Here is a 144,179-nt window from a genome sequence, read left to right as displayed (position 1 = left end):
CCACGAACCACGAGCTCCCGTTTTTTATAAAAAATTTAGTAAAAATTGAACTTAGAAAATTTAGAGATTTTCAATTTTTAGGAAAAAAAATGTTTTTTCCTAAAAAAATCAACTTCCTCTCTCTAGAAAAATATCTAGTGTGAGAAGCTCTCTAAGGATTCGTCCTCCCTTCTTCCCTCTTTTTTTTGCATGGGGATCCGTGCCTTTTTTATAGGCAAACGGGTCCCCGGACCAATGGGCGACGCTCAAAAGAAATTGGGCGTCGCCCATTGGGGTTGGGCAGCTGCCCAACCTAGTGTTGGGCTACCGCCCAACCTTGTTGGGCGGCCGCCCAACATTTGTTGGGCGAGCGCCCAACGCTAGGTTGGGCGCCCGCGCCCAACCTCCGTCGGGCGTTCGCCTGACGTGGTTGGGTGCCCGCCAGACGACCCTCGGGGCGTGCCTCGAGCCATCGGGCGTGCGCACCCCGCGGCCGCCGAGCGCGCGTCCCGCGCCGTCGGACGCTCACACGTCGCGGCCGCCGAACTCGCGCTTCGCGCTATCGGGCACGTGCGCTCAGCGGCCCACGAGAGCGCGCCCCGTGCCATCGGACCCGGGCATTGCTCGGACGTCGAGAGCGTGCCACTTGCGGTGCGTCCGACGGACGCCGAGCGCACGTCCCGCGTCGCCGAGCGGGCGTTCGACCATTGTCGTCCGCGTGCCAGATGCTGCGAAGCACCCGCGCCATGCCGCTAATTTTCCTTCGCTTATTATTCTTTATATATTTTTCAAAACTTCCGGAATCAATCGCTTCAACCGTCTTGTTTTCATGTTTTCGTCACAGGTCCTCCGACTCGGTGTCTACAGGTGGATCAACCAAAGTCCACACTTGGTTAGTATACATGGAATCCATTTCAGAATCCATGGCTTCAAGCCATGCTTTAGAATCTGGACTAGTAAGAGCCTCTTCGTAAATTTCGGGTTCGTCGTCTAACACGGGAACCTCGTTATCATCTCCCACTAGAAAACCATATCTAACTGGGAGTTCACGAACTCTTTCGTGATCTACGAATAGGTGCCACTGGAGTCTCATCTAATGGGACTTCTTCGGGTACCTCAACCGCTTCTGTTGTTTCAGTCGGTGTTTCTTCCTCTTGAACTTCGTCGAGTTCGATCCCGCTTCCCTTTTGTGTTTCTTCGAGAAACTCTTTCTCTAAGAAGGTTGCATATCTAGATACTATTACTTTCTGATCATCTGGATGATAGAAGTAATACCCCATGGTTTCTTTGGGATATCCAATGAAGAAACATTTATCAGATTTAGAATCTAATTTGTCGGATGCTATGCGTTTGACATATGCTGAACAACCCCATACTCTCATAAATGAGAACACAGGTTTCCTACCAATGAACAATTCATATGGTGTGGAACTAGCGGATTTAGTTGGTACTCGGTTCAGGGTGAAGAGGGCAGTTTCTAAGGCATAGCCCCAGAACGATTTTGGAAGTAAGGCCATGCTCATCATGGATCGTACCATATCTAATAGGGTACGGTTTCTCCTCTCGGATACACCATTGTGTTGTGGTGTATAGGGAGGTGTCCATTGTGAGCATATCCCACATTCAGTTAGATAATTCAGAAAATCATCTCAAAGATATTCGCCACCTCGATCGGATCGAAGCGTCTTTATTTTCTTTCCTAATTGATTTTCCACTTCATCCTTGAAGCATTTGAACTTGTCAAAAGCTTCTGATTTGTGCCTCATCAAGTAGATGTAACCATATCGAGTATGGTCATCTATGAAGCTTATGAAGTATCTGAATCCTCCTCTTGCTTGGACGGACATAGGACCGCATACATCTGAATGAATGAGTCCTAGATTGTCTGATACACACTCACCTTTATTGCTAAAGGGTGTCTTTGTCATTTTACCTTTTAAACATGATTCGCATGTTTCCAATGATTCGGAATCGATTGGATCTATAAGCCCATCTGAATGTAGCTTTAGCATGCGTCTCTTATTTATATGGCCTAAACGACAATGCCACAAGTAAGTTGAATTATCTATCTTATGTCTTTTGGTATCAATTGCAAAAACATGAGTTTTATCATCTAACACATAAATCCCATTTTGTGATATTCCTGAAAAATAAAAGATCGAATCTTTATAAAAATTGCAACTATTGTTCTTTATTGAAATATGAAAACCGTCGTCAACAAGACGGCTAATAGAAATAATGTTACGAGACATCTCAGGAACGTATAAACAATTCCTTAATTCTATTACAAGCCCAGAGGGCAAAAGTAAAACATAATCTCCAATTGCGAGGGCGGCAACTCTTGCTCCATTTCCCACTCGCAAGTTTATGCTTCCTTTCTTAAGTTCCTTAGTCTGTTTTAGCTCCTGCATATTTGTACAAATATGAGATCCACATCCGGTATCAAGTACCCAAGATTCAGACAATGAAACTGTATTTATTTCAATATAAAACATACCAGATGCTGAAGCACCGTTATTTTCCTTCTCGTGGAAGGTTAGGTACTCCATGCAATCCCTCTTCCAATGCCCTAAGTCACCACAATAGTAGCACTTTCCTTTGGGCTTCTTTGGTTCATTTCCCTTTGTTTCGGTGAGCACAGCCCCCTTGCATTTATCAAGATGGTTTGGATCGGGAGCGACCCCTTTCCTTTTTCTCGATCCTTCAATAGCAAGGGCCGACATTTCCTCGTTTTCTTTTATAATGGGCTCGACTGACTCGAGCATATGTGCAAGCTCTACAAGAGAGGTTTGCAAGCCACTCATCTGATAGTTCATGATGAACTGTGAGTAGCTCTCAGGGAGGGACTGTAGAAGTAAGTTTTCACTGAGTTCATGGTCCATCGCATCTCCAATACTAGAAAACTTGGTTATGAGGCTGATCATCTTGGCACAATGTACCATCACAGATGTGCCCTCCTGCATCTTGCTTTTATATAACTCTTTGGTTATTTCGAAGCGCTCGCACCGAGTTTCTATCACAAATAGCTCTTTAAGGTGCTTGACCATGGAAGAGGCATCCATATCTGAATGTAGTTGCCTTTTAACCTCCGGTGTCAATGATGCAAGTATGATGTCCCCTACTTGATCGTCATCAACTTTATGCTTCAAGTAAGCATAAACCTCTTGGTAGGGAGCATCATCCATTGGGTAAGGGGGTATCGGTGTATCAAGTACATACCCTTTCCTTTCGAACTTCAAAACAATTTTGAGGTTACGAAACCAGTCGGTGAAGTTTGAACCATTCAATTTGTTATCGGTAAGGATGTAACGCAGATTGGTGTTAGTCATGATTTTAAGAGCGTATGTTTAAACAAAACCTGAGAGTGAGAAAGAGTAAACGTATGTCATTCATTTGCTTTAAAGTATAACAATCTAAAATTATAGGCCTTTTAATTTATTTCAGATTGCTCCCACTATTTTGCCTAATTAATAACCCTCCATATTAATTCGAAGAATTTCACAAATCCTTTAGTGAGCTAGGATCCTAACTCCTGAGATTTCGCCTTGACTTTAGCCAACAAGCTAGTCCCATTTGTTAGGTAGATTCATGCAATCAATCACATCTCGAATGTGATTCCTAGGTTATTGGGTTACTAACCACATTAGTAACTAATATGTCATTCATATTAATCCCAACCATTTTGCCCATTAGTTTATGACAACATGAGTTTGCCCATCCAATTATCATAATCTAATTTAAGTACTACCCCATATTCATGAAAGAACGATTTTCGATAATCCAGGTGTTACCATAAGACCCCGAGCTTGACTTTAGCCAACAACCCAAAGGCCCCCAGTACTGCCGGCTGAATTATAATATTAGGGAGGGGCAACCGATTTTAATAACTTGCTTATTTACTTAACTTTTTAATGAGGGATTTTTATTTAAGTCTCATAATCTAACTTAGTCTTGATTTGCTTTAGCATACATCAGACACACATACATACATACATACATTGGCGTTATGGACATATCATCTAAATTATTCCGTCGAGCCAGAGACGGAATAAAAGGTCAAACCTAAGGAAATACTAATTATTACATATTTCTCTTTAGGTCCTCCGTCTTCTCCATGGCGCCTTGAAATTACATATTAATTTCTATACTACTATAAGAAAACTTCAATTGAATTGAAGGGAATCAGATGAGAGGAGAAATTACAATAGATAGTAGAAAGGCAGGACGCGCAGGCCCTATTTCAAAAATACCAAAAGACTAAAAGAGGGTCCAAATATGTCCATAACTCCAAACATGCAAAGACTCAATTAAATAAATTTAATTGGTTGATTACATAACCGTCTTATGTAATATTTAGGTTAATCACATTAACTCGTCAAATGAACTTTCATCCAATTTTACATCTTATCGTTTCGTATCTTTATATTAAGCCTTAGATTAATATAACCATATAAAACGTCGATTATGCATGTCCCAATTATTTTGATTTCAATTCATTTAACGTTTTGATTTACAACTTGGTAAAAACAAACTTTTAAACGAATTTTTCATTCGATAATCAAAACAGAAAACTATGGGTGATGTCAAGTCACATATAGCGAGACGTTCATTTTACTTATACAGGCCGAGTCAACTCAAATAGATAGGTTAAGTGAAATCTGTATTTCTACTCTCAAGCTATCACCTTGCAAGGATTTAGAGTCGAGTCTTCCACAAGCGATCCTTGGATGTATCTCCCATTAATCGGGAGTGATAAATGCTCAATCCAATGTATAACTACCCTGACATTACCTCCTGTGACACCCAACCTTTGCAGTTCACACCCCAGAGTCATCTCTGTTAAGGATCGTGGGACCACAGGATCAAAGTCTCACATTCAGTAATTCAGGATGACCAATTAACATTCATTTGAGTCTGAGGATTAGTTATACCTATTAATACCAATGAGATGAATAGGTGACAAGGAAGAATCTACCCATACTGTTATCTCAAATCGGATCCCCAATCCTAATGAACGACGTTTCATCGGATCTATGTAACTGTCCAGATATCTATATATATGAAGCTTGTGAGATCAGCTTTCTATCGGACAGAAGACATTGTTACATACAAGTCTCAACAGTGATATATCAATCCTAAACATATCACTTGACTTGGGGTGGTTTTAAGTTCATTAGTTTATTATAAAGTTTTGTCTCACTTCATGCTTGTATGAACACTTTATAATCACTTTAAACAAACTTATGGATTTCCTTTTGTTAGACTTTATTTAGTGCTTAAAAGGGATTGCCTTTATATAGTTATAAAACATATATCTCATTAAAACAAATGACATAAAGAACAATTCATTTACATTAAGTTTGTATCCTGCAACAATTGTCTATAGGACACTAAACCCCAACATAAATTGCACTTATCATTAGACATAATAAAGACCTGCAACATAAAACAAAACAATCAAAACAAAGCACATAAAATTCACCTCGGAGAAGATCAGCATACTCGGGCGTGCCAGTGGCATACAACACCCCATTCGGGACCTTTAGACAACATAACATGTATGTCTCCATCATTTGGATCATGTCTGCATAATCCTATTCTAGATCAAACTTAATGAATATTGATCCACAACCCCCTTCTTAGCCTCAATTAGTGCCCTCTCCTCCCTTCATCCATTGCATTCTCTAAGAACAGGATTCCAATCTACATAGAAGGGAAAGACGCCAGCATAAGGGCTATCTGAATCATCCTTGTTGAGGCCAAACAGGAACCACTTCATCTTGAACCCCTTAAAACTATCAATTTTGTTGGTCAGGAAGGTGGTCCATTTCTTATCCATATCCAAATATCGAGGTCATCCATGACCCTCAACATGCGCCTCTAGAGGCGCAAAATATGGCCCTATTCAACTCAATATTGAAGTCGTGAGAAATCTTAGTGAAAGTAAGCAGCTTCACCAGGAGTTCGGGGAGATCTAGGAAGGACAAAAGGCAAATTCTGCCAGAATATGCTCCACACTTCTCCTAAGGGGAAATCACAGCTCACAGCCCCATCTCCACATGTTAGTAACCTCGACGACCAAACCCTACTCGGCAAGTTAGGGAGGAGGCACGAACATCCATCCTTTGCAAATCGAGATAACCTTTAATGAACGACTTAAGCTTCACTACGATTAGCATAAACATCTGCTCTTCAACATGCAAATAAACTTCTTTGCCTTCTTCTTCCCAAGACTTGTCTGCTTCAGAGACTTTCTTAGGGTTTTGTTTTTTAGGAGCCATAACTAGGAAAGGAAAACATAGAAAAAAAGAAGAAAGTTGAGGAAACACTTCCACTTAAAAGCCGAAATCACCAGCAAAAGTTCCAGCAAAACACGAGGCAAGAAAGAGAGCAATGAGTAAATATAAACCCTCAATAAAAGTCAAACTCTTTTATACTACTCGGAAGACATGCAAAGCAACAGGCATTATCATCACTTATTAACAATGTTTAAAGAAGCATTAAATTCCTTTGACACGCATCCTTAAAAATCGTAATATTATGCCACGTGGAACGCAGAGAGAAACTGCCATCAACTCGAAAGGCTCCTAGAAGTACAAGAAAATGTGCCATGACAGTTGCATTTATGAGCACTAGACGAAGGGAAAATCAACCGTTAGGAGCCCGCATATAACCTCCTTATCAATCCCCCATTTCTCAAAAAACTTTCAAAAAGGTACCAAAATTCAAATCCCCCTGGATCAACTTATCAGGAGATGCCAAGTACAACGCTTCCTGAAACCAATGTAAGAACGATAAATTAGACATTGGGGGGACATCTAATATCATGCAAATATAACCTTGCCACGTGAAACCACATAAGCATAAACCTACTCTCAAAAGATAGAATATGTATTGTCTCCTCGTCTAAGTACAGCAAAATGACTACATACTAGAAGCTTGACTCGAGAAGCTTCACTAAACGCAGTGAAGGATCCAGCCGTTGCCACAATCACACCCGATCTTGGGACGGGCCAAGTGGCCTTGAGGGATATCGGGTATGATATTTAATGTCACTCCCTCTTATCAATAGGAGACATGTGGCCCACCCCGCTCCACAATTGGTATCCGTCTTTTACAGCTCCACATTAGTATAAATAGAGTAAGCTCAACTCGAGGTAAACAAATTCATTCATTTTTACATTAAGCTTATATTACCACTTTGTTTACTGATTGTGATCATCCTCCAGTCTTTTCCACAAACTGACTTATGCATCGAAGCGGATTCGTTGTGGCCTCTTTTGATTTTGTTTTTGTTTAGTTGCACGTTGATTCAACCATATCAAGTAAAAATATAGAGGTCTTATAGTTGTTTACCCTAAAATATATGTGTGGACCGAATAATGTACTTGGGAAAATATATGAAGTAATTAATTATTTACCCAAATATTAATAGGACTAATTACAAATCTAGCCCAATTAAAAGGGGTTCTTTACATATCTAACCCAGTTTGCTTCCATCTTACCAAATTAGACATTTTCAACTATTTTGGACAAAATTACCCTTAGTTATATTCAATCGATCGATCTACTCCTGCTTCTTCTTCTTCCGCTTTATGCGCTTCTTCTTCTTCTTCTGGGTCATCTTCTGCTTCTTCATTTCAAATTCTTCTTCGGTTCATCTTCTTCAATTTCTGATACCAATCATTAGCGATTTTTGAGATTATTGACGTATTATGTTCAATTTCCCGTAGAAATGATATGTTTTTAGCTTATACGCTTGCTTTTCTCGTTAGTCTTGCCTATTTCTTCATCTGTAATAGTATCGTTTCAATTTCCTCTATTTTCCACAATTTTTCTCAAATTTCCTCCATTGTTATCGTATTTGTGACGAAATTTGTCGCATTTCGTCACAAATGCGACAACAGTTGTCGCCATTCGTCGCAAATGCGACAACTCTTATCGCATTTTCGCATTTCGTCACAAATGCGACAAGAGTTGTCGCATTTGCGACGAAATGCAACAACTGTTGTCGCATTTGTGACGAAATGCGACAAATTTCGTCACAAATGCGACAACAACGGAGGAAAATGGAGAAAAATTATGGAAAATAGAGGAAATTGAAACGATACCATTACAGATGAAGAAAGAGGCAAGACCAACGAGAAAATCAGATGTATAAGCTAAAAACATACCATTTCTACGGAAAATTGAACATAATACGTCAATAATCTCAAAAATTGCTAACGATTGGTATCAGCAATTGAAGAAGAAGAAGTTGAACGAAGAAGAGGAAGTAGAAGGAGAAGAAGAAGAAGAAGTTGAACGAAGAAGAGGAAGTAGAAGAAGAAGAAGAAGAAGCGGATGAAGAAGAAGCAGGAGTAGATCGATCGATCGAATAGAACTAAAGGTAATTTTGTCGAAAGTGGTTGAAAGTGTCTAATTTGGTAAGATGGAAGTAATGTGGGTTAAATATGTAAATGACCCATCTTAATTGGGCTAGATTTGTAATTAGCCCATATTAATATTCCAAAATTTGAGAATTTCTTGGAGAATTTCTTGAAGTCCATTGGTTGAACAAAATCATATGGATTCAACACGATTTGACCACACCCAAAACCAGAATGTTTTCCTTTTTAACTGAAAAGAAGAAATCATGCTAAGGTGGGTTTGATTTGATTTCTTACCCACTTCCTTCCTATCCAATGTCTACCACCATTGTTTTATTATTAACATTTTCTAAATATCATTATAACATCTAATGATAATACTGTTAAATGTCCTTGTACAAATCTAGTTAGTTGATACTTTTAATTTAATTAAAGTAACTTTAACATTCAATAACTGATTCCAACTGGTTGTCGCGAATTCAATTCAGGATTTAAAATCAAAGGAAGTAAAGTACAAAAATTTATATGAAATAAAGTTGTTTAGTAACAAAATAGTAAAAGTCCAAAAATAAGAAGCGGTTGTGGTTGAATCTTGTAAATCTATTTTTCAATTTGCAATTAGATATAAACAAAGTAAAAAACTGCAAATGTTCAGTTAATCCACTCCAACGTACGTGTAAGTCAGTTTGGAGTAAGATTTGAGGATGAACACAATAATATATCAAAGCTAAGATGTAATCTTAATGAATGAATAAAATAGCACACTTTGAGTTGTTCTTATTTCATTTATAATGTGATCGAGTTGTAGAAAACGGTTATGAGCTTAGGATCAGGACGTGCTACGTGTCACCTATTGATAGGTGAGCGTGCACCCAAATATCCGGAACTGATATCCTTTAAACTCATTAGGTCCGTGATTCAGTCGGGTGTAATTATTGTAACAGACGGATTCTTGATTTTTTGAGACTTTTGGAGCCAAGGTCTCTAATATGGAGTCGTATTGACCAATTTTATTATGGTGACGCCATGTGTTTTTTTTTTTATTTCAGATGATGGTTCGGACTTTATATTTGTCCGCTATCACATTCCCCGCCGGTCTAATTTATCGTTCTTTAAGATGAAATAATAATCTTCAGAAAGCGTTGTACTTGTTGATTCCTGATAAGTTGAAGGAGGAGAATTGGTCTTGATAATTTTGGGATTTTTTAAGGATTGAGGGACTGATAAGGAGGTTATGTGGCTCGTGATGGTTGATTTGTCCATCACTTGGTCTTCTCATAAATGCAACTATCAGAGCACGTTTTTCTGTGCTTTGGATATCTTTCGAGTTGACGACATCTCATATTTGTTTGCCATGTGTCACAGTTTCACATTTTTTAGGAGGCTCACCAGGAGCCAATTAATGCTCTCCGATCATTACTTATTAGTAATGATGATGCATGTCGTCTGATTTGCGTCTTGACGATTATAAAAGGAGGAAGGTGTTAGATGAGCATCTTTCAGTCCTTGTTCATCTACTCTTCCTTCTTGTTGCTTCATGTTATTCTTTTTGGCTATTTTATAAGTAATTTTGATACTTCTTTTCTAGTTATGGCTCCTAAAAAACAGAAACCTAAGATTCTAATGCCTAGAGTACATGTCTTACAGTAATGAGTCATGGGGTAATTTTATTAAATTAATGGTGATAAAGTTGATAAACGTCCATTTAAGAAGTTAAGAGTTGTTTTTTTTAGAAATTAGAATCATACTTTAAGATCACATGCGTCTGTTATGTTTTCTCATTGTCTTATCCAATGGCTTTTAGGGTCTGAGGTTTACAAGGGTACACAATCAATGTCACCTTTTTCTTCGAGTTTCGTTCCCTTATCATAGGGGTTAGCGCATACTTTACTCCATCCTTCATGAACCGATAAGTGTTTCTCCTTCCGAAATGAGTAGTATCTCTATCAAATTGCCATGGTCTCCCCAAGACATGCATCTATGTCAACAATATCATAGTAAATATAATCTTGGAGTCCCTAATAGCAATCAACACTTTGCACTTTTGATCTACTCGCAACTCGACCATACTATTAATCCACCCCGCGCTATAAGGGTTTGGGTGCGCCTCCACAAATAACCCGAACTTTCGGACGACACTATTGCTTATGATTTTCTATTGACTTCCGTTATCGATAATCACTTTGCACCTCTCCATTTGCACTAAGCAACGGGTTCAGAACCATTGATGCTGTTGATCCTCTTCAATTCGATTAGAGACCAACAATCTCCTCACAACATGCACGACATAACCATCATCACATTCTCTGTCATCCTCTTCATTTATCGGTTCACAAAACACCTCATAATCGTCTTCATAATGTTCAAACCATATTAACACTCCTCCTTTTGGAACATTCATTAGACTGATGACCCAAATCATTACATCAGAAGCATTTAATTGGTACCGGTTTGGCATAAGGATTGTGGCCCCTAGGAGGTGGTGGTGCTATCTTAAATGGTCTCACAACCCCGACCGATGCTTTCCTCATAATTGGAGCTTTCACCCCACAAGAACTTGCCACTTTCTTCCCATTGTCTATCGTCTTTGACCGATCGCTTGCCATAAATGAACTATCTCCCCCTAGAATGACGGTAGCTATCTCGGCTCCTTGCACTCAATTGGAATTCCACCTTAAGTGTTAAACTCCGTGCATCTTGCAACCGGATCACCATTTGTGTCCCATTCATATCTTGGATATTATACCGCAATCCTCCAAAGTGCATCAAAGTCTTTTGACTTTTGGTTCCAACAAGTTAGCCCATGTCGAAAGTCGTAAGAATTCCGAAGTTTATTCGTGGATGCTCCTAGTGCCTTGTGAACATCCTCGATATGAGCTATAAATGTATTGTTCATAATCCGACAGCAGAAACCACTCTCGAAGGATCGCCTTTATCCGAAGCCAAGACCGAATCGGCTCCCTTCCCTTCTTCTCCTTTGCTCTCTCAATTGGTCCCACCATACCGAAGCACCCTCTTTCAAACGGTAAGCTCCTAATCAAACCTTCCGTTCATCTGGAATATCGGCATACTTGAAGAACCATTCCACTTTTGATAGCCAATCCAAGAACCCTTCAACATCTAATTCACCCCCAAACGAAGGAAAATCAATTTTTAACTTGAAAACATCATTCCTATCAAAATTTCTAGCATAACCTCCCCTAGCATGATCAACATCAACATATGGATTTCTCCTAACAATATCAACATTTCTATCATCAACAAAACCAACATTCCCAACACCATCATATCCATCACTATCATTATCTTCATTATGTGCAATAACAAAGTTTGGTCTTCTTACCTAGTGAGCCCCTCGGTCCCTTTGATACGGGTTTGGTGGTGGCGGATTCCTCCTCGGTGGAGGAAAAGGCGGTGATGTCGGTTGTCGTTGTGGTTGAGGAATCAAAATTTCTTCATTTCTCCATTGATGACCTCCAGTGGGCTGTTGGATCATCGTTCACATTTCTAGTTGGCACCACTCTATGGATGCTCTCATTTCCACCATCTCATTGGTAAGAACCCGATGTTGCGCCCTTACTTCAGTTCTCAAGTCTTCAATCTTCTTATCTTGTGTCTCCATAGCTTCTTGTAGTAACCTCGATTGAACCATTGCCAAAGAAGTATCAGATTAGAAAACGATCGACTTTGCTACCAATTGATACAATATTCGTGGCGATAATGAGGGTTTGATCTTAAACCAATAAAGACCAATCACTTCACTAACTAAAACTAGTAGGAAATAATCGCAAAGGTTGATAAACCTTGCTTCCAAAGAGGAAAATGTGTTCGATTTTATAAAATTGTTTCTTCTTACAAAATGTGGGCTCAAATACTTACCTAACCCTAGGGTAATAAAGGCTAAAGAACCCTCCCATTATGTTACAATTCCAACTAGTAATAAGGGCAAAAAAGGCTTTACATGAAAGATGACAAAATATTAAATAAACATAAATGGCAAGATAATAATTAACAAATGGTGTGTGGTTCGTCTGACAAGCCGTGTGGTTGGGTTTTGACCAGTCAACACGAGCATCTTCTATTGACTCGGTGTGAGGGGTGAGTTTCCGAGGAATTACGAAGGCGACCCTTCTTATGTTCACACGACATGTGAAACCTTCCACAAAAGTTCTAGAGACCAGCAAACATCCCACACGACATGTGGAAAGCTCACATGCCGTGTGGCCCTTCGCCATTCAACAGAGGCGGAGCTAGAGGGGGTGGGGAGGGTCAGCCGACCCTCCGGCCTCGCCGAAAATCCCTTGATAGGGGGTTTTAATCCTGGCTCCGCCAGAAAGCTGTCATGGCTGAAGCCCCTCCAGCCATGGCGATTGAAGGAGACGCTAGGTCTTTTTCTTCGTGTGTTTTGGTTTCAGAGATGGAAAGGGAATTTTTGCCCTTTCCATCTCTGAATAAAAAAAGACATGAAGCTCCTCTCTTTTTTCTTTTCGCAGGTGCAAGAAAGAAGAGGAGAGGAAATATTTGGGATTTAGGAAAATTTTCCAAATCACACCATACTTTTGTTTTAAAATTCAATTGCCCAATTGTTTTCTATTCTCACTCAATTCAACTTCTAACTTCGACTTAAGTTTTCTATTTTTTATTTTATTTCTAGGTTTATAATTTCTAAATTAAGCATCCCTAAATTAGAGATTATTAATACGTTGTTTACTTAGATTCTAATTTAGAGTTTAATTTATAAATTAGGGATTTCTAATTTAGGAAATCTAATTTACGGTATAAAATAAAGTGCCGGTGGAAAAAAATCGGTATCAGCTCAAAAATGAAGTGATTGTGAAAAAAAATTACCATAAAAATCGGTATCTAGCTTGTTTAATCGGTATCGAAAATGAAGTGATTGTGAAAATAATAATTTCTTACATGGTCAAGGCTCCCGAGGTTTCGGCTCTGGCTCCGCTATTGCCATTCAATTCCTCCTCCTTTCAACTTGTTCACACTATATGTTGAATATGCCTCACACCGTGTGAACTCATATTTAGTTTTGGGTTAGGTTGTTTCATATGATATGCCCTCATTAATTCCTAACTCCTTTTTACTCCGAAAATAAAATAAAATCTAGAGCCTCTATATATATATATAATTCCTCCTTAAAACTAGTTTTAAAATAAGAAGGAATAGGTATTTATGCATAGAATAACACTTTTAAGTGAAATATGCTTATCTTTATATGTAAGAACACAATCAATCACGAGGTAGAGTAGCAAAAGAGTGAGAATCTCAATCTAAGTTTGAAATTTCTAACATTGGGTGAACTGCAATTGTTGGAATCTAATCTATTGATCCGAACAAGTGGGAGACTGGTCTTTAATTTATAATATTGAGAAATCCATCTATGCACTTCAAACATACTCTAATGAGTGGATGAAATTAAGTAATTAACCATCTTAATAGAATAATTGAATTTAGGAAAAAGACAATATATGTAACTTCCTTAGTTAGTGAGGTGTCCTCACTCAATTGCTTAGACCACCACTAAGATTTGCCCATATGATGAACCTAATCCATTCTAGAATTTCTCTGGAATAACTTTTTATAACTAAAAAAGTAGATGTCTCCGAGACATTTTCTTTTTTAGTTGTAAAGAGTCTCGAATATATATGCGGATTTAAGAATATTCCAAAGACTATATAACGGATTTTGAAGGTACGCAGGAAGTATGAATACATTTTCTAAAGGTCTAACCCTCTGAACTTGTTTAAATGTTGCAACTGTTCCCTCCAACTTTCAATTATAACGATTTATCCCTTAAATTTGTCCAATTGTAAAACATAACCCCTCAAACTTGTAAAATTGTAAAACAGAACCCTAAATTGCTGACACTGACTGCAGTTGAAGAAACACGTGAAATAAAAAAACTGCAAACCCTCGTGGAATGTGATAATCAGATCTTTGGATCCAAAAAAATCAGTATTTAAATAACCAAATCCTCAATTCTTCAACTTATTCTTCAACTTCTTCTTCTTTTTGTTATTCCTATTCGTTTTTTAGTGATTTCTTGATTCAAAGTTTTGGATAAGTTTGAGGGGTAAGTTGTTACAATTGAAAGTTGAGGGGGGAATTTGCAACATTTGGACAAGTTTAGGGGGTTATTTGTGTATTAGGCCTTTTCTAAATAGTTGAGGTACTATAAATTCGTATTATTGTATTATCGGTCACATTATTCTTACGCTGAAGCTTTTCGAAAAAAAGAACGATTGTTTCACGATCTAAATATAAAATCCCCTTATAGAGAGAGGGCACCAAATTGACTTGCTTTTTCGTTGATTTAAACGTTATGGATTATGTCTAACTCAGCTCCTATATATAAGCCTTTCCCTGGTTTGTTTGTTTGTTTCAATGGCGTTCCTATATATAAGCCTTTTTTTTTTTTTTTTGTTAAACCATCCGGTACTTCGAACCACATTGGGTCGACTAATCCCTATATATAAGCCTTTAATAGTACTAATTCTATTTTCTCAAAAAATAATTAAAAAAAAAAAATCTACTCATCCTATCAGAGTTAGATAATCAATTATAATTTCTGAAAATAACTTGATGATCTCGTTGTTCCCAAATAATAAGAGCATCCCCAATTGATGGAGGTAAGGTCAGCAGATTGTATGATAGGTTAGAAGTGAATTGAGACATATATGAAAAAATTATATTGTTCATTCCAAAGGAATTATTCCAAAAAATCACAATAGTAGATAAGGAGGAAGACAAATTTTTCTGGGTTGATATATATTGGTGTTTAAATTTTAAAAGACTCTCATATAACAGTTATATTCACAGAATAATTTTATAACATGTATTTCACAAACACCATATAAAAAAACACAAAAAAAAAAAAAAAGCGGTCTGATGCACTATGCGTCTTCGTTTAAACGAGGGTCCGGGAAGGGATCCCACTACAAGGTGTACTGGGCTAAAGCCTTCTTTACCAATTTTTTTGGTAAGAGACGGCTTCTAAAACTCGAATCCCTGACCTCTTCAGCCACTCCTACTAATACAATTTCTAATCAAACTATACTACCATACGCGCGGAACGGTTATAATTAGACTAGGAATACAATTACTTGTAATAATAGAAGACATTTTATACTGATGTGTGGTTCATCAGGATAGCTTCCAGGCTTTACCACCATTTTGATTGAACTTCTTAAGCTTTCCAAAGAACATAACAACAATAAGAATGAATTTTCCCAAATTGCTCCACTTTCCCACAAATCCAATCCATTCATCTTTGCAATTACTCTCTGCTTTTATTTGTCTTTCGCAGCTATACCCGGTTGAAAAACCAACATTTCCATATGCACTACAACCACAATAAAAATATAAATATTAAACAGCAAAGAATCCACATCCTAGGCTAGGATTCCTAGCTATATCACACTATTTTGATGATGAATCTCTGAAATAGGATACTTGCTATTGATTTGAGAGTTTTTATGCACCTAACTTTCTTTCAAATCAAGCACGTTGTTATATATTTTCCTAGTGATAGGTATGGTCCATATAGGGAAGGCTTGCCCCCAATACACCCTTGTGGTGGGACCCCTCCCCGGACCCTCGCTCAGCGGGGACGCGTAATGCGACCGGGCCGCCCTTTTTAGGTATGGTCCATATATACATTATGTCAATCAACCATATCATCAAAAAGCATGAACAGATAGATACCGAAGAACATAGCTTTATTCTTATCTTTCATACATCTTTTATATATGTGTGCAAACTCTAATACTCTTAACTTTAAAGGTAAAAGGTTGTAGGTTAACCCATCCTCTTAAAACAAAGTGCTAAATATCCAATATAAGTTAGTCTAGTCATTATACAATAATCCTTTGCTTTTAAGATGCCTTTTGGGAGAGAGTTAAACACCAAAAAAATAGAAGGAAGATGAAAGTTGCTACCTTATAACCTCAATCGTGATGTTGAAGACATTGAAATTAAGAGGATCTTTCTTGAGTTTTTGTGCTTCTACTATACAAACCAGAACGATAGCAATTATCAGATACGATAACTGTGAAAATAACAAAAGTTGGACCACTTTATTCTTTCTTATTTCTCTCCCACTTCTTTCAACTTCTTCTTCGTCATTTATTGGCAAATATGCAGTATACGATGGAAGATACCTGCAAAAGTTATAATATCTCACATATATATAAAGTGATATGATTCACTGATATAAGGTGTTTGACGTGCTCAATTATTAAAAAAATTTGTGTTTTTGCAGGAAGATTACGAGTTTTCTGAAATTTTCCAGTCAATTCTGTATAAAAGTCTTCTCCTTTTCCTTTATATTCCTACACTATATTCATGCGTATATATACCATCTTTCCAAAAGAGAATAATATTCTGACTAAGCACTACGGATATTTCCGTCGCCGATGCCAAATCCACAACAGATCAGAATACCTTTGTCGGTAATGCAGAGTTACTGAACAAAAGTGTACTTTTAACGGCGGAATTATTGTGTCGCTAATTCTATTTTTTTTCTTCTATAATCTGGACCAATACTGCCTTAGTTGGAGGGGTCAACCTACCCTCCATGACTCCCTATCCCTCCACCTTCATTGCATGATGAAATTTATGGAAAAAAAAAGAATAAATTTTACCAGTATTTGTTTGAATGTTTGATAACATATGTGGTAGAGAGGAATGAACTCACATCATGACAACGAAAATCACCAAGATTGCAGGAGAGATGGCAGAGAGGTCAAAAACAGATTCACCACTATGTCTTGAATTCACCACTTCAAACATTACAGCGACAATCTTTTCATAAGCATTCAACCCATCCATCAATGGAGAATTCCATTCCAGACAACAAAACACCACGAATTGCAGCGCTATGAATCCAAAAGCTGTCATAGCTATGGACCAGCAACGAACACTTGACATCAAATGGGAATATCCTAGTCCTGTGTCTCTACTAGTATTTCTCAACATGTAATTAAACTCCTCTCTTTTTGTGAATTTTTCCAAAACCCAGATAAGAAATCTTAAACTAGGTGCATATAATGTGTTTCCCAAAAGAGTTTGAAGCATTAGAAGCCAAAGAAGTCCTGAATTTTTCTTAAAAATTATCATATTTTCATTCGTCGGTATAAAACCACAATTGGCAAAAGTACTTGCTGTGACGAAAATTGAAAATGTTCTGAGATTGATTCCTTTTTGAGCTAGTAATTTCCTAACCGATGGTACTAAATTTGCATAAATAGCTACTGAACTAGAACCAATTAAATGAACTACTAATAAGTAACCCAAAACCACATAACCAAGACTCTTAATTCCTGCAAACTTTAAACTATCACTACTATTGCCTAATGACAAGGTAGTGTTATCTTCAACGTCGTTTTCGGGTTTCTGATCAGAATCACCCGAAAACGAAGCCAATTCGTGTAAAGAAGTACCAGGAAAATGGATTTTTTTGGACCCTGATACGGATGATACAGTTTTGTGTAGTGCAAAGAGAAGGCCAAGCATGGAAAGGAAGATTTCTCCACCAACTAACATCAAAATGGTAATGATTATAAGTTGGGAATTGGAGAAGACCTCCATTTCAAGTGTTCCCATGCTTGAAACTGTGGCAGAAGAGACAGAAGTGAAGAAGATGTCAAGGTCATTAAGTGTTTCAGCTGTTCATGGCTTTGAGATTTTCAATGCTAAGTAGCCAAGAACAGAGAGGAATAGATAGTAAACAAGTTGAATCCAGAAAGGGTTGGTTTTATAGATCAAGGCACCAATGTTTAAGGTTTTGCAGGATTTCTTGAAGTTACAAAGATGCTCTAGTTTCCTACCAAAATAAGCACAACTCTTCATCTTTTGACTTCTGATATTGATAGAATTTGCTTCTAGTAACTGGATTGAGTCGGTGTTGAGAATATAGATGTTTTAAAGTAGAAATCTAACAGAGTGATTGATTGGATGACCAACTAAACATGATATAATTACTTGGATCATTACTAATGTGGAACACGTTTTATGGTGATCTTGGTGGCACTAGTCCTATTCCAATGATTAGTTGTTTGTTTTTTTAGGTACTTAAATTAGATTTTGAATTTAATTGTTAGTGTATGCAAAAAGCTTACTTAAAAATGAATTATCTAAAGAGAATATGAAAAGAAAAAAAAGATGATCAGAATACGAACCTTGAGTAGTGCATGTAAAAATAATTGACCTAGCTTATACTGTGGCCACTAATTAGTAATAAATTAAAAACAAAATAAAAGGTCCAATCTCCTTATCTTCTATTCAAATTCCACCATTAAATTAAACTAATTGGATTGGGATGTTCACGATTGAAACTGAATAGATATTAGAAGTAAGATTTATGTAGTTTAGGGACTAGTTATCATTTAAGTCAAAAGTTAGTTAATAGTTTATTAATGACATATGTAAGTTTGTTTATCGAGCTCCGGGGGTGCTAACCTAGTTGGGATGCCTGGGTGCCCGCCTTTATTCAAAAAATGGCATATGTAAGTTTATGTAGTTTAGGGTAGTTGTTAGACTCCTACTAGTCGCGACTCGTACGATTCAATCCGATTCTATCATAGATATGACTCAAAATCATACTCGTACGATTTAATCCGATTCTGTCATAGATACGACTCAAAATCATAAAGAATTAGACATGAAAAGGTCCAACCAGTGGTGAATAGGCCTATTCAGTTGATTAATGAACTCCATGAAAAAAACTGTTTTTAATTTTTTTAAGAACTGTTCTTAATTTTTAAAGATTAAAAAACCTGTATCAGAACTAAAACTAATTAATAAGTTATGAAATACAAGTAGGAAAATCTTTAGACTTTACAGATTCTAACTCTTTCTTTCCTTCTGTTTTTCTGTTTCTGTTTCTTTCATTTTCTCTTATATTTTTTTCGTTCTTTTCAACTGTCATTCTCTATTTTTTTCGTTCTCTTCAACTTTCTGTCTCTGTTTTCTTTTCGTGCACTAGATTTGAATTTTAACTTAAGTGCTTGGTTGATAACTTGATATAATTTCTATTTGGATATTAAAATCATATTTTTCGACTAATATTTAAAGTTGAAAATGGTTATAATATTTTGAATTTGAACCGAATCTTAGGATTCAGTTCGATTCACGAGTTCCGATTCACAAATTGAGGATTTCGAGTCACGAGTCGAATATCGATTTAACAACTAGGACTATTTAACATTTTAATCAAAAGTTAATTAATAGTCGATTATGCAATGTTCTTTATTACTTAATTTCAGTAACAATCAGCATTCAATTTTTAGGATTTACTAATTTATCATTATTTATTATAACTATTATTATTATTATTTATAATATATATATAATTTATTATATTCATAATTATTTATATATAATTTATCTATAATTTATTATATATTAATTTATCAATTTTTATTATAATTATAATTATTTATATATAATTTATGCTTTATCATTATATATAATTATATATATATAATTTATCATTATTTATTATAATTATAATTATTTGGTACATCTTATTTGCAAATTTTATGAGAAGTAAATAAATATTATATCGATATGTTTACGTTACAATGCTCTAAAATATTAACTGTCCCTACATTTTAATTGTTTTTAATCATCTTCGTTAACTTCATCATCATCGCCATCTTCATTCTCCACTCCCACTTCATTCCCCGCTCCCACTTCTTTCACCGCTAGATGTGATTGCCAAATGTGTTGCACTATACCATACCACATTGCTAACATGACGTCTTTACGATTTACATTGAAATTTGTATTTGTATTTAATTTCATCGGCTTTAAATTGTATGTAAATTTGTGTTTGTATATAATTTGTATTTTTAGTTTAAATTAGACTCATTTTTATTTAATTTCATAGGCTTTTATGGAGCCAAGCTTTTATTTGATATTCAATTTAGTTTTTATCTTTAATAATATATATATTTATTATTGTTATTATTATTATTATTAGAACCATTATTATTATTATAAGCTTATTAATGTCTAATATTATAATTAAAATTATTTTAAAGTCCAATATCATGATTACTGTTAAATTCAGTAGCATTCAGTTAAATTCACTCCAGTTCAGTTCAGTATTCAGTAGCATTCAATTCAGTTCAGTTCAGTTCAGTTTTTTTCAGCGATAAAGAACAGAGCCTTGGTGACACATGTACATCACATGCAGCTTTTCTGTATATTAAGAATGGTAAGAAGTTAGCATTCTCAAAAAAAAAGGTAAAAAGTGTTGTAATTTAACGATTCATTTACTCACATATGAGGTGTAAAAATACCCCTAACGTTTACAGTCTGGAGTAATTTTACTCCTAACGTTGTCAAGTTGGGTCAATTTCACGATATTATTATAAAACACAGTTGTTTTGTTCCTTATTCTGCACTAATTACATATCGGTTCGTTTAAAAAAAATATTTCGTATTTTGTGATTTAATAATAGAATTGGAGATTAATATTTATAAATTTAGCGAAATATTTTGAATTTTTTTTCTCCAACTCGTACAATAGGTAGTATATTTTTTAATTTTTTTTATAAAAAATTTCACGTCTAATTATATGTCTATGATCTGTTACTAATGAGTGATAAAATGACTCACACATGAAGTGTAGATAACAAGATTAATGACCGAGAAGATAATTTGATAAATTATTTCTCAAATTAACCAAACTTGACAACGTTAGGGGTAAAATTGCTCTTAACTACCAAAATTAGGAATAAAATTACACAGTTTTAGACGTTACGGGTAAAATTACATCGTTTTAAACGTTAAGGATAAAATTGCTCCTGAATATAAATGTTAAAGGTATTTTTGCACCTTATCTTTACTCAATATACAAGTTCTTCGTATCCTTCATTTTCTTCTTGAATTTGTATTCTATTATAGTATCATAACATAATTTTTCCCGCATTCTTTTTCTTTGAACTTTAATTCATCAATTTGGAGTTCTAATATTCAGTTTTCTTTCAATATAAAGTTCGTCTTCAAATTTTGCTTCACACCATCATCACAATTCTGAAGTATCTCGAAAGTTTCATTTTCTTTTGTTGAATTTATTCAACTAGTGTTTAATACCGATCCAGGTGAAGATGCGAACTTAGTATTGGGTTCGCAAGTCTTGAGTGGAAACAAGGATTGTGTAAATTTGTTGTCTGTAATTTCCTGCCCCTGTTATTCACATGAGTATCGATATTTATAGGTTACAAAGAGAGAGTCCTAATCCTACACAACCTAGAAGAATACAATCTTTCTCCTATAATACTTTCTATCTAGAATCTATTCACAATAGGACTTCTACTTCCTATATAATACTCTGCCGCCAACATCCCCCCTCAAGTTGGAGCATGCAAATCACAAATGCCCAACTTGTGGATTAAAAACTCAAAATGAGACTTGCCCAAAACTTTAGTGAAAACGTCCGCCAATTGGTGTTTCGTTGGAACATAAGAAGGAGAAATTATACCATCCTGAATGGCATCCCGAATAAAATGGCAATCCGCCTCAATATGCTTCGTCCATTCATGAAACACGGGATTTTGGGCTATGTATAATGCAGATTGACTATCACAAAATAATCTCATCCCTGTTTGATGCCGCACCCCCAGTTCGCCTAACAGTTGTTTAAGCCACTTCAATTCGCATGTAACTGCCGCCATGGTGCAGTACTCTGCCTCGGCTGATGATCGTGAAACCGTATGTTGCTTTTTAGTCTTCCACGAGATCGGAGAGAGACCAAGCAATACCAACCAACCTGATAATGAATGACGAGTAATCGGACAACTCGCCCAATCCAAATCACACCATCCCTCAAATTTCAACTCACTATCTGCCCAAAGTAATATACCTTGTCCATGATGTTTCTTCAAATAACGCACAACCCTTAACGCTGCCTCCCAATGCTCTTCTCGTGGTCGTTCCATAAACAGAGAAAGAATGTGAGCAGAGTATGCCAAATCAGGTCTAGTCACTGACAAATAGATCAATATGCCAACTAGTCGTCGATATGATCTAGCGTCATCCAACAAGCTACCTTCCACCAAAGCCAATCGGTGGTTCTGTTCCATTGGGAACTCTGCTGGTTTAGCACCAAGTAACCCAACTTCAGAAATGATCTCCAGGGCATACTTGCGCTGACAAATAAAAAATCCTTCTGAGCTGCTTGCAACTTCCAAACCTAGGAATATATTTCAACACTCCCAAGTCTTTCATACGAAAACATTGACCCAAATAAGTTTTAAAAAATTTCAAAGCCACACCATCGTTCCCAGCAATAATCATGTCATTTACATAAATCAAAACATTTATCTGAATCCTCCCTTTACACAAGGTGAATAACGAATAATCCGAGTATGATTGTGAGAAACCATAGTTTTTCAGTGCTGTCACCAGTTTCCGAAACCAACACCGTGGGGCTTATCGTAGCCCATAAAGCGACTTTTTCAACCGGCATGCCATATTTGCGTGTTGATCACCAAATCCAGGGGGAACTTTCATATAAACCTCCTCCTTAAGATCACCATATAGAAAAGCATTGTGCACATCCATTCGATGCACCTCCCAGTTCTTGACTGCTGCAACTGACAAAAATGTCCGAATGGTGACAATTTTTTCCACTGGAGCAAACGTCTCATTATAGTCTATCCCCTCTACTTGATGATTTCCAAAGCACACCAATCGTGCCTTATATCGTTGCAAGTTCCCGTTCTCATCATATTTTTCTGTATACACCCAGGTGCTTCCAAGTGCCTTCTTTCCAGGAGGTAATGTCACAAGTTCCCAAGTTCCTTGTTCTCCAAGAGCACGGATCTCATCCGCCATTGTTTTCTGCCAATCCTCACTCTTCATAGCCTCCTTAAAAAATTTAGGCGTAGTGCCTATATTTATAGCTGCAAGGAACTCTCTATGTTTTTCGAAAAAATTATCACAATTAACAAACTGAGTTATAGGATAAGGAGTACCTGAGGAAGATGATGAAGGTGATGAACTGGGGATGGGACTCTTTTTCCGTATAGTATGAGTAACAAAATCACGCAGTTTTGAGGACGGGATATTCGTAGGCATTCCACGACCCAAAGGAACTTCTTCCACGACAGAATCTGGAGCAGCAACATGCTGCCCGCTGTTATTCGGGACTGAAATAGCAAGCTGGTCCATTGTCTCCTCATTCATCGCCGAACTCGACTCGGCCGTCTCACCATTCAACACACCAGCCTCTAAATTCACCCGCACAGCCTCCTCCACAATGTCGGTCACATTTACTGTGCATGCTGGAGCAAACTGTTCAGGATGTACTTCTTTCATAACCTCATCAAGTATACCAGTAAATACTGGTGGAGCTCCATTGTTCGGTGATGTGACTTCTACTTCCTGTAAAATTGTCCTCTGTAATTTCCTGCCCCTGTTATTCACATGAGTATCGATATTTATAGGTTACAAAGAGAGAGTCCTAATCCTACACAACCCAGAAGAATACAATCCTTCTCCTATAATACTTCCTATCTAGAATCTATTCACAATAGGACTTCTACTTCCTATATAATATTGTGCCACCAACAGATTGGGCTAGAGCAATGAAAAGGATATTAGTTGCAAGAACAAATTGAGCTTTATTGATGGCACATTGATATAAACATTTGTTCGAGAAGAAAGTAGATTTGCTTGGAATCGATGTAATCAACCGGTATTATCTTGGTTTAATCATTTCGTATTTTTTATATTGCCCAAAGTATTGGTTGGGTTGATTATGCACATCAGATATGAGAAAATTTTAAGAATTGTTTTAGTCAATATGATCTTTTGCGTGTGACTAAATTATAAGATGAAATAACATCTTTAAAACAAGGTGATTTGAGTATTACCTATTATTTTACCAAATTGCAATTTGTCTGGGAGGAATCAATAAATTTTAGGTCAATTTGTAATTGTCGTTGTGTTGCTGGAATTGGAGAAAAATGTTTGGCTATTAGTGATGCTAGGAAGTGATAATAGCATAACTAGATAAGATTGCTATTGGGCTCGGGCTTAAGGCCCATAAGGTGGCTCCCAGGACATCTGACTGAGTATATGTCCTAAGAAAGCATAAAACCATTCTACGTATAACCTAAAGGACCTGGCAGGACTGCGTCTATCCAACTCAAAATATCAAGGTGCACTCACACTTGGAGCATCTCCAGCAAAGGGTGTTTGGAAGAGTGCTTGGTGATGTGACAATTATTTTGACAACTTTCAAATGGTGCCATCTATTGGAGTAAGGGAGGTTGCTTAGCAAGGGTGCCAGTTTTTGACAACCTTACTTTAAGCTTGCCAAACTATTTTTAATATAAAAAAATGATTTACTTGATTACTATTGGTTGACCTTTTTGAGGGGTTTCTCTCTCATTTCACTATTGGTTGACAATATTTATAATTAAAATAAATTATATATAAAGTAATGATTCGTGGGGTCATTGTGGTAATTTTTTAAGTTGTTTACTATTGGAGCATTTTTTTAACAAAAGTTGCCAAGAGTGATGTGGATGATTAAGTTAATAAAATATTATATTTTAGTATGATGTGTTAAGTTTTGACACTCTTTAAAGCAACCTCTATTGAAGATTCTCTTAAAAGCTCTGTTTTGGAAAAAGACAGATGTCTTAATAGCAAGTCGCCACATGTAAATGTAATACTATAAAGTGGTTACAAAAAGTTCTACATTGTCTATATAAAGAGTAAGCATGAGAATCATAAATGTATGTCTAAAATCCTAGCCTCTGCTTCTTTATTCAGAATATATTCTGAAAGTCATAGTAAATATCAGAATCTATACTTAAATTTCTGTCATATATGAATTGATATCGTGAATATGGAGATGAGATTCAAAAATTGATACATCGTCTTGAGTGCCGAACATAACATAGGAAGATTTAACTACATGCAAAAAAAAGGCTGTCAATGGAGGGGATGGTCAAGGACATCACGGGTCAGGAGGACTCTGCTACCTCATGTAGAGAAGGAATTAAAGAATCCACAATCACTATTTTCGAGGACATTACAAATGAGACATGAGGCCTCAAGACACAAACACCTTCCTAACAGCCATGGTAGAAATCTGGTTGAAATCAGGAGAGGTGATAGACTTTATATTGGGATTTCTCGCTACAGATGTGAATGAGAAAACTCTCATGCATTTAAACGTGTTTATAGTCAATCTCTATGAAACTATAGATTTTTGAAACAATGGAACGTGGGGAAGAAAGATCTAGGGCCATAGCCGAAGGCGAACAAACAGGAACGATGATAAATCACACTATTAATTTGGAGAGAGTGAAAAATTCAACTCGCTCCCATCAATGACAGAGGTGAAAAAACGTCATGAAAAAACAAGCAAGGGAACGAAAGCAGGTGAATCGAAAAGAGCAATCATTGGGCCAGGGTCTGATGTCCTGTGGCATAGGGAGAACGAAGCGAAAATAAAAGCAAGCAATCAACCCAAATACTTCTGCAAATGAATCCGAACATGTACTACCCTTGGAGAGGATACTTTATGGCATCACCCCAAGCAATCCTCTTATTAGTTATAACCCATTTTTTCCTTTTCCTATGCATGTTGGGCAATGGTATATGGGTAGATTTTGATTTAGAATAAGATATGGGCTAAGTATGGAGGGTAGACCCTGAATCGAGACTAGATTTCTAAGACATCAAAGATGAAAACCAGAACAAAGAATGTTGTTAAGCCATCAAGAGACCATTGGGTTGAACCGAGAGGTAGAAGGGGGGAAGCACCGAGAGAGCGAACCCAAAAAAAGAGAAGAGAAGAGATTAGAACGAAGGAAGATAAACAACTCGCTAGTAAGTATGAAGCAAAGAAGGATGACCATATCTGATACCGGACATAGGATGATGAATGACCACGAAGGGAAGTGAGGGTGGAGTATGTCAAGGAAAGGGAGTCGAAAAACGTGACAGACCCAGATTTGAATGAAAAACCGAGAAAACAAGAAAGGCAACAAAGACTATGGCACCGATACAATCAGTCTCGAAGGCCTATTAGGTTGACGCACTCCTAAGAAGACACATATTTCATATGAATCAACCGCTACTAACTAGCCAGGATTCACCATTTGTGGATGACATTCTAAACTGGCGAAGAGACAGAAGGTTCAAGCAACCTTGCATAAACACAAAGGAGACACAGACCCAACAGCTCATGTCAGAAACTACCAAGAATTAAGGGCAAATTATATACGAGATGTAAAATATTTACCCTATTTCACAATTTGATGTACAACATTTATTTTTACAGACGTAACTCCACCATTTTATGGGTGACCTCTCACTAAAGTGTCTAACCAGTCAAAATCTCCGATCAAACCCTAGTCAACCTTCCACGTCATTATTCTTTAATCCATCCTTTAAGAAAAGTGAGACCCGACCATCTTCTTCAATCTATATCCTTCAACATATTTTCGTGTTTTCTGTTTTTTTCGTTTTTCGCGTTTTTCCCATTTTCTGCATTTTCATGTATATGTTTTCCTATATTCTGCGTTTTCCCATATTCTCAGTTTTTCATATTTTCCTGTATTCTATGTTTTTCATGTATTCTGCTTTTTTCCATATTGGATGTTTTTCGTGTTTTCTGCTTTTTTTCGTTTTTCGCATTTTTCCATTTTTTGTATTTTTATTATATTCTGCATTTTCGTGTATAATATGTTTTTCCATATTGTGCGTTTTTCTTGTATTCTACATTTTTCCGGTTTTTTTCCGTTTTTCGCATTTTTCTAGGTTTTCCTGTATTTTGCGTTTTTTCTGTTTTTCTATTCTATATTTTTACCGTATTCTTTGTTTTTGGCATTTTTCACCACTCTCCCGTTTTCATGTTTTTTCACGTTTTCAATATTCTCTCGTTTTATTTTGATCAATATATGAAATGAGTACTTTTAGGATGTAATAAAATATAACTTAAGGAATAGATATTTCTAGGTTCATTTAAATATGTATTCATGACTTGTGGAATAAGTATATTCAGTAGAATAGCTATTTCATGACAAAAACAACAACAACGAAATGTAGGAATAGGTTAAGAATAACTATTGTATTTCTTTCGTCGGACCAAACGTGTCCTTATATTTACCATAACTTGTATTTCAAAAACACAATGTACATATATACCAAACTATATACTAACCATAAGCGGGGAACCCTTATAATTAGACTCCTACTAATACGATTAGTTGTAATAATAGAAGACATTTATAATGATGTGTGGTTCATCAGGATATCTTCCAGGCTTTACCACCATTTTTATTGAATTTCTTAAGCTTTCCAAAGAACATAACAACAATAAGAATGAATTTTCCCAAATTGCTCCACTTTCCCACAAATCCAATCCATTCATCTTTGCAATTACTCTCCACCTTTATTTGTCTTTCGCAGCTGTACCCTGTTGAAAACCCAACATTTCCATATGCACTGCAACCACATATTTAGCTTACAATAAAAATATAAATATTAAACAGGAAAAACAATCCATCAAAATCCACTTTTATCCAAATCATCAACATCCTAGTATAGGATTCCTAGCTATATCACAATATATTGATGATGAATCTCTGAAATAGGATACTTGCTATTGATTTGAGCTTTTTATTGAAATAGAATTTCTGAAATAGCTAACTTTCTTTCAAATCAAGCACGTTGTTATATATTTTCCTAGTGATAGGTATGGTCCATATGTCAATCAACCATATCATCAAAAAGCATGAACAGATAGATACCGAAGAACATAGTTTTATTCTTATCTTTCATACATCTTTTATATATGTGTGCAGCCTACCCTCAAGGTAAAAGGTTGTAGGTTAACCCATCCTCTTAAAACAAAGTGCTAAATATCCTTTTCTTTAAGATGCCTTTTGGGAGCGAGTTAAACACAAGTTTAACAAGCCCTTCTTCTTTCGAACCTTAACCTTGAAATCCCGTATTTTTGCTTGAAAAAGCAAGAGGTTTAACAACCAAAAAAAATAGAAGAAGGAATGAAAGTTGCTACCTTATAACCTCAATTGTGATGTTGAAGACATTGAAATTAAGAGGATCTTTCTTGAGTTTTTGTGCCTCTGCTATACAAATCAGAATGATAGCAATTATCAGATACGATAACTGTGAAAATAACAAAAGTTGGACCACTTTATTCCTTCTTTTTTCTCTGCCATTTCTTTCAACTTCTTCCTCATCATTTATTGGCAAATATGAAGTATACGATGGAAGGTACCTGCAAAAGTTATAAACGGATCCATGATTCAACATAAGAGTTTTCTGAAATTTTCCAGTCACGCGTATATATACCATCTTTCTAAAAGAGAATAATATTTTCACTACGGATATTTCCGTCGCCAGATTCAGAATTACTGCATAGAATTGTACATTTAACTGCGGATATTTCCGCCCGTAAATGTTTTTGCTTCTTCTACTATAATCCGCAGCAATACACCCTGATTGCATGATGAAATTTATGGATAGAAAAGAATAAATTTTACAGCAACAATCAAAATAGGTGGTAGAGAAGAATGAACTTACATCATGACAACAAAAATCACCAAGATGGCAGGAGAGATAACAGAGAGGTCAAAAACGGATTCACCAGTATGTCTTGCATTCACCACTTCAAAAATTACAGCAACAATCTTTTCATAAGCATTCAACCCATCCATCAATGGAGAATTCCATTCCAGACAACAAAACACTACGAATTGCAGTGCTATGAATCCAAAAGCTGTCATAGCTATGGACCAGCAACGAACACTTGACATCAAATGGGAATAACCTAGTCTTGTCTCTCTACTATTATTTCTCAACATGTAACTAAACTCTTCTCTTTTTGTGAATTTCTCCAAAACCCAGATAAGAAATCTTAAAGTAGGAGGATATAATGTGTTTCCCAAAAGAGTTTGAGGAATTAGAAGCCAAAGAAGGCCTGAATTTTTCTTAAAAATGATCATATTTTCATTCGTCGGTATAAAACCACAATTGGCAAAAGTACTTGCTGTGACGAACATTGAAAATGTTCTGAGATTGATTCCTTTTTGAGCTAGTAATTTCCTAAACGATGGTACTAAATTTGCATAAATAGCTACTGAACTTGAACCAATTAAATGAACTACTAATAAGTAACCCAAAACTACATAACCAAGACTCTTAATTCCTGCAAACTTTAAACTGCCACTACTATTACCTAATGACAATTCTTCGACATCCTTTTCTGGTGTCTGATGCTGTAAATGATCAGAATCACCAGAAAATGAAGCCAATTCGTGTAAAGAAGTACCCGGAAAATGGATTTTTTTGGACGCTGATACGGTTGATACAGTTTTGTGTAGTGCAAAGAGAAGGCCAAGCATGGAAAGGAAGATTTCTCCACCAACTAACATCAAAATGGTAATGATTATAAGTTGGGAATTGGAGAAGACCTCCATTTCAAGTGTTCCCATGCTTGAAACTGTGGCAGATGAGACAGAAGTGAAGAAGATGTCAAGGTCATTAAGTGTTTCAGCTGTTCTTGGCTTTGAGATTTTCAATGCTAAGTAGCCAATAACAGAGAGGAATAGATAGTAAACAAGTTGAATCCAGAAAGGGTTGGTTTTATAGATCAAGGCACCAATGTTTAAGGTTTTGAAGGATTTCTTGAAGTTACAAAGATGCTCTAGTTTCCTTCCAAAATAAGCACAACTCTTCATCTTCAAAACCTGTAATACTAATAGAAATTGCTTGTAGTAACTGACTTGAGTTGGTGTTGAGATTATAGATGTTTTAAAGTAGAAATATAACCGAGCCGTGGATTGAATGACCAACTAAGCAAGATGTAATTATTTTACTTGTATCATTAGGAATGTGGGACGTTCTTTATGCTGATTTTTATGGCACTAGTCTTCCTCAAATGATTAGTTGTTACCTAATAAATCACTAGCTCCCTCAACTTATATGTCTCACTGGCTCCCTAAACTTTTTTATTTCCTATCACCATCTCCCTAAATTTGTCCATAAAAGTAGATTAGCTCCCTAAACTTTGCAATTGTCTCACCAACTCCCCAAACTTGCTTATTTTGTAACAACTAAATACGAAAATCATAATACCAACTCTCGATCCTCATCCATTCAACTTCTCAAACCTGCAACACTAACTCTTATAATAGGTTGAAAGGCAGGAGAAGCGAAAAAATTGCATCTCGAATAGATGAAGACGTATTTTTAGGATTTATGTTTAATAAGTTTTTGTATTTAGTTGTTACAGAATAAGTAAGTTTGGAGAGTTGGTGAGACACTTGCAAGGTTCAGGGAGCTAATCTACTTTTATGCTATGATGCACGGAAACGGAAACGGAAACGGAAACGGAAACGGAAACGGAAACGGAAACGGAAAACGAAACGGAAACGGAAACGGAAACGGATACTGGGAAACGTTATTTCTAAGAAAAATTAGCTAGAAAACGGTAATGGAAACGGAAAAGAAACGGAAACGGAAACGGATACGAAACGCGGAAACGCTAATGAAAAAGAGTTTCCGTGCAACATAGCTTTTGTGAACAAGTTTAGGGAGCTGGTGATACGAAATAAACAAGTTTAGAGAGCTGGTGAGACACTTGCAAAGTTCAAGAAGCCAATCTACTATTTTGGACAAGTTCAGAGAGCTTGTGATGTATTAGGCCTTGTTAGTTTTATTTTTATTTTTTTTTTTTGTCTTTTTTGGTTCTTAAAAAAAATCGGAACCAATCAATGTTGAATTTAATTTTTATTGTATGCAAATTTTTGAATTAGAATTTCGTTATCTAAAGAGAATATGGACAATCTGAAACTGATTAGTAGGATAAAAAAAAAAGAAAAAAAAGGATCAGAATACCAACCTTGTGTAGTGCTTGTAAATTGGCCCATCCTATACTGTGGCCACTAATTAGTAATTAATTAAAAGCAAAATAAAAGGTCCACGTATATAAAATAATTCTCCTCATCTTCTATTCAAATTCCAACATTTAATTAAATTAAATTAATTGGATTTGCATCTTTACGATTGAAAGGGAAAGATATTAGAAATAAAGTTTATGTATTAGCATTTTAATCAAAAGTTAGTTAATAGTATGTTAATGACACATGTAGGTATATGTAGTTTAGGGGTTAGTTAACATTTTAGTCAAAAGTTAATTTTATAGTATAGTAGTAAATAACTCTTGCTTCGCTGCGGGGGGAAATTAATTTAAATGGTATCAGATTAAAAATAGAAATTTAATTTGGATTATTTAAGTTATTTAGTAAGGCAAAGAATAAATTAAGAGGTGTTGTGGAACTAAGTGTAGGATTTGGTTTCGATTTTGTTTAAAATTATAACATTTTTTTAAAAAAAAAAAAATAACATAAAATAAAATATTAGAGAGTTAATAAAGGTTTAAATAAAATAGTGTTGGGAATAAAAAGCTTGGAGGAGTTGTGCTTGATCATTTGTGTGTATGCAAATGATTTATTTGTGTAACTGTCCAAAATTTGAGTTGGAGAGACAACGATTTTTTAGAAATTAATTGTACTCTCTGGATTAAGGTGGGTGTTCGGTTACATACTTTTCACATTCTGTTTGTATTTTTACTTTAAAATGGAAAGTTTTAGGTATTTGTTTAGACACATCATATAAGTAGTTTTTTCTAACCACAAACAACAAACCGCAATAGCAAAAGTAAACAAACAACAAATAACAACAGTAAGAATAAACATCAGTAAACCAAACGACCCTAAGGAATAAAAGATAAAACATTGATTAATGCAATTTGGTTATACACATTCTTCCTCTTTTATCATTGTTTTTAGGGTAAATAATTTATTAGTTCCCGTCTTTCTACCTAACATACTATTTAGTTCCCCATTTGAAAACCACATTATAAAGTTTCTATGTTTTGTCAATATTATAAAATCTAAAAAAAAATAGATCAAAGGGTTAATATTAATAAAAGATAGAGATCATATAATATAATGTGTTTTTCAAAATAGAATGAGTAAATATTGTATTAGGTAAAAAGAGAGGCTAATAAATTAGTTACCGTTTTTTATATTTCTTATCATTTTAATTTTAATTCATCTTTTCCTAACAAAGTTCGGATCTTTCTGTCCTATGATTCGCAAACTAAATGAAGATACACAACTATCAAAATGTGGTACAGAGAACACAGATAGACATATGGTAAGTTTTGGTGATTGCCTTGAGATCCACCAAGTAGTTGAAGGGCATCAACAAAATAATGGCGGTGAAGCTCCGGTGACCAGCACCGCCTCTGTTTCTTGTATGGAGACTCCGGTGGCTGCCGATACCGGTATTGATGTTGCTGCTGCTGTTGGTGGGGTGTATTTTGAACTTAATTTGATTAGTAACATTAGTTTTTGGAATCAAATTGCAAGAACCCCCAATTCAGGTAATGGAATCCTAAGAGAAAGTCCAGTAACTCGGGACACAATCTCTTCCTCCTCCCGTTTCACTCACTTCAAACCCTGAAATCGATTTATTAAACGGCACAAATGCTCCTCGTTTGCTTCTGTAATTATTGCCCAATTGAATTGGACTCTCACAGGTATTCTTCACTTCTCTGAACACAAAAACTCCATCTTTATAAAAAAATCTCAAAAAGAAACAAAATTGCAGTTTTTAACCAAATAAAAGATTCAATTAAATTAGCATACATGTTTGGCCTCTGATTTTGAGTCTTGTCTGCTGGAATTAGAGTTGATTTTGTTAGTATTTCAAAGCTGAACAGAGCTCATCCAGTTCTTTTTATCACTAATATCATTTCCAACTTTTCCGTCTCTATCTCCATCTCCGCCGGAATTTTCCTTTTCCGATACAATCTCCTCCTCTAACTCCTTATTACACTGTATTGCCTCTTCCTTCAATCGCATAACAACTTCAAACCCACAAAACAAAAACCAAAAATTCAACGACCCAATTCCCAGAACCCCTAAATTAATCAAAGGAAAAGAAAACACATACAAAGAGGGAGCTCACCTTAAAAAGCATCAATCTTGCTTATGAGAAGGATGTGGAAAGCAAGTGAAAAAGAGAGGAGAAAGGCTTGGAATGGGGAAAGAGCAGGAAACCAATCAAAGAAGAAGCCTAAAACGACGACGTCTTGCTGCTAGCTTGATAGGGGCAATCTGGAAAAGAAATTAGAATAGAAAGGATAGAAAAGGAAGCCAAATTTAAGGGTACAATTGGAAAAAATTGGAAAAATAATGAAATTGATACTGTTCACTTGATTCACTTTTATATATATAGATAATGTTGGGCATAATTTAAAAAAAGATAAAATATAGTTATTAAATAAACTATGGTTAGGTTAATAATTAATAGTGATGTCCATCAAATTAAATGGATGTCCACCAACAACTAAACATGTATTAATTATACATATGTGATAATTAAAGATAATTGTAATTAGAACCATTCATTTTGTAAGTCAACTATTATAAATAGGCTCATCTCTTTATTTGTAAGATACACCAATATTAAAGCTTTTATGTACTTATTATATTCTCTCAATCTAAGTTTTTCATTATAATATATTAATCTCCATATACATACACACATATATTAATCTACATATAAGTATGGTTATAATCACAATATAATTCGGTAATTTTATAACACGTTATCAGCACGAGTTTGCTTGGTCGATTAATTTCAGCACAAATTTATTCTTCCAATTAATCTCAAACATGTCGAATCTTATAAATTTGAATTTGTGGTACTTGAAATTTTCAGAAATAATTATCTTATGTGGGTATTAGATGCGGAAATCCATTTAGAGGCCAAAGATCTTGGAGATACTATCAAAGAACAAAATGATGCCAATTTGCAAAATCGTACATAAGCGATTATTTTTCTCCGTTATCATCTTGACGAGGGGCTAAAATCAGGATATCTGACTGTAAAAGACCAATATGTTCTTTGGAAAAATTTAAAGGAGAGGTATGACCACCAGAAGTTAGTCATATTACTAAGAGCTCGTTATTGCAAGATTTTAAATCGATAATCGAATATAATTCTGCACTTTTTAAAATTACATCTAAACTAAAATTGGGTGGAGACGATGCAATCCATAAAATTATATGTTAGCGAAAACGTTCTCTACTTTTCATGCATTTAATGTGCTCCTCAACAGCAATATAGAGACAAACGCTTAAAAAAATATTCTGAGTTAATTTCTTGTCTACTTGTAGCAGAACAAAATAATAAGCTCTTAATGAAAAATCACGAGTCTCGTCCTACTAGATCGACCGCTTTCCCAGAAGTGAATGCAACATCATATAAAAATGAAAATGATAATCGTGGACTTGCTCGCGGTCGTGGACGTGGTCGTGTTAGGCATGGTCGTGGTTATAACTATGGTGGTTATAATAATAAAAATACAAATTCTCATTATAAGTGGAAAAATAAAATTGATAAATTTGACAGAAAGAATAACCATGGCCCTTTGACTTATAATTTTTTAACAAGGGTAGGATTCAATTCGTGGCTACTACCAATTCAATTATGCTTATTATTAACTATTTAATAATATATTGTAATGTTATAAACTAAATTATTAAAAAAAACATTTAAGATTAATAAAATTTAATTAGCATTTAAATTTTAAATACATACAAATTAAATTTAAAAATGTAATAAATTAAATAATTTGTTGAATTATAAAATATATATCCTACTATTTACAATATCTTATATTTACATGTTCGTAATATTAATAAAAATAATAACTATTTAGTGTCAAAAGTATATATTTCTTTCAATTTTTATATTTATTTTTCATATTAAATTAATTAATTTGATATCTCAAAATATCATATTTTGATATTAGATTAATGTTATTATATTAGTATAACTTTTATAAAATCGTTAATATTATAATATATTATAAGGTTAAATGTGAATAGAAATATGATTTTCATATGATTTTTGAACACCAGTTAAATCCCGGTTAAACCTCTAACCCTTGACCCTTTGTCTTTTCCAGTTCTTTGATTGGTCCAGTTTTGACAACCATGAATGAAACTCAATAGGGTTTCTTCTTTTCCGTTTATGTTTCAATAATGTTATAAAAATAACGTTTTCCACGTTATACAAACAATTTGTAAACTACTTATTAGGGTGTGGTCACATATTTATCAATCTCACTTGGCCTGTGATATCATCTCACTCTTACATGAGTGGTAATTCCACCACTTCACTATCAATATCAATATGTTCACATGTTCACCCAATCATATCCGTATTTGGAATCCTATTACAGACATGTTAGGCGTATGTAAAAATGAACTAGATTCCACATTGATATTATAATGAAATCTGGTTTGAAGACCGTCAGAGACATACTTAAGAAAACTTATGACACGACCACCATGTAGTTTTCTCGGGCAGATCGATCCAGACACATGTATACAACATGTACCATATTCGCAACTGACTTATCAAGTGTTATGGCTAGTATCAATTACTACGATACAGTCGTTGAATATACAAGTGTGTGGTCATAATCATTCCCATGATAGAATAGACTTGGGATATGGTTTTACGATTACCAATCAATGGATTCTCTATTCATATTATAACACAAGATATAAATGAATTAATTCCTTTATTGATGTAACACAAATAGTGTATTTATACAAGAATAATCAAAAGCATAATACAATATACATGAATCAATGTCTAAGAACTAGGGCACACCAACAAGGGAGCTCAATGCATGTAATGACTCTAGTGAAATGAGGCGATCAACAGAGAGTCGAAGGTCGAGACACCAGAAAAGAGAGCAGGATTTCAACATTGTAGTTATGTGTACCATCCGTTTATAGAGAGTAAGTGAGAGTAGTGAAGTTGTTCTCTATTCATGTGAAGTTATAGGAGGTTGGTTGTGTTCTTTGCGTATAGAAATGAGTATATATTAGTTTTTTTGGTATTTGCTCTTAGTGTTTGCAGTTAATTTCAAGAATATACACCAGGTTACTTGAAAATAATGCGAATTTGTGAATGTTGAACTTGTGAATATATATACCAATATTTTTACCATATAAATAAATATATATATATATATATATATATATATATATATATAGTTTTATTAATTTATACAGATAATAGTATATCTTCATAAACACCTGTGTATTCGGATCTGAAAAAGACATTGGCATCGGTTGTTTGCAAACAACCAACTCCAATGACATTTTTATGATCCGTTGTTCGTAAGAACCAACGCTAATAAGTAATGTCATCGTCAACAAAAAGAAAGGCATTTGAGTCGATTGTTGCTAACAACCGACTCCAATGACCCCTTTTTAGTGTCGGGTACAACCGACACTTACGATTGAGTTATTAGTATCGATTTGTCGAGCGATGCCAAGCATTGGCGTCAGTTGTCGACTTCGCAAACTACTTAAATTGTATAATTACCTTTTGTTACATACAATTTATCCCCGCTCCATTAACTCCTAACTTTAAGATTTATGATTACGTATTTTTCACGCTTTATTAAAGAACATTTGCTAATGTCGAAAACATAACGAGGGCACCTTCTAATATCTTTCAGAAAAGAAAAAAGCAAAAAAAAAACAAGTAACATTTCTCGTAATACTTACTTGTAATTTCATAATCCATCATAAAACAAAAAATTTGCAAGTGCATGATATTGTTAATTGTAATGTATAATAAAATAAAATCTGTATGAGCATATATTGATCAAATGACGTTATTATGCATTAACCACAGGATTACTTTACCCTATAACTAAATATGTTTTTTAAAAAAAAAAATTATATTTCCAACTTTGAAGTAACTAATAATAGGTCTGCAAAATGGTGGGTTATGCAATTTCATTAAAGTGCTGCCTCCTAACAAATCAATGAAGTTATAAATTTTGGTGGGCAAATTACCCACCTTTATATTAAAAAAATAAAAATTCTTTAATTAATCTAAAGCACTATTTATGTATATAATGTGATTGAACACTAAATATTAAAAGTAAATGTAAGTAAAATGATAAGATTTTTAATTGCAACTATGGTAATTAGTATTGTCAATGGAAATCTCCTCCCCACTTGTTTTGCATGGCTATAATAATATTAATAAGAGAGTATTAATATTCACCCTTCACTCTCATGCATGAACTTTGAGCACTACTAATTACATGGGTGAAAGAAAAGCACTCATGGCGATGAAATTTGGTTATTTTCACATCATTGTCACTAAACATAAAATAGGATAAAAAATTTATTAAGATTTTGACCTCCTACAATAAAATCACAATGATTGTTTTATTATGTATGTGGTGCCGAAATAATAACACGGACGACTGTCAAAGGAGCTCAATGTGTCTAAAACTTTATCAAAACGAGTGCTCCTTACAGTGCATGGAATGCTAAAACTATTAGGATCGTTTTGCTTTCTTGATAGTTTTTTTTAAGTAGAATGATGGAGCATTCTTTAGTTAGTTTTACAGTTTTATGATCCTCTAACTTCCCTTTTTAGATAAAATATTTTTTTAAAACTTTACATAGATTGACATATTTTCCAATGTCTTGCGAATGGAATGTTAATTTGAAGTTTTTTAAAGTTGTCTAAATTTTTTTAGTATTATTTATTAAGCTTATCTTTGTGGAACCGTTGAGGAAATGTGATTTTAACCGGTGTTAGTTTAACTTTAGATTCAGCAAAACGAGAAGATATATCAAAATTTAATGGGACAGAAGTTGAAACACTTACCTTGGGCTCTTGAGAAGTGGTATTTGCTGGAACTGGGATCGTAGCTCATCAAGGAGCCTTATATGCTTGTTGAGCTACTTCTCTTGTTTCAAAATTATTACTTACCATTTTGTGACTTGTAAGAAAGATAACATTGACTTGTTCCTTCGGGTTAGGCTCGGTTTGGTGGGAAGACTTCCAAGAGGATGTTCAGATAAAAGTTTACTGAGTTGACTCAATAGAGTCTCCAAACCCTTGCAAAAATTCTTCGTGTTAGCTAAATGTCCCTCCATGCTAAACACGACCTTGATGAGCTTGTCTTCTACCTCAATCTTTGGTTTCTGAACCTGTAACTGTTGGAGTTGTGGTGGATGGTATTGTGTTTGGTGGTGTTGTGGTTGTTGAAATCTGGGAGGGTTAGGGTTAACATGATTTTGAGGATAACGTTTGGGTGATTCCTCCATTTCGGATTATATGTATTTGAGTATGGATTATTTTGCTGCCGGATATAGTTAGCCACCAAATTGGCTTGTCCAATTGAGATTGGGTAGTCGGCGTGACTAATACAACATCACAAATTATAGGTTTATGAGTGGGAGTAGGTTGAATTGTGGCCATCAAGAGATGTAACTTTTGGTTCAGCTTGCTAATTTATGGATTAGGTGCGGTCTCTATGGAAAACATACGCTTCCTTGCCATAGGTTTCTCGGTCGATTTGCCAATGGGCACTCCATTCAGCTAGCTCTTTCACAGCTTCATAAGCAGCAACCTCATTGATAAGTCCTTAATTTAGGTATTTATGCATGCATATTCATATTTATATTAATGCATTTAGCTTAGTTTAGGATAGGTTTTGGAAAGATTTCACTTGTTTGTTCATGATTTCTCCAGAGATAGGTTTAAAATACTTAAAAGCTCAATACGAAGGAATATCAGCCAGGAACAAGTCAAAGAAAGAAGAAAAGAGCCAAATTAGGGCAAAAGCATCTGTCACGATCGTGATGCCCCGGTCCCGTTCGTGATCATGCCCGAAATCAACCAAAGATAGAAAACCATTTGTCGCGATCGTGACAGACGGTTCCATCAACTTTGCATGGCAAAGCAAAGTCACGAACGTGACACCCCTATCTCGTTCGTGATCGACGTCTTCACTACAAAAAGGCATGATTCTTCAATACATTTGCATCTCTTTCATCCTGAACCATCATTCTTCTTCACCACGGGTTATGACTCCCCATAACAACACTTGAAGAGTTATCATCTTTGAGAGACATGATTCTTCACCCACTATAAGAAGGATACTCCTTTCTCCATTCAATATACAAAAAGAAAGAAGAATAACGCAGACATAGTTACAGAAAGTATACTATAGCAAGGAAGATTCTACAGTTTCTAAGCTTCTATTTCCAACATTGAAATAAGCAAGATCGAGAGATACATTTCCTCGAAATACAAGATACAAGATACAAAAGAAGAATACGCCTAGAGATCTGACAAACCTTACAGAGACAGTAAAAGGATTCACAACCCCTATACTCTCATCTGTTGTAGTCTTTATTCTCTGTATTCTTTACTTTTGACAAATCATTAACTCTGTCAAACACTTGTTTATCAAAATCACAATTCAATCCAATGCAAATTATTATATGTTCATCATCTGATTCTATCACTACTTTTATGAATATTCTAGGGAAATCCAAGTAACACATAGGAATAATTATCATTTTATGAAGTTAGAAGAGATTCAGTTCATAAAAGGATAATTGTATCACATGATTCACTTGTTTCGTTTCTAATTCTTAATTCTAATTCACTACGATAGGCCGAGGAATTAGGATTATCTATCTAAAAACATCCAAGTCATTTAATCCTGGATCGAGAGATTGGATTAAATATTTCTATCTGATACAACTGCAGTAAGTTTGGAAAGTGTTTTCAAGTTTAAACTAATAAAAAGCTGTATGTATCCCGAGCTATGCACGGATTAGAAACTTAGAAAATATAATTTAAGTATTATTATCATTCTTTTAAACAAAACTATTTTCAAATCAAATTATTTATTCTCTATAACTGATAGGGGTATTTTACCCCTATCTTTTAGCGTGATTTACGGGTTAGTTTTAGAAGAAATAAATAAGTTTAATTACAAAAATAGAGTGTTTTGAATAAAATAACGAAATAATAATAAACCCCGTACTTTCGGTTAATTTCCTTGTTTTTGATTAGTTTAAGAAATAAAAACGTCAAGCTAACTCGGCCCTCAAGAATGGTATTTCAGGTACAAGGAAGAAGCAAAATCCATACCTATACGCGGGGCGTATCATCCCATACGCGGGGCGTGAAACATGGTGTCAGACATAATTGCCTTATCCGCGGACACCACGTAGAATTGACTCAGCATACACGAGGCGTATGCCATCTCACGCAAGGCGTATGACACATGTCGGAAATGATTGGCCTAATCCTGAAAAGTCAGACTGCATGGTCTCCCTGAGTCAACGATCTATACGCAGGGCGTACCACCTTACACGCGAGACGTGTAAGGGAGTTCTTCAATGAAAAAAGTCCAAAGACTCATTTACGCGGGGCGTACTTCAAGTTACGCACGGCGTATAGAGACCAAATGAAGCAATAAAAGATCAGAGCCTCAAACACCCCACGCGCATCCCAGCCTACGCGGGACGTGTTTGAGACAACAAGACATGAAATTGGTCCACATGCAGAAGATTTCTGACGGAATGGGCATTTACGTGAGGCGTACCACACCATATGCGGGGCGTATTATGGGATTTCTGCACAAATAATGTTGCTCCATGCTTGTACCTTGTAAAATTACAATTTTGCCCTAGCTTGATGTGTATAAATAGGCAGCTCTTGATCCACAACAGACACACCGATATATGAGAGAGCAAACTATACTTGTTTTAGTTTAGATTTGTGTTTTTAGGCTTTGTGTAACAAAACTCTTCCATCTCGAGAGCTTGTTCGTTGCTCCCGGCATTCCATCGAAGTACCGCTCCATCTCTCCGCACACCAAGCTCGAGAGTTCCACCATTCAAGTCCTTAGAGACGGCTTTTGAGTCCGGTTAGCTAGTTCCGAGGGTGGATTCTTCCCTTACACTTGCTAATTAGCTTGATCACATCCTATGTACTAGACTTGTTTGTAATCCATATTTACACTTTTCACATTTATAATTTATGATTCATGACCTCTTTTTCTATATATGTGTTGATGTTTGTTGCTTGTTTTGATATTCGTAATTGATTATTGTGTAGGGGAATGCGATTTCTGACGCCATTCGGGCTATCTTTAGGGATTCATATAGGTGTTGCCTTACCGGAAGTGACGCTCCGGAAACCGTAGGAATTGACAAGCCACGGAACTTACGGGCCCTAATTTCTGGTCCCAAGAATTAGACATGCCTTGACTAGGAACCACGTCGTCTAAGTACTTCACGGGTCGGTCGAACTACACATAGTCATCTTTGCAAGAGCAAAACATTAACCTTATATGCATTAGGAGTCGTTATTTGTCATAGTTATAACTTATCACCAACCGTATCACTTCTTAAGAGTTTCGTTACATAAATTTGCCTCACCCGTAGTTAGGAGTAGTTTGTAGTTGGTCCCCATATCAACCTCAAAGTATTCACAGCTTAAATAACGTATAAAGCCGAGTCGTTTAATACTTGCAGTTATAAATCCCGCAGATTCGATACCCGGTCTTAACCGGATTATTACTTGATACGACGGGGTACACTTGCCCCTAAGTAGTGACGTCTAGTGAACATAGAGCATTTAGAAAGACCACATCCATAGGTATAAAGGCACTCATCATAATATCCATACATATATCTCGTCGTTAAAAAGTATACGACGCACTAGACGGCACGCATCAAGTTTTTGGCGCCGTTGCCGAGGATTTATAATTTCTTGCAATATTAGACAAAAACGTTTTATTGTTAGTTTAAGCATTCTTTTTGTATAAATTATTTATATCGACTTCTTTTATATTATTCTCTTTTTGTGAATAATTTATTTTGTTGTTAGTAATGATCTTTTTCATGGTATAATGCCTTATAGTCGTCATCTGTGGGACGACCATAAGGATGACGGATGTTCGCACCAACAATCAACCTCGCAACTCGATGTGGTAATCTCTATGCTTAAAGACATTCATGTGAGATTATCTAACACTCAGGCATTTTGTAGGGATCTGGGAAATCAAATCGCTAGATTGAAGTCTCGTATCGATTCAACCGCGGACGAATCAATTAGAGACGCCAATCCGGGTGATCAAAATGTGGTGCTCGAGTTAATTGAGCCTTCTCAAGAAGACTCTCCAAATACCGAAGGTTGTCTCAACTGCGAGGAGCCGGAGATCCTAATCGATGCATCGGTTGCATGTGAACCCATGGAAAAGAATCCAAAACTAGAAGAGTTTGAGGTTTATTCTAACTCGGAATATTTCACTCTTTTTGAACTACCAAAAGAGTCAAAAAGGGAGCAAACTAAACTCTTCAATAATTTCTGTAAATATAGTTTTTGGTTTTTGTTAAATTTTTTTGAAGCTAACAATCCGTTTTGTAGGTACGGATTGTTTATTCAAGAATTTGCATTTCTAACGTGAATGGAAGCATACACCTAGGAGGAAATGCTAAGTCGAGCTCACCGACTATAACGTAGCGCTTCTTGGGAGGCAATCCAAGCTCGAATAAGGGAGTTTTCTTCCCCAATTTTTATTTCCCGCATTTTCTTTTCCAATTCCGTATCTTTTAAATAAAAATCACCGAAAAAACAAATCCCATTTTAATCAAAAAAAAAGCCACGCGGAGCGTACACACCAGTACGCCCCGCGCAGCTGCGTTTCTTTTCCATTTCTCTGCTCGTTATTTTTGTTTTTGCGTGAGTTAATAACGTTCACGCGAGGCGTATCCCTTTTACGCCCCGCGTGCCCCACCTTGTCCCAGATAAAATGGCCCAGAGCTTAGAACACGCGGGGCGTCCCTCTACGTGCGCCCCACGTATTTGAGTCTCTGGCCAAAAATGGCTAAAAGTGCACCTCCTACGCGGGGCGCCCCCTTGGGCACGCCTCGCGTAGAACCTGACCTTCAAGGGTCTTCATTTTACTTCCAATTTAATTTTTGTTTTTGTTTTCTTTTCTTTTGCGACGTCCTTGGAATAGACGTCATTTTAGTAACGCGGAGGGCCGTGCAACCCCGCACTTTTAGTTTGTTTTGCACTAACAAAAACAAAAACAAAAATAAAATAAACACAAAAATAATTAAACTAATTTATCAATTCTTAAAAATTTTCCGACACATTAACCCCCCTCGGAAATTATTTAAATGTTCCGTTGTTTGTCCTTAAATGTAAATATTGTCGGTACACAAAGGATCAGTTTTAGTAAGAAATTTTAGTCTTAATTTTGAAGTTGTAGAATTTATGTAAAGACTAGGTGATACTAAACAAAAGCATTGAGTCCTAACCCACATGTCATCTCCATAATGAAATTTAAAAAGGCAATAAAGACGGGATGTTCGAGAGTCTAGCAAAGACTCGATAGTACACAATTTAAACCCGAATCTTTGTGAGATATTTTTGAGCCTAAAAGAGTTCGTACGAGAACTCTATTTCTTTCACAATTTTCGAGAGCTTTGACTTCACTCGACTCATAGAGTTTGCACCTAATGTCGGGTTTAGTACACCTATCTTGGTTAAAATGGCAATAGATGATAAAACGGATCCACTTAGTCTAATTCTTTTCCTAATTTATTTTTCTCGTTCTTATCAACCTATAGGAAACCCCTATTGAGCCTATTAACCGACTTGTTGTTGTTAACACCCCTTTTAACATTTAACCCTTTTTCCTCTAGATTAAATACCAATAAAATCAATTCGCACCCGAAACAAGCCAAGGCCTTGACAAATAAGCACCAAAAGTCTCCGAAGTCGTTTTTGTGCCGCTCTCAAAGCAAAAAGAAAAAGAAAAATAATAAAGAGCAAAAAGGCATTTTCAAGCTCCACCCGAGCAATTTCGGGTATATTTTATAAACTCGCTAAGGCCCAAAATAAGAATACGGTGCGATCATTAAAACGGTATTTAAACTTGAGTTTCCAAAAACTAACCACCAAAAAGCCACCCACATTACAACCCCCCTCCGGGTTCGTTTTTAATATTGCCAAGACCATAACATAGGAGGAAAACCCGGATGAAAATGCAAACTCAACGTGATCTCGAGTAAGTGCAAAGAAGAGTGCTAAAACACCGACCCACCAAAGTTTGAGCGTAAGAGTGAAATCCCTTGGTGAGGTACTATCGGGTTCTCAAAAGATAATCAACCCCCGTTATTATTGCCTATTAATTTTAATTATGGAGGTTTCAAACAAGTTTTGGTCGCTCGATTGTTTGCGTAGGTACTCACCGAAAACTTTGCATAAAACTTTAACTTTAAAATCACGCACTTGGTAAAACCAACCGTCGGTTTTTTTCTTAATAATTTCAATCCCTTGTCTTTCGATTTCTTTTAGTTGAGGACAAGTAAAACTTTAAAGTCCGAGGAGGTTTGATAGGGGTATTTTACCCCTATCTTTTAGCGTGATTTACGGGTTAGTTTTAGAAGAAATAAATAAGTTTAATTACAAAAATAAAGTGTTTTGAATAAAATAACGAAATAATAATAAACCCCATACTTTCAGTTAATTTCCTTGTTTTTTATTAGTTTAAGAAATAAAAACGTCAAGCTAACTCGGCCCTCAAGAATGGTATTTCAGGTACAAGGAAGAAGCAAAATCCATACCTATACGCGGGGCGTATCATCCCATACGCGGGGCGTGAAACATGGTGTCAGACATAATTGCCTTATCCGCGGACACCACGTAGAATTGACTCAGCATACGCGAGGCGTATGCCATCTCACGCAAGGCGTATGACACATGTCGGAAATGATAGGCCTAATCCTGAAAAGTCAGACTGCATGGTCTCCCTGAGTCAACGATCTATACGCAGGGCGTACCACCTTACACGCGAGGCATGTAAGGGAGTTCTTCAATGAAAAAAGTCCAGAGACTCATTTACGCGGGGCGTACTTCAAGCTACGCACGGCGTATAGAGACCAAATGAAGCAATAAAAGATCAGAGCCTCAAACACGCCACGCGCATCCCAGCCTACGCGGGACGTGTTTGAGACAACAAGACATGAAATTGGTCCACATGCAGAAGATTTCTGACGGAATGGGCATTTACGCGAGGCGTACCATACCATACGCGGGGCGTATTATGGGATTTCTGCATAAATAATGTTGCTCCATGCTTGTACCTTGCAAAATTACAATTTTTCCCTAGCATGATGTGTATAAATAGGCAGCTCTTGATCCACAATAGACACACCGATATATTAGAGAGCAAACTATACTTGTTTTAGTTTAGATTTGTGTTTTTAGGCTTTGTGTAATAAAACTCTTCCATCTCGAGAGCTTGTTCGTTGCTCCCGGCATTCCATCGAAGTACCGCTCCATCTCTCCGCACACCAAGCTCGAGAGTTTCACCATTCAAGTCCTTAGAGACGGCTTTTGAGTCCGGTTAGCTAGTTCCGAGGGTGGATTCTTCCCTTACACTTGCTAATTAGCTTGATCTCATCCTATGTACTAGGCTTGTTTGTAATCCATATTTACACTTTTCACATTTATAATTTATGATTCATGACCTCTTTTTCTATATATGTGTTGATGTTTGTTGCTTGTTTTGATATTCGTAATTGATTATTGTGTAGGGGAATGCGATTTCTGACGCCATTCGGGCTATCTTTAGGGATTCATATAGGTGTTGCCTTACCGGAAGTGACGCTCCGGAAATCGTAGGAATTGACAAGCCACGGAACTTACGGGCCCTAATTTCTGGTCCCAAGCATTAGACACGCCTTGACTAGGAACCACGTCGTCTAAGTACTTCACGGGTCGGTCGAACTACATATAGTCGTCTTTGCAAGAGCAAAACATTAACCTTATATGCATTATGAGTCGTTATTTGTCATAGTTATAACTTATCACCAACCGTATCACTTCTTAAGAGTTTCGTTACATAAATTTGCCTCACCCGTAGTTAGGAGTAGTTTGTAGTTGGTCCCCATATCAACCTCAAAGTATTCACAGCTTAAATAACGTATAAAGCCGAGTCGTTTAATACTTGCAGTTATAAATCTCGCGGATTCGATACCCGATCTTAACCGGATTATTACTTGATACGACGGGGTACACTTGCCCCTAAGTAGTGACGTCTAGTGAACATAGAGCATTTAGAAAGACCACATCCATAGGTATAAAGGCACTCATCATAATATCCATACATATATCTCGTCGTTAAAAAGTATACGACGCACTAGACGGCACGCATCAATAACCAAGAGAAAACGAATTTATAAGTTAAACTTGTTATACTAGTTAATCAGCGTTCTTTGTGGGAACGATAATCTTATTATTACTACAAGCGAAATCGTGCACTTGCGGAATTCGCCTAACACTCATCTTTCCTAAATATATTTCCACCTGCAGCAGAATCAAAAGTAGAACGGATAGATGAAGATAAACCTCCATAAAACAAATCTACATGTTGCCACTTCATAACCGCGGTGGGGACGCTTTCTCAATAATTTTCTGAATCTTTCCCAAGCCGTGTGAAGGCCCTCATGATCATACTGATGGAACGAGCTAATTTTATTACAAAGATGAGTAGTTTTAGATGAAGGGAACTACTTGGCCAAAAACTCTTTGCTCATGACTTTCCAACTAGTAATGGTACCCTCGTCTGAAGAATATAGCCACTCGGCTGCATCATCCTTGAGAGAGAAATGAAAGATTTTAAGACGAATTGTGTCAAGAGGAACATTATATCGCTTGAAGGTGCCACAATGAAGCAAAAATTTATTGAGATGAGTATTAGGGTCTTCATTAGATTCCCCACCAAATTACCCCAAATTTTGAAGCATTTGAATCATAGTAGGCTTGATTTCAAAGATGTTAGCATTCATTATCGAATCGACAATGCTAAAAGTGACATTCGACCTTAAGGGCTTCAGTAAATCTACCAACACAAAAGTTGCCGGTGAATCACTAAGAAAAGAAGGGGAAAAAACCTAGATCTGTTATTGAGAGAGACGATAACTTTTTTAATTAATAAATAAATTAAATTAATATAAGTGCCATGTGTTAGCATTTTATTGGCTTTGGCATATCACGTCAGAATATGACGTGGTATGCCGGGCACATTGTATAATTTCTCGTTGTACAGTTACAAACAGTGGGCTTAACACATATGCATCCTTTTTAACTTCCTTATTTGCCAATATGGCATAGAATTTTGAAATGTTTAGGGGCACATTGGAGAAGAACTCTTAAAGGCGCGTGGGGAATCTGAAGTTCTTCTCCAATGGATAATTTAGACTTCCAATATAAAAGCCCCACATTTAGTAAAACCAGTAATCAACTAGTCTTATACCCGTGCGATGCACATTATGTATAATATTTTTAAATAATATTAAATATAAGTAAATTAATATAAAAAGTATATTAATATGTAGTTTACAGTCTAATTAATTTATTATAATAATTCACTATAAATTATTAAAAAAATCTCTTTGAATATTACATTTTGAGTATAATTACATATCCTTCTTCATAATCGCTATAAAAATCTTCAATCCACTTTTACTTTTGACTCTAAATACTGCAATATGATTCAAAATGATTATGGAATGAAATATTTTTAAGGGTAAATCATTATTTTTATGTAACACATTGTTTAGTCTCCTATTTTGAAAAATACATTATAAGATTCTATCATTTGTTATTATTAATCATTTGGTCATTCGGTCTAATTTTTTATTTTTAAAGATTTTTAACCGTTATTTGGCATAAAAAGAATGACATAATGTAACAGAGTACGTAACATGATCATTTTGTATTGTAATATGGCTGTCCTGAAACCTAAGATATGTTCAGTTAAAAATCTAAAAAAAAAAGACAAAAGGACCGGTATTGTCAAAAGATATGAACCTTATAATGTGTTTTTTAAAATAGAGGACTAAACATTATGTTACGTAAAAAGATAGGAACTAATAAATTATTTATTATATTTTTAATCAACAAAAAATAGGAGTTGATTAAAAATATATATAGAATACAACTTGTAATATTTTTATCTATCGCATTAAATCATATTTTATGAATAATTACCACTATATAAATTCATGTTAAAATTGGATTGGATTTTATCCCAAAAAAATTGGATTGGATTTATAGCATTAAATCATAAAGTTTTATAGATTTATGGATTATTGGAAATTATTTGATATATGTTATAGTGCAGTGTAGAATATTTATCACATTAATCATATTTTTTAATTCATAAATCCAATTTAATTTTAACATGATAAACCCATTAATTAAATCATATTAAATTTGTTTCAAAAAAATCATATTAAATAAAAAAAATTGGAATCACATTAAAATTGGAATATAAAAAATTGGAATCACATTATAACATTTTTAGATTTTTTTATTTTTAACTTTAAAATTTTAAAATTTAATTTAAAAATTCTGTTGTTTGAGTCTTAAAAATAAGAAATTATTTTTTTAATGGAAAAGACATAATAAAAATAAGTTCAAAAATGATATGAAAATAAATAAATAAATTAATAATGGTAATATAGTTTTATAATTATTGAAAAATAAAATTTAAATAAATTGAGGTTGGAGGGAATTGAACATATGACCAGTGTTTTAACAATCTCATCTACCTTTAAACAATAAAATATTACTATATAGAGTCTCTATAGACTATTACTAATATTAGGGGGACCGAAACTATTCGTAACCATGGAAGTTCCGGCGGCCGGAGGGGCCCGAGCCCCCTATCTCCGCCCCTGTTTGCATATGATTCTGAAACTGCTCAATAGAAATATCATTTAATATTTACCAAAAGAGAAAGAGGACTTCAATCTCGGATCATTGAATATTACGATACCACGAAAGGGAAACAATTTAATTGCCAGAACACTGCCGACCTGCAGCCCAAAAAGTTGGCAAGCAAAGAAAGCCGGAGAAAACACTTTGCCCTGATCAATAATCTACAAAATAACATGTTGATTGGAAGTTAATATTGGCATATTACAGAGTTTCCATCAAGCAAACCAGTTTTCTATGCCATTAAAACCTAAATGAGCAATTAACAGTGCAACAACCGAATATAGGGAGAGGATCACACAGAAACATGGAAACATATATACAGCAAGCCAAAAGAGTCCATAACAAAATGAAAAACGAAATCACTGAAAAAAGAGAGACAGTAAGCACAAAAATATGCAAATCCACGTGAATTATAATTGGGTAGAGCTAGAGAAGTAGAGATTGATTTCAATTATACTTCTTCTATTTAAATTATACTTCTTCTCCTATTTGTTTTCCATACTTATCTTTCCTATTTGATTAGTCTTTCGTTTCTATTGTATTTCTTTATAGCTAACCCCAATATTTTATAATTATTCCTTTCCTTTGTGTTAATTATTTAAGGCACAACAACCATATGACTGCAAAGTAAAGATTAAAGTCAATCAAGATTTTAAGCTACCAAAATCATCAATTACATCTTATCTTGAACTAATAAAAAATTATCAATTGAATCCATATTGTAAATAAAATCATTAATTGAGTTATCATAATGTCAATTAAGATTTTAAGGTATCAAAAATCACCAATCAGATCCTGAACTAATAAAAAATTATCAATTGAGCCATCATAAAAAAAAAAAAACATTCGGTTGAACAGTTTTATTCCCTCTTCGCCAAATCTGTTATATATTATTGTAGTCTATATCAAATATCCACAATTTCTGATTTTATGATAGAATAATGACCCAATTGATTTTTGCTTAGTGCATAAGACCAATTGATGATTTTAATAGCTTAAAGTCTTAATAGATTTTAAAGTTTTAATTTAAGGGTAAAATAAGTGTTATGTCATTATTTAATGAGTGTGTGTGATAATTAATTATAGTTGAAATTTGAAAACTGAAATTTATACGGATTGTTTATGTTCCTCAATAATATTAATTATGAAAATAAAAATTAGGTAAGGAAATAAGCATTTGGTTCGAGGGAAAGAGATTTCGTTCAAATTGAAGAGATAATAAGAAGGTAATTCTTATTTTATGGATTTATGGATAACTACTACTATAAATTCATGTTAAAATTGGATTGTGTATTTCTATCACATTAAATCAAAAAATTGAAGAAAAAAATAATTCATCAATATTATTTTTAATCAACAAAAATTGAAGAGTTGACACCTCAGCTCCATCGTTACTGTTTTATATTATATATATAGATATAGATTTCGTTAAAATTGAAGAGATAATAAGAAGGTAATTCTTATTTTATGGATTTATGGATAACTACTACTATAAATTCATGTTAAAATTGGATTGTATATTTCTATCACATTAAATCAAAAAATTGAAGAAAAAATAATTCATCAATATTATTTTTGATCAACAAAAATCGAGGGGTTGACACCTCAGCTCCATCGTTACTGTTTTATATTATATATAGATTGGATCTATCCTCCATCGATTGTAGGGATGGCAACGGGTAGTGTACCCGCGGGTACCCGGCACTACCCGACCCTAATGAGACTACCCATACCCTGTATAAAAGGGTATGGGAATACCCCCTAGGGTACCCGGTACCCGTTACCCGTCATAAAAAAAAATATATTAATAAATATCATTGTTTTTTAGATGTAAGACATGAAATTTAAACCCCAACCATTTATTTTTCAACAATTGAGTGATACCACTAAGCTACTTTATTCTTATTAATTAAGGTTCAATTTATTCAATTTTTAGATTGATGATTTATTAAATTTATAGTTTGTTAAATTTGTAATATGTTTATTTATTTATTGATTCTTAACGAGTAAGGGTATCCGCGGGTACCCGCGAATTAAATGGGAAGGGTATGAGATGCAAAAGTATACCCGTTAGGGTAATGGGACGGGTACGAGTAATTAAAAAATAAAAGGGTAAGGGTTTGGGAATGGCATTACCCGCGGGTACCCTACCCGTTGCCATCCCTAATCGATTGACAATAAACAAGCTTCATATTTTCTTCATTAATCTTACGCATAATACATCAGCGCCATCAAGTTGTACAAGAAAAAAAAAAAAAAACTCCAATTTACTCCCTAAACTTTAAAACATTAAAATTAACCCTTTCAATTTGCTTATTTGGAATCAATAACTCCTTAAATTATTTAGTTGGAACAAATAACACACCTGAAGTTTCTTATTAGGAACAAATAACCCATGAACCCAAAAAACATTCAACATTATATTACACCAAAAATAAAAGATGTCTAAAATATCGGTTGCTACATCTAACTAATTTACTGATACATTAATAAAAATGTTAAAAAAATCCGGAAAACCACAAATAATAACTTATTTGAGACAAGTTAACAGGATTATTTGTAACATTTTAAAATTTCAGGGTCAATTACAGTTTCAGACAACTTAAGAAGCTGGTAATGTATTAAACCTTAATCGTATTTCAGTGACTTCATCATCTGCTCATCTCCGCATCTGCATTTTCTGCTTTTAATCTTCATCAATCTTCATCGTGTTATTGTGTTTACATTAGGGTTTACATTATCAGGGCTATATGAGGGACACCCGTCCAGGGCCCATAACAACAGTAAGGGGCCTAAGAAAATATTTTTATTTAATAATAATTCTCAACAAAAGCCGTAAAATGATCTAGCTACTTACATAATTTGGGCAACCATAATAATGTCTTCCAAGATTTGGAGGTTTTCAACAAACTCTCACAAATGCAATTTCACAACAGAAGCATACTTGATCGATTGCCATTTACTTAAAATCGTAAGAAAATCAGAACAGGGACAACAAATTTGGACAAAGCCTTTGCTGCTGAATTAAAGCCTTGCACTTTCGAATGAAAGCCTTCACTCAATTAAAAAAAATGGAAAGAAGGAGGTTCGAATCTCCAACGTAAAGTTAAAATGAAATTATTAGGCAAATCCTCACACCAACCGAAACAATTAACTCTAATGTTATTGAGAGAAATTTTCCAATGCGACATTTAGACTTTGTAATTGCAGGGTGAAGATCGTTATAGGTATTTCAAGTGGTTTGATCCACCTGTGAGCAGGGGCGAAGACAGGGGGGCATGGAGTACCCGGGCCCCTCCGGCCGCCGGAACCACCCTGAGTAGAGGTGGTTTCCGGCTCCTCTGTTTCCATTGTTTAAGGTTGGAGGTGCTGAATTAGCACCCTTAGACTTGGACGGCTCGGCTTGGTGTTAAATTGGCCCTCCAACCGAGCAGTTCTGTATTCGCCACTGCCTGTGAGTTGCCATTACAAGAATCTCATGTTGGGGCTATCGAAGAAGGTGAAAGAGAATGATCAGAGAATGATTTCAAGTGCAGAATACTACTCACATCAAAAGAGAATAAGAAAAAGTGTTAATAGTGACAGACACATACATAGTTTTGCACATGCAAGGAAGACACTATCTATCATTTGCCCTTAAGGTTCAAACAATATTACAAAAATACCAATCTCACATGATTAACAAAGTAAAGTAGTGTGAATTATTATTAACTCACTGCAATTTGTGTCGTTTCAAAGAGAATCGCGGAATCCATGAAGAGAAGTGGTGAAATCTATATTTTCATCTCAATCCACGAAGTGTATGAATGAGATTTATGAATGTTAAAAGTAACCGAGAAATGAAATCGACAAATTGGTGACATGGCACTATGTATTCTGTTGTTACGCTAGGTGGATATAAGAGAAGTCTAGTGTGAAGCGCGTGTTTAACACGGGTCAAATTCAGACCGTGTGAGAGAAAATAAGGGGTTAAATATGATACTTAGTTTATGTTAAAATGGAAAATTAGATTTCATGTAAGTGAGGGGGGCAAAGTGACCAAAATGGGCAAGTTAATGAGGCTGTTTATGTCTTAAGCCTATAAACAACTTATCAAAATACACAAATCTACTTCAGTTTTATCAATAAATTTATTGGAATATCTAACGTAGCAATCAAATAACAAGACAAATAAATGCTGAATTAACGAGTTAATTTTTTTTGTCTAGTAGATGTAAAGTTAATTTGCATAAAATCATTGAGAGTAAATTTTTATCATGTCATACATTAGGAATACATCAACTCAATTATACTCATGATCTTTCCAGTATTAGAAATGGAACATCAATACTAAAAAAACTTCATTTGTTAACAACAAATTCATCTAATTTTGCATTTGATTTCTCACGTGGACTACAAGTCAGATAAATTTTCCACATGGAGTAAAAATATAAATTAAATAATTATTATTCTTGATGACATGTTATTTATTTTTTTTATCTTGCATAAAAAATTTATCTGAAATGTCATTCACATGGCCATTGTGGTGACTCCAATTGCCAAAATCCGATTAAAATGACTACAAAACAAATCAAATGCAAAAGGTGGATGAGTTTGTTATTCAAAAATGAAGTTTTGTGATATTTACATTCCATTAATATAAATAAATATGCAACAATACCATATCTTTTTTTTATTCACCATGCTATTGTTCCGAATTATTAGAAGCACCCAATTCTAAATATCAAATGGAAGAACTTCTACAAAAAAATTTCATATGGAATATAGACTCACACATGTTATAAAAAACCTCACTATTTTATTTATTAAGTGAAACCACAGTACACATGTCCAAATGTAAATTAGATATCATTCAAGTGATATGAAAGACCTGATAAGAAAAAATAGTTTGTAGTAACACCATTACAAGGGTGTTAATTTGAGTGCATCATAATTGGGTTATCGTGTGTTGTGTTATGTTATTTATACGTTCTTTATCATATAAAATATAAATATAATAAAAATGACAATCGTAATGAAACATGTTGTATCAATCAGAAATTAATTGACACCCTACTTCCAACCAAAATCTGTCAAACAATTATTTTGACTAATCTACTAACATCTACAACATGGTTAATTTAACATCTAGCTCAACCAAACAAGTATTTAACACAGTATATATTTATTCCTGAACTATAAGATATGATCCTCAAAAGTTTGTTGCTTTTAATTTATTACTATGACTGGTTATGCACCTTCTGTTTCCCTTCAGGATCTATTCTTGATAGTGTTTTTCAGCTTCTCGTTTGCAGCCACGAGTTCTGCAGCGAGTCCCGGTTCATTAGCAGAATGTCCCGCATCTGCTACAACCTGTCCAAAATGATCTCATTTTGTAATTTCTTTAATAATGGATGGAATTAAGGAGCATAATATTACCAAGGAAATAATATCCTGAGACACCTTTTCATTTATATTTCAATCTGATACATATTAGATCCCGACTAGCACGACGAACATCAAACTCGGTTAAAATTATGTGACCTATATATCTCAATAATGCATTAGAATTTTGAGAGGTCATCCTTCCCAGTTCGAGAAATAAACAGCCTTGTTATCCTTCTCCGGTAAAAGTGGCGACTTTTATGCACGTTTTAACCGAGTTTGATGCTCCTACCACTAACTACGGAGTCGGGACCAATGTCTGTATGTGTAGGAATTGAAAAGTTGGTTATCACATTAGATTATTTTAATAAACTATTAACACCTTAGAAGAAATTGCTTGCTTCAACTTGACAATTTTATCATCAACACACCCCTCATTGCTCACATATCAATTAATTAACTGACAAAATTGCGCACTTTTTAATTCTCATAGGCGCGTCATCATCACATTTATTCTCTCCTCTCGCTTCTTTCTACCATGCTCACTCCTCTCGCTCTTCTCTTTTTAGATGCAATTTCACAAACCCTCCAAGTAACTCATGACCCAATTTCACAAATCCCTCAAATCACCTCTCAATTCTTAACCATAGGAGTCCAAATTTTATCCCATCCATTTGTTCCATTACCAGTGATAGACTGATAGTTTCCTCTTTTCTAGTCCATCTACCCATTTACTTCATTGCTTCAGTCCTTAATCTCCTTTAGATGAAGAGTTCTTCGAGTCATTGAAGGTTTAGGTACTTTTAAATATGTGATGTAGAGGAAATTAGGAGAAGGGCAAAATGATATATGTTGCAATAAGAAAGAGTCAAATGGAATTGAAGAGAAGAAGAAAAATGATGAAAAGAAAAGAGATTCTGAAATGAAAACAGAGTGTGAAAAGCTTGGCCATGTAGACAAAGAAAAACTGAGAGTTTGGAGAGAAAAATCGAGAAGAGCGTGCAAATAACTGATACAAAAGGAGTAAAATATTGAAACCAAATTTGAGAAGGAAGAAGAAAGATACAGTTTTAGCAGAATGATTAAAGGAAAAAACATTAGGTAGGAGTTTCCAGAAATTAGTTTGGAAATATAGCTAATTTCATATTCTTCAAGTGGGTATTTTGGTTTCATCATTCATGTGGCTTGCTTTCGCTTAGTGTTTCAAAGTCAAAAAACGAAATCAGAAAATACATTTGGGATTTCTGATTTTATTTAACTAACTTTACATATTTTTCTATAAATACTAACGTGTAAAAAATGTCACCAAGTCAAACATTGAATGGTAGTAGACCCTGTGAGCAGTGTGTAATGCACTTTCTAATAGTCAAAAGCAAACATGAAAATTAAGGGTAACAGAGTAACACATAAGCCAAGTCGGGGTGTGTGAAGGTTCACTCTAAAAAGTTTGAGGCACCAAACAGAAAATCGAGACAAGTTGAAACAGCATTTACGTATTAAGCCTTTTATCTCCCTCTTTATCATTTTATTTTTGAATAAATTATTTAAAACACATTCCAATAATTTTCGTACCTTAAAATCAGCTTCTGGCCACACCTTGTGGAGATCCCAAGCAGACATCATCGGACAACATACATCATATCTTCCCTGCAAGATAATCCAAAAAAGAGATTCATCTGAACAAGTGAAATGCAATTCCAACAACCTCATAACCTTCAGCTTAGTACAACATCAAGCAATATTATGTTGCATAATACACAAAAGAACACTGCTTGCTCCAAAAGAACATATGAGTATAAATAGAAAAGTGACATATTGGCCATTTAAGCAACTATCTTAGAACAACAGGTTGATCATGGTTTATCTGTCCAACTAGCACACTCTGTTTTCAAACTAGAAAAGAGAAAATGTATACCTGTACTATTACAGTAGGTATGTGCCTTATTTTATCAACATTGTCCAACAGGAAAGAATCTGAAGGGAAAAAGCCCTTGTTCATAAAGTAATGGTTTTCGATCCTAGCAAATGCCTGCAGAGGAGCGAAATTAAAATATTTACCAAAAACTCAAGATTTTTCAGTTATCCTAAGCAAAATAACGAATTCCAAATAGAATATTCAAACTTGGATATATTGAAGACAGTTTTATTATGATGAATCAAAACAATTAAGTATTGTGTATTAAACGTCTCACCCATGTTCGCATTTTGAGCATCAAACAGTGAAGTTAAATATCCTTGAGCAGAACCTTTAGATGCATTATTGGAACTTTAATCACTAAGAAGCTGTAAGCTCCCAGAAATATGCTTTTCAAATCTAGAACCATAGCTTTGATACACAAAAAATGTCTCAAAAGCTTTATCACTGGATTGGAATATTTCTCTTTACATAAATACAATGTATTATACATATATGTGAAGATGGTCACAAAATTTGAACTGCTAATGCACGTAAAACCATATATTTTTCTATCCTTGATTCAAAAGAAAAAAAAAAAAAAACCTCATAATAAACCCTTAGTGCCCATAGGTAACCTTGGAAGTGACGCATCAAAAAATATTTGTCTTCAGCAGAAAAATATTCTCTTTCCAATTATCCATAACGTAATCAAAGATCACATTAAATAGCTCTACTGTTGAAATTGCATCAGGTATGAGAATAATCTAGAATATCAGATAGCATTTAAAAGTGGATTTTAGAAATCACAACATCTTTTACAATTCTCACGAGCAGGTTTCAAGTGAATGGCGGTTTCATCCTTTGCAACTCTCACACGCTTCCTGAATTAGGTCCTGTAGCATCCAGTTATTTTTTTTTTTCTTTTTTTTAAATACCTCTGAAGTGTAAAGACTAGTTTTGCAGATTTAAAACAAAATTTCAAACTAGCAACAGCATCGTTGCGAGTAAACAATCAAAACAAGCAAGAAACGGAAAGCTATTATATGAATATCTAATGGTAGAGCTTTTCTCATTTGTGTCTTAAAAAGAAATCCTCAACCAAGTGTGCCTAAGCTATTGATACCCACCTATGACTGGCTGGCTTTTGTTTTATAGTTATCATTTTCTTACAAAATATACATACTTAATCTTTCCCTTTCTAGTCCCTTAGATCAGATATAGTCAAGGTCTCCTTATATCCTATTTACAACTATTAGATGCATAAAAAGATTAAAATAATCTGTCAATTTTGGATTTTAGACCCTAAATCTCCCAAAGATATTAAATTAATTAATAGTGTGGCTGGTAAAAGGCTTAAGAAAACATGATATACAATGACTTCTGATGGTAACTGTTTCAGAACTACAATTCAGTATAATATAGTACGATGGATGTGAAAAAACAGAGTATCCCTTTAGTCTGATCTAGGATTAACTTTAAGTACTAATGTGAGTTCCAGAGTCTTGAAACTTCAGGCAGAATAAATATGAACTCTATATGCATTCAAATAGTCATAAGCTTCACAATTAACAAATTGAGAACGGATGGACATTGTAGAGGGTTCGGTAATTAACAAATCAAGAAAGGATGCAATTAAGTGGATATTGATTTCAATAGGCAGCTTAGAAAAATTATGCATAAGTATTGGGACTTTATCTTGTTGCCAAAATGAATTATTTATATAGATTAAAACATCAAAGGTTCTCATTTCAAAGAGGAGAAAGTTAAAACCTTAGAAGCTTGATTTTAAGTTATCTTACCAACGAAAAATTATCATCATCCCCTCTCTTGATGTTCTCTTCATTTGGAAGAAGATGGGCAGTCATCATTTCCCATTTTGTCCATGCTCTTGCAGCTGCATACTAAGAAATTATGAAGGTAACTTGTCCATTATTTCTATGGTAACGACCAGATTTCATTTTAAAACAGAGGCATGTACTTATTCCACCAAATTTCTAACTTGTAATCAGTAGCAGCAGTCAGATAATCAAGAAATAAAATAGGACAATGAGAATTAATGTGGGCGATGCAAGTTAAAAGCAAGCAACAACTCTTGCAGTCTTACTTGTGTTTCCATATCTTCAGAGTTTAACCTCTTGCTGTAAGCATCAAGGAAACAATTCCTTTCAGCTTCGGGAATAAGCTCTCTAAATGGCTCCCAAGCTGTATATTGAGAATACATAGACAAACAACTTAATAATACTCCATTACATGTAATCAAAATATGTATACTAAATTTACATTCCCTATCTCCAAGAGCTGAGGCACCATTTGGAAAAAAGAATCATTTGAAAGAAATGAATTCGATTGAATTTTTTTACATGATTTACAATTTTATAGCTTGTTTTCTAAATAAAATAATTGAATTCTTTCATTCGTATTTCATTCCAAACAAGAGATTCAATGAAAATTGAATTGAATTCCTTCAAAATCCATTCCGATGAAAGCTTCCAAACAAGGGTTTAAGATCTGTAAGTCAATTTTGAAAAGGTAACATGGCTTAGTTGTTTATCCTTTCAACAAAAAAAGACCATCTACAATTTCACAGGCTTCGAAAAGTAGAGATTAATCCAGAAAGAAAGAAATTCTGTGCATGTTCTATGAAATATGTAGTAAATGAGAAAAACAAAAGCATGTCCACAATAAGATCTCCCAAAAAATCAGTACATAATATAATAATCTCTACAATGAGGTCTTCTCTGTGCACAGAATGTACTAATGCTAACTCTAATCCAAGGTCAAACAATAACTGCCAACCAAGTTCTTATTAATTTTCATAAGTGATCTGAAATACAAATTTTATATATTATATCCTGGATCTCAATCAAATATCCATTATAGCATCCAAACAAAATATGATTGACATGTTAAACATACCATCTGGGTATATAGCAGCAGCACCACCCTCATAGAACCAATCAATCTCTTTCTTCCGCAAAAGAAAAATCCCTCTAAGGACCAGCCCAATAACCTTATGACAAATACAGAAAAACCAATAAAATAAGGATCGGTGGTTCACAATTAGAATTTCATTCTTATATTATAAATGGACCTGTTTTCATCATCTGGAATTCCTGAAAAGAATTATTGTTGAACTAAAGCAATTACTCACCTTGTCAGGATGCGCTTGACTGTATGCAAGGGCCAGAGTACTTCCCCATGAACCACCAAACACCTGAATGGGTTACAAAGATTATTACTCACTCATTCACAACAAAAAAAAAAAAAAAAAATCTATGAATGGGACAAAAATTTCACCTGCCACTCCGGAATTTTCAAGTGTTCTCTTAGTTTTTCGATGTCAGCAATGAGATTCTGTGTAGTGTTTTCCACTAAGCAAGCATGAGGGGTACTCTTTCCTGCACCTCTCTGTTAAAAGTTGTACATGTTTGTGATTATGAATACATAAAATATGTAGTTCAGCAGAAAGGTGATTAATACCTGATCAAACAGAACGATTCGGTAAAATTCTGGATCAAAGAATCTACGATTACTTGGTGAAGTTCCTCCTCCTGGGCCCCCATGAAGAAACACAACTGGCTGCAGCCAAAATAAGTAGATAACAAACCAACACTAAAACTGTCTCTCATTCACTGACAAAAGAAAAGATATCTAAATGACCAGAGTCAGTTAGAAAATGCAGAGATGTAAGAGAGACATTTCACAGCAAGATGCTTGTGCACAACCCAACTATTTCTAGTGAAGTTTAGACTTCTGTTTCCCGAAATTCATGCTAGAAATGGAATCCATTTTACATCTGCAAACAGGAAGGATTGTACTCAATACTTTAAATCTACTCTAATAGGTCTCTAGAGCATTAATCTTTAGAAAAACATTAGCACCTTAAGACCATTAATTATAGAATGACAAGAAATTCAATACACCCAATCAATTGGACACTTGTACACATTTATTTCTTAACATCATGCTTTAAACGACATATCAGCAGAAACTTTAGGATGTTAAATTGAAATATAGTGGTACACAGGCTCAAATGCAGGATGTTAAATTGAAATATGGAATGTAGTTCCTCAAGAACCTCTAAATAAACTAAAACGATTAATCCAATCACTTTCTATACCAAATGCTAACCGCAATTACAGGTAACAAACTAAGTAGTCCATATGAATTAAATTGATTTTAGTTTCAATCTAGCCTATTCAATTCACTGCATCAATAAAGCCAATCGATCAAAACCTAGCTTTAAGCCCAATTCTACAAATATACAAATGCACAAACGCCAAAGATATAAGGAACACATACCCAAATTTCATAATTACATGAACAAGACTAAAACATAAATAAGGAGAATAACCACTCACTGACTCACATGTCCACTGGGATTTCCCGATTGTTCATAGTATATCGTGTGAAGATCCGAAACCTTCAAAAAACCAGAATCATAAGGCTCTAAATGTGGATAAAGATTCCGATTAAGCGGCGTTGTCTCCATGCCGGGCTCCATCAACTCACCTATCTCTGGTTCACTCTTAAAACCAAGACTTCTAACGCGTAAATTCGAGCTCTTCCTGCCTGATTGCGAAAAGAGAAAGACCTACTTCAGTTTAAATTCCCTTCAATTTCAACCCACAATTAAGATTTCTATACAAGAACCGGTTGATGCATAAAGAAAGAGATATAATTTCACTTACTGATGGAAGGATGAGAGAGGGAACAGAGACGGGAATGCAGTAAAGGATTGATTTTGAGAGTGGGAGTAAGAACGAGGGGAACTGAAATGGTAAAACTAAACAAACCCATTGTTAGTAGGCATCTTTTTAGTGTTGGGTATAGATTGCATTCAATGTTTGTAAAATCATTTGTCAAAATTTGTTTTAGGGTAAACTGCCAAAGAAAAGAAAAATAAATAAATAATGTCAGTTCGTGCAAAATAATTGCACCAAAATGCTGTTCGCCCGCATTTAGTAAATAACCTTTTCTTAAAGTTTTATTTATTTATTGAAGGGTCAACTGCATGAATACGATAATTAAGTACAAAATTACAATTAAATCATATTACTAAATTTAATTCTTAATATGTTATTATTTTCTATATATTAGGATTTTATATCCTAATTTAAAAATTATAGATTCATAAATCATAAAGCTTATAAAATATATTGTAAATTTTTAATTTATAAATTATAATCCTTAAAATATATTGAAAGTACTGATTTTACTGGTTTGACATAATCTATCTATATATAATATAAAACAGTAACGATGGAGCTGAGGTGTCACTTCCTCCTTTTTTACTGATAAAAAATATAATATTAAATATAATATATTAACTTTAGTTATATTATTATATTTATTTATAAAAAGATTATTTTATCCGTACTATATCTAAGAGTTCTACATAATTTAAATTAATCCCTAAAATCTATCTAATTCTCTGCATATCTATATCTAAAAGTTCTACATAATTTAAATTAGTCCCTAAAACCTCTCTAATTCTCTGCATATCTATATCTATATATAATATAAAACAGTAACGATGGAGCTGAGGTGTCACTTCCTCCTTTTTTACTGATAAAAAATATAATATATTAATTTTAGTTATATTATTATATTTATTTGTAAAAAGATTATTTTATCTGTACTGTATCTAAGAGATCTACATAATTTAAATTAATCCCTAAAATCTCTCTAATCCTCTGCATATCTATATCTAAAAGTTATACATAATTTAAATTAATCCCTAAAATATCTCTAATTCTCTGCATATCTATATCTAAAAGTTCTACATAATTAAAATTACTCCCTAAAATCTCTCTAATTCTCTGCATATCTATATATAATATAAAACAGTAACGATGGAGCTGAGGTGTCACTTCCTCTTTTTTTACTGATAAAAAATATAATATAAAATATAATATATTAACTTTAGTTATATTATTATATTTATTTATAAAAAGATTATTTTATCTGTACTATATCTAGGAAATCTACATAATTTAAATTAATCCATAAAATCTCTCTAATTCTCTGCATATCTATATCTAAAAGTTATATATAATTTAAATTAACCCATAAAATATCTCTAATTCCCTGCATATCTATATCTAAAAGTTCTACATAATTTAAATTAATCCCTAAAATCCCTCTAATTCTCTGCATATCTATATTCTATATAAAACAGTAACGATGGAGCTGAGGTGTCACTTTCTCCTTTTTTACTGATAAAAAATATAATAAAAAATATAATATATTAACTTTAGTTATATTATTATATTTATTTATAAAAATATTATTTTATCCGTATTATATCTAAGAGTTCTATAGAATTTAAATTAATCCCTAAAATCTCTCTAATTCTCTGCATATCTATATATAATATAAAACAGTAACGATGGAGCTGAGGTGTCACTCCCTCTTTTTTTACTGATAAAAAATATAATAAAAAATATAATATATTAACTTGAGTTATATTATTATATTTATTTATAAAAAAATTATTTTATCTGTACTATATCTAAGAGTTCTACAGAATTTAAATTAATCCCTAAAATCTCTCTAATTCTCTGCATATCTATATCTAAAAGTTCTACATAATTTAAATTAATCCCTAAAATCTCTCTAATTTTCTGTATATCTATATCTAAAAGTTCTGCATAATTTAAATTAATCCCTAAAATCCCTTTAATTCTCTGCATATCTATATTCTATATATAATATAAAACAGTAACGATGGAGCTAAGGTGTCACTTCCTCCTTTTTTACTAATAAAAAATATAATATATTAACTTTAGTTATATTATTCTTACCAAAAAAAAAACTTTAGTTATATTATTATATTTATTTATAAAAAGATTATTTTATCCGTACTATATCTAAGAGTTCTACAGAATTTAAATTAATCTCTAAAATCTCTCTAATTCTCTGCATATCTATATCTAAAAGTTCTACATAATTTAAATTAGTCCCTAAAATCTCTCTATTTCTTTGCATATCTATATATAATATAAAACAGTAACGATGGAGCTGAGGTGTCACTTCCTCCTTTTTTATATCATTAATTGTAATTATTAATTATATTTTTGTTAATATTTATATATTAAGATGAATCCGTGCATCGCACGGGTCAAAAACTAGTCTAATATTATAACTTAGACATAATTGTAAATAGTTTTAAAAAGATGAATTTCTATGTAATTTTTTCTTTATTTAATTACATTTTATTTTATCGTTTAACATTTTAAAAAATTCTATCAAAAAATTATTTAATATTTTTAGTGAATTATATAATTTATACATATTTTTTTAGTTATTTTAATAATATTATTATTAAAATATTATTATTTACATGTCTTCAAATCACTAGTTTTTTACTATTGTGATGCACGGATTAATCTTTAAGCATGATATATATTAAAATTTAACAAAAATATTTTCTAAATGAATTTCTATTATTTTATTTTTTTTAATTTTATAATATATTAAATTAACTTTATTTCAGACTTAAAGTCAAATTTTGTTTCTACATATACTTTTAAAAAATCAATTAAGTCTTTCGGAGTAAGAAAATCAGTTAAAATTTTTAACCCTCTGAGATTATTATTAGATCCTGATATAACCACTACCCACGTACTCCATTATCGTCCTAGATAATTGTACACACGTTCAGCACGATCTCTTACCGATAGCTCACAGGTAACTTCCTCCTTTATTCCTATAAATAGGTTTAAGTCTGAAGAGGAGATGGTTGGCTTTTAGAGAGAGAAAAGAATTATATATTTTACGGTATCTGACTTAAGCATCGGAGCGTTTGTGGGAAGACCGCTTCCCACACTGTAACAGGTTCAATCCTCAAGGAAGATCAACCTTCGACAGGGACGTTCAACCTTCATCTAGAGACATTCAACCTTCATCCAGGGACGTTCAACCTTCATCCAGGGACGATCGAACCTTCATCCAGGAGGTTCGATCCTCAAGGAACGTCGACCGTCATCATTCTGATTGGAAGGACCGCCTTCCTTCAGAAGTTCAACATTGATCTCACATTATACAAATTTATTGTTTAGTTCAGGCTACAACAATTGGCGTCGCCTGTGGGAAAAGATAAAAAAGTCATCTATTCTACATCATCTACTTTTCATAATAAAAAAAAAGATGCCTCCTAAGAAATCTCAAGTTCCACCTTCTCAAGCATCCCATATTCCGGACGAACACGATGCACATCCAACCAACAAAGAAGAACGTGTTAAACACGTTGAAGACCAACATGACCCATCAAGAGTTAATCCACCCACCGTTCCCTTAGCAGACTATGAAGAGTTGAAGAAAATTTTTGAAGAAAACAATAATCAACTCCAAGAATTAATGCTTTTTGTCCAAGAAGAGATGCGAGACAAAGAGTTTCGAAACAACGAAAAACATCCTGAGGTCGAGTTACTACACGATGAGATCTCAGAACCACGGGAAGGAGGGAAGCGCAAGGGAAACAACTTAAAGATCCATGAAGTTGTGGAAAGTTCTTGCAAAGAAAATTCGAGAGCACATGAGAAAGCCGGAGAAGGATCCATGTTCAACGCGAAAGAGACAGTAGACCTTAAGAAGATGATTGAAAAGGTGCTAGAACAAAAGAAGTTAGTTCCAAGCAATGACAAACAAGCAGCAAGGAAAATTCCTTTTTCAGGAGAGATCATGAATAAACCTCTCCTTCAAAAATTCAAGATGCCCCAACTCGCCACTTATTCCGGAAAGGGTGATCCCTACGATCATATGCAGAGTTATGAAGCGGTAATGCTATTACACGGATGGGAAGACGCCATAATATGTCGAGCTTTCTCCCTCACTCTATCAGATCATGCTCGCGCGTGGTTCAATAGCTTAAAGGAAAGCTCCATCTTTAACTTTGATCAATTGAGAAGAGAATTCATGAAAGCATTCATCATCAACACCAGAAGGAAGAAGGATGCGACGTATCTCCTCACAATAAAGCAAGATGAAAAAGAAAGTTTGAAGGACTACATAGAAAGGTTTCGTGTTGCAACTCTGGAGATTCAGGATCTCCAAACTGGAATGGCAGTTGTAGGAATACTCCAGGGAATGAGATCGCGAGATCTCCAAAAATCTCTTTCTTATGATCAACCCTCAACCTTGGGAGATCTGTTCAACCGGGCTAATAAGTTCATCCTTTCCGAGGATGTGATGAAGAATATAGGGGCGAGGGATAATCAAGATAGGAAAAGAAAGAGATGAAGTTGGAAGAAGAAATGAATCAAGACATATCCCTAAATCAAGATACGAGGGTTTCATGCCTTTACTCCAACCTCATTCTAACATCCTAGCAGCTATTGAGAGATCAAGGCCTCTTACATTCCCTCCCAAAGCCGATAGAGTGAGGGAAAAGTTTTCAGACGCCTATTCCACAAGACTCAAGATCACTCAACTAATTGATGCAAGCAATTGATGAATGAAATCAAATCACTAGTACGACAAGATAAGCTTAAAAATTTCATTTATGCAGAAAGTTGGAGAGGAGGAAAACCACGAAACCCAAAAGGAGAAAGGTACATGGAGAACCAGGAAAGTGATGGTCAAAGGTACCCGAAAGCAAAAGATGATGATAAGAAAAAAAGATAAAGCTCCAGCTCTTAACAACAAACCGACATAAGCTTATGAGGTCAATAATGTGATGAAAGCCCAAGAAGAAGAGTCCATAACTTTTACCCCTGCAGATCAAGGAAATGTAGTGATACCCCATGATGATGCAATGGTGGTTTCTGCTACCATAATGAAGTTCCCAGTGGAAAGAATTCTCATTGACAGTGGGAGTTCAGTCAACCTCCTCTATTGGAATTGTTTCAAGAAGATGAATTTATCTCTGGATAGATTGAAGAAGGTGTCAGCCCCACTCTTTAGCTTCTCGGGGAAGCCGTCCAAGTGGCAGGGTCTATCCAATTACCAATCACGTTGGGCGATGAGCCTTGTAAGGTTACAAGGATGGTGAATTTTATAGTAGTAAAATCTATACCTCTAGTCTATATTGTGATACTAGGAAGACCATTAATTATTGGTAGGGGAGCCATGATATCATCAGGAGACTTATTAATGAAGTTTCCTACACCAAACGGTATAGGGCAAGTGAGAGGAGATCAAAAGAAGGCTCGCAACTGCTACGTTTCTTCTGTTAAAGGAAAACATGGTGCAAGTGCAGAGACGATGGCGATTTCTGAAGAATCTGACAATAAGCCAAAACCAAAGCCAGTTGAAGAAGTTGAAGCGATACCGCTGACAGAAAATGATCCAGCAAAAATAACATATATTGGAAGTAAAATGGCAGAAGAAGTGAAGGGTGAAGTAATCGCGTGCCTTAAGAGGAATATGGACGTGTGTGCTTGGGTTCCTATAGTTATGCCTGGCATAAGCTTGAGGGTAGCTTCCCACTACTTGAATGTTGATCCAAGCATCAAGCCAATCAAGCAAAAGAAAAGAAGAATAGCTCTAGAGAGGCAAAAGGCTTTAGAAGAAGAAGTTGATAAGTTGCTTGAGGCAAACTTTATTCGAGAAGTTTATTACCCAGATTGGCTTGCAAACATTGTGATGGTGAAGAAACCCAAAGGAAAGTGGAGAGTATGCATAGATTTCACTGATCTGAACAAAGCTTGTCCGAAAGATTCATATCTGTTGCCCCAAACTGACAAGATGGTGGATGAAACATCTAGCTATAAGTTGTTGAGCTTTATCGATGCATACATGGGGTATCATCAAGTAAAGATGAACCCTCCCGATGAAGAGAAACTGTACTTATCACTGAAAGAGGAACCTACCGCTACAAAGTTGTGCCTTGTGGGTTTAAAAATGCAAGAGCCACATACCCAATGATGGTTAACAAAGTCTTCAAATCTTTGTTGGATAATACCATAGAAACTTACGTAGATGACAAGATTATCAAAAGTAAGAAGGGTGAATCACATGCGGAAAAGCTCGACAAAGTGCTCGATGTATTGAGGACCCACATTATAAAGCTAAATCCTAACAAATGTACTTTCGAAGTACAATCAAAATTTTTTTTTTAGGTTACATGATAACTGAAAGAGAAATTGAGACAAGTCCAGAGAAAATCCAAGCTATTTCAAAGATGAAGCCTCCTACGTCCATTAAAGAAGTTCAACGCCTAAGATTCACAAGACATAGAAGGAAAATTACTTGAAGCTCAAAGCAATTGCATTGTACAATGCACATTATGAATAAAGGAAGGTCAACCGTCATCAAAGAACCTTCGTCTTCATCAAGGGACCTTCGACCATCATCAAGGAGGTTCCATTATCAAGGAGTTTTGATCATTAAGGAGGTTCGATCCTCAAGGAGGTTCAATCCTCAAGGAGGTTCAATCCTCAAAGAGGTTCAATCCTCAAAGAACTCGACCTTCGTCATCATTCTGGTTGGAAGGTCCGCCTTCCTTCAGGAGTTCAATCCTCAAGGAGGTTCCATCATCAAGGAGTTTCGATCATCAAGGAGGTTCGATCCTCAAGGAGGTTCAATCCTCAAAGAACTTGACCTTCGTCATCATTCTAGTTGGAAGGTCCACCTTCCTTCAAGAGTTCAATCCTCAAGAAGGTTCGATCATCAAGAAGGTTCGATCATCAAAGAGGTTTGACCCTCAAAGAACTCGACCTTCATCAAGGATGTTCAATACTCGAGGAACGTCAACCGTCCTCAAGGAGGTTCAATCCTCAAGGAACTCGACCTTCGTCCTCATTCGGATTGGAAGGCCCGCCTTCCTTCAGGACTTCATCGATTGACCTCTCATCTTACCTTATTTATGATATATACTCCTAAATTTTATATATATATAATATGGAGGAAAAGCTAACGCTTTCACCATTGTGTATGCAGTTGTCTCTATCAAGACCGTTAAGACATATGGGTGTAACAGACCATGAATACACACGGAACAAGGTTGTTAAGATGCCTAGTGTAGAAAAAAGCATAAACGTTTTCACTATGGTGCACGCAGTTATCAAGGCTGTTAAGACACCCGGTGTAGAAAAAAGCGAAACGCTTTCACCTTGGTGCACGCAGTTATCAAAACCGTTAAGACATATGGGTGTAACAGACCATGAATGCACGCGGATCAAGGCTGTTAAGATGCCTGGTGTAGAAAAAAGCATAAACGCTTTCACCACGGTGCACGCAGTTATCAAGGCTGTTAAGATACCCGGTGTAGAAAAAAGCGAAACGCTTTCACCTTAGTGCACACAGTTATCAAAACCGTTAAGACATATGGGTGTAACAGACCATGAATGCACGCGGATCAAGGCTGTTAAGATGCCTGGTGTAGAAAAAAGCATAAACGCTTTCACCACGGTGCACGCAGTTATCAAGGTTGTTAAGACGTCTGGTGTAGAAAAAAGCATAAACGCTTTCACCACGGTGCACGCAGTTATCAAGGCTGTTAAGACACCTGGTGTAGAAAAAAGCGAAACGCTTTCACCTTGGTGCACGCAGTTATCAAAACCGTTAAGACATATGGGTGTAACAGACCATGAATGCATGCGGATCAAGGATGTTAAGACGCCTGGTGTAGAAAAAAGCATAAACGCTTTCACCACGGTGCACGCAGTTATCAAGGCTGTTAAGACACATGGTGTAGAAAAAAGCTAAATGCTTTCACCAAAGTGCACGCAGTTCATCAAAATCACATTCAATTCAGATTGAATTTCAAGTGATTAGGGAGTAGGAATGATTGAATCCAGAAGAGTTCAGGTTCAAAATCAAATCAAAAGCATTATTTATGCTAAGCTCCCTACAAAAGAAGAATCTACCTCAAAGAGGAATTTACGTCAAAGAGGAATCTACCTCAAAGAAGATTTTACCTCAAAGAGGAATCTGCCTCAAAGAGGAATCTACATCAAAGAGGAATTTACCTCAGAGAGGAATCTACATTCAATTCAGATTGAATTTCAACCTCAAAGAGGAATCTACATCAAAGAGGAATCTACCTCAAAGAAGAATTTACCTCAAAGAGGAATTTACCTTAGAGAGAAATCTACCTCAAAGAAGATTTTACCTCAAAGAGGAATCTGCCTCAAAGAGGAATTTACCTCAGAGAGGAATCTACATTCAATTCAGATTGAATTTTAAGTGATTGGGGAGCAGGAATGATTGAATCTAGAAGGGTTCAGGATCAAAATCAAATCAAAAGCATCTTTTACGCTAAGCTTCCTGCAAAAAAGGAATTTACCTCAGACGAAACAAGCTAACTGCAGAAGAAAAAGCTCAAAAAACGATTAAGATGAAAATCGTCAAAAAAAAGCGTTAAAGTCATAACCTGTTAAGTCATTCACCAGGCTCGGGTATGAACTGTGGAGAATCTTTCGACAATTCAGACATCAAAGGAACATTAAATTGTTGCTCAACCAAGGATGGGCTATCGACAAAATTAGATGCGGATGTCATGTCCGTAAGGCCAGGGGCCGTGGTTGTTTTTTCCGATGAAGAGAAAAAACTTTTGCCTTCTTTCACAGATGTCAAGGATGGAGTAATCTCCCAACCAATCGCGATACGACGGAAAGCCTTTAAAAAGTGACTAAGAGGATTTTTCGCATACTGAAGAATAAGAATCTCGGATGAATATCTATTTAAAAGTTTAGAATGCGATGGACGTGAGACGCCTCGCCTAATCCAACACCAGCTCCATGAAAGAGGAATGTTCCATGTCCTTTCAGGAGGAAAAACGACAATCCCTCTATCTTCATACTTCTGGACGGGAAGGAGATCATCGATGAATAATCCCTCCTCACACATATCGGTCCTCTGAAGAGAAAATCGCCCGGATTTGTCCTTGAGAGATCTAAGGAGGTAAAAAAAGATGAAAAAGGTTGACGACTGGAACTACTCCCTTTTTCGTTACAAAGTGCGTAAAATGCCAGAAGCAATCTCCATCCTTGAGGATGAAACTGAGACGGAGACAATTTGTTGCTCTTCAAAAATTCCATGAAGAAAGAAGGTAAAGGAAAACGAACTCCCATTTCCAATAAGACCTCATGAATGGCAAATGATTCTGAAGGCGTGATAGGGGTCAAAAACCCCTATCTTTGGGTACGGTTTTAGGATGGTTTTTAGAGCTATTTGGCTAATAAGCGAGCAATTCTCGCATTTAAATGCTTTTGTGTGAGTTAGTTAGGAATTGAGAACATTCTATTTACTTTTCATCGTTTAGGCTCGTTTTGTAATCAATTTAGGCAAATACGGCCGAAATAGCATGCGTATTAGAATTCCGTTATCTTTTGAAGCTAATTGGTCCGTCAAAAGTCGCACCAAACGAAGCGTTTGCTCAAAATAAGCGGTTGACGGATCAATTTGGCTTTTGGACTAATGTTTTCCGGAGTTTTTATGCATGTGCAGGTGTGAAGTCGGACGAAAAAGGTCGCGAAACTCATCGAGCTTGGATCGAGCTCGCTTCGGGCGAAAACGCTCGGCGAGCAGGGCCCCACGGGCCATTTCTGCTCGCCGAGCAGGCCTCTGGAGGCCTGCTCGCCGAGCAGGCCCCTGGTGGCCTGCTCGGCGAGCAGGGGGCTGCTCGGCGCGAGCAGCCCTGCTCGCCGAGCAGCCTTTCCTGCTCGGCGAGCAGCCCTGAGGGAATTGGTCAAAAAGACCAATTCCGCCCCCACGAAGCCACGTTCGGCCCCACGTCTTCCTACACCAACTAGGACACGAAAATAGGTCAAAACGAGGCCCGAGACGCGTCTATAAATAGGAATTTTCAATTGTAAATTAAACATCTTTCGTTTTTGTAAATTATTCTAGCTTTCCCCTTGTAATTCCTCTTCATCTTCTCCATCTTCCTCAACCTCCATTGAAGCTCCTTCAAAGCTTTCTACCGAGGAATTATCAAGGTCCCTCCTTAAGATCAAGTCGCCGGCTGCAGAGTAAACAGGTTCCCTGAAAGGGATTTTTGTATCTCCTTTTATCTTTCCATGTTTGTACTCTTTGATACAGTTGCCGAACTTGACTTATTGTATCTTGTGACAATTGCTTTCGCCTTTAATAATAATTTAGCTCTTGTTTTGTTCTATGTTTATTGTCTAATTCTTGTCTTACGCTTTATTCAATTGGTTTAACTCATTCAAAAGCCCCAAAATCTAGTAGGCACATATTGCGAGCTGAATCTGACCTAGTCAGAGCCTAGGAGATTGACAACCTCTTAGTTGATTAAGCGCCAATTTACTGAGCCTTAGACCTAGTTTCGGCCTTAGGGAATCACGCGCTAGGAACCTCAGGAGGGTAAGTAGGGTTAATCGCCTTAGATACAAGTGACTTAGATTAGGTCTTTATTCAATAGACTTGATAATCTATCTTTATTATTATCATTCATACCATATTCCTTCGAATAGTTTCATTAATGAAAGATCAATTAGGGGTAGAGTAATTTAGTTAGGCTTAGAATAACTTAGCTAGAATTAGATAACTTAGTTAGAATTAGATAATTTAGCTAGGATTAGCACAATTCAACCTAGGAGTAGATTAATTTAACAAACCAAACTCAAAACCCCCTAAGCATAGATAACATCCGAGATCGAGTAGCTTGATACTTGCAGAAATAAATCCTGTGGACGATAACCTGGACTTAAACCAGAAATTTATTACTTGATAACGATGGGGTACACTTATCCCTTAGTGAGTTCCCATCTCTAACCTAGGTGAGGGCGCATCAAGTTTTTGGCGCCATTGCCGGGATTTATTTCTTCTGCAATATCGAACCAAAGGTCGACTTGTTAGTTTAGGCATTCTTTGTGAATATATTCCTTGTTAATATCATATATACTTGTTTATAATCATGATTCTTTTTATTACGTATCTATACCGTTTATACTTGTTTATATACACTTATTTATATATACTCATTTACGATAACCATCCTTGTTTATACTTACGCTTGTGTGTATTCGTTTGTACGAACATGTAGCTATCAAATTCACCTATACGTGTCTGTATATGTTTACCTATACCATTCTTATACTTGTACAAACCTGTATGATTTGTAAGATTTCCCTTCAGCTTTCATTTATTTCTGTACTTATCTTTTGTCAGCGTATGCCTACGAGATCAGCGAAAATACCGGTTGTCCCTCTTAACCCTGAACTTGAACGTACTCTTCGCAGGAGCAAACAGATCGGAAAGCTGAAGCAAGACGAGATCATCGAGCCTATCGAGCCCATCAAGATGACTGACAATGAACGGAACAATGAGAACACCGGACCAGAGAGCGACACTCGTCTGATGAGTGAGATCCTGGCACCCCACCGACATCAGCATCTGTCAGGCATTGCTGCTCCAAACATTCCGGCAAACACATACGAAATCAAGTCTGGTATAATTCACTTGATCCAACAGACCGGACTGTTTGGAGGAGAAGCACACGAGAGCCCGAATGATCATCTGGATCGCTTCCTAATGTGCGCAGACACTGCAAGGACCAATGGGGTCCCCCAAGATGCTGCTAGACTGAAACTGTTCCCGTTCTCTCTGACGGGGCAAGCTTTGGAATGGCTGAGAACACTGGAGCCCGGTTCAATCACGACATGGGCAGGGTTGGAGAAGGAATTCTTGTCCTACTACTTTCCTCCCTCGAAGACAGCAATGCTCAGGGGTGAGATCACATCCTTCCACCAACCTGAGCATGAGGCGCTCCACACATCTTGGACTCGATTCAGGAAAATGCTACGCATGTGCCCTCATCATGACATACCCAAGCATCAGTTAGTGAGCGTCTTCTATCACGGACTGACACCCACAAACAGAGCCATTGTCGACTCCGCAGCGAGTGGAGATTTGTTTAGAAAGACAGCAGCAGAGGCATATGACATGATTAATGAGCTGGCCAGAAAGAGTGTGCAGTGGCAAGAACAGAAGCTCGCCGGCCCCACTAGGCAGCGGGTATTTGCTGTGGAAGAACAGGAACAAAATCCAGCTGTTGCAGATTTGAGTAGGAAGATGGATGTACTGTTGGCTACGCTTAGCCGTCCTCCCACCTGCGTGCATTGTGGCGGCGACCACAATGGAAAGGATTGTCAAGCAGGTAGCCCTTTCGCTGGAGATGGGGTGGAGATGGTCAATTACGTTGGGGGGCAGCCGAGATACAATCAGAACTACAACAACGGTAACCCCAACAACTACAACTCCTACAACAACAATGGCAACTACAGGAGGCCTCAGCACCCGAACCTCTCTTACGGGAATTCAAATCAGAATGTGCTCCGACCTCCTAGCGGATTTGTTCAAGAGCATAGAGAGCAGGGGCTTGGCATGCCCCCATACCAACAGCAAAATCAAGGGCCAGTGCAACACCCTAAGGAATCTGACGAAGTGATCACTCTTCTGAAGGAGATCTCAGCTAGGCTTGCCAACAACGAAGCCTTCTGCAAGGACTTGAGCAATCAGGTGGCTCAGATTAATAGGGACAGGCAGGAAAGGCCACAGGGTTCTCTCCCGAGCACAACGGAGAAGAATCCAAAGATCCTGAGAAAGGATTGAGTAAGGGGGAGAAATCGGGTTCTCCTCGGTTTTTAATCCAAAGTTTGAACAATTTGATTCTGCATTTTCTTTTGTTTTTGTTTTTATTTTGCTCCTATTTCCTTTTATTATTTTGGTTAATTGAATTTTGATCTCGTTTGTTTATTTATACTGTCAAACTTTGTTCCCCCGCATTCTATTAAAAAAAAAGAAAAAAAAAGAGTAAGAAAGAAGAAAAAAAAATAAAGAAAAGAATAAGAAAAGAAAAAGGGGGGGGGGGGGGGGGGTGACTCATCATCCCCTTCCCCACCTTCTTCTTTCCTTCTCTCTTCTTTCTTTTTTTATCATATTCTTTCATTCTTCCTTTCTCCTTCCTCTTTTGCTTCTTCAAAACCTAACCCCCCAAATTCTTCATTCTAACCCGAATTCAAGATATAAGGTATGAATCTTTACCTATTTTTGATTTCTAACATGTTCATAGGCTTAGATTTTAGCTTAGGGTGATAATTTTTGAGGTTTGAGAAAAACCTAAGTTTTGGTTTTTTTTCCTTTTCTCAAATTAATGTCTTGTTTGCTTTTAAACTCTTAATTTCCTGGCAATTTATGTTAACATAATGATTAATCTATAGTTTGGGTGTGATTTCTATTCTCAATTTGTGAATATTTGGAGAAATTGCTCAATTTGGGCAAAATCCCCATTTTAGCTCAAAGTTCAACTATTCAAATCATAGTTAGAAACTAGTCAATAGAGTTGTGAATTGCATTCTTTTTATCTTTTAGTCATTGGGTATCTTCAATTTTGCATAAATTTTGTGAATTTCGGGTAAAAGACTTAGGGACCAAATACTTATGGTTTAGTCCCTAAGTGCCTAAAGCTATGATTGTTGCCTATGAATGGTTTATTGGGGGTTTATGTTGAAACTTGTAAATATTTTCTAACTCTTCCATTTTTGGTCTATTCCTCAGGAAATATGGGTCGGAAAGGCAAGGCTAAGATCGTCGTCGAGAACGAAGCCGAATCTGAGGTCGAGTTCGACGAAAGCCTCCAAGCTAAGTATGATCCACCCTTTGGTCTTATTGATGAACGTGAGGGAATTTTGTACGATAGGTTTTCCAAGCAAGACCTTGCTACACACGTAGTTGTCGATCAAACCTTTTTATCGAGTCTAGGCTTAAAGAAGGATTTCAATGAAATCCTCAAATTCCACGGCTGGTATAGACTAGCCACAACACAGACTCCGGTTTATCACAACTTTACTATAGAATTCTTGACCACTTGGAAAAAGGAGCTACCCTTGGGCGGTGGGAAGCATTCTTTTAGGCTAAACGGTAAACCTTACCGCCTTGATGCTACCACACTAGCAGCCCTAATGGGAGTTCATAACCACCCAGAGGCGATCTCAGACTTTGAGAAGCCTATAACAAAAGATATAGCTTGGGAACAACTCACAGGCATATCAGACTTTAACTCCCAGACTGCTAGCCCAGTCGCTCTCCTAGACCCACTTCTCAATCTTGTTCACAAATTTGTGGCCCACAACTTATTGGGCAAAAATGAGAGCAATAAAGTCTCAAAGACGGAATTGCTCATACTGTGGTGCGTGGCCAACCACAAACATGTGGATAATGTTAAGACCATATTTGAAGGCTTCTCAAGCCAAACGAGCAGAAAACGTGGTTCCCTAGGTCTTGGGCACTTAGTTACCAACCTGCTTGAGAGCCAATTTAAAAATTTGGACAAACCCGAAATTGCTATTTACCCTACTTTGCTTAACTCCAAGTTTTTGGGGAAATCTACTTTTCAAGAAGTCTTAAACAGGAACCCAACTGGAGGAGCAAGTTCCAGCGGAGGGGGAAGAAAAAGAGCACGGGGTCCGCAACAAAGGGACAAGGAACCCGATGAAGAAGAACCTGCGACAGCAGAAGACCAAAGGGAACACCAAGCGCCGGGGACGGAGGCCCAGTTCCAAGCCATCAACACTATGATGGCAGAAATGCGAGATCTTAACCTACGAACCTTTAACACTGTTCAGCAGATGGACCAACGGTTCACCAACTTTGAGCAGAACATGGACCGAAGGCTTTCGGGTCTTGAGTACGTAGCGGCAGACTACTGTGAGCGCTACAACATGCCTTGGCCATACCCCCCGGCCGATCAGTAAGTTGTCTTCTCCACCCTAACTTTTTACACTCGTACTTCATGATTTATGATGCAATGTTGGAACTTATTGCATATTTTTAGTGTGAGGAGGAGGGGTAGACAAACTTACAAAAATTGTATAAATTTTTAAATTTTTATTGCGTCGTGTCTAGTTTAGGTTTGCGTTTTGGTGTTTTATTTTTGTTTTATTTATGTTTTTTTTTCATGTTTAGGACCTAAAACCGTGAACCTCCTTCGAATCTAAACTTCGTTATTTGTCTTTGAGGGCTGAGAACCGAATCTAAAATTGCATGACAACTAGTTTAGGCGTAGGACACAACTCTTATATCTGTAAAAGCATGAGCTACAGTTTGCATTTAGACCCTACTTTTGATGAAAGGCTAAAATCATTACTTAGGTAGATAACTTAAGAATTGAAGGCATGTGATATTAAACTTGAGTTTGGGGAAAAACTAGTAAACACAAAATTGAAACCCAAAGAATTGTGAGCTGAATTTGAGCCTAAGAGCGAACATCAAAAAGCTCTTTTTCTTGACATTTTTGTGTGAATGCTTTGACTTGTGGAAGATTACAGATTTTGCACCTAATACTGTGTTGAACCTACATGTAATGATTTGAGATGGTAAACGATGAATCAGCCTCATTAGAATTAACCCTTTTCTTTACCTTTTTTTTCTTTTTCATCCACTCTAGGAAGCCCCTTTGAGCCGACATTTTTGTAGTTTGTAGATTTTTCTTTCATTCTAACCCGTTTTTGCGAACCACAATTTGGTTCGCCGCTTAACCTTTGTTTTTGCAAAGCCCGAACTGAGCCTTTGTTTTCTTCTAGCGCTTTATCTTTGTTTATGGCATTACAGTAGCAAGCCAAAAGGCTAAGAAGTGAATGAGCATCACTATCCCAAAACGAAAAAAAAGGGAAGAAAAACAGAAAAAAAAGAGAAAAGAAAAGAGACGAACAAAAGGGAAACAAAACTTCATTCCCCAGTTCCTAAAAATAAAAAACGTCTCAAGAAAGCATTCCAAAAAAAAAAAATATAATAATAATAAGGGATGAATAAAAAGCTCAGTCACTTCATATTTGCTAAAGCCATTTTAACTCTGTTTTTGTAGCGCTAGAACATTTAACCTTTGTTGTACCTTTAACCCTCTAACCACATTACAACCCCAATTAGAGGCTGTTTTTGATATCATCGGAGTCATATAGCATAGTAGAGGAACTCGGATGAACGTGCAAAATCAACGTAATCCTAAGCAAGAACATAAGCCGAGAGTAAACACCTTAGCCACCAAAAATTGTGTGAATGAGTGAACTACCTATGGTGAGGTGTTTTACTTAGCGATCCCCTCAAGCTCGTTTAATTGAACATGTGTCCTTTTTGCTTAAAACTATGACCTATTGTAATTGAAATGCGGCTTTTGGATATCGTGTCTCTACTTTGTATTTCCGAATGCATGTAATTACAGATGCTCGAAATTGTGTCAAGCACCTAGTCAAACTGGGAAGTTTTCTAGCTTGCTTGTGATGGCGGGTTTAGTTTTTTTAGTTTACTTGGGGACAAGTAAAGTTTTAAGTGCGAGGAGGTTTGATAGGGGTCAAAAACCCCTATATTTGGGTACGATTTTAGGACGGTTTTTAGAGCTATTTGGCTAATAAGCGAGCAATTCTCGCATTTAATGGCTTTTGTGTGAGTTAGTTAGGCATTGAGAACATTCTATTTACTTTTCGTCGTTTAGGCTCGTTTTGTAATCAATTTAGGCAAATACGGCCGAAATAGCATGCGTATTAGAATTCCGTTATCTTTTGAAGCTAATTGGTCCGTCAAAAGTAGTACCAAACGAAGCGTTTGCTCAAAATAAGCGGTTGACGGATCAATTTGGCTTTTGGACTAATGTTTTCTGGAGTTTTTATGCATGTGCAGGTGTGAAGTCGGACGAAAAAGGTCGCGAAACTCATCGAGCTTGGATCGAGCGTGCTTCGGGCCAAAACGCTCGGTGAGCAGGGCCCCACGGGCCATTTCTGCTCGCCGAGCAGGCCGCCAGAGGCCTGCTCGGCGAGCAGGAGCCTGCTCGGTGAGCAGGCCACCAGGCGCCTGCTCGGCGAGCAGGGGGCTGCTCGGCGCAAGCAGCCCTGCTCGCCGAGCAGCCTTTCCTGCTCGGCGAGCAGCCCTGCGGGAATTGGTCAAAAAGACCAATTCCGCCCCCACGAAGCCACGTTCGGCCCCACGTCTTCCTACACCAACTAAGACACGAAAATAGGTCAAAACGAGGCCCTAGACGCGTCTATAAATAGGAATTTTCAATTGTAAATTAAACATCTTTCGTTTTTGTAAATTATTCTAGCTTTCCCCTTGTAATTCCTCTTCATCTTCTCCATCTTCCTCAACCTCCATTGAAGCTCCTTCAAAGCTTTCTACCGAGGAATTATCAAGGGCCCTCCTTAAGATCAAGTCGCCGGCTGCAGAGTAAACAGGTTCCCTGAAAGGGATTTTTGTATCTCCTTTTATCTTTCCATGTTTGTACTCTTTGATACAGTTGCCGAACTTGACTTATTGTATCTTGTGACAATTGCTTTCGCCTTTAATAATAATTTAGCTCTTGTTTTGTTCTATGTTTATTGTCTAATTCTTGTCTTACGCTTTATTCAATTGGTTTAACTCATTCAAAAGCCCCAAAATCTAGTAGGCACATATTGCGAGCTGAATCTGACCTAGTCAGAGCCTAGGAGATTGACAACCTCTTAGTTGATTAAGCGCCAATTTACTGAGCCTTAGACCTAGTTTCGGCCTTAGGGAATCACGCGCTAGGAACCTCAGGAGGGTAAGTAGGGTTAATCGCCTTGGATACAAGTGACTTAGATTAGGTCTTTATTCAATAGACTTGATAATCTATCTTTATTATTATCGTTCATACCATATTCCTTCGAATAGTTTCATTAATGAAAGATCAATTAGGGGTAGAGTAATTTAGTTAGGCTTAGAATAACTTAGCTAGAATTAGATAACTTAGTTAGAATTAGATAATTTAGCTAGGATTAGCACAATTCAACCTAGGAGTAGATTAATTTAACAAACCAAACTCAAAACCCCCTAAGCCTAGATAACATCCGAGATCGAGTAGCTTGATACTTGCAGAAATAAATCCTGTGGACGATAACCTGGACTTAAACCAGAAATTTATTACTTGATAACGACGGGGTACACTTATCCCTTAGTGAGTTCCCATCTCTAACCTAGGTGAGGGCACATCAAGGCGCAAAGGCAAAAGAAGTCTTCGAGTCTGAAGGGAGGCGGACCTCCCAATCAGACGAAAACGAGAACATTATCTTGAAAGTACGAACATCATCTTGTGATAGACAAGTAGGAACACACAGGGCTAATACATCCAAGGAGTGTGGCCCCAATGCTTTGAATATGTGTCTTAATGTTTGCTTAGTGCGAACCATGATGAATATTTTCAGACGAAGTAAGCCAGCTGCAGAAGAAAAAGCTAAAAAGGATTAAGACAAAAAAATGGAAAGGTTCGAACCATGGAAATCATCAAAAAGCGTTGAGGTTCGATCGCAAAAGACATTTGCGGGTTCGATTTTTTGTAAAGACAAAAATCGCAAAAATGTCATAGGATCGATCCACACTCAAAATAGAAAAAACGCAAAAAAGGGCCAAGGTTCAAGTTTCGTTTGAAATCGCAAAAAGCGTTGAGGATCGTTTTTATTCAAAACGAAAAAACGGTAGAGGCTCGAGTCTCGTTTGAAAGTGTTAAGGATCGATTTCGTTAAAAAACAAAAAAACGTTAGATGTTCGAACTTCGTTCGAAATCGCAAACCGTGGAGGATCGATTTCATTAAAAACGAAAAACCATTAGAGGTTCGGGTTCCGTTTAAAATCGCAAAAAGCATTGAGGATCGTTTTTATTCAAAACGAAAAAACGGTAGAGGCTCGAGTCTCGTTTAAAAGTGTTAAGGATCGATTTCGTTAAAAAACAAAAAAAAACGTTAGATGTTCGAGCTTTGCTCGAAATCGCAAACCGTGGAGGATCGATGTCGTTAGAAACGAAAAACCATTAGAGGTTCGGTTTCTATTTAAAAATTGTGAATGATCAATTTTGTTAAAAACAAAAAACCATTAGAGGTTTGTCTTCTATTTAAAACCATCAATTGCGTTAAAAACGAAAAACCCTTAGAGGTTCGGTTTCTGTTTTAATCGCAAGAAGCATAGAGGATCAATTTTATCAAAAACGAAAAAGCGTTAGAGTCGAGTGTCGCTGGAAAAAATCTAGGATCGTTTTTGAAAAAGTGGTTGAGGATCGTTTTTAATTGAAACGAAAAAGCGGTTGAGGATTGTTTTTTACGAAAAAGTGGTTGATGATCATTTTTAATTGAAACGAAAAAGCGGTTGAGGATCATTTTTTATGAAAAAGCGGTTGAGGATCGTTTTTTACGAAAAAGTGGTTGAGGATCGTTTTTAATTGAAACGGAAGAGCAGTTTAGGATCGCTTTTTAATTGAAACAAAAAAGTGGTTGAGGATCGTTTTTTTACGAAAAAGCGGTTGAGGATCGTTTTTAATTGAAACGAAAAAACGGTTGAGGATCGTTTTTTAATTCAAACGAAAAAGCAGTAGAAGCTCGTTTTTTCATTCGAAAGCGTCGAGAGTCATTTTTTTTGTTAAGCGTTTGCAGATTCAGTTATTTTAAAAAAAACGTATAAGTCCGATTTTATTCAGAAGTGCAACACGTCAGGGATTCGAGGCTGTTCGATCCCAAACGTCAAAAAAAACCTTATAGGTTCAGACTTATTCAAAATAGAAAAATCGCAAAAACGGAACCTCACCGCAAAAAAGAAAGAAAAAAAACGTACAGTCAATTATCTAAGTTACAGATTGGTAAAACATTTTTTCCCTATTCCTTTAACCGATATAACATAATTTTGTGTTCCACATATATAAAACTTCGGAATCAAAGGAGAAGCTACCCTGAAAATGGAGGTTTTCTCGAAGCCAAAGAAGTCCCAGACTAAGCACGGAGGAGAGAAAATTGGTACACTTGAGAATCTTAGACGAAAGAGGATTCTAATATTCGTTATGATTCTAATTTATCTCGAGGTAGGGTTCTGAACCTATCATTATTTTTAGTGAAGATAGAAATTATTAAAGTTATCCTTGTCAGGATAATCAAGCCAAGCCTTATCCCGTAAAAATGCGATGACGGGAGGAAAACCCAATTTTCTATCTCATCGAGAAAGAACCTGATTTCTCTTCAATCATGCTTCTAATTCCGTTTTTACTTCTCGTACGAAATTGATAATCCTGACAGGAAGATTCGTGCTACCATTTTTTAGAATCATTTCTCGAGCGGTTAGGAAAATTTATTTTTCTTACTTTTATTTTGGAAAGTAATCTGAAAATAACAGTGGGGAGCAATTGATATAACCACTACCCACGTACTCCATTATCGTCCTAGATAATTGTACACACGTTCAGCACGATCTCTTACCGATAACTCACAGGTAACTTCCTCCCTTATTCCTAAAAATAGGTTTAAGTCTGAAGAGGAGAGGGTTGGCTTTTAGAGAGAGAAAAGAATACTATATTTGACGGTATCTGACTTAAGCATCGGAGCGTTTGTGGGAAGACCGCTTCCCACACTGTAACAGGTTCAATCCTCAAGGAAGATCAACCTTTGACAGGGACGTTCAACCTTCATCTAGAGACATTCAACCTTCATCCAGGGACGTTCAACCTTCATCCAGGGACGATCGAACTTTCATCCAGGAGGTTCGATCCTCAAGGAACGTCGACCGTCATCATTCTGATTGGAAGGACCGCCTTCCTTCATAAGTTCAACATTGATCTCACATTATACAAATTTATTGTTTAGTTCAGGCTACAACAGATCCCCATAATTCACGGTAAAACACAATTAAGTCTCTACTCTTTTAAAATCGTCACTTAGATCCTTAATGTATTGTTCATATACTAATGTTAATATATGCCATTATTATATGGATAAATTATAAAACTGGGTCAAATAGGAGGTATGTTTACATATAAAGACTCATTACACAATACATTACATACGTAGACTATTTCATTTACACTACAAGAAAATATCAGTTTACCCACGACATAATGTCGTCGGTACTAATAAGATTTTCGTCGGTAATATCGATTACCGACGACATACAAACGAAAATCATGTCGTAGTCAGATTGCTTGTTGGGAAAAAGGTTACCGACGACATTGAGTTTGTCGTTGGCATTAGCGACGACATTGTCGTTTGTAAGTTGTAAGTGACCAACCAAAAGAATTAATCGGTGTCGTTATTGGACACAGCATATGTCGTCGTTAAGTTGTTGTTAAATGACATGTCGTTGGTATCCTGTCGGTAATCTTCAAACTGAATTTGGCGCCAAATTAATTGGCAGGAGAAATAGCATCAACTTTGTCGTCATTATGCGGTCGGTAAATGGCATTTAGCGCTAATTTAGAAACATATGTATCGTTTGTAAGTCGTCGGTAATTTTTCCGTTGCTATGTCGTTGCTAACATGTGTTGTCGGTAAGTTGTTGCTAACTTGAATCATATGAAAGTCGTCTGTAATATCGTCGTTGGTAACATGTATCTTAAGTTGATAACTATGTTGTTGGTAGGTTGTTGCTAACATGTCGTATGTGTATATATATATAATAAATCGGCAACTTTTATATTATATTAATTTTTAAATAATTCTATAACTAATAAATAATATCCCATTCAAATAAATAATAAAAATAAAATAATTAAGCTAATTAGATAATATACCTAAAATAATCACAAAATATATTCAAAATTACTCCAATATTTTAGTTTTTGGAGCTTAAAGGGCTAGAGTTTTGAAAGTGATATGAACTATTTCAAAATCACAACTCTAATGTAACAAAAGATGGAACAATCAAGCTAACAAGAAGCAATAGGTTACTCAGGATGAGGAGATAAAGGTGGCCTACTCTCAGAACTTTGTCCGGTCTGATTTGTAGAAAGGTTAGGAACCATCTCCCGAATCAATTCTCTAAATCATTCATCATTACGATTAATTTACTCATCATTACGATCATTTAACTGTTGGCGTAACTGAGTTAGTTCTTCCTGTATGGATCCATATTTTTCTTTCAAATCTCCAACTTCTTGCTCTAATTGAGCAGTATATTCAGCAGATGGTGGAGGTACAGAAGTAGCGCCACTGATATCGCTATATAAACAAGCCACTGATCCAATACCATAAATTCTATCCTTTCTTTTTCCGGCTGCAGCCTCTATGAATACTTGGCTCTCGTCTAACTCCTCCTCATTGTCGTCTTGTGCATCCAAGCGTTGTTGACGTAAAGCAACAACACGTTCCTATATACATTGAAAATTAATTAGTTAATTTATCATGCAAAAACATATGCACAAGTATATCATGAAAGTATTAATATTTATGATGTTACTCACATTAACTTGACGTGCTTTATCATCCACAAACGTTTGGCTATCCTTCTTTAGAGTGTGGGTCTTTACGAAAATCTCATGCAACGTAGGTTCTCTACCCAATTCTATTGCCTACATAAAATAGAAACTTTGGTTGAATATGGGACAGCAAACAGAGAAATATTTCAATGTCCATATTCACTTATGGACACCTTTGACTCTAAATTGAACACTTCAACAATTAAACAGACTATTGCTGCAAAACATTCAGATTCAGCATTATCAACCACACAATTAATAAATGCCAAAACAAAGATATTCTCCTCTCCAATTCACACCAATGTCACGTACTTTTCATAAGAAAAAGCATTTGAAGAATTCTGGGAGTGGGAAATGCACACGAAGTCAAGCTTTAAATAAGAATTACTGAGAACAAAGTATGACAATTATGCAGACTCAATTCTGGCCATATTCCTTGAGAGCATCCAAAGCCGAAATGATAGATGGAGACCTAATAAAAGATCCAGGGAAGCATGTCCAATAATTATATAATTTAATTGAAAAAACTTTTTTTAAATTCCCAAACTAATTTTAAAATAAAAAGGGAAAGCAGAAGTATGACATGTCATGCCATTTTTTTGTAGTTGTGGCAGGTTCCACGCATGCATCTCAAATGTGGATCCCATTTCTAGCTAATTTCAAGCAATTGTATCATTGAACTTCCAAATCTGTGCACTGGAGCAGAATGCACATGCTCAATACACCCTATGCTTATTTAGTAATTTTAAATCAGAACCCCACATAAAAAGTGGCTACCCTTTTATAGATGCTTATTTGATAATTCTATATCAGAACCCCACACAAAAAGTGGCTACCCTTTTATATATGCTTATTTAGTAATTCTAAATCAGAACCCCACACAATGAGCAACCAGTAACTCATTTGTTTAGCAATTTAGAATACTTACAATTCTCCTCGCATGTTCAGCATGAGGAATAGAGCCTCCAGTGTGGCATGAAGGACTAGCCCCGTTTTTTCCTCCTTTTTTATTCTCTGAATTTCTTTTTGATTTGAGGAGGAATTCTGGACTGGTGAAAAACTTCTGCCATTCGTCCCAAATATTTTGTGGCACGAAGGGAAGTTTTTCTTTCTTTGCATTAGCAGAATATACCATATCCTTATATCGAGCGTGTGCTGTCTTATCCCATGCAATCTTGACTAATTCTTCAATGGCCTCATCCCAATAATATCTTTTCTGAAGAAACATTAAATGAAATATTAACAAAACTTAAGATTTCATACAGTATAATCCCAATAATATATACCTTAAATGGATTCATAATTTCATACCCTGAATTCTTCAAAGTAGAATTTTTTTGTTTCTGCAGTTACTTCCGTCCAACGAGAACCAGATGCATCAACTTTATGCTCAAATATTTTTCGGATGGATCGAGAACAAGACGGCCATAACCCGAAACATTACTTAATTAATAGAAAAGAACAACAAAATAGAATAGAAAGATAAAAGAAGAAAAGAACAAGCCGGCCATAACCCAAACAGATTCAATCTGAGTTGAGTTCTGCAAGAAATCAATCCATTAGAGTTCTAAATTTCAGCAATAATTCAGCTCATACAATTGCATCAAAACACATTAGTCAAACAAAATTAGAACTAACATGCAACATCCAAATCCCTAGTAATCTCTAAAACCACAACACCCGAATGTAGAAAACTAACCTCTAAATCAGACAATGGAACACAAATTATCTTCTCTATTTTGTCAAACAATGTAATCTGCATTCCATGTTTAGTGGCAAACCGCGATCAAATCAAATTCTGCAGAAACAAAAAAAGTTGATTAAGAAAACTCATCTTATTTTCATTCTAAAAAATTGACTAACTGTGTATCGGCTTAGAATTACAACAGAACAGTCAACTCCACCAATTTCTATTTCTATATGGAACTCAGATGAGATGCTAATATCAGTTAATGAAATCGCAGGGTCACTGAGCATAGAACTCTCGAAACAATTCTAGAAAACAACCATTGGATAAAGTTTTGACAAAACACATAGGAAAGTTCAATTATATATACTTGGCACAATTGGACCAAGACATCACAATAGTGGAAGTTGCTGGTTATAGACTTACTTATATGAATATCAGTTATTCGGCAAGTATAAGGACTACATAAAACTTACGACACATGTTGGAATCTATGAACAATAGAAACTGAAAATTAGCACATGGTATGAGTAAGGTTCAAAACGTTTTGGATAAGGTTGAGATGCTTTTCTTGGCATGAACCAAAATTTTGAATGAAAATATATGTGGCTTTATCTTGAATCTCTTGATACCCTCTTCACTGCAACATAACAGTTTAGTTCTTTCAAGAATCCTCTATAGACTGCACCAAATCCACCTTCTCCAAGTTGCTCTTGCTCTGAAAAGTTATTTGTGGCTTCAGCCAAATCAGCATAGAGGAACTTTTGAGTCCTGATTGCCTTTATGAACAATTATCCAAGTCCACTCCACCATGATCCATGGATTCAAATGAGATGGATTTATAGGAGTGAATTTCATCATTGTCAATTAGCCCTTCATCTTGCTCTACTCTATTTAGAGGAATTTCGAAAAAGACTGATTGAAAACATTAACGAAAAGGACAAATTTTCAAAGCGAATCAGTTATAAAGAGCTTTATAGATAATAGTAAAAAGTTGTAATTCATAGTCAAAAGGCACAAAAGGGAACTGTCTCAGGAACTGAACCTGAAAGAGGCTCAAATCTTTTTGATATCATTTTATATAAAGTAGTAAAGAATAGCAGAGGTGCTAGAAGGAATTGAAGGTAACGGAAACATGTAGACAGAAAATGGAATTGAATTAACTTAATGAATGATTTATTTCATCTTAAATTTTAAAAAGGTGTTTCATAGCAGAGGGACCATGCTACTATTTTTCCAGCACATGCCCCTCAAACCAGTACATGTGAAAAGAATAGCTGATTTCTACAAGTAGTAATTTAATTACCAAATTTGCAAATCATGAAATGCAAGACACTTAATGGAAAGAAATCATATTGCAAATTTGTGCTCTCAGAGTGATTTTATTAAATTATTGATCATTTTGAGGAACAATAAGAAAATCACTCTGAGAACACAAATTTGCAACATGATTTCTTTCCATCTGAAAATGAGAATCTGTTTAAGGAAAACATGAAAACATCTCATCTCAAGACTGCCTACTAGGTTTTATCACTGACGCACTTCAACATCCCATTGATGCCAATCTCGTGCCTTCCACCAACTTGTCTAGTGAAATGCCTAACCTAGGGTTACAGTCAAATAAATCAAGTTTCCCTCCTCTCTTGAGTCCATCATCAAATATTTAATTTGCCTCCTTAAATTTTCCCTCATACTCAGTTCAGTTTGAAGGTATTTAACTACCATCCTCATTCATTGACTCCATAATCACTTGTTCTTCTCAACATCCACATTCCACCACTCCTCACAAACAAGATGAAATTAATTAATTGCCTCAAATGTACTATCTAAAGCTAAAACTATGGTCTTCTCTCTCAGCTTTAGCTTGAGGTATGTAGCCGAGATTGCAGGCAATATGAAACACCATGATGGAGGTTCAAGCTCCACTAGTATCATAGACTTGTAGAGACTTTCACTCTAATTAAATGATCTCGCACAGTTGATATAGAAGGATTTTCTGCTCTAAATGCCACCATCTTGAAATAAAAAGAAGAGATCACCACCTTTGACAACACAATCACATTCATGTCTCACTTTCAAGAAGACATTGATGAAAAAATGCACATCATGAATGACAAGGTGGATAAGCCAAGATGCAGAGGTGCTAGAAGGAATTGAAGTTAAAGGAAACATGTAGACAGAAAATGGAATTGAATTAACTTAATGAATGATTTATTTCATTTTAAATTTTAAAAAGGTGTTTCATAGTAGAGGGACCATGCTACTATTTTTCCAGCACATGCCCCTCAAACCAATGCAACAGTCATAGACATTTAAGCAATCCTTGAAAGTAAACAACTAACTTCAGCATAGAGGCATTCCAAATCTTTTTTCATGATACAACAAATATTAAGGTTTGTGTGTGTACAAGGAATACATATTGCAACTTTGCTCAGCTCTACATAGCTTATTGGTATTCGTGGAACTTCCCCAAAACTTGAAAGCCATTAGTTCTATTGCCGGTTGACATTAACAAGAGAAAAGATGGCCAGAGTCGAAAGCGAAAAAAATTAGCGGCAGGAAATGAGAGAGAGTATAGAGATGTAAGGAGAAATATAGTGATCGGGTCTGGAAGTTTATAGAGAGCTGGTTATGGTTATGGTTATGGTTGCAGTTGTTCAAGTTTTTAACTCAAGCCAAGCCAAGCCGACAGATGGCATTTTAAAATTTCTCTCTGTCTCTCTTACTCTCCAGTTCACGGTGGATTGGTTTTAGTGAATTTCAATGGATGACACCACAACCTACCACATCATTTCACCATCCCCTCTCTAGATCTTATCTGCCTTAACTTTACACCCCCATTCATATGAAAAAAGGAATCCAAGGTAACGAGAAACATGTAGACAGAAATGGAATTGAATTTTTCAAATAATATATCAACAACATTACAATAGAAGTATATAGTAACAACGAATTTGGTACCTCTTTTGATGAACTTTGTTTATCTCCCTATTGATGAACTTCAGAAACCCTAAACACATGGAAATTAGGGGAAATCAAAGTAATAAAATATTAGGGAAATGTGTGAAATTGAAGTAAGGGGAAAGATGAAAGATGAAAAGAACTACCTGAGAGAAGCATTGAGAGGAGATATTGAAGTAAAGTGAGAGATGAAAGGGACCATGTGTGAAAGACGGCGTAGAGAAATGTGTTCTCAAATTCTGATCAGGGTAAATGGTTGTAGAGGGAAAAAATTTAGGGTGAAAAAATTGAGAGGGAAAAAATTGGGTATAAGCGGGAGAGAAAAAGGTGGGAACTTTTGGGTTTTTTTTAATATATTTTTTTATTATTTGTTTGTAAGTCGTTTGTATTTTGGGTGGTAATTTAGTAATAAATAATTAAAGAGAGTTTCTTTTTTTCAAATAAATATTTTGTTTGTATGTCGTTGGTATGTTCTTTGTACTACCAACGACATGCCATTGCCACATAATTTCATCACTATTGGCAACGACATAAATCGTTGGTAACTTATGTCGTCTGTAAGTCGTTTGTATTTTCTAGGTATTTTGTTTTATTATGCTAATTGAATAATTTAGTATGTAAATAGTAGGTTTGTCATCGCTATTATCCACGACATATGTGTCGTTGGTAAAATGTCGTTGGTATACTGTTATTTTCTTGTAGTGTTAGTATATATATATAACACTTAAACCATTTTTCTTCTTTGTTCTTCTCTTTACCTGCGAACTCAAAGTGTTTGGCTTTGTGTGAATTCGAAGTGCTTTCAATCTCTGTGTTTCTTATCTTCGATTTCAATAGCAAGAAGCAACTAGAAAGTACATATCTACTGTGTTTTTACGATTTTGTTTGGTTTAGAGTTCTATGTTCTCGTTTCTTATGTTTTTGTGATCTTGGTTTAGGGTATAGTTGTATTTTTTTTGTTAGTTTATAGCTATATTCTATGAAATGAGACTTAGAAATAGTTGGAAATGATAATGAAGAGATAATTTGGTCCAGAAAACTATTTCGTAAATATGAGTTTCCTTCGCAGTTTTGGCCCAACCCCGAAGCAAAATCATCACGGTTTAGCCAAAACCGCGAAGGAAACTCATATTTGCAAAGCCTTATTCCCTTCTTAGTTGTTCAAAACCGCGAAAGGAAATATACATGATTTGCGACTTCGTAGTTTCACTCTTGCTTCACAATTTTGAGCAACCGCAAAAGGAAATACACATGATTTGCGACTTCGTAGTTTCACTCTTGCTTCACAATTTTGAGCAACCACGAAAGGAAATACACATGATTTGCTTCATGGTTTTGATCAACCGTGAAGTAACCAAGTAATCTTTGAAGCTTTTTAGCATTATTTGCCTAAATTGAGCTATATTTTGTTGAAAGTTGATCCATCTAAGGTTGATTCAAAAAAGAGAAAGAGAGTATGAGTTGATAATAGTACGAAAGGCATAAACTAAATATCGTTATAGCTTGAATACAAATGCATCAATCACAATGACGGGTCATTGGGATGTGATGAAGATGGTGAAGACTAAATTAACTAAAGAGCAAATGGAGATGTTTAGGAAAACTTGGCATTTGGCGGATATGAAGGTGTGTACATTATCGACTCCTCTATGACATGGGGTCATTATTAGAGAGATTGCTACATCAAATCCAAATCATAAGGAGATGTGGGTCAACATTAAAGGAGTTGAACTGAAAATTGATGATTTTGAATTCGGACCCATAACCGGATTGAGATTTGGTGACTCTGCACCAATTGTGAAGCGAGTGAGTAACTTAAAGAAGGCAAATAGATTAAAAAATCTGTACTTTGAAGGTAGTCGAGTCTTATCACACAAACAAATATACTCTACCTTCGAAAGCAAAGATTGGAGCCTTGAAGAAAATGGTGATGCGGTTTTCATGGCTATGTTGTATGTTATACATAGGCTCCTTTTCACCACCGATCCAAATCATTCTGTTGATCCTAATATCATCAACCTCACTGATTTTCGAAAACTGTTTAATGAGTTTCCATTAGGTGTGTTTGCTTAGGAGAAGATGTATAAGACGTTGCAATTGGTCATATCTGCTAAGAGTGGAAAGGGGAAATTTGAGGCGTTCAACGAGGTATTCTTCATATATTTATTTGATCTACTTGATGTTAGATTTTTTTTTTTTTTGCATTTGAATTGAATTAGAATATTTTATAGGTATGGATTCTTGAGGTATGGAGTGTGCCTCGTAAATTCTATATAAGGAAAGACAAAAACATGCTTCCTCGTTTAAGTAGATGAATAACTTCTAAAAATCCAACTTTTAAAGAAGCATAAGACGTTTGTAATGTAAGTAATATGGTATCCGATGTTTATTGGTTTTGTGTTTTTCATTCATCCGGCGTGCCAGAAGCTGCACTTTTTGTCGAGCCAATTGAAAAAACGTGCAGATGGTACAAGGCTATGTTCTTTATCGTTGGAAAAAACTGAATTGAACTGAACTAAACTGACTGAACTGAATTGAACTGAACTGAACCGAACTAAACTGAATGCTACTGAATACTGAACTGAATGCTACTGAACTTAACTGAATGCTACTAAACTTAATTGAATTTAACAATAATGATGATATCTATATATAATATAAAACAGTAACGATGGAGCTGAGCTGTCACTTCCTCCTTTTTTACTGATAAAAATATATAATATAATACATAATATATTAATTTTTAATTATATTAAATAGATTATTTAAAGTAAATGTGAAAATAAAATAATAATATTTAATTTATATATCATCTTTATATCATTAATTGTAGGGTTAAGGTGCAAAAATACCCCTAACGTTTTGGGTCAGGAGCAATTTTACCCCTAACGTCTAAAATGGTGCAATTTTGCCCCTAATGTTTGTAGCCAAGAGCAATTTTACCCCTAACGTTGGTAATTTGGGTCAATTTTAGATAATATTATAAAACACAGATATTTTTTTTCATTATTTTGCACCAATTGCATATCAATTCATTCTAAAAAAAAGGATTTCATGTTTTTTTATAATTTAATAATAGAATTGGAGATTAATATTTATAAATTCAGTGAATTTTTTGAATTTTTTTTGTCTAATTCGTACAAAAGACAGTATAAATTTTTATTATTTTTTTTATTTTTTTCACATCTCAACATATGTTTATGATTTGTTACTGATAAAATGACGCACATGTGAAGTGTAGATGATAAAATTCATGACCGAGAAGACAATTTGATGAATTATTTCATAAATTGACCCAATTTATCAACGTTAGGGGTAAAATTGCCATTGGCTACAAACATTAGGGGTAAAATTGCACCATTTTAGACGTTAGGGGTAGAATTGCTCCTGACCCAAAACGTTAGGGGTATTTTTGCACCTTAACCCTTAATTGTAATTATTATATTATATTTTTAAATTACGGGCCAAAAACTAGTTAGACTTTAAAATAATTTTAATGATAATATTAGACATTAATAAGCTTATAATAACAATAACAATAATAAATAAATATATTATTAAAGATAAAAGGGATAAGGTACTAAAATAGGCATGTGGTTTTTAGAGAAGTATCAATTTAGGCTTCACGTACAAAATAGCACCAATATAGGCTTAACTTTTAAAAAAGAGTACCAATTTAGGCCTCAATAATTGTTTGGTGTCTTTCTTGTGCGGATTGGATCAGATTGTGGGCGTGCCAGTAGCTTTATCTAAAACTACAAAAGAACTAAAATTGGATCTAACTTCTAATCAAACCAAAGTGTAAAAGGCTTAAAGGACATAAAAGAGCCTAAAGTTCATAGCGGAATCTAGAAGATTGATTATAACTACACTGAGACATTGCTTAAAAGAGACAATTCAAAGGTAAAAAGTTGCTTGCATTGCATTGAATGAGATTGTTGGCATAACTGGAAGACTAGAGCTAGAACTTACAAATTGAAAGTTAGATCAAAATGAGTAAACTAAGGCTGTAGAATAGCTAAAGTCCATAATGTGAGAATTGTTTGAATTCCATTAGGATTGAGTTTGATTTGATTTCATTTTGTTGAATTGGTTTGAGTTGGATCCTTTTCCCTTCTTTTTCTTTTCTTTAAATACTGCAGTTGCTGGTTCCAATAACCGGTACACCCACATCCTTGTTCCCACTAAACCACGTTCCTTAGTTAGTTCCTTCATGCGACGGGTTCTGTTTCTTCATCAACTGCCCACGTTCCCACTTGCCACGTTTCTTGTATTCAAGCTTCTCTAAACCAAGTTCATTGGGGTGTGTTTACTGTTTTCCCTTAAACTCTGTCTTTCAAGTCGTTTCGGTCAGCCTGCTCCACTTCAATGGAATAGTTCTTGTTGAGCTGTGTTCTCTAGCTCTTTCCCTGTTTTGACGCCTTTCTACATTGATCCCTTCCAATTAGTTCCAGTGTAATTGTAGGGGAAACAATAACGAAACGAGATACGATGTTGATATTACTCCATTAAGTTCTGTCAATTGTACGTGGAGGGAGAAATCAAAACTTAATGAAAAAATAGGAATGATGGGTCCAATCCGTTCTTGAGGCCTAAATTGAGACCCTTTATAAACATTAAGCTTATATTGATTCTATTTTGTACGTGGGGTCTAAATTGATACATCTCCAAAAACCATAGACCTATTTTGGTACCTTATCCCAAGATAAAACTAAATTGAATATCAAATAAAAGCTTGGTTTGGTAAAAGCCTATGAAATTAAATAAAAATGAGTTTAATTTTAACTAAAAATACAAATTACATACAAACACAAATTTACATAGAATTTAAAGCCTATGAAATTAAATACAAATACAAATTTCTATTCAAATACAAATAAAAATTTCCATTTAACCACGTCTAGCGGAGAATGAAGTGGGAGCGGAAAATGAAGATGATGTTAACGAAGATGATTAAAAACAATTAAAATGTAGTTGGGACATTTAATAAATTATATATAAATAATTATAATTATAATAATAATAAATTATATATATATATATATTATAAACAATAATAATTATTATATATTAATAATAATTATTATAATAAATAATAATAAATTGCTGAATGATGAACTGAACTGAATTGAACTGAACTGATTGTTACTAAAATTAAATAATAAAGAACATGGTCTAAGTCACTCAAAGATTATGTAGACGGGTTTCTATAGATTTTAAGATACTATTCGAGAATTATAAGGATATTGAGGAGGGGCATGGAGAAGGAGAGGAGGGGGAGGGGGAGGCTAAGGAGGGGTGGAGAGGCTGATGAGGATACAGGAGGAGGAGGAGAGGGGGGAGATGAGGTTCGAAGTCAAAGGACACGAAGATATATAAGATGAGGAAGATGAGGAGGATAATATATATATATATTTTTGATAATAATGTTAATATTTCATTAAGTAGTAAAATTGCAAGTATAAGATAAGACCAGTAAGGCATAAAACCCCACATACATACATATAGGCTAAGGCTAATACATAGTCCACTAGGACAAGAAAATGACTATTAAAAGCAAAAAGGGCCATCAAAGGCACATCGAACATAAACAACAGTTGAAACAATGAGGAGGATAATATTAGAAGAGTGAACAAGTCTAGGAAAAATGAAAGATTACAATAAGATCAATATTCTTACAATAAGTTGAAGATTATTACCATAAGTTCAAAATACTTAAAAAATTATTCAAATTATTACAAATTTATTGGATCAATTGATAGCATCAAGTCACCCTAACACAAGGTCATAGGAGTTGGTTATGAAAGCAACCCCCTAATCACATAATTCCATGTCAATTATATTATTTACTAACCCTTATATGGATAATTCTTAGAAACATAAGAAGCCATTTTTTTAAAATGAAAATTAATAATGATATAGTGTAGTAATGAATAAGTTATAAATTTAAACTCATTTAGCTATTTTCTTCTGATTGTTGTTCTTCGAAAAGTCTAGCTTTTCATATCCAGTTTTATCAAACATCTGAACAATGTTCATCCTAAACATAGTGCAATATCATAAAATGTCAAACTTCCAATAATTAGAAAACTATAATTATGGCACAAAGGCTGAGTATAAGCAAAAATGAACATTAGAGTCCATGAATTCGAAAAAAGCCTTAGGCTCATCAATAACTACAACGCTCAATTTTACAATTTTCCAGCTTTAATTTAGGCATAGAATAGACCAGAAAATTTCTCATATATAATTAACAACCAAATTGCTGTCATATTAGCAGGAAAACTAAAACACAAGGACAGATGAACCAAAATTTAGAAACATTTAAGAACCAGACCTTTGAAAATAAACCAGTTTGACCAAAAATATACTTTTAATAAGCAAAATATTTCAGTGATACCAGAATGGAGAAATTTCAATATTAGTAAGCTTCAAAACCCATTTGCAAGTTGCAAAAACACATGTGATTTCTACACACATAAACCTAAGATTAAGGAATCAAAGACTAGTTTTAAGTACTGAACACAACATGGTCATACTAATTCTATTTTACTAAGGATTTAAAAAACATTAAGGATTAGCAGATTCAAGCAAGATGTTACTGGGATTTGATTGAATAATCCATTTAATAAGTCTGTAGACAATATGATGAAGACATAATTAAACATAAACAGTTGCATACTGGAAGAATTACATCAAAATAATGGAAATTATAATGCACTATTGTAACCCTAGCACTGAAAAACATAAAGAGAAGAACAAATGAAAAAATCCCATCTCTATAACCAATATTATTTAATACTAGAAATATATGAAGAAGCATGATTTCATTTGACCTCATAATCTAAAAGAAATCGATCCAATTTCTTGGAGGAGTAGGTGCTGGTGCGGGTGCCGGTGCAGGTGCAGACTGTTCATCCATGATCAAATTTCCTGAAGGATTAGGTGCCGGTGCAGGTGCAGGCTGAAAATCGAGGAACCAATTTCCTGAAGGATTAGGTGCCGGTGCCGGTGCAGGTGCAGGTGCAGACTGAACATTGATGTTGTTATTGATCCAATTTCCTGAAGGATTAGGTGCAGGTTCGGGTGCAGACTGTTGATTGATGATGTTATTGATTTCTAATTCCACTTTCTGCTTAAGCTGTACTAATCCATGGTGGAGTTGATTAAGTTCATCGGAACCAAGTTCATCAATTGGTTTTTGCCAGGGGTACATGTTTTGCCCAAATTCTCTGAGTTTGTCCAGTTCTTCACCACGCTTTTTCTCAGTTTGCAAGTCATTAAGAATCTTTGTTAATTCCAAATTAAGGTCATTAACCTTAGCATTAGCACAATCTTTGATGATTTGGCCTTCATTGGAAGTCGGAAAATGAGGATTGAGAGGAAGATAACGGTCTAGGATGGAATCAACTTCTGGAAATCCAAATGAAAAAGGCTTATTTGCTGGAGAGAATACTATGATTGCAATCTCTACTCCACACAGTGTGCAGAGCTCACTTGCTTTCTTGAATAGTCCTGAACGACGTTTTGAAAACGTGACCTGAAGATGATTTTTGTTTTGAATTTTCTGAATGGGAATCTTTTGGCGACCCAAAGTAGTCTTTTTCACCATTGTTGAAACTGGGAACTAGATCAAATACTTAGGGTTTTTTTAGTTCTTGTAATGCTGGGTGATGAACATATTGAGGTATTTATAGAGTTGAAAAATCCAAGCATATGGAGGTTAATTTTGCTTTTATTGTTATTTGCTGTCTCGAGTTGGCATCATAAAAGCATTATTGAATCTGGGAACTAATTCAAATACTGTAGATTTGAAATTCCCAGACATATGGAGGTTTCTCTATGGCACTTAATGCCAATTTCTGTTACGGATTGTAATAATATTTCTCCTCTTTGAGATTGATAGTTTCTTTGTCAACAATCTGACTTTTCAAACTCAATGTCAATCTATGCAAATTTTACATCTACGGGAACAACGGTTTAATTTTTATAATATTTCTCTTTCATAGCAATATCATTATTAATTAATTCCAATCTTAAAATTTCTGTAATTAGAAACTTTTCTGTACTTAATTATACCTATACTGACATTATTGCCCTGTTAAGAATTTTTCGTCACAGACTACATTTCTGCTCAAAATGACCCTTTTCTCTGATGGAGACCAGATCCTGAAGCCTTTAACTCCATCTCCATAGCCTACGAACACTCCCTTCTTGGCTCTTGGTTCTAGCTTACCCTCATTAACATGATAGTAAACTGTGCACCCAAAAGCTTTCAAATTTCAGTAATCAGCAACCTTTCCTGACCATATTTCTATAGGCGTCTTGAGTTGTATGCCGGTGTGTGGTCTGCGGTTAATCAGATAACATGATGTGTTCACCGCTTCAGCCCAGAATCTTCTTTCTAACCCAGCGTTAGAGAGCATGCACCTCACCCTCTCCAGTAATGTCCGGTTCATTCGTTCAGCTACACCATTCTGTTCGGTGTATTCCTGACTGTGTGATGCCGAGCAACCCCTTCATCCTTACAGAACTAATCAAACTCAGACGAACAGAATTCTAGACCATTATCAGTTCGCAGCCTCTTTATCTTCTTTCCTATTTGGTTTTCCACCAATGCTTTCCACTGCTTGAAATTCTTGAAAGCTTCACTTTTATGCTTCATCATGATGACCCAAGTCATCCTTGAATAATCATCAATCAGAGACATAAAATATCTGTGACCTCCCAAAGACTCAACTCGAGATGGACCCCAACAATCAGAGTGGATGTAATCAAGTGTGTCTTTTGTTATGTAAATAGCTTTGGGAAACTTGCTGCGATGTAGTTTCCCAAAGACACAGTGTTCACAAAGCTCCAGACTTTTGACCTTATGGCCATCAAGAAGATCATCCTTTGATAGAATCTGCATCCCTCTTTCGCCCATATGACCAAGTCTCATATGCCATATCTTTGTCATATCCTCCTGGTCAATCTCTGATGATGCAACATTAGCTGAACCTGTAACAGTGGAACCTTGTAGAAAATACAAAGTACCATGCTTCACACCTTTCAGAATCACATCAGAACCTTTATAGACATGTAGAACTCCATCTTTTCTTGACCAGCTGAGACCCCTGCTGTCTAACAGACTCAGAGATATCAGATTCTTCGTCATCAATGGAACATGCCTGACTTCGTTCAACGTGCAGAACTTACCATCATGTGTCCTCAACTTGATCGAGCCTATTCCAACTGCTTTGCAGACATGACTATTAGCCATTGAAATGCTACCTCCATCTACCTGCTTATAAGTTGAAAACCACTCTCTCCTTGGACAGATATGGTAAGATGCTCCAGGATCAAGAACCCACACATCAGAGTGATGAGTGTGTCCGTCAGCAACTAGAGCAATATCATTTTCAGAGCTGCTGTCGCCATCTGCTACAGCAGCAGAACCTGGTTGATTTTCTGATTTCTTCTTCTTCTTTGGACAATCATTTTTCCAATGTCCTTTCTCCTTACAGTAATTACAGGTGTCGTCTAGCTTGGGACCCTTTGAGAATGGTTTCTTAGACTTCTTCTTTCCACCGTTTCCCTTTCCCTTACTGCCGCTGGCAAACAGTCTAGAGGCCTGATTATCTGCACCTGTATTGCTCGCCTTATGGCACAACTCCCTGCTATGAAGAGATGACCTAACTTCTTCCAAAGTCACAGAATCTTTACCAACAATAAATGATTGAACAAAATTCTCATATGAAAGCGGTAAAGACACCAATAGAATCAAAGCAACATCTTCATCTTCAATTTTCACATCAATATTACGTAATTCTAATAATAATGTGTTCAATTGATCTAAATGATCCCTGAGTTGCGTACCTTCCTGCATTCGCAGGCCAAACAGACGTTGTTTCAGAAGAAGTTTGTTCGTTAGAGATTTCGTCATGTATAAGCTCTCTAACTTCATCCACAGACCGGTAGCAGTCTCTTCAACTGAGACCTCAGTGATGACGTCATCTGCGAGGCACAACATAATTGTTGAATGTGCCTTTTCTTCCAGAATCGTCATCTCAGCAGTGACTTCTCCCGTTGCCTTCTTCAACGGCGTCCACAGATCTTGTTGTTTTAACAAAGCCCGCATCTTGATCTGCCATAGACTGAAACTATTTCTCCCAGTAAACTTTTCGATTTTCACGTTCATCGCAGACATCTTTCTCTCCATAAAACAAAACCCCGATCGAAAACCGAAAGCTCTGATACCAGTTTGTTGTGCGGAATTAATGAAAGATAAATAAACAAGCAATCGAAAAACACAGATTTACGTGGTTCACCAATGTTGTGTTGGCTAGTCCACGGGCAGAAGGAGAATAGTATTATTAGGAGGCGAAAATCATATTACTATGATTAGGTTACATAATGGGGTATTTATAATACCCAATCTAACCTAATCCCACTATGAACCCATGATCCCAATCCCAATCCAACTAAGAACCCATGATCCCAATCCAACTAGGAACCCATGATCCTAATCCAACTAGGAATCTGAAACCCAAATCCTACTCTGAATAGGAAACGGGATATACTGATTCAAGGCATTACGACAGTAAAATTGACCGTCCCAGTTATTGATGAACCTAAGCCTTATTTGCAATTCATGGACTCTTAGAGCATCTCCAAAAGAGGGTGTATAAAAGAGTGCCAAAACTTAACACATAATCCCAAAATATAATATTGGCTTAAAGCACTATTTGGCTATTGATCTATCCAAAATTTTATTATTTGGCCCCTGACCTATTATTTGGTCACATTTGGCCCATGATCTATCCCAAATTGGTGAACTTTCAACAATGGTGAAAAAGTCTAGTTTGGGTCGCCAAAAGATTCCAATTGAGAAAATTCAACAGAAAAATCATCTTCAAGTTACGTTCTCGAAACGTCGATCCGAACTATTCAAGAAATCAAGTGAGCTATGCATACTGTGTATAGTAGAGATTGTAATAATAGTATTCTCCCAAGCAAACAAGCCATTTTCATTTGGATATCTGAAAGTTGATTCCATATCCTAGATCGATATCTTGCTCGGAAACCTCATTTTCCGAGTTTGAATGAAGGCCAAATCATCAAAGGTTATAGAAATGCTAATGTTAATGAGCTGAATATTTTATTATCTATCATGAATTAATAATCAATGAACTAGAAAGAAAAATTTCTATTTTTAATCACACGTACATTTAGAATATATTAAAAATACATTTTGAATATCTAAAAATTAAAAGAGTATATTAGTCTTTTGTTAATAAATACTTTTAATCAGAAACGGGTCTCTGAAAAATTAACTTTTAGAATCTGAAAAATGTTTTATATTCTTGTAGTTTAATTTTAATTTATGTAATTTTCTGGGCATTTATAAATAGTTTCACATATTAAAAATAATTACAGAATCCTAATTAATTCAATATTGAATTATTATGTACACCCAAAAGTAGAGTACCCTTTGGGGCACACTCAAGTGTGTGAGGACCTCCTTTATAAATACCTCGATAACTTGTAAAAAAATCGTTGATCAGAGAACTTCCCTGTGAGGCACCGTTAGGATCAGCCGGGGACACTCTGATGACTAAGTCAGTAATATTCTTGAGAGAATAATCTGTAATCACAAAGTAGGGTTAGAATAACGTGTGTGTACCTTTGATCCCAAGAAGCTGGGGTATTTATATGCAATTCTGTAACAATCGTATTAATCCACTTTATTGTCCTTGAATGTGGGTTTCGATGTTACTTTAGTTATACTCGATGGTTTCAGTATTAATGGAGTTGTTAGTATCATCAATGTTGGAGGTTTCTCCTTGATAACGGTTTAGAGACCCTTGCATTAATTATCATTCATTCCTTATTAATCATGCATACATCCCACTTTTATAAGGGATAATGGTTTGTCATTTTTTTTTGTTTAGGAACTGGAACACAACGAGCAGATAATGGTTTGCCATTATTTCTATTAATTTCCCCTTATTCCTCATTCTAGAATAATTTGGGTTGTTATCAGGAGCCCCCCTAAAGGTATAAAAAGCTCTTTAGGACTGTCTAAAGCATGTTTTATATTTAATTCTTTTGTATTAAACATATTTCCCCAGACCAGTAGGAATGAGACACGTCATTTAAATTTTCTAAGCATCAAATAAGCCAATTGAAGTGCTCGGGAGTGTAACTCAAAGAACTCTCCTTTCTCGATTTATCAAAATATACCAATCTTTTTTGCTTGGACTTGATAATTTCTTATTTTGTTAAGCTTCCTACATACCCTATTATTTTTTTGGGAATCAAAGCCACATAGTTCGACCGTCAAATATTCTAGACATTCGCCACTCTAGCTTTGTTCCCTATTTTAAGCTTTATTCGCTTTTTTAGGGTTTTGGCACTCCAGGCACTTGCCTTTTTAATTAGCCTTTACTTATTTTCCAAAGTGTTTTTACTTTGTTTTTATGAAGGCGAGACTTCATTATCTTTGATGAAGATGAGGCTTCATTGTGTTTAATGAAGAAGATTCGTCAATTATAGCTTTATTTGGGCGTTCTTTAAGCTATTCGCCATTCGATAGGTTTTACTTTTGCCATCTAGGCATTCGCCTCGTGGGGCTTTTTTGTTCGCCATATTTTGCATTCGCCACATCGGGATTTTCTTAGGCGTTCTTTGCGTCATTCGCCTTTTGATAGGCTTTACTTTTGACATCTAGGCATTCACCTCGTGGGGCTTTTTCCTTCGTTCGTCATATTTTGCATTTTGTGAAGAGTTTCGTTGTTTCTTCTTTTATTTTCATGTTTGAACTTAAGAATATTTTTTAAGTGTTTAAACTTATTCCACCAAATCGCTAGGGTAGGTGGCCAGCCGTCCCCCAGAAAGCTTGCGATAAGCTTTAAGGATTTCTTTCTTTGAGAAAGATGTATCCGCCCTTGATAGAATTTTTAATGACCACTTCTCTAGGAAGTGTATCTATCCGTAATGGGACCTTTGATTTTGAATCTGCCCTTTGGAAGGGACTTTGTGTAAGATTTCTTCACGGGGAAGAGAATCTGCCCTTCGAAGGGACTTTGTGTAAGATTTATTCACGGGGAAGAGAATCTGCCCTTTGAAGGGACTTTGTAAGATTTCTTCACTGGGAAGAGAATCTGAATCCATCTCCCCTTTTTTTAGTAAGAAGACATTTATGTATGCTAGCACTCCGATAAGAAATGTTATACAAAACTAATAATCAAGGGTAATTTATTTAATGAGCAAGTAAATCTGCCATTTGAAGGGACTTTGTCTGCCCTTGACGGGACTTTGTATTTTAAGCTTTCAAAGAAGCTGCCTGTGGTGGGACCGTGTTCTCTTATGAAAAGAGTTTTAAGCTTTTAGGGAAGTTACCCGTGGTGGGACTTTTATGTAAGATCTTATGGATAAGACCCGCCCTATATGGGATCATTTATTGATATGATACGCTTTCAATTCACCTTAGATTTTCTCCGAATTACTAGGGTAGGTGGTCAGCCGTCCCCTAGAAGCTTATGACAAGCTTTATGGATTTCTTCACTGGGAAGAGAATCTGCCCTTGATGGGACTTTTACTTTGTTGTTTCCCCTCCCTATGTATGGAGACATTTATGTTGACTGTGAACTCTGCAAACAAAATGATAAACACGTTTGATAACAAAGATTAGTTTATTTAATGGGGGCAATGTTATTGCCTTTATTATAATGGATACCGGTCCTTCTGAGAGCCTCGTTAAAACCCGCCCTTAATGGGGGATCACTTTGTCCTATCTTTGAGGTAAGTGGACCCGCCCTAGATGGGGGATCACTTTGTCCTATCTTTGAGGCGGCTGATCCGCCTGTTCAACCTCTGGATCTTTCTCACATATTGTGAGGCTTTCATATCTAGCACAACTTTTACTTTATCTGGATTTGCTCTACCTCCTTTTTGGCTAATGACATAGCCAAGGAATTTTTTCTAAAGTGGCTCCGAATGTACACTTCTCTGAATTGAGCTTTATTTTTCATGCTAGTGTTTGGCGTTGGTTGCAGTTTTTAGCGATTCCCTTGTACTTGTGGGTTAGTACTGAAAGAACTCCAGAAGTGGGGCATATCCTGTCCATTATTAAAAGATTGTGGTAAAGCATAAAAGCTATATTCACTTACTTTAGTGATCAATGACTTGATCCATGGAACAGACTTCATAGCGAAACACTGTTTGCATTGGCCTTGTTGGCAAATATCATATACGATGCAAGGTCTCTTTATGAAATTTTTAGTTCATCTTGGAATCAACTTAGTAATTCCTTCACGTTAGTCTCTGACTCTAGAATGAACTTAGTCAAAAGATAAAACCAAGTAAATATTATATGCCAAACATATTCATAATAGAACTTTAATCGTGCTTGCTTTAATAATACCATATATAACGGTCATAACCATAAAGGTTACTATTGCAGATAAATATCGTAATGAATTTTTAATAATGAATAACCATAATGATAATGGTTAAAAACAATGTCTTTTGCATTTTAATGCAGATTATCACCCAAGATAATAAATTTATTTTAAATATCATAAAAACTATAACCTTCAATATTGGGTAAGATATAGTTACTATTTACTTGTAACTAATATTACGCTACCATGTATTAATGGAATTCATATATCATTAAAGCCTCGTTTGGAGGAAGTGCAATTAAAGTAAGACAAGTGATGGTTTAATAATGTAGTTATATATAAAATTACTCTTATAGTATTTCATTTGTATAAATAAAATAAAGGAAAATGGTAATTTTGGAAGAAAAATATACATGTACCATGATTCTCCTCCAATTTGGAGTGTAAGGAAAATTACCCAAAATTCACCCTCACGTACCTTCAAATACCATCATCCAAACAATCTCTAAGGAACACTCATATATATCCTAAGAACCTTGCATAAATTAATGTTCTAATTCGAAACTGGCACTTGCACTTTTTTTTTGTAGTTAGCTCAGGATATGAAAGTTTTGTTTACCCAATGTGGTAATTCATCAGCCCATAATGGCCTTAATAGTTAGGAAAAATTACTGGATAATCACAAAGAGACTCAATATTTTCAAGTCTCTTATGTTGATAAAAGAAATTCTAACAATGTCAAATAAACAGTTTCTATATGAATAGACACATCTCTGTAAAAAATGATGAAATAACTGTTTGACAAAACAATAATTAAAAACATGAATTTCTGATATTTTAAATTAAAAATACTATATAAGAGAAAAGCCATACATAGATGGTGAACTGTATAAGAAGAAAAAAAAAACAAATATGATTTGCTTTGTAATTTCTTCTAATAATTATATGCATGTTCATCCAAAAGACTGATCAGACCTAAATCATCTATAATTACATGAGCATTTTTATGATATTTTAATATCAAATGACAAAATCACCTTGAATGGATGGATTTTTTTATATAAAATCCCAAGATTATAGGTCTTATACATGTATTTTGTACTAATTCAATGATAATAGCTTATTACACTTGTCGTGCATAAAAATATGAGGCATATTAACCATGCAAGATTTAATGAAAGATCTTATGACTTCATCTTTCACAGTTTATTATATTTATCATAATAACAAGTAACGATATTCATAGCACTTCATAAGGGCGAGGATTCTCAAATTTCTTTAATTAAAAATTGAATGAGAAATGGGAGGAAACTTATCTTGTTTATCATAAAATTCCAGATTTAATGTAGAAAACTCTTTCCCACCAATATATAGATAACCCTATCTTTGAATAGATTTGTTTGTACTGATTGAGCCAAGGTTTGAGATCGGGATTCCTATTACGTTGACTCCATTGTTTTATTCTTTGTGAAACTCTATACAATCAAGATTTTGTGATCTTCTGTTTGTTAGAGACCCTTCAGTAGATGGTGTTATGGGGTCCTTCCTATCACTGCTGATATAGAGGTTCCTCTAATGGAAGGGTTGAGCCCTTCTAAAGATATTTTATGTTCGTCGTGCAAATTCTATTAATCTTAGAATTTCACGCTCATCGCACCAATTGATAACTTGTGAAAAAAATCATTGGTCAAAGAACTTCCTTGTGAGGCGCCGTTGTGATCGGTCGGGGACACTCTGATGCCTAAGTCAGTAATAATCTTGAGAGAATAATCTGTAATTACAAAGTATGGTTAGAAGAATGTGTGTGTACCTTTGATCCCAAGAAGATGAGGTATTTATATGCAATTCTGTAACAATCGCATTAATCCCCTTTATTGTCCTTAATGTGGGTTTCGATGTTACTTTAGTTATACTCGATGGTTTCAGTATTAATGGAGTTGTTAGTATCATCAATGTCGGAGGTTTCTCCTTGAGACCCATGCATTAATCCTGCATTAATTATCATTAATTTCATATTAATCATGCATAAATCCAACTTTTATAAGGAATAATGGTTTGCCATTATTTCTATTAATTTCCCTTTATTCCTCATTCTAGAATAATTTGGGTTGTTATCAACATCTACCAAGTTCTTTGAAAGCAATGTGAGATACTTACCACTCTATTTGACAAAGACTTATGCCTTTTCACAAATTCAATATTGGGCCTAGCCCAATAGAATTTTTATCTGTCATATTATTCATATTTCTCATTGAGAGTGATAGTTAATTACTATTTTAAGGTTTAGTAATTATAAATTTTTCTCTACTTAATTACACTTATACTTACATTTATCAATTACTATTTTCAGCTTTTATTCGGCAATAGAAAATATTTTTTTTGAATCACAGTAGAAAATAATTTATTTCATCTTGTTGGAGATTTAAGGGAAATGCCCTTTTTAGTCATTTACCATTTCTCACTCTTGTAACTTTATGTATCCCACATGGAAAACTTGTGAGGAAGTTGAAAGGTTTATATTGGGTTGGGCTTTATGTGATATTAAATTGTGTTAAAGTGGCTTTTACAAAAAACACCACACGCGCGCGCTCGCTCGTTCGTTCGCGTGACGCCCGCCCGTCTCGACTGGACTGGGCCCGATTTTTATTTTGTTATTAAATATTTTAAACCTTTTGACTAATTCTTTTAGTTGATGAAGTCTTATCTCCACTATCCCTACTTTCATTCAACAACCCACGTTTTACTCTCATGAACGTTGTCCACTACAACGTTCATTTTACACACTGAAATAAAAGAGTTTTTCAGAGCTACGAGAGATACAGTTTTTTCCTCAATTACGATTTTCATCTCAAACACAATTTTCCTCTGGGCATTAAATTTCTTGCTATTCCAAAGCTTCGACCTAGAGTGCACTAGGACGGCGCTTGCTGTGTAAACGTTGGTTGACGATCGGACTTCCAGATTGCACCAGAGTCTGCCGTAATCGTTTTCAATGCAGTGGTTCTGTCCACGACACAACTTTAACATTCTGATAAGTTGTTTCTGTTCCTCTTTTGTACTTATAATTTGAAAACGATTATTTCTGTCCGTCATCATGTCTGCTCTAATCTTAAAAAATATTCCCGATCTCTCTAAATTAGAGCCCTTAGACGGTCTGAACTACAAAAGATGGTCTCAGAAAATGCTTATATTTTTTGAACAATTAGACTTTGATTATGTCGTTCTGTCTGATCCCCCTGTCGACCCAAACGGTCCTGCTATGTCGCTTATCGTTCAACAATACGATAATCAGTCTGCTAAATATGAAAAAGATAACAAAACTGTCAGAGGACATCTCCTTAATCATATGCCGAACCCACTGTTCGATATATTTGTGAACAAAAAGTCTGCGAAAGAAATTTGGGTCTCATTAAAAGATAAGTATGGGTCTGATGATGCTGGAAAAAGAAAATATGTTGTTGGCAGGTGGCTACATTATCAAATGGTTGATCAGAAACCGATCATTGATCAAATTCACGAATATGAGAACCTTGTCGCTGAAGTTCTCAGTGAGGGGATGAATATGTGCAATATGCTTCAAGCCAATGTTCTGCTGGAGAAGTTTCCTCCTTCCTGGAGTGACTTCAGAAACCACCTGAAGCACAAAAAGAAAGATTTCAGTCTGCAGGAGCTTGTTAGTCATATGCGAACTGAAGAAGCAAACATAATAAAAGATAAGCAACTTTCCTCTATTTCTGTTTCTATTAATGCTAATGTGGTTGAATCTGCTGTGATTCCAAAAGACAGATCAAAAGGATATGCAAACAAGTCCTAGAAAGGCTTCAAACAGAATAAGTCTTTCAAGCATGGAAAGGTCCAAAAGCGAAAGGTTGAATGCTTTGTGTGTGGAAAACCCGGGCACAGAGCATTTCAATGTTTCCAAAGGAAGAACCAACAAAATTCAAATCAGAATGCTAACACAAAGCCTACCGGACAATCCAATTTGGTGGAGAACGATGAAATCATTGCTGCTGTGGTGGTAGAATCGAACTTGGTGGAAAACAAAACTGATTGGGTGCTAGACACTGGAGCTACCAGACATTTATGTTCGAACCGGGAGCTATTTCATCATTTTGAGGATGCTGCTGATGGAGAGTGCGTCTACATGGGTAACACCGCAACTGCTGGTGTTGTTGGTAAAGGAACAGTCTTACTCAAATTAACTTCTGGAAAAAGTTTATCATTGAATAATGTTTTGTATGTGCCTTCACTTTGTAGGAATCTTATCTCTGGTAGTTTATTGAATAAGGCTGGTTTAGAAATTTCTTTTGAGGCTGATAAGGTGATTCTTACTAAGAATGGGACCTTTGTAGGGAAAGGGTACCTAGGTGATGGACTCTTTATCATGAACACTGTTGATGTTAACTCTGTTGGAATTAATGCAAGTTCTTCTGGTTCTGCTTATTTATGTGAGTCTTTGGATGTTTGGCATGGTAGATTAGGATATGTGAATTATGCTTCTATTAAAAGGTTGAAAAATATGCATGTTATTGATATTGTCAATTCTGAGCATGAAAGAAAGTGTTCTATTTGTGTAGAAGCTAAATTTGCCAAAAAGCCTTTTCCATCTGTTACTAAGAGAAGTACTGAATTGCTTGAATTAATTCATTCTGATCTAGCTGACTTTAAGAATTCCATTAGTAGGGGTGGTAAAAGATGGTATATGACCTTTGTTGATGACTTTTCGAGATACACCAAAGTATATCTTTTAAGATCAAAAGATGAGGCTGAAAGTATGTTTCTAAAATATAAAATGGAAGTAGAAAATCAGCTAGATAGAAAAATAAAAAGGTTTAGATCTGATAGAGGTGGAGAATATGGAACCAATTTCCTTAAAACGTTTTGTGAGGAAAATGGCATTATACATGAAACTATTGCGCCATATACACCACAACAAAACGGTATAGCGGAAAGGAAAAATAGAACGCTTAAGGAAATGATGAATGCCATGTTGATTAGTTCTGGTATGCCTGATAATATGTGGGGGGAAGCTGTTTTGTCTGCATGCTACATTTTAAATAGAGTTCCTCATAAAAAAATTAGACAAAACTCCTTATGAGCTTTGGAAGGGGTATTCGCCTAATTTAAATTTCATGAGGGTTTGGGGTTGTCTTGCCAAAGTTGCTTTTCCATCCTTTAGAAAACCTAACATAGGGCCCAAAACCTTTGATTGTGTTTTTATTGGATATGCTTCTAATAGTGCTGCCTTTAGATTTATGGCACTAAATGACTATACCATATGTGAATCTAGAGATGCAGAATTTTTTGAGAATATTTTTCCTTTAAAGAAAAATCTTGTATGTGATGATGTTGGTCCTTCTAATTCTGTACATGCTAGTGATTCTCTTGCTTCTAGTTCTTTAGAAAAACATGATGAATGTGAACATGAACCTAGAAGAAGTAAAAGAAGGAAAATAGTTAATAGTTTTGGACCCGACTTTGTTTCCTCTTTTCTGTTAGAAAATTCAGATAGAATAGATGATGTTTTTATGTCTGCCTATCTAATAGAAGAAGATCCTAAGACATATAAGGAGGCCATGACCTCTATAGATGCTAACTTTTGGAAAGAGGCAATCAAAAATGAATTAGACTCTATTATGGTAAATCACACTTGGGATCTAGTCTCTTTGCCTAAAGGGTCCAAAACTATAAAACTTAAATGGATCTTCAAAAGGAAAAGAAGACCTGATGGATCCATTGAAAAGTTCAAAGCTAGATTAGTTGCCGTAGGCTATAGTCAAAAGAAAGGAATTGACTATTTTGATACGTACTCTCCCGTTACTAAAATTTCCACTATTAGAATCTTAATTGCAATTGCAGCAATACATAATTTGTTGGTACATCAGATGGATGTAAAACAGCTTTTCTAAATGGTGATTTAGAAGAAGAAATCTATGTGCAACAGCCTGAGGGAAATATTGTACCCGGTCAGGAAGATAAGGTATGCAAACTGAGGAAGTCACTGTATGGCCTGAAACAGGCACCCAAACAATGGTATGAAAAGTTTAACTCCACTTTACTTTCTGATGGGTACGTAGTTAATGGATCAGATACATGCGTTTATTCTAAATCATTTGGATCAAATTATGTGATTGTATGTCTTTATGTGGATGATATGCTTATCTTAGGCACTAATTTAGAAGTAGTGAATAACACCAAAGCCTTCTTATCATCACAATTTGACATGAAAGACATGGGAAAAGCTGATGTAATTCTTGGTGTCAAAATTACAAAACCTGAAAATGGCTTTTCTTTAGGACAATCACATTATGTTGAGAAATTATTGAAAAAGTTTGATAGCTTTGATGTAGTGCCAGCTAGAACACCCTATGATCCTAGCATATGTCTTACTAAAAATAAAGGACATAGTGTTTCACAAGAAGAATATGCTAAGATTATTGGGAGTGTTATGTTCTTAATGACTCATACTAGACCTGACATTGCATATGCTGTAAATAGATTGAGTAGATATACTCACAATCCAAATGATGAACATTGGAATGCACTTCGTCATTTACTTAAATACTTGAGAGGTACCATGAACTTTAATTTGCATTTTAATAAATTTCCCGCTGTTTTAGAAGGATATAGTGATGCAAATTGGTCATCCAAAAATGATTTGGTATGTTCCACTAATGGTTATGTTTTCATTTTGGGTGGTGGTGCCGTCTCTTGGAGATCATGTAAACAAACCTGTATTGCACGCTCAATCATGGAATGAGAATTTATAGCACTAGAACTAGATAGTCAAGAAGCAGATTGGTTGAGAAGTTTATTGGCAGATGTTCCATTGTGGGGGAGATCTAATGCACCTATCTCACTTCATTGTGATTCACATGCAGCCATAGGTACTGCAAAAAAACAATGTCTACAACGGAGAGAAAAGACACATTCGCATTAGACATAGTGCATTAAGACAACTCTTGAAACATGGGGTAATTGCCTTAGATTTTGTGAGATCAGAGAAGAATCTAGCTGATCCGTTCACCAAAGGGTTACTTAGAAGAATGGTTCTAGAAAGGTCGAGGGGAATGGGCCTAAAGCCCACTGATTAAAGAAAATATGGTGGATACCATACGTGGTCAAACGAAATCATACTATCTTTTTGTACACTATATTTTACCCATTCCTATGACTTGTGATAGTGTGTGTATAATCCATAGCCCGTGGTGTGGTGGTTCATTTATATGAACTTGATGGATGCTCCTTTTGAGGTTGAGTTATGAGAAACTCTTAATGGTCTCTTATAGAGATCACCTACATGTGTGTGAAGGTGGGCCGCCTTCTATGAAAGACTTTGGGCAATCTTTCTAGAGCACTCATGAGATCTAAGGTGTGCGCATGGCCATTAAAAGCGCTATTGTTTTTATCGCGGAACAGCAAAATTTCGTTTAAAGGTTTTCTTTACGTGTTGTGAGGGTCTCAGTTACAGTTGTAGAAGTTCAAGAGCAATTCACTTCTAAAACTATAACATGTTGCCTCACAACACTATGTATCAATTCAATCGAAAGATATTGATGCTTAAGTTTTTAAAATCTGAAACTTATTGCCCAGAAAAGATTTATTTTTTAAAACGGTTTTACTAAAAAGACATTTGTGGGGGATTGTTGGAGATTTAAGGGAAATGCCCTTTTTAGTCATTTACCATTTCTCACTCTTGTAACTTTATGTATCCCACATGGGAAACTTGTGAGGAAGTTGAAACGTTTATATTGGGTTGGGCTTTATGTGATATTAAATTGTGTTAAAGTGGGTTTTACAAAAAACACCACACGCGCGGGCTCGCTCGTTCGTTCGCGTGACGCCCGCCCGTCCCGACTGGACTGGGCCCAATTTTTATTTTGTTATTAAATATTTTAAACCTTTTGACTAATTCTTTTAGTTGATGAAGTCTTATCTCCACTATCCCTACTTTCATTCAACAACCCACGTTTTACTCTCATGAATGTTGTCCACTACAACGTTCGTTTTACACACTGAAATAAAAGAGTTTTTCAGAGCTACGAGAGATACAGTTTTTTCCTCAATTACGATTTTCATCTCAAACACAATTTTCCTCCGGGCATTAAATTTCTTGCTGTTCCAAAGCTTCGACCTAGAGTGCACTAGGACGACGCTTGCTGTGTAAACCTTGGTTGACGATCGGACTTCTAGATTGCACCAAAGTCTGTCGTAATCATTTTCAACGCAGTGGTTCTGTCCACGACACAGCTTTAACATTCCGATAAGTTGTTTCTGTTCCTCTTTTGTACTTACACATCTTACATTGACAATAATGTCTCATTTTATTTTTATTGCATATGCTTTTTACTCATTATATATATGGCCTTTTTAAGGTTTCAAATTTAATAATATTCAAAATCTACAATTTGAACTTTTAGTATAAAAAGGACAATAACTTTTAGACATAAAGATGATTTAGATTCAATTAAACAATTAATACAGCAGTTGCTTTTATAATTAAAAAGGTAACTGTAAGAATAAATGGAGTAAATAGACTTAGTCTATTTACTGATCTATTTATGGTCCGTCCGTAACCTAATCAATTAGGGTAAGAGTTAGATCTTTAGGTTTAGCTTAGCTATAAATAGGTAGTTATGGAGTATAAACCTAAGAGAGAGTTTACCTTAGTAACACAAGATATAGAGAATATTGTAAAAGGCAATTCCACTCTTCCTGCTCTCCCTAGCCGTCGTCCCCCTGTTCTTCTAAGTGCATTCTTAGTTCGTGGAGCAACGATGATTGCTCCTCTAGTGTAGCAGTCTTCTAGATCAGTGATATGGAGCCAATATCAATTTTTTCCGTTGCTATTTGAATCTATGCTACAAGAGGTAAGCCTAAATCTGTTGTTTGTTTATTAATTATTCCAGGTTCATTACCCGTCTCTTTGAGGTTAGATATAATATGTATCGGGTATTAGAGCCTTCATTGGTATCAGAGCCTTTTAGCTCCGCGTTACATCTGTTATGAACCATTTTTGCATGTTTTCAGATTCTTTTGATTGTTTAATTGAATAATTGCAAGCTTGGTTGAGTCGTATCTCAGATCTATATATTTTGTACCTATCAGGATGATTTTAGTTTGTTGAAATTCGCCCAATGGCTGCTGGAAATTTTTGGCACGTTTTAGCGATTTAACGCGTGTGATTTAAGGCCTGTTTATACTAATCAGTATCTGTAACCGCCATTGACATTGAGTTTAAAAGGTACAAGAATCAAGTTTTTATGATGCCAAATTGAACATTAGGTGTAAAGCAAATAACAATAAAAGCAAAAGTAACCTCTATATGCCTGGGATTTTCAACTCTCTAAATACCTCAATATGTTCCCCTCCTATATTTACAAGAACAAAAAAAAAAACTAAGTATTTGGTCTAGTTTCCAATTTCAACAATGGTGAAAAAGTCTAGTTTGGGTCGCCAAAAGATTCCAATTGAGAAAATTTAACAGAAAAAACATCTTCAAGTCACGTTCTCAAAACGTCGATCCGAACTATTCAAGAAATCAAGTGAGCTATGCTTACTGTGTATAGTAGAGATTGTAACAATAGTATTCTCCCAAGCAAACAAGCCATTTTCATTTGGATATCCAAAAGTTGATTCCATCCTAGACCGATATCTTGCTCGGAATCCTCATTTTTCGAGTTCGAATGAAGGCCAAATCATCAATGATTATAGAAATGATAATGTTAATGAGCCGAATATTTAATTATCTATCATGAATTAATAATTAATGAACTAGAAAGAAAAATTTCTAATAACTATTTTTAATTCCACGTACATTCAGAATATATTAAAATACACTTTGAATATCTAAAAATTAAAAAATTATATTAGTCTTTTATTAATAAATACTTTTAATTAGAAACGGATCTCTGAAAAATTAATTTTTAGAATTTAAAAAATGTTTTATATTTCTATAGTTTAATTTTAACTTATGTAATTTTCTAGGCATTTATAAATAGTTTTCACATATTAAAAACAATTACAGAATCCTAATTAATTCAATATGAATTATTCTATACACCCAAAAATAAATTCAAAATTATTTAGTATTCTGTAATTGTTTTTAATGTATAAAAATTATTTTTAAATGCTAGAAAATTATCTAAATTAAAATTAAATTACAAAAAAGTAAAATATTTTTCAAATTCTAAAAATTAATTTTTTCAAGACACGTTTTTGATTAAAGTAAAATCAATTGTATTTTCTGATGTAGATTGAAATCAACTGAAGGTTTTAATCGTAAACCAACAAAGAATCCAACATTCTCAAGCTAAACTTGAAGGTTGAGTTAACCCAAAGGATATGAAATCCCAAGCTCTCAATGAAGGCTATTGTTTTAATTCATCAAAAGTTGTGGAACATTACAAAGAGGAGAGTTTAAATACTCTCCCAAATAAGAAGGGAAAAGACCAAAAGCCCATGAATAGGGTTTTGGCCAAAACATGTGCACAATGGCAAAATAGGGAAATAGGATAATTCATGGCAAAAGAGTAATAAGAAGGTAATGGCAAAACAGTAAATAAGGGTGGCAGAAAATGGTCCCCTCAAGGTAAGAACTTGGAGGAGAAGTATTCTCCTGGACAAGTACGCCCCGTGCCCTAGCATCTACGCCCCGCGTATATGTGCCTCTGAACTGGGAGGTGCTGGTTCGTGCTCGTTACGCGCGGCGTCTTGTGGAACACGCCCCGCGTCATTAGGCTCCTGAGTCTTAAGGTTCGGTGGGTGGAGATCTACGCGTGGCGCCCAAGGTGTACGCCCCGCGTGTTTGACCTTCTGGGGAATTTCCACCTCGGGGTTGTCATCCACGTCCCGCGTACTGCTGGTGGCGCCCCACGTCCCCGCATTGCTTGATTCTCCTCCCATATCCACACTCTCCACGCCATGCGCCTGGATAGACACGCCCCGCGTGCCCTCTGTTTTGGTTTGTTCTTCCTTCTCCTTCGAGGGATTCTCTCGATTAGCTCCTTGCTGCTCCGGGCTCAGGCTTAGGGATAAGATGCCCTCATCATTCTCCCCTTCTTTGAAAGAGTCGGACTCCACCTTCGACGCCTTGGTTGGCAACATCCCATCCGGCTTCCACAAGCTAAGGTCCTGCACATTAAAAGAAGAAGACATCTTCCCAAGCCAATTGGGAAGGGTTAGTTGGTAGGCATTGGCACTCATCTTCTTGGTAATCCGGTAAGGGCCATATTTCCTCGGTCTCAATTTGCTACTAGGAGCATGCATGAGTCGCTCTTTGCCTAAGTACACCATCACCTCATCCCCCACCTCAAACTGCACATCTCTTCGGTGCTCATCAACCTTGGCTATTGTCCCTACTATTCTTCTTCTCAATACTATCCCGCACTTCTTGGTGCATTTGGTGGTAGTCATTGGCTAAATTCTGAGCCACCACACTCTTCCTCTCTCCCTTCGGAATCTCCCCCAAATCAAGCGAATGGTTCAGAGCTTTGGTGTACACAACTTCGAAAGGTGACTTCCCGGTGGTTGAACTCACGGCGGAGTTATAGGCGAACTCGGCTTGGATGATCACATAATCCCACATCTTGGGTTTATCTCGACATTTGCTCCTCAATAGGTTCCCCAAAGTCCGGTTTATCGCCTCAGTTTGCCCATCCGTTTGTGGGTGAGCCGTGGTACTAAACTTCAAGGTGGATCCGAGGATGGCCCAAAGGGTCCGCCAAAAGTGGCTAACGAACTTGGTGTCCCGATCCGATACTATGGTCTTTGGTACCCCATGTAGTCTTACCACCTCACGGAAGAAAAGCTTAGAAATGGCGGTGGCGTCACTAGTCTTTCGACACGGAATGAAATGAGCCATCTTTGAGAACCTATCCACTACCACGAATATAGAATCCATGCCCCTTTGGGTCATTGGTAGTCCCAACACAAAATCCATAGAGAGATCCTCCCAAATGGTTTCGGGGATCGGGAGGTGCATCCGTAACCCGACATTAGTGGCATGCCCCTTAGAGGTCTGGCAATCCTCACATCTCTCCACGATGTACGCCACATCCCTCCTCATCCTAGGCCAGAAGTATCGGGAGCTAACCGTCTCGAATGTCTTATCTCTTCCAAAGTGTCCCCCCAACACCCCTGTGTGTAACTCTCGGATCACTCTTTCCCGTATGGATGTGTTCGGAAGGCACAATTGGCTACCCTTCATGAGGAATCCATCCACGAGCTGATATCCTCCCTCTTCGGTGCCTCTTCTACACTTCTCCCACTCAACCCTAAAGTCCGGATCCTCCTCGTATTCTCCTTTGATGTGCTCAAAATCCACTAACTCCAAGGCCACGGTTTTCAAGAGGGAAACCCTCCGGCTTAAGGCATCCGCCACTTTATTCTGTTGACCCGCTTTGTGGAGAAGTCGATAAGGAAACTTATCCACAAAAGCGGACCACCTAGTATGCATGGAGCTCCGGAGTTGCTTTTGACTTCCCAAGTACTTGAGGGCTTGGTGGTCGGTGTACAACATAAACTCCTTCCCGATGAGGTAGTGCTCCCACATCTTGAGAGCCCGCACTACCGCATAGAACTCCTTATCATAAGTGGCCCACTTCTGTCTTGAATCACACAACTTTTCACTGAAGTACGCTATGGGCCTCTTCTCTTGCATTAACACTCCCCCAACTCCGACTCCACTCGCATCACACTCAACCTCGAAGAGCTTTTCAAAGTCCGAAAATGCTAAAACCGGAGTGGTACTTAGCTTCTCCTTAATCAAGGCAAAACTGTTTTCTTGTTCATCTTCCCACTTGAAGCCTCTACCCTTCTTCAAACACTCGGTCATAGGAGCCACGATAGCGCTGAAATTTTGGATGAACCGCCTATAGAATGTAGCCAACCCATGGAAACTCCTAATATCCCCAACTGTCTTCGGAGTCGGCCACTCCCGGATAGCTCTCACTTTCTCTTCATCCACTCGGATACCTCTCCCACTGACCACGTACCCAAGAAACACCAAGCTCTCCATCACAAAGTCGCACTTCTTAGTGTTGGCAAAAAGTTGGTTTTCCCGAAGCAAAACTAACACGGCCCTCAAGTGCTCCACATGCTCTTCTAACGTCTTACTATGGATGAGAATGTCATCAAAGTAGACCACCACAAACTTCCCAATCACCGGACGTAGTACTTGATTCATTAACCTCATGAAAGTGCTCGGTGCATTGGTCATCCCGAATGGCATCACTAACCATTCATATAGTCCGTCTCGCGTCTTAAACGCCGTCTTCCACTCATCTCCCGCCTTGATCCGGATTTGGTGGTACCCACTTCTCAAGTCGATCTTCGAAAAGACCTTGGAACCACCCAACTGATCAAGCATATCATCAAGTCGGGGAATCGAGAATTTGTACCGAATGGTAATCTTGTTGATGGCTCGGCTATCCACACACATCCTCCACAACCCGTCCTTCTTGGGAGTCAACAAAGCCGGCACCGCACACGGGCTCATACTCTCTCTAACATAGCCCATCCTTATCAACTCATCCACCTTCTCCTTCATTACCTCACTCTCCTTAGGACTCATCCGGTAGTGAGGAAGACTAGGCAAGCTAGCTCCCGGCACTAGGTCAATGTGGTGTTGGATATCCCGTAGAGGTGGCAACCCATCGGGTAACTCTTCCGAAAAGACATCACGGAACTCATTAAGCAACCTTCCCACATCCTCCGGGACTTCTTCCGATTCACTTTCGACCCTCTCACTTGGTGAGCTTGACTTCACCATCACTACATAGACTGTTTGACTCTCCTCACACTCGTTTATAAACGCCTTGTGAGTCGGGCAAACAATCAAAGTAGACTTCCCTTTGTCTTTGGTATCTCCCAATAGAGGTGTTAGAACGTACCGAATGCCATCCTTCATAAACCGATAAGTATTCTTCCTTCCGGCATGGGTAGCATCCCTATCAAACTACCATGGGCGTCCTAACAGTAGGTGGCACGCATCTATTTCCACTACGTCACAGTAAACTTCATCCCGATACTCTTCCATCTCAAGAGGAACCCTACACCTTTGAGTGACCTTCAACTCTCCGACGTTCTTGATCCACCCCACACTGTACGGACTGGGATGCGGTTCAATCACTAACCCAAACCTCTTGGCTGCGGTATCACTGATAATATTCTCTTGGCTCCCACTATCAATGATCACATTGCACTTCACCCCTTGCACTAGACATCGGGTTCGGAACAATTGATGTCGCTGATCCGATTCCACTTTGCTCGAGACCAAGAGCCTTCTCACTACATGTATGGCGTGCCCACCATCATATTCTTCCCTATACTCATCCTCAGCGGGAACACAGCAAACATCCCCTTCATCATCATACTCCTCATCGTCTTCATACCGCTCAACCATGTTGGCGCTTCTTTTATTGGGACACTCGTTGGAATGGTGGCCCGGCTCGTTGCATCGGAAACACTTGAATGGAGCCGGCCTTGCATAAGGGTTGTTGCCCCTAGGGGGGTGTGTTGCCTTAAAAGGCCTCACATCTCCACTAGGTGCTTTTCCCGCACTTGGCGCCTTGGGCTTGCTTAAACTTGAGACTCCCTTACCCTTGTCAATCCCCTTGGGAGCCCCTCTCCCTCCATAGGTATTCTCTACCCCGGCTCTCCTATAGCCTTCACGTCCTCTCAAGCTCAACTGTGCTTCGGCCTTCAATGCTAGATTACGGGCATCTTGCACCCGAATTACCATTTGCGTTCCAATCCGGTCCTGAATGTTGTACCTCAGCCCTTCAAGATACCTTGAAGTCTTTTGGCTTTCGGTTTCCGACAAGTTAGCCCTCGCCGAAAGCCGTAAGAACTCCGATGTGTACTCGTGCACACTCCTAGCACCTTGGGAACAATTCCGATATGAACTATAGATGTACTGCTCATAGTCGGGTGGTAGAAACCTCTCCCGCAACATCAATTTCATCCTTAGCCAAGACCTAATCGGTTCCCTTCCTCCTCTTCTTCTCCCCTCATTCACATTATCCCACCAAACTGAAGCCCCTCCTTTCAATCGGTAGGCTACTAGCCGAACTTTTCGATCCTCCGGTATTCCTGTATAATCAAAGAACCGCTCTACCTCTAGCAACCAATCGAGGAAACCCTCTATATCGAGTTCTCCCCCGAATGTTGGTAAGTCCACTTTCAATTTGAAAGCATCATCTCTATCAAAGTTCCCTCCATACCCCATTCTCACATTCGGTTCGCCTCTATATCCGCCTCTACCAATGTCATGACCCCCATACGGATCATTCAACCCAACAATTCCCCTCTCATAACCACCTGCAACATTATCATGCACAATATCTATATTCCCGGCACGCACATGTGCGGGACCAACAACATCATTTGCATGTATATCATTCCCATGCCTATCATTCAAGGCATTATCATCTACCCTAATCCCCATAGTTCTAGCAATCGTAGGCATTTCAAAATCATCAAAGAGATCTCCATCACTATCACTATCAATATTCCTAACGACTACGGGATTAGTCCGTCTTACCTCTTGAACCCGAGGGTCCAAGGCTTGGGGTGCATATATTCTCCTTCATGGTGGTGTTGGTTGCCGTTCAAGTAGATGGCGGGTTTGTTCCTCTTGTCTCCGGTGAGGCTCTCCGGCTAGACGATTGTTGTTATGGCGGGTTTCTATTGTGAGTTCTTCAATGAGACGGCGTGATGCTCCTAAAGTATATAGCATTTAATAGGACAAGTGTATCCTATCGCAACAAGTAATATTGTGCTAAGCACGAGATCGAACCACAAAGACTATTCGTTATAACTAGCAAATCTACCTAGAATGATCTAATTGTTTAGAGGGTTGGATAAAAGTTGGGTTTTTGATAACTAATTAACTAATTGAAAGCAATAAAGATAACAAAATAAAGTGAACAATTGACAGGGTAGAAGGTGAATTGACGGATGACACAATATAGGTTGAGAAATCCTTTGATTAAATCCTATGTATGGGTTTAGGGAGTTCAGATTTATGTTTTACCAATGATTGAAGGTAATTGTCCCAAGTGAAAGACAAATTTGTACGGGATTTGTCTAACCTATTCACATGCATTCGGGTGACGGCTTGATTAGGCATATACCCTAGGTCATGCAAAGCATTAGGTTTATTGACAACTAAGGCTAAAGCCGTAGCCCAGCCACAAAGCCTCATTCCTAGTGGTCTCTAGCGAAGTCAGATTTACACAATTTCGGTATAGACGATTCCATGGTCAGGTTCTCATCTATCTATAATCCTATTTAATGTCAGGGTCACAGGCATTAAGCACATTATATACATAAACAGGCTAGTTGATCATTATCAATGTTCATTCTAGCATAAATCCTGTTCCTAACAATTTCTAGGCATTAAGCATGCATAAACTGATCAATCAAAGGTCCTAGATCCCTAATCATACATATTCATACAATCAATTTCATCCCCATCCCAAATTGGATGGAGATCAGTTCATAGACAAACCAATCATAGCAATAGGAAATAGGAACAATGGAAAAAGCTTCAATTGAATATAATCGCAAAAGATGAAAGGGAAAGAGATAGAAATCCAAAACCCGTTTTGCCGATTCCAATTATAAAAATAGAAGATGCGGAGCTTCTCCCATCAATCGTTCTTGACAAAAGAAAATAAAAACTGAAATAAACCTAATCTAGAAACATGAAAATAGAACTGAAATAAAAGCTAAATCTACATTGTGGAGGAGAGAAAGCCCTAGCGGCTCTCCAATTTATTGAATGGCTAATCCCCCCGAAAGATTTGGTTTAGCTCCCTATTTATAGAATTAGGAAGGAAACCCTAATGCCTCAGGGGTAAAAATGGCATTTACAAAGTATTAAATGGGCTTTTAAGGCCTTGATCCGCGAATTTCAACAAAGGGGAAGGCGCGCCCCGCCTTGTCTCGTCGAGACAAGGCCTGTCTCGACGAGACGAGGGCCTGTCTCGACGAGACGAGGGCCTGTCTCGACGAGACAGGTGATGTCTCGCTGAGACAGGTCCTATTTGAGGAACTGGGGCTCCGGCTTTTATCTGTTTAGGTCCCTGAGCTTCCGAAAAGTGCTCTAATGGTCACTGACGAATCCCAAAAGTGCTCTGATGGTCCCTGAATGATCCGGAAATGCTCCAATAGGCTTGGGTCTGGTTCGAAAATGCACGAAAGGTCCCTGAAAATCCCTGAAAACACCGAAAATGCCATAAATAAAGGAAAATACTAAATTTAACTAAAAAGTAATAAAACGATACTGAAATTAAATAGAAACAAAGGGAAAACAAACTAAATTAATCCTAAAAACCCTATATAAATGGGAGCTATCACGGCGCAACTCTCGGTTATCCGTCTCGCGCTTCTCCTCTATTATTCTTAGAGATTCATTGATGTGCTTTATGTGGCCTTCAAGTGTCTCAACTCGTTGCTCCATGGATCCGGTGGCTTCGTTTGTGATACGAGGTTGAACCATTTTCGAGAAGAAGTCTCCGGTCAAGGAAAACGACTCGGCTCTGATACCAACTGATGTAGATTGAAATCGACTGAAGGTTTTAATCGTAAACCAACAAAGAATCCAATCTTCTCAAGCTAAACTTGAAGGTTGAGTTAACCCAAAGGATATGAAATCCCAAGCTCTCAATGGAGGCTATTGTTTTAATTCATCAAAAGTTGTGGAACATTACAAAGAGGAGAGTTTAAATACTCTCCCAAATAAGAAGGGAAAAGACCAAAAACCCATGAATAGGGTTTTGGCCAAAACATGTGCACAATGGCAAAATAGGGAGATAGGATAATTCATGGCAAAAGAGTAATAAGCAGGTAATGGCAAAACAGTAAATAAGGGTGGCAGAAAATGGTCCCCCTCAAGGTAAGAACTTGGAGGAGAAGTATTCTCCTGGACAAGTACGCCCCGCGCCCTAGCATCTACGCCCCGCGTATATGTGCCTCTGAACTGGGAGGTGCTGGTTCGTGCTCGTTACGCGTGGCGTCTTGTGGAACACGCCCCGCGTCATTAGGCTCCTGAGTCTTAAGGTTCGGTGGGTGGAGATCTACGTGTGGCGCCCAAGGTGTACGCCCCACGTGTTTGACCTTCTGGGGAATTTCCACCTCGGGGTTGTCATCCACGTCCCGCGTACTGCTGGTGGCGCCCCGCGTCCCCGCATTGCTTGATTCTCCTCCCATATCCACACTCTCCACGCCGTGCGCCTGGATAGACACGCCCCGCGTGCCCTCTGTTTTGGTTTGTTCTTCCTTCTCCTTCGAGGGATTCTCTCGATTAGCTCCTTGCTGCTCCGGGCTCGGGCTTAGGGATAAGATGCCCACACGCCGTGTCACTTAAGTGGCACGCTGTGTGGTCATTTTCTGACTCTATAAGTGTATTTTCTGGCAAGCCATGTGGGGCTGTTTTTCTCCTTTTCTCGCTTGTTCGTTCGTGCCTCGTTCCTCTTCCAACTCCCCTTGTCCGGACTCGAACCCATGAAGAAATGCTCTGCATCATTATTTCATCTTACATTGACAATATTGTCTCGTTTTATTTTTATTGCATATGCTTTTTACATACATGGCCTTCTAAGGTTTTAAATTTAATAATATAAAAAATCAACAATTTGAAATTTTAAGGCTTTTATCCCAGAAACTGTCTCATAAATTCAACTTCAAAGAACCCTATACCGCTTTTTTTAACTATGCATAAATTTACATAGTTAACAATGAAACTAAGTGTTCCATACCAAAATCACTTGAAATTCAATACCACCTTTAAAAAATGGATTGCTGTTTTCTTAATGGAGTTAGTAGCTAATATTGACAAGGTGTTTTTTTTTTCATTACAAATTTATAACCTTGATTGCTAACAAATTAATACATATAAAGCTGATATTGATCTTAACATATGTTACAAGAACAATTTATACCGTGACATTAATTATTATCTTGTCTAAATTTTTATTATGCATTTCATCTTCAAATCTATTTTGACATTGCAAAATATAAACGTAGAACTCTTTTTTTTTTTTAACTAAACGATATGTAACTCATGTAAAACATATGTATATTTGAATTTTGTTTCAATGTATTAAATTGGCCAACTTATTGATGTTAGTGTAACAATTTAGTTTAATACTATATAAAAAAACATTTTAAAGCCATGAAGTCTAAAAATGAGATTTGAGTCAAACCGAACAATATTTATATGATATTTGATTAGATTGTTACAACTGATATATTAAAGCGACTCTTAAAATCATTTTGAAACCCTAAATATTTTAAAGACTGAAATAGGAGGTAACCCTCGAATGTAAAATGATGAAAATAATATTTTAAGTAATTTTAATTATTAAATTGGTAGATTTTAATGTTATTTAGGTATTGTTTGGTTAGAAGGAAAAAATCAATGTGTCATGAAACTGTGAGTTGAAAAATAAAAAATGGTTTTCAAGAACTTTAATTCTTGGGCATTATTATTTTAAGACTAAGATTTTAACAATCTGTTAGCCCAGAAAAATAAAATAATTATTTTTATGTATATAAATGCTTAGGTTATATTTTTAGGATATAGTTTATATTTTCTAGAAATAATACACCTATAAGCTAAGCTTCAACCCGTGGAAAAATCCGGCACCACGCGGGGCGTGTCCTCAATACGCAGCGCGTAAACAAGGCGTCCGGAAAAATCAACGTCAAAACGCAAACACGCAGCGCGCCCTTCACCTTACGCGGGGCGTAATTTCTCACGCGGGACGTATTTGCCAATACGCCGTGCGTAAGACGCATTCGCGGAGCATGCCAGGATCAGAGGCTTGAAGACGCGGGGCGTATCTACAAAACGCGGGGCGTAATCCTTCACGCGGGACGCGACACCAGAGACGCCATGCGTGAAAACCATCAATGAAACGCACTAGGCCTAATGTCCGCCAACACGCAGGGCGTAGCAGAGCATACGTGGGGCGTGTCGTCTCGTCCAGAAGCAGTTAACGGCAGTTTGAGGAGGTTAAGTTAGTTAATTAGAGTTAGTTGGGTTTGGTTAAGTTAGTTGGTGACTATTTACCAAAATACCACTGATTATTTACCAAAATACCACTGATTATTTACCAAAATGCCACTCTAAAAAACTATAAATAGACCCCCTCCCCTTTCTTATTTTGCACACTCAACACAAACACAATCCCCTTCCTAAAGGTCCCTTTCAATGCTCTCTCTTTTCTAGTTCTTAGTTTTCAAGTTCTTAGCTTCTAGTTCTTCAAGTTCTTCAAGTTCTTCAAGTTTTTCTTTTTCGTTCTTCGTTTTTTCTTAGCTCCGATTCTTTTTTTTAAGCCCTTTTTAGCTCCAATTCAAGTTCCAATAGTCTTTCTTTCAAGTTTTTCAATTCAATTTAGCATTCCTAAGCTGTTACTCTGCTCAATTTTCAATTAGAATTTCATTTCCAAATCAATTTTCCAGATTCGTCCAACCTTTTTCAAAGCCAAATTCCGTCCATTTAAAATCATTTTTTGCTTTCAATCTCTTCAACAAAGTTGTTCCTGACGTCCTGAAGTTCGATCTAGTATATTTATTTTCCCAATTCCGAGTCCAGAAACTCTATTTATAAATTAATCTTTGCACACCAAATTCTTTTAGCTATTCTGCCCAGATTTTTCCAGATTCATCCAGTCATTTTCAATCCTCAATTACGTCTATTTAAAGTCCGTTTTAGCCTTCGATCCCTTATACAAAGTTGTTCCTGACATTCTGAAGTTCAATTTACACTATTTACTCGTCCAATTCCGCGCTCTTAAACACCCAAACGAACCTCCCGAAGTTAAGGTCTAAATCTGCCCCATTTGCCTACCAACGTTTTGCCATTGCACCAAGCACATACCGTACGGGCCCGACCGATTGCAGCTCTCCAAGGACCTCACGCCGACACCAAAATTCAACATCAATCCGAGATAGCTATTATGGCTCCGAGTTTGTTGTTGAATTCCAATTTTTGTTTTAATTGCATTTCAATTCTTTGTATTTGATTTACCTTTCCAATTCAATTGAATTAGCTATATGTTTAGTATAGAAGTACTTCAATTGTAATTCATTTTCAATTTCATGTTTCAAACACTTATTCAATCAATAATATACCGATTTTTCACCAAATCTTGTGTCATTTTCGCACTTTACATTCCTTTATTTTCTCGTCTTCAATTTACCCGCATTAGCTTAAATAAAACAATTTATCTAGCAAAGTTTCTATAACGGCGCTAGAGACCCACGAGTGACTTTTTCAATCCTTGCGTCCCTCGCCAATCGCTTCGTTTAAGATTTCAAGTTTTGGCGCGCAATTCCATAAACTTAACCGTCTTTAATATTTTGAGAAATAATTTCTCTGGCACGCCCGCACCCTAACCACACGTGACAAGGTTGAAATTAGCATATTCGCAAAATATCGCTAACAATTTTTGGCACGCCCAGTGGGACGTTGTTCTTTAGGCTTTGCCAAAAATTGAAAACCCATCACACACATTTTTTCTCTTCACACTCTTTATCCCACTTCCACTTTACCAAAAATTATTAGCTAACGCTAACAATTTTTGGCACGCCCAGTGGGATGTTGTTTTAGGCTTTCGCCAAAAATTTCAATACATTTTTCTTATAACCCGATTCACATTTATTTTATTTATTTATTTATTTTCCACTTATCCTTTATGCTTTGCTTTTATTTCATTTATTTTCCTGTTCTTTCTTTGTTCAATATTAGTTTACTAACTTGATTTCATCATTTTTACCTATAAGTATTCACGAAGAATGCCTCCTAGGAAGAACACGGGGAAAGATCCCATCCCATCGGACTCCGAAGAGAGTCAAAATCAGAACCGGGATCAGAGCAACGAACCCGCCATGCCTGAAGGTTGTGCGGTGGAAACCGCGAACAATAGCGGAGGTGCAAACCAACAACCACCTCAAGGCTCACCCTCATTCGACCTAACACCCTTTTTTACGAAACTAGAAAACCAAATCGACCAATTCCTACGCGGATTTTCACAATCCATGAAGGAAAGTCATGAGGACATATGCAAGGCAATGCAAGCCAACAACGAGGTGGCAAACAATTCCAATAAGGGATCGGCTCTCGAGGAAAGGATCGTTGATTTAACCGGAGAGATCAGTAAAATCCCAGAAAAGTGCGCCGAGTTGTTCACACAAAGGTCGACATCCCAAGGACCGGCAGATTGCGGGAAGAAAACACTGACATCAGGAGCTGGGGAAAGGTATACCCCGCCACCAGCTCGAGAAGAGAATCTCAGGTTCAATGAGCGCGGTGACAGGATCAGCCCAGAACCTACTCAAGTCCCGCCACCTCAACAACAATTTAGGTCTCATACAGGACCTAGCAACCATGCCGAACATTACGAGGAAAGCTATGCTCGTAATGTGGGGGGCAATGCGAGACAAGCCAACTTTCACCCACAACGGACGACAAATAAACGCATGGAGCCCACCACCGCCAACAACTTGGGAGAGGCCCAACGCATAAGAAACATCGTCCAAGAGATCTATGGGCCAGCCGTGAGGGAAGTATACCGACCCGAATTCCAGAAACCCTATCCACGACACTATGATCAATTATACCCGTTTCCCCACAATTTTAGAGTGCCTGATTTCACTTTATTTTCAGGGGAAGAAGGGCAATCCACCATGGAGCATGTGGCACGTTTCACCTTTTAGTGCAGTGGTTTAAGCATGGACACGAACTTCGACATGTTACGCTTGCGGTTATTCCCAGGTTCACTAACGGGACCAGCTTTCTCTTGGTACACCACCTTACCATCCGGATCCATTCTTGGGTGGGACCAAATGGAAAGACTGTTCCACAACCAGTTTTATCGGACAGAGCCCGAGGTCTGTGTTGCGGAGCTGTCCCGAATGACATAGCGGCATGGAGAGCCGGTTGAAAATTTTATCAACCGATTCAAAAAGATGCGACATCGTTGTCGAATCAACATCCCCGAGGTCGAGTTCGTGAAGATTGCCCAACGTGGGTTGGAATTCGAAAACCGGAAGAAGTTTCAGGGGATAGATTTCCGCGATTACTACGAGTTGGTGGCCAAGGTTTCCGAGTACGAGGAGTTGATGAGGGAAGATCATCGGCGCAAGAAGAACTCTGTGGGAAGCTACCAAGGGGAGGTACAAACGCATGAGGTAGCCATCGCCGACTTAACAAACACCGGATCTCGAACATGTCCCGTGTTGTTAAAAAATCCCAAAGCACCGGAAGTAGTGAAGAGGATCCCAACCACCCAATATACGTTTGACATCTCGAAGACGGAAGAGATCTTCGACTATCTGTTAAAGGAGCAGTTCATTACATTGGCTCCTAGACATGTGATCCCACCCAAAGAGGAAATACGCGGACGAGACTACTGTAAGTATCATGACAACTGGAGCCACAACACTCAAGCATGTTTTGGTTTTAGAAATGCCGTGCAGGATAGGATCAACCGCGGGATACTCCAGTTCCCGGAAAAGAAGGAAAGCATGCTAATCGACGAGGACCCATTCCCAGTAGCCAACATGGTCAATGCCACTTCACTAGTGTGGGGGGGCAAGGGAAAGCAACAGGGCGACGTAAAAACTCGAAAAATATAGGTACCAAAAGCGACGCCATCTAAGTCGGAGAACAGCTCAAAGCAGTCACAAAATGCAAAGAAAAAAGACGTGCAACAACAACGGCCACGTTTCGTGACACCCTCGAGCACATCACCCCTCAATCAATGGCAATTAAATTGCCATAAGAAATTCCCAAGGCCTCTCTCCAGGAATGCAAAAAGAAGATTAAGGAAAAGAGAGGCAGAAAAAAGAAATAGTCAAAAGGAGTCATCCAGCGTCAACTCCAACGATGCAAAAAGAGGAGGAAAAAACCAAGAGAAGAACCTCCAGATCCGGGTTGGAGATTTCATCATACGGGTAGATTGTGCAGCCACCTCTTTGATCTTACCTTCTGACTTTAGAAGCGACGACATTAAGAAGGAAATCCCCAAGTCTAAGTACAAGGAACAAGAAGACGCAACACCAAAGGAATCAGGTGAAGAGGGCATGAAGAGGATTTACTTCGACAAACCCACTCCGAGGATGACTCGCCATATCAAACCTCTATACGTCAAGGCTCATGTAGATGGCAAACCAATTTCCAGGGTGCTCATCGACAATGGATCAGCCGTTAACATCATGCCAATGAAGATGGTCCTAGCCTTAGGGAAATCAGAGGAAGATATAATCTCATCAGAGGTGTCAGTTTCAGCCTTCACGGGAGAAATTGCAAAGACATACGGCGTCCTACCATTGGAACTCACCGTTGGCTCTCATACCGCCATGGCCGCTTTCTTCGTGGTAAATTCAACCGCGAGTTATCAGGCACTATTAGGGAGAGATTGGATTCACTCCAACTCATGCATCCCGTCGTCTTTGCACCAACTTCTTCTGTTTTGGAAGGGAGACGAGGTGGAAGTCATCCGGGCAAACGAGAAGCCATTCGAAACCTACTCAGATGTGGTCGAGGCAAGACTATACGAGGAATCTGTAGGCCCAATCCGAGTGGGAACCAAGTACAAAGAACAATCATGTGGCGAAGAAATTAAGAACATCCTAAGGCCAACGGCAATCGTGCCCCGCCGAAGGCCATTCCGTGATGAACCACTAATTGAAGAAATTCCATGATCAAGACAACATCCGGAAAAGAAGCGGTGGCTTCAGCCGCTATATCAAAACTGAATGCACAACAACTAGCGGAGAAACTATACCAGCAGAGCGACATGAGGATCTCAGAAATCGAAGCACCCGAAGGCAGAACTAGATCCTTAAGGAGAAGAAATCCAGTTACAAGATCTGAAAAGGGCAAACCCAAAGTTAGAAGATGAAGGTTCCATGGCAGTCGATCCTCTGGACGAAGTGAACCTAGGGACAGAAGAGAAACCACGGGTTACATTTATTAGCAGCCTGCTACGCCCAACGTTAAAGGAAGCTATCATCGTTTTGATACGAGAGTTCAAAGACTGTTTCGCGTGGAATTACGACGAAATGCCCGGATTAAGCAAAGACGTGGTGGAACATAGGTTGCCAATCAAACCGGAGTTCAAACCCTTCAAGCAACCAACAAGAAGGATGAGCAAAGAGGTTGAAGGCAAGGTGAAGGAAGAAATAGAAAAGTTGTTCAAAGCCAAGTTCATCAGACCAGCAAAGTATGCGGTATGGCTATCAAACGTCGTACCCGTAGTAAAGAAGAACGGTAAATTACGCGTATGCGTAGATTTCCGCGATCTAAATCTAGCTACGCCAAAAGACATCTACGTGATGCCTATCGCCGATATGCTAGTAGACGCTGTGTCTAAAAATGAATTAATATCTCTTTGCGATTGTTATGCGGGGTATAACCAAATTCCCATCGTCGAAGAAGACATAGCAAAAACTGTGTTTCGATGCCCAGGGTCAATCGGCACGTTTGAATGGGTCGTCATGCCATTCGGATTAAAGAATGCCGGCGCCACATACCAAAGAGCAATGAATGCCATCTTTCACGATTTACTCGGCACCTCTATGGAGGTATACGTGGACGACATCGTTATCAAATCCAAGTGAGAGGCAGAACACGTCGGCCATTTGAGGAAGAGTTTCGAGCGGATGCGTAAATACAATTTGAAACTCAATCCTCTAAAGTGCGCCTTCGGGGTCAAAGCAGGAAACTTCCTCGGATTTCTGGTCCATCAAAGAGGGATCGAGATCGACGACAATAAGGCAAAAGCAATCAAAGAAGCTCAACCTCCGAAGAACAAGAAGGAGTTGCAACGGTTCTTGGGCCAAGTAAACTACTTGAGACGATTCATATCAAACTTGGCTGGAAAGTCCAGAGCATTCTCAGATCTGTTAAGACTCAAAGACGAAGAAAGCTTCAAGTGGGACGACAAGCATCAAACGGCATTCGAAGAGATCAAAACCTACTTGAGTAATCCACCTGTGTTGATGCCACCAAGGGAGGATACTCCACTCAAGCTCTATATATCAGCAACCGACGAGTCAATTGGATGCTTACTTGCCCAAGACAATGCAAACCGTCATGAGTAAGCCATCTACTATCTAAGTCGAACCTTGCTATCGGCGGAGACAAGATACAGCCCAGTCGAGAAGACATGATTGGCCCTTTACTTCGCTTGCACAAAGTTGAGGCATTACTTGCTCAAAGCGAGAGTTTATGTGATTGCCAGCACCGACTTGATCAAGTACATGCTGAACCAGCCTATCCTCTCAGGAAGAATAGGAAAATGGTCACTAGCATTGGCCGAGTTCACTTTGGTGTATCTCCCGCAGTCCTCGATAAAAGGGAAGGCAATCGCAGATTTTGTGGCCGACCACCCAACCAACTTTCAATATCCTGAGGAAGCAGAACTGTCAATTTACATGACGCACAAAGAACCATAGCAGTTGAAGTTCGATGGTTCAAGCACAGATAGTTCCAACGGAGCAGGAGTAATCATCACAGCCCCATCCGGAACTAAGACCATATTAGCGGTAAACTTGGATTTTGAGTGCACGAACAACCAGGCTGAGTATGAAGCTCTAATCATCGGCTTAGAGATCTTGAAAGACCTAGGAGCGAAAGAGGTCAAGATTTTCGGCGATTCACAGTTAGTCATACGGCACCTGACAGGAGAATATAAATGCTCAAGTTTATCCTTGCTACCTTATTTCGCGTTTGCGATTCAACTTCTGGAAATGTTTGATGAGGTTAGTTTGGAGCATATTCCAAGAAATGACAATTGGGAAGCTGACGAGTTAGCCCAAATCGCTTCTGGAATGGAGATCTCCAAAGAAACAGCGTACAAGGTCGTCATCATTAGAAGACAAGGGCATCCATCCGTAGCAGACAGAGGTATCCAGTTGGAATCATTCGACATCGACATCAACTTAGCCCAGGATTGGAGGAAACCCTTTACCGACTATATCAATGACCCATCCAAAAAAGTAAAATATTCATTGAGCATTCAATCTCGAAATTACATGTTGATGGCAGGTGATTTATACCGTAAGAGCTACGACGGAATGCTACTCAAATGTCTCGGCTTCCCAAAAGCAATGGAAGTCATGAAGCAAGTCCATGAAGGCATATGCGGAGCTCACCAATCCGGAAGGAGAATGCGATGGCTTATCAATCGCCATGGATACTTCTGGCCAACGATCCTACGCGATTGCATCACATATGGGAAGGGTTGCAAGAAGTGTCAGCTGTATGGCCAAATCCAACGAGTCCTGTCAGAAGAATTACACTCAGTAGTGAAGCCGTGGCCATTTAGAGGGTGGGCAATTGATCTAATAGGGAAAATATTCCCAGCTTCATCAAAAGGCCATTGTTTCATCATAGTTGCCACAGATTACTTTTCCAAATGGGTGGAAGCAGCGCCAATGAAACAAGTCGGCCAAACACAAGTGATACGGTTCATCAAAGAGAACTTGATTCATAGATTCAGAATCCCAGAATCCATCACCACGGATCAGGGGACCATGTTCACAGGCGAAGATATGAACGAGTTCGTAGAAGAGTACGGGATTAAGTTGATTCACTCTACCCCATTTTATGCACAAGCGAATGGTCAAGCTGAGGCGTCCAACAAGATCCTGATCCAAATCTTGGAAAAGATGCTAGAAGACAATCCTAGAGAATGGCACAAAGTTCTCTCAGAAACACTGTGGGCCATGCGAACGTCTAAGACACGAGCGACCGGAGTTAGTCCATTTTTTCTAACATTTGGTCATGATGCAGTAATACCATTAGAAGTCATCGTGCCTTCATTACGAGTAATGCGTCAGAATGACTTGGAGCCAGACAATTACGTATAAGCCATGACCATGGAACTAGAGGATTTGGACTACGAAAGGCAGAAAGCACTCGATTGTATGATAATCCAAAAGAAGAAAGTGGAAGATGTGTACAACAGGAAAGTCAAAAAGAAAAGCTTCAGAGAAGGCAAACTAGTGTGGAAGTTAATCCTACCAATTGGGACGAAAGACCGTGAGCTTGGAAAGTGGTCGCCCAACTGGGAAGGACCATTCCAAATCCACAAAGTGCTTCCCGGGAACGCGTATTGGTTAAAGAGCTTGGGCGGAGAACCACACAGGAGATACATCAACGGCAAATACTTGAAGAAATATTTCCAAAGTATGTGGGACGTAATTGATGTAGCAACCAGCCCACAAGATGTAGAAGAGGCTCGACTACGCGGGGCGTGACACCAAAGACGCCACGCGTGAAATACACCGATAAAGCATTTCAGGTTCAGAAGCACCAACACGCGGGGCGTATTCGTGAATACACGGGGCGTACCTCTCTGCGCAAAGCGTGATGCCAAAGACGCCACGCGTGAAACGCATCAACAAGACGCCTCGAGATCAGGAACACAAATACGCGTGGCGTCCTTACTTCACGCGTGGCGTAAACCACTCATGCACAAAAGAAACGCTCCAGGAGCATGAACACGCGGAGCGTATATTCTCATATACGGGGCGTGTATTCTATTACGCGGAGCGTATGCCAAACACGCAGGATGCTTCACCCAATACGCAGGACGTGTACTAAGACATACATAGAAGATACGCTCCAGAGGCTTCACTACGTGGGGCGTAACACCAAAGACGCCACGCGTAGTCATCAACGACGATACACACCAGAGCCAGGAACATGAATACACGGGGCGTGACCAGGTACACGCAGGGCGTAAGCACTCTTTTTCTAGGCATTTACAATTTTTCTGGTCATTCGTACATTGTCTTTTCAAGTACTATAAAGGGTCGTCAATAAAAGAATAAATATGCCATAACCAAAAAAGAATATATGGAGGACTTAGCAAATGTTCAAATGGCAATCAACTCACAAAACAATGCCCATTCGTTCTACACAAATGAATGAAAGAATCAAAACAAAGATGGAAAGTACGGGCAACCCATGAACATGCCTCACGGAAACAAACAAAAATCAGGCTTCGGGTATTTTGCCCAAGATTCGCAAAGTTTGGAGGCAGCCTCTTTGTGTTGCTCACTCTGCCGGTGCCATGCCAACATTTCATCGTAATGATTGGCCAATCGATCTTTCTCACGTCCCAGCTCTTCCTCCATCCGCGGGAAACAAGCCCTAAACCCGGAGCTAGCTCTAACCATATCCTTCTTAAACGCTCGAGCCTCAGCCACCTCCTTCTCCAATGCCGCAAGCCGCTCCTCTACAGATGCAATTTTGACTAACCGTTGCCGATCCGCTTCTTCAGCATCAACCAAAGCATTAAACTTCTTGCTGTAGGCCTCTAACTCTGCCATATTCGATCTAACTCGAGCTGCGAGACCTGCTGCCACGTTTTTCTCAGTAACATAGGACTGATAGCAAAATAATACGTGGTTCTTGGCGGATTTTAACGGCTCAGTTTTGAAGGGATGAGCACACACACCCATCATGAGGTCAAAATCAATCATAGCTCTTTCAACGCGGGTCGGAGTCCAAGAGTCAAGAGGAGAGGCGACAAGCTTACTGAGATTGGCACGAGCATCACTCAAAGAATCGTCGATAGGTAGGGATGACTCAGCTACGGTGTTAGACGGTCCTTTCAAAAACGAAAAATCCAAACCAGCAAAAGGATTATCAGCCTTAAGGCCAACAGGAACTAATGGAGGGCGCACTAGAGCTGATTCCTATCATTTTCACAAAGGACATTTCAATCAATCAATATGACTCAAGCATCCCAAACATAATTCACAAATCATACAAACCTGAGACAATGGTGCATCAATCAATCGGTTTAAAGAATAGGCAGAAGGAAGATGTGTTCGTGCTGGAAGTTGCAATGGAGTTATGTCCACCTCAGCTGAGCTATCATCAAGAGATAGGGTTCTAATCGAGGAAGTCACGTTCCAACGTGCCCCTAATTGATCCAGTTGATCCAGCGCTCCATCCTCAAAACCAAAGTACAGGTCTTCGTCAGAATCAACTCTCTCTCCTGGTCTCACCGAAGGGCCTGCCGTGGTAGGTACCTGCCCTTCCCCATCCAACATGATTGCTTTGCCTTTGCCTTTTTCGTTTGTCTCAAGAGCATTCGGAACCAGAAGAGTCAGATTGTTATCCTTCCCCGAGCTACCGCTCGAATCTAAAAAAAAAGAGAAAACAACAAAATGAATAAATATATATATGTATACAAAATATACAAACAAAATAAAAAGAGCTTACCAACGGGTGGAACACACTGCTGAAAAACGATATCCCACCAAGCATCAAACGAAGGTCGATCCGACCCAAGCAAAAGTGGTCCCTGATCATATCCAGCGTACAAAACCGCAGCGGCTATATCTTCATCACTAGCTCCATATCGCTGAGAGGAGGTAGGAAATGGGAGTGACCCTGGAATAGATTGAAAAAATCCTAATTGACGTGCCCAAAGGCAAGGCGCATACAAAGTCAGACCAGGATTCGATGACCTTGAGGTTCTAGTTCGGTTCACCCCATGGTGTAACCGACGTGTCGCACACACCGTCATCCACCATTCAGTACCTTCATGGGGGGCAGCAGACAAGTAAGAAAGTGCCCAGGATGGTAGACAGGAATTACTCTTGTTCCAAAAGAGAAACAGCTCATTGTGAGGAGATGGCACTAAAGTACGAAGAAATCTCACGACCACACCAACAGCCAAACTCGAAGAGCTGTAGCAAAGGTCTACACCAAGATGATCGGAAACCCCCACTGATGAAACGGTAGCCAAATGAGGGAAGTAGATGAAGACCCACAGTTGTAATAACCACAAGCCACCCCGAGGTTTTACAAATGGTATGCCCTCAACAGTAAGAGCTAGACGGTGAAAAGTTGAAGCTAACAACATAGTGCCAAGAGCTAAACGACGGCTTGAAGCCAAAGCCTTAGCAATAATCAATATTTCAGCGGTAGGCCTAAGACCCAACGGCTCAAAGATGTAATTGCTAAGCATCATCCACAGGAAATGCACATGATCCTCATCATCCAACTCCGCCTTATCCAATTTCTTCTTAATTATCTTGGCATACGTCCCAGCCTCTTTAGATAAGATGGCTTGCACTCCAGGGAATGCATGGGTATCTACACAACTTGGGACTTCCTCTCCAATGATAGGCAACCCCGTCAAAGCAACCACGTCACGTAAAGTGATAGACATCGGACCCAGCGGAAGAATCAATGAGTTGCATGACGGTGACCAATAATTCAAAACTCCTTCAAGCACATTCACACAAGGAGTAATTTCATGACGAGTTAAACGAACGAAATTCCTGATGCCAACCTGATCCCAAACACTTGCATACCTCAGTTCTAAGCGATCTACAAGGTCATTCCACCCAGTGTAGCAACGAGGGAATACCAGACCTTTCCTATTCACAGGGAATTGATAGGTCTCCCTATGGAGGGCCAATTCGGTAGCGCTACTCATGGGATAAGGGGGCAAAGGTGAGCTATTCATAGCAACAGGGCTGATGGTAAGGACACTGTCCTGAAAACAAAGTGCAGACACAATCAGTCAAAACCTAGGGATGCTACCTTCAAATACATGATCATGAAATTATGAAAATTACCTCCTGCAAGCCAAGGGTTATGCCTAGGCGAGAATCAGCGCGAATGGTGTCAGCATACGAGTTCGCAGCTGTGACAGACAGATGCAAATTTCAGCAATACAATTCCATCTCCATGTAACAATTCTAAAATTCTTATGTCTTTATTCCAATTCAATCTATTTTCTCATAAAAAAGCAAAAAAAAAAAAAAAAAAAAATATAGATTGCATACCCATGCTTGAGAGACTGAGGGCTTGATTCTGAGTGTCCTTGAGCTTGGAGAAAAGAAAATGGCAGAAACAAAGATAGCAAAAAAAAAAAAAAAAAAAGAAGAGTTGTAGATGGTTTAAGATAGAGAGTTCTAAGGAATTCAAAATTCTAAAATCCTGCAGGATTCTTTTATCTATTATCTTTGAAAAGAAAAATATTTAATAAAAATTCTTTTGTACATAAATTTTATTATCACTAATTCATTTATGCACAAAAGAGGGGGGCAATTGTTAGCCCAGAAAAATAAAATAATTATTTTTATATATATAAATGCTTAGGTTATATTTTTAGGATATAGTTTATATTTTCTAGAAATAATACACCTATAAGCTAAGCTTCAACCCGTGGGAAAATCCGGCACCACGCGGGGCGTGTCCTCAATACGCAGCGCGTAAACAAGGCGTCCGGAGAAATCAACGTCAAAACGCAAACACGCAGCGCGCCCTTCACCTTACGCGGGGCGTAATTTCTCACGCGGGACGTATTTGCCAATACGCCGTGCGTAAGACGCATTCGCGGAGCATGCCAGGATCAGAGGCTTGAAGACACGGGGCGTATCTACAAAACGCGGGGCGTAATCCTTCACGCGGGACGCGACACCAGAGACGCCATGCGTGAAAACCATCAATGAAACGCACTAGGCCTAATGTCCGCCAACACGCAGGGCGTAGTAGAGCATACGCGGGGCGTGTCGTCTCGTCCAGAAGCAGTTAACGGCAGTTTGAGGAGGTTAAGTTAGTTAATTAGAGTTAGTTGGGTTTGGTTAAGTTAGTTTGTGACTATTTACCAAAATACCACTGATTATTTACCAAAATACCACTGATTATTTACCAAAATGTCACTCTAAAAAACTATAAATAGACCCCCTCCCCTTCCTTATTTTGCACACTCAACACAAACACAATCCCCTTCCTAAAGGTCCCTTTCAATGCTCTCTCTTTTCTAGTTCTTAGTTTTCAAGTTCTTAGCTTCTAGTTCTTCAAGTTCTTCAAGTTCTTCAAGTTTTTCTTTTTCGTTCTTCGTTTTTTCTTAGCTTCGATTCTTTTTTTAAACCCTTTTTAGCTCCAATTCAAGTTCCAATAGTCTTTCTTTCAAGTTTTTCAATTCAATTTAGCATTCCTAAGCTGTTACTCTGCTCAATTTTCAATTAGAATTTCATTTCCAAATCAATTTTCCAGATTCGTCCAACCTTTTTCAAAGTCAAATTCCGTCCATTTAAAATCATTTTTTGCTTTCAATCTCTTCAACAAAGTTGTTCCTGACGTCCTTAAGTTCGATCTAGTATATTTATTTTCCCAATTCCGAGTCCAGAAACTCTATTTACAAATTAATCTTTGCACACCAAATTCTTTTAGCTATTCTGCCCAGATTTTTCCAGATTCGTCCAGTCATTTTCAATCCTCAATTACGTCTATTTAAAGTCTGTTTTAGCCTTCAATCCCTTATACAAAGTTGTTCCTGACATTCTGAAGTTCAATTTACACTATTTACTCGTCCAATTCCGCGCTCTTAAACACCCAAACGAACCTCCCGAAGTTAAGGTCTAAATCTGCCCCATTTGCCTACCAACGTTTTGCCATTGCACCAAGCACATACCGTACGGGCCCGACCGATTGCAGCTCTCCAAGGACCTCACGCCGATACCAAAATTCAACATCAATCCGAGATAGCTATTGTGGCTCCGAGTTTGTTGTTGAATTCCAATTTTTGTTTTAATTGCATTTCAATTCTTTGTATTTGATTTACCTTTCCAATTCAATTGAATTAGCTATATGTTTAGTATAGAAGTACTTCAATTGTAATTCATTTCCAATTTCATGTTTCAAACACTTATTCAATCAATAAAATACCGATTTTTCACCAAATCTTGTGTCAATTTCGCACTTTACATTCCTTTATTTTCTCGTCTTCAATTTACCCGCATTAGCTTAAACAAAACAATTTATCTAGCAAAGTTTCTATAACGGCGCTAGAGACCCACGAGGGACTTTTTCAATCCTTGTGTCCCTCGCCAATCGCTTCGTTTAAGATTTCAAGTTTTGGCGCGCAATTCCATAAACTTAACCGTCTTTAATATTTTGAGAAATAATTTCTCTGGCACACCCGCACCCTAACCACACGTGACAAGGTTGAAATTAGCATATTCGCAAAATATCGCTAACACAATCTTTTTTCTTTTCTGTTCTTTTTTCCATTTGATAGAATAAATGGAGTAAACGGGTCATGACTCATTTACTGATCCATTTATGGCCCGTCCATAATCTAATCAGTTAGGGTTAGGGTTATGCCTTTAGGTTTAACCTAGCTATAAATAGATAGTTATGGATGTTAAACCAAAAACCCTAATAACACAATACTCACAGATACTACAGAAGGAAATTTTCACTATGTTCCCTCTCCTTACTTGCTGCCCCTCTTCTGTTCTCGGGTAGCATTCTTAGTTAGTGGAACAACAGACATTGCTCCTTCGGGGTAGTAACCTCCTAGATCAGTGATACGGAGCCAAAGGTTGATTACTTCCGATTCTGCTCAGCGGATTTGCTCTACAAGAGGTAACTCTTAATCTGTTGATTTATTTATTGAGAGATTTGAGTTTATTACCAATCTCTTAGACGTTAAAGAAATCCATTAAGGCTATTTAGAGAGCCTTCATTGGAATCAGAGTCCTTTAGCTCTATGTTCCATCTGTTAGGAACCCTTTATGCATGATTTATGTTCTACTAATCTCTTTGAGTGGATAAATGTGTGCTTGGTTGAGTCATATCTCATATCAATGTTTTAAAATATATCGGGATGATTTTGGTTTGCTGAAGTCGCTCCATGGATGCTGGAAATTTCTAGCGCGTTTTAGCAATTTAACACGCATGATTTAGGGTTTGTTAGTTCTGATTCGCTAATTTAAAGTCACTGAAACCCAAAACCGACCATACGATCGAACTCAAAGCCCCAGAAAACCCCCCACCGGCCATAAGAAGGAAGCCGTCAGACGCAAGGAGGGCGACTCGTCACCTATACGTACCGCTCGGTCACCTCGCACACGCACGATGCATGTGGCGTGTGAGACCTCTCTTGATATTCGTTCGACGTTGATTTTTTATAGTATGCTCGTAATAATTTTAGATATTTTTCTGTATTTTTTAGTTTATTTTTTGGTGTACAGAATAATTCATATTGAATTAATTAGGATTCTGCAATTGTTTTTAATATGTGAAAACTATTTATAAATGCCCAGAAAAGTACATAAATTACAATTAAACTAGAGAAATATAGAACATTTTTCAGATTCTAAAAATTAATTTTTTAGAGTCCGTCTCTAATTAAAAGTATTTATTAATAAAAGACTAATATAATTTTTTAATTTTTAGATATTCAAAATGTATTTTTAATTAATATATTCTGAATATACGTGGGATGAAAAATAATTATTAGAAATTTTTCTTTCTAGTTCATTGATGATTTGGCCTTCATTCGAACTCGGAAAATAAGGATTCCGAGCAAAATATCAATATAGGATGGAATCAACTTTCAGATACCCAAATAAAAATGGCTTGTTTGTTGGGGGAGAATATACTATTATTACAATCTCTACTATACACAGTGTGCATAGCTCACTTGCTTTCTTGAATAGTTCGGATCCACGTTTCAAGAATGTGACTTGAAGATGATTTTTCTATTGAGTTTTCTCAATTGGAATCTTTTCGCGACCCAAACTAGACATTTTCACCATTGTTGAAATTGGAAACTAAATCAAATACTTTTTTTCTTGTAAATATGGGAGGGGACATATTGAGGTATTTATGCTTGAAAATACGAGGCATATATATGGAGGTTACTTTTGCTTGTATTGTTATTTGCTTTGACACTTATGCTTAAGTTGGCATCATAAAAGCATGATTCTTTTACCTTTTAAACTCGATGTCAATGGCAGTTACATATTTTTTTTATTGAAAGGTTGGGATGAAGATGCTTCAGCCCCAGACATCCCAACTAGGTCGGCACCCCTAGGAACTATAACAGAAAACCCAAAAAAAAAATAAATGAAAAATTACAAAGAAAAAGAGGAGAAAGTTATGAAGAACGTAAATGTGAAACGTTACAAAGATCATCAAAAAAGGAAAGGTTGACAGAAATTTGGTGACGAGGACCACCAAATTAGATCAGTAGAGGAGACACCATAGCATGCAAGTGAGTCTGCAACTCGGTTTCCTTATCAAAAAATATGGGTAATCATAACTTGCATTTTCGAGCAGCTGTATAAGCATCATAGCTAATCCTGACCAAGAATCCAGAGGATTTGAACTGATCTTTGTTGGAGGAGATGGACGACCCAAGAAGAGTCGGACTCGATCCAAAGAAGATGCCAGTTCTTCTCCCAGGCCAAGTCCACCGCGAACATATATAACAGCTCGTAGCTCGGTGATGTGTGCAAAAGAAGCTTGTATGGGGAACACAAAGCATCCTCTAGGGAAGCCCCTATATGTTCTGAAAATGTTGTCCGTGTTCACTTTAGTCCAGCCTGTAGGAGGAGGGATCCAGCGAACCTGAATAAAGTTTGGCAGGGGACGGGGATGAGCCACCAAGGCAAATGAACCATTGATCATGAAGCTTGACTCACGAAGGTAACCTTTGAGCTTGAACATAGTATTTTGGATTGAAGGGAGTTCATCCTTAAAAATGACTTTGTTTCGGACAGACCAGATGAGCCACAGCTAAGGACGGTTACATATACTAATTAGTACAAACAGACCTTAAATTGCACGCGTTAAATCCCTAAAACGTGCCAGAAATTTCCAGCAGCCACAAGGCGAATTTCAATAGACTAAAATCTTAGATCCTGCCCGACCTAGGTCCGCTAAAGCCCGTCTATTATTTGGGCGGGCTTGGGATTAATAAAGATAACACGGGCCGGTCCAGCCCGGTCCGCCTATTAATATTATTTAATAAATTTATATATTAAATATTTATTTTTAAGTATAATATTTATTTTTTATAATTAACATTTATATATATATATATATATATATATATATATATATATATAGGTGGGTTTATATAGATTGGGCTTGGGATTTGATTTTTAAGCGCGAGCCCAGCCTGCCCTAAGCCCGCCTAAATTAGTAGTGGGCTGGCACTACAAGAAAAAACGATATCACCGACACAATGAACCGACATAAATATTTGGGTCGGAATCACACACGGAACACCGACAAATTTTTTGTGTCTGCATTCTCCTACGCATTCACCTATACATCATGAAATGTGTAGGTGAATATTGGCGGGATTATTCCCGCTCCCATCACCGACATTGTTAGTAGGTGAATTTTAGTGTCGGTGATGTTACCGTCAAACTCTTGATATGGACCTATAGAATTATGTGTAGGAGAATATAATATTAAAAAAATAAAAGTAAACAAGAAAAAGTTATATATTAAAATTAATAAAATAAGTTAGTATATATAGTTAGGATTCTTTATTTTCTTCAGAATCTAAATTCCCAAACCCTAAAGTTTCCCCTTTGCCTCTTAGCGAGAGTAAACCCTAGCCGTTCATACCCACCCTATCGTTTTTGTTCATTCTTGCCTCCACAACACCAGCGTCGATTTCCACCAACAACGGCATCGCTGCACTATTCCTCCTCTCTTCCATTCTCTAGTTCTTAAATTTACTCTGTCATTCTTTCGGGGCCTCCACAACACCCGTGCCGATTTCCACCAACACGGGCACTGCTGCACTATTCCTCCTCTCCTCCATCCTCTGGTTCTTAAATTTACTCTGTAATTCTATGAGAAGAGGAAGGGCAAGCTCAAATGTCTGGTAACTCATTTTTCAAGTCAAAACTCTATCTCTGTATTTGTTTATTTATATATTCATGTTCAGTCTCTAAACGTCATGTTTGGCTCTAGCTGGTTTTGTGATTTTGATAAGACACGATGCTTGATTTCAATTTTTTTTGGATTTGTTTATAGTGCAGGACATGAAGGCCCAATCATGCTTCACCATGTAAGTCCTTTAATTAAGTTAAAACCATTCTTTAATTTTATTTTATTGATTTAATCAAATAAGATTTGATAGTTTGAAATTTGAATTGTCAGCTGTCCTAGTTTGGAACTAAGTTCGAGAAACTGAATTTATAATTTTTGATACAAATAACTGTTTTTAATCACTTGCAAACTGTTGTGGTGTGTGGAAACTGCCATACTGTATTGTGTCGACCAACCGTTGGGAGTGCTAGGCTAGGCTTACAGAGGATTGATCCTTCTGGAGAAAGGGCGATTGAAGTTGAATATTGTTCTTTGCATACTACCTGATAAATTTTGGCAGAGTTATACTTGAGGAATGATGGTTTTAACAAAAATATGGCTCTTTTCAGTTTTTCTTTTACTTGTGATGTGGAATTTTGTAGCACAAAGATGATAGACTTCTTGTTTCTATCTTAGGTTCATATCTAATTTTGGGTTGCTGCTTTTAAATTTGGCTTTATTTTACCATTTCAGATTATATGTTGATCTTATATATTAATCAAATGTTTTCCGTGTTATTTTGGAAATTGATGCCATATTTAAGTAAGACCCATAGTTTTATGATGCATTATTTGTGTTTTCTATAGTGTCTCTTAGATTAAGCTACAATTGTTTGGTTATTTATCAGTTCTTATTAATGTGAAGTGGTGCACTGGTTCTCAAGCTGATTTATACCATGTGACGATATACATGTCCATGAGCCCCACAGAAAAATTGGGTGAAAACCACTTTTTTCTTGGGCAACAAATTCTTCAGGTTTATCTTATTCTTCAATTCTTTTTTACGGTACATTTTCTGATATTTATCTATAACATGCTGCAGTATTAATGATACTATGTCTTGTGTTATCAACCTATTCTATTATTACTAGCTCTTATTTATGTGCCAGGGATGCTTCTTCCACAGCCTTCATATCTTCATTTATGGCCCCTCGGGTATTCACTAGAAGACTAAATTGGTTCACCAATCTGCATTTGGAACTTAGATCAAGATGGAGCCTAAGCCATATAGTGTCCATATTGGTTGAAATTTGTAAACAATTGAGCATTAGTTTTTGGATATTTTGCAATTTATGCATCTACTCCTTTTAAATTCATGTTAACACCCTCAAGGCATGTGCAAATATTGAAACTCATATAGAGTCACAGATTGCATATTCTATATGTGAATGCCCAATGAAACTGTCTTCATCCGTGTAACTTCTAAAACAGCTCTTGTAGGATCTCCTAGTCCTAGAGGTTATCCGTTATCCTTCCATGAGGCCTATATATCTCAACTGTTTCACATGATTGGTTGCAATGCATTCTGTAATATTTACCATTTTAATATAGTTGCATTTTGTCATCCCTTTCTTTCTATTTTGGTTAGTACAGGTTCAATAATGTCAGAGATTAGGTTTCTGGGTTTTGGGTTTCCATTAGTGTTATGGGTTTTTAAATTTTATGTTTATGCACTCAATCTCAATTCAATTCAGGCGTTTTCTACTCAATCTGGCTCCTTTGGTTCTTCTGGTGTTCTTCTCATCTATCACCTAGTTTGATTTTTTTAATTAGAATAGAACTTTCAGATCCAGTAGCTTTTAATGTTAGATTTGGTGAAACTTGGTGATACTACTTGATTAGTCAACTTCACATGGAATATTCTGCACTAATTTTATGTCTTAGTAATTGAATTTGTATAGGAGATAATGCTAATGGATAGTTGCTGCCAGGATAATTTTAATTGATCAAAAACTTGAGGTTGAGTTTCTTATGGGTTATAGTTGCTGCCATGGTAATGGTAATTGGTCAAAAAGAGATTTTTTGCTGAATATATGATTTTAATTTTTTTATTTCTAAGCCTTGCAATTTGCATTTGGAAACTAATTCCTCGCCAACTCTCTTTATGTTGATTTTCTCTCTGGTATAATTGTTAATTAATTAAAAGGAGATGCTTTGTTGAATGTGCTTTTATTGTTATTTCTAAGATTTGCATTTGGAAACTAATTCCCACAACATATCTCTTTGCAGGGACAGCTAAAGTTGATTTGGTGATGAACGTTGTTGATGCTTGAGTGGAGGTTTTTCTACTGTTGGTGGGATATCTAGTGGGTGAGTGATGTGAACTTAGATGGTACCAGAGCCAATGCTTCATGAAACTTATGTGTATTAAAGTTATATCTTTTTATATCTAAAAAATCATGTGCTGATTAAGTTGTGATTTCTAGGATTACAATTGGCCTTTCTCAGGACTTATTGGAAGGTAATGTACAAGATGCATGGCCTAGTTGTTTCTATTATATTTGTTTGCTAAATCCATGAACTTATTAAGGATGAATATTATTCTATTTACTCATGTTTGTTGTCTAAAAGTGATGTTCTATCTTGACATACGTTTCCTTTTCCAATTCTGATATGTGTCCGAGTATTATATAATTCATTACCCATTTCTTTTGTTAAACAATCACTACATCTCTTTCTTTCCTTTGCAGTGATGGTGGCATCTCTATCCACCTAAATGAATTAAGGGTCAAAATGATCCATAGAGTTGGCATGCAGTGTCCGTTTAGTTCAAATCGAACTTTAGGTATCAACTCAGTCTAGAAGTTGGCAAAAAATAACAAATTCGCCCAAAATCAATCGGTTTTAATACTTAAATGTTTGTCAAACTTGGGTTAATTTGTAAAGTTTAGCCAACTTCAGAACTGAGTTGATACATAAACTTCTATTTGGGTTAAACTGACCCTGCCTGAATCATTTTTGACCCTTAGTTCCCACCTAGTACCTGGTTTCTTTCTTTTCTTGTTCTTATGATTAGATTATATATATAGTTTAGAAATTGGGCTTTGCTCTTGCTTTTATTTTTTCATATTTGTGTTCAATAGTTGGTTGTAATTTTTAAATGATCTTTACCGTTTGTAGAAATTGGCTCGAAAATTTGTCTCGTAGTGTTGCTGAAGAGCTTGGGCAATATGTGAAAGAAATGATTATTCAACATCGGTGGAGGCCCTATTACTCTGAAACAAATGGTTAGACTTAGACATCTCTTGAAAAGTTGTTAATGGGTATTTTAGGTTGGTCCAAAATATATACTACACATAAGATTGTTTTGAATTTCAAAAAGTAGAATTAACCCATCTAGAGGCACAAATTGATAGGTCAGAAACTTACTATGAAAATGAAAAAAGTGGAAGATGTTTAAGTGGCAGATGCTTTAATCCGCTAGTATTTGTTTGAATTGATTTTTAGTGTCATTAGATTTCTTATTTATTGAAGTTTATAGTTTACTAGAATATCTTTTGATTTATATGGAATTTTTAGTTTGCTTATTATGTATATATATATATATATATATTAGAGAGATCCCTTCAATCCAAATAAATTGATTAAAAATAAAATATAAAAATAATTTAGAAAATAATTCGTGATTTCCGACGCAATATTTGGCGGTGAATTATTTAAATAAATATTTTGAAAAATATATCACCGACACATATGGGTCGGTAATGTTATCGGAATGTCCGACGGAATTCACCAACTAAAGGTAGTCGGCATTTCACACAAAACACCGACCCGAAATTGTGTCGGCGATTTATTGTGTTGGTAAAAAATTGTCGCAACGGTTTACCTACGAGGTCAACGCCGACACATCGAATTGCGTCGGTCTTCCGTCGGTGATGATGATCACCGACACAATTTTGGTTATCACCAACAGATTCTTCCGTAGGTGATAGGATTTTTTCTTGTAGTGTGGGTTGGGCTTAGACTGACCATTTTTACCTAAAAA

At 36.8% G+C, this 144,179-nt stretch overlaps 6 protein-coding genes across 21 annotated transcripts; 1 reads left to right on the top strand and 5 right to left on the bottom strand.

The window, feature by feature from the left end:
* Positions 1 to 15,179: 15,179 nt before the first annotated feature.
* On the bottom strand, positions 15,180 to 18,367 carry LOC136226743 (sodium transporter HKT1-like). Its single transcript, XM_066015386.1, has 3 exons — positions 17,056 to 18,367; positions 16,298 to 16,519; positions 15,180 to 15,702 (listed from the first exon to the last, which is right to left on the bottom strand). Exons 1-3 carry the CDS (start codon positions 17,961 to 17,963, stop codon positions 15,504 to 15,506), a joined length of 1,329 nt encoding a protein of 442 aa, XP_065871458.1. The 5' UTR covers positions 17,964 to 18,367; the 3' UTR covers positions 15,180 to 15,503.
* A 9,065-nt stretch (positions 18,368 to 27,432) lies between these two features.
* On the bottom strand, positions 27,433 to 30,219 carry LOC136225604 (sodium transporter HKT1-like). The gene is made up of 3 exons (XM_066013684.1): positions 28,938 to 30,219; positions 28,411 to 28,632; positions 27,433 to 27,836 (listed from the first exon to the last, which is right to left on the bottom strand). Exons 1-3 carry the CDS (start codon positions 30,092 to 30,094, stop codon positions 27,638 to 27,640), a joined length of 1,578 nt encoding a protein of 525 aa, XP_065869756.1. The 5' UTR covers positions 30,095 to 30,219; the 3' UTR covers positions 27,433 to 27,637.
* Positions 30,220 to 54,097: 23,878 nt separating this feature from the next.
* Positions 54,098 to 61,238, bottom strand: LOC136226831 (proline iminopeptidase). The gene is made up of 11 exons (XM_066015487.1): positions 61,038 to 61,238; positions 60,716 to 60,918; positions 59,827 to 59,925; positions 59,644 to 59,754; positions 59,498 to 59,560; positions 59,263 to 59,356; positions 58,451 to 58,548; positions 58,146 to 58,247; positions 56,365 to 56,478; positions 56,022 to 56,096; positions 54,098 to 54,437 (listed from the first exon to the last, which is right to left on the bottom strand). Exons 1-11 carry the CDS (start codon positions 61,144 to 61,146, stop codon positions 54,336 to 54,338), a joined length of 1,170 nt encoding a protein of 389 aa, XP_065871559.1. The 5' UTR covers positions 61,147 to 61,238; the 3' UTR covers positions 54,098 to 54,335.
* Positions 61,239 to 82,738: 21,500 nt separating this feature from the next.
* On the bottom strand, positions 82,739 to 88,432 carry LOC136225697 (uncharacterized). 4 transcript variants are annotated; one of them, XM_066013807.1, is made up of 7 exons: positions 88,283 to 88,432; positions 88,137 to 88,185; positions 85,188 to 85,286; positions 84,800 to 85,029; positions 84,417 to 84,704; positions 83,474 to 83,581; positions 82,739 to 83,380 (listed from the first exon to the last, which is right to left on the bottom strand). In XM_066013807.1, exons 5-7 carry the CDS (start codon positions 84,621 to 84,623, stop codon positions 83,078 to 83,080), a joined length of 618 nt encoding a protein of 205 aa, XP_065869879.1. In that variant the 5' UTR covers positions 84,624 to 84,704; positions 84,800 to 85,029; positions 85,188 to 85,286; positions 88,137 to 88,185; positions 88,283 to 88,432; the 3' UTR covers positions 82,739 to 83,077. The 4 variants fall into 4 exon arrangements, with proteins under 4 accessions (XP_065869879.1, XP_065869881.1, XP_065869880.1 ...); XM_066013809.1 differs by having other exon boundaries at positions 84,417 to 84,699; XM_066013808.1 differs by having other exon boundaries at positions 84,800 to 84,870.
* A 6,548-nt stretch (positions 88,433 to 94,980) lies between these two features.
* Positions 94,981 to 102,328, bottom strand: LOC136227096 (agamous-like MADS-box protein AGL61). Its single transcript, XM_066015807.1, has 2 exons — positions 102,238 to 102,328; positions 94,981 to 95,741 (listed from the first exon to the last, which is right to left on the bottom strand). The coding sequence occupies exons 1-2, from the start codon at positions 102,326 to 102,328 to the stop codon at positions 94,981 to 94,983; spliced, it is 852 nt and encodes a 283-aa protein (XP_065871879.1).
* A 37,565-nt stretch (positions 102,329 to 139,893) lies between these two features.
* Positions 139,894 to 143,637, top strand: LOC136225660 (V-type proton ATPase subunit a1-like). Of its 13 annotated transcripts, none has more exons than XM_066013768.1 (7): positions 139,894 to 140,208; positions 140,366 to 140,394; positions 141,060 to 141,170; positions 141,304 to 141,349; positions 142,424 to 142,504; positions 142,621 to 142,655; positions 143,315 to 143,637. In XM_066013768.1, exons 1-5 carry the CDS (start codon positions 140,202 to 140,204, stop codon positions 142,465 to 142,467), a joined length of 237 nt encoding a protein of 78 aa, XP_065869840.1. In that variant the 5' UTR covers positions 139,894 to 140,201; the 3' UTR covers positions 142,468 to 142,504; positions 142,621 to 142,655; positions 143,315 to 143,637. The 13 variants fall into 13 exon arrangements, 6 of the variants coding, with proteins under 6 accessions (XP_065869840.1, XP_065869835.1, XP_065869839.1 ...); XM_066013763.1 differs by having other exon boundaries at positions 140,361 to 140,394; XM_066013767.1 differs by lacking the exon at positions 143,315 to 143,637 and adding an exon at positions 142,885 to 143,301 and having other exon boundaries at positions 140,361 to 140,394.
* The last annotated feature ends 542 nt before the right edge of the window (positions 143,638 to 144,179 follow it).

Source organism: Euphorbia lathyris, chromosome 4 (assembly GCF_963576675.1).
Source record: "Euphorbia lathyris chromosome 4, ddEupLath1.1, whole genome shotgun sequence".
NCBI classification, from domain to species: Eukaryota; Viridiplantae; Streptophyta; class Magnoliopsida; order Malpighiales; family Euphorbiaceae; genus Euphorbia; species Euphorbia lathyris.
This window is presented reverse-complemented; position numbering and strand designations above follow the sequence as displayed.

What these genes read in the sequence shown, in the direction of transcription:
- LOC136226743 (XM_066015386.1), bottom strand. Translation starts at nt 17,963, where the DNA reads ATGGGAACACTTGAAATGGAGGTCTTCTCCAATTCCCAACTTATAATC. An exon ending in GTGATTTTCGTTGTCATGAT is followed by an intron (nt 16,520 to 17,055) that starts GTGAGTTCATTC and finishes TAACTTTTGCAG; the next exon opens with GTATCTTCCATCGTATACTG. An exon ending in ATCACGATTGAGGTTATAAG is followed by an intron (nt 15,703 to 16,297) that starts GTAGCAACTTTC and finishes TTGTGGTTGTAG; the next exon opens with TGCATATGGAAATGTTGGTT.
- LOC136225604 (XM_066013684.1), bottom strand. Translation starts at nt 30,094, where the DNA reads ATGAAGAGTTGTGCTTATTTTGGAAGGAAACTAGAGCATCTTTGTAAC. An exon ending in GTGATTTTTGTTGTCATGAT is followed by an intron (nt 28,633 to 28,937) that starts GTAAGTTCATTC and finishes TAACTTTTGCAG; the next exon opens with GTACCTTCCATCGTATACTT. An exon ending in ATCACAATTGAGGTTATAAG is followed by an intron (nt 27,837 to 28,410) that starts GTAGCAACTTTC and finishes ATGTGGTTGCAG; the next exon opens with TGCATATGGAAATGTTGGGT.
- LOC136225660 (XM_066013763.1), top strand. Translation starts at nt 140,177, where the DNA reads ATGAGAAGAGGAAGGGCAAGCTCAAATGTCTG. An exon ending in TTGGGCAACAAATTCTTCAG is followed by an intron (nt 141,171 to 141,303) that starts GTTTATCTTATT and finishes TTTATGTGCCAG; the next exon opens with GGATGCTTCTTCCACAGCCT. An exon ending in CTTCATTTATGGCCCCTCGG is followed by an intron (nt 141,350 to 142,423) that starts GTATTCACTAGA and finishes ATCTCTTTGCAG; the next exon opens with GGACAGCTAAAGTTGATTTG.
- LOC136227096 (XM_066015807.1), bottom strand. Translation starts at nt 102,328, where the DNA reads ATGAAGTCTGTTCCATGGATCAAGTCATTGATCACTAAAGTAAGTGAA. An exon ending in ATCTTTTAATAATGGACAGG is followed by an intron (nt 95,742 to 102,237) that starts ATATGCCCCACT and finishes CAACAATGGTGA; the next exon opens with AAAAGACTACTTTGGGTCGC.
- LOC136225697 (XM_066013807.1), bottom strand. Translation starts at nt 84,623, where the DNA reads ATGGTATATTCTGCTAATGCAAAGAAAGAAAAACTTCCCTTCGTGCCA. An exon ending in CTGAACATGCGAGGAGAATT is followed by an intron (nt 83,582 to 84,416) that starts GTAAGTATTCTA and finishes TATTTTATGTAG; the next exon opens with GCAATAGAATTGGGTAGAGA. An exon ending in ATAAAGCACGTCAAGTTAAT is followed by an intron (nt 83,381 to 83,473) that starts GTGAGTAACATC and finishes CAATGTATATAG; the next exon opens with GAACGTGTTGTTGCTTTACG.
- LOC136226831 (XM_066015487.1), bottom strand. Translation starts at nt 61,146, where the DNA reads ATGGGTTTGTTTAGTTTTACCATTTCAGTTCCCCTCGTTCTTACTCCC. An exon ending in CTGAAGATATGGAAACACAA is followed by an intron (nt 58,248 to 58,450) that starts GTAAGACTGCAA and finishes ATAATTTCTTAG; the next exon opens with TATGCAGCTGCAAGAGCATG. An exon ending in GGCCAGAAGCTGATTTTAAG is followed by an intron (nt 54,438 to 56,021) that starts GTACGAAAATTA and finishes CATTTTGGACAG; the next exon opens with GTTGTAGCAGATGCGGGACA.